The 144,179-nt window shown below is 34.3% G+C and overlaps 1 protein-coding gene and 1 pseudogene across 5 annotated transcripts; one reads left to right on the top strand and one right to left on the bottom strand.

Annotated features, from left to right (window-relative positions):
- Window positions 1-9,826: 9,826 nt before the first annotated feature.
- LOC109679207 (hypoxia-inducible lipid droplet-associated protein-like) lies at window positions 9,827-11,720 on the top strand (annotated as a pseudogene).
- Window positions 11,721-56,428: 44,708 nt separating this feature from the next.
- On the bottom strand, window positions 56,429-122,731 carry Hgf (hepatocyte growth factor). Of its 5 annotated transcripts, XM_074064877.1 has the most exons (19): window positions 122,624-122,731; window positions 122,230-122,391; window positions 115,454-115,619; window positions 112,941-113,053; window positions 111,422-111,536; window positions 106,306-106,448; window positions 99,768-99,888; window positions 97,589-97,707; window positions 86,191-86,365; window positions 84,331-84,458; window positions 76,472-76,574; window positions 72,871-73,004; window positions 67,514-67,552; window positions 66,329-66,425; window positions 63,757-63,831; window positions 62,543-62,689; window positions 61,944-62,050; window positions 61,673-61,818; window positions 56,429-58,193 (listed from the first exon to the last, which is right to left on the bottom strand). In XM_074064877.1, exons 2-19 carry the CDS (start codon window positions 122,315-122,317, stop codon window positions 58,017-58,019), a joined length of 2,193 nt encoding a protein of 730 aa, XP_073920978.1. In that variant the 5' UTR covers window positions 122,318-122,391; window positions 122,624-122,731; the 3' UTR covers window positions 56,429-58,016. The 5 variants fall into 5 exon arrangements, with proteins under 5 accessions (XP_073920978.1, XP_073920979.1, XP_073920977.1 ...); XM_074064878.1 differs by lacking the exon at window positions 122,624-122,731 and having other exon boundaries at window positions 106,306-106,433; window positions 122,230-122,498; XM_074064876.1 differs by lacking the exon at window positions 122,624-122,731 and having other exon boundaries at window positions 122,230-122,497.
- Window positions 122,732-144,179: the final 21,448 nt, after the last annotated feature.

The raw sequence follows: 144,179 nt of genomic DNA, 5'->3' as shown, positions 1-144,179 counted from the left end.
TAAAGTCAATATAGAAGAGGAAAATAAACATAGAATGAATATTTATTTTAAATAGCTTTTTCACATCCATGATGCTAAGTCAGGTTTACTTGGAGTAGTGGAACATGAGACAGACTCTGGTGTGATGGCACGTTTTTCTGGAGTATGTTTTTTTGTTGTCGTTTGTTGTTACACATCATTGACAATGCTGTGTATTTCCTGGACATCTTGTCAAGAGACATATACTACCAGTTTGTTTCACATTTCATCTCATTATTCTTGATTAGGAGAGGCTCAAGCCCCTGAGTAAATCTGAATGTGCAGAATTGGCTGTCAGGCATCTATATTTTTAAAAGATGTCCAGGTAATGCCAATGTGTAGCAAAGTTGAGGAATCTATCCATTATACCATTACAGTATGTAAGTGATGACTTATCTAAATTCTGTCACTATTTCTGAACTGATTAATTAGACTTGTATAAAGAAAAATTTTCCATTAACTATTTGGTTACCCTGAAATACAGTTTTTGTAAACAAATCCAGAATCAATTTATCATATTCACCTTAACTTACTTTATTTTACAAGTGGTATTGGCTAACCGTAGTCCACAGAAAGTCGAGGCCTCTTTTTGTATGGCACATAGCTAAAGTTGTGAGGATTTTAAACACTTTTCAAAGGGTATTAATAAGAACAAAGACTATATAAAAGAGACAGTAAGCAGAGTTGTAGAAGAAAAGGAAGAGGAAGGGAAGGAGGAACAGGAGGAGGAAGAAGAACAGATACAACATAAATCAATGTGCACTGCAAAGACTGAAATGTTTGCTAAGTGGTTTTTCACAGAAAAGGTTTGCCCATCTCTGGATTAGAATAGCTTATGTTCTAGGAAATTCTCCAAGGTAAAGGTAACCACTAACTTCCTTCTTTTACCCTTCTTCTCTCATATGTGACTTTCCTTTACTGAGACCTGTTTTTCATAATATTGCTTATATTTGTATTAGATCTATATTCCACATATGAGAGAAAATATGCGGTCTTTGGCTTTAATTGTGTTTAAAAATGTGCTCATGAATTTTAACAAAACACACAATGCAAACATTGCAGTTACTATTTTCATTTGGTGCTGTAGCTCCCCGATATTTAGGCCAGTCGGAAAATTTTTACATATTTCTTTAGTTTTGTTCTATAATTTTAATTGGACCCTATTAATACTGGTCAGCTTCCTTTGTTTCTGAAACAAGAAATTTCAGGGCCATCTTACACTTTTCCTGGTCCAGACCTGGAATCAGCTATTTCATCAAGAAATTCTGGCTTCAGTTAATGAGAAACCATTTTTGAAGACTGAAATATGGGTGACGGACGGACTACTTGCTAATGGGTTGCCTTTGCTTGTAAGCTAGATTGTTACTGGTGTCTTTTCAAGGAGTGGATCTACAAAATACTTATATATTTTAATAATATAAAAATACAACATTAAACCTTATTGATATTTCCAAATCACATTTAAGATTATAGATGTTGCTCTTACCTTATTTGATTATATTGTATCTCTTTTCTGTTATGTTAAATCTTAATTCCCAACAGCTTGAACTTCATTTATTTGTTTTATTCTATAATAACATAACAACTCATGTTATTAAATGCAGTTTAAAATTGCACAAACATGTTTTAGGCATAATTATTTTTAAAGACAACTTATTCAACAGATGTTGTTGATTTATTAATCTTGAGCTCATGGCCAACAGCACTGTTACTCATGCCTGAAAGAAGCTTATCTACCACATGTATTTTCTCTGAAAAGCACATGATAGCCCTACTTACAGCACCAAACTGGGCACCATGTCAGCACTATGTTTGGGGGCTACTTAGAATAGTGAGTTAACTAACAAAAAGCACAAAAATGTAAAAAATGTGGAATTAAAGACCGTAAAAGTGACAGTTTATAGTATAAGTGTTAAACAAGAATGCAGAGGTCTTCCTACTAATTCTTACCTGGGAATGAGCACATCAGAAAAATCACATGTTTGTCACTCTGTAAATGTGTGCTGAAGTTTGTGAAACTCTTTGAGTATACACCTGCATATAAATGCAAAAATGAGACCTGTTGAAACCATTCCAGTAATGGGAGGAAGAGGGGGATAAAGGAGAATGGTGGTGGGGGTGAATTTAAGTATGAAATATTTGATACATTGTGGGAATTTTTGTAAAAGCCACAATATACCCCCACCCATCATAACAATAAAAAGAACTGATTTGGGAGTGACAAATTCTAGTGGGTAGGCAAATTCTCAAATATGAGATCTATGAAATGATGATTGTCCTTACATGAAAGATTCATTGACAAAAGACGAAAAGATAGGTTAGAAGAATGGGGAATGAAAGTTGTTCTCTCAGATTAAGAGTTAACCTAGAGGAAACGATGGCATTAAATGATCTTAATCTAAGCTTATTTCTGCTTTATAATTATCGGTCTATATGCTGTTGGGAGCAGTGGTTGTGAGGGAAAGGTTGGAGACTTACCAGTGGTCTATATCAGCAATTCTTGTAAGAACTAAATGAGGCTTACACTAAGAATGTGGCAATGGGCATGACGTGAAGTGGCTAGATATGGTGTCTGATTTAGTGTGAAGGATAAATGAAACAAATCTAAGTTGACTTTCTGAAGTGCTATGCACTGAAACAGATTAAAGGAGACAGAACCAATTTCAAATAATAAAATTGGGTAAAATAATGAACAATATGTTTAGCCAGGTTTTAGTTGCCTAGGTGTATTTCCAAAACCAATTAAATATAGAAATTAGTCTTTAGATGAAATGTAGGTAATGAGGAAAGGGCTAAACAAAGAAAACAAAAACAAGTAAAATAAAAAATAAAGCCAAGAGGTTGATGAAGGTAGAAGAATATGTAAAAGAAACAACTTGTTAAAGAAGTGGCTAGAATACTAAGAAGGATAGAGTGCTTTTATGGAAGCAAAACAAGAAAGCGTTTCAACAAGGAAGAAGTGAATAATAATGTTAATTGTGACAAGAAAGTTGAACAATATAAGCTAAGAATGACATTCAAGAGATTTGGCAGTTCAGAAGGACTTGGTGACCTTAGCAAAAAGATTTTCAACCAGTGTAATGAAAGTCAGATTCGTGTAGGTTGAGAGGGAAACAGATGGTAAGAAAGTCTAGACAGCCCATTTGTGATCAAACAAATGGTTTGGGGTTTGTCAGATTTCAAATTTAAGTTCTCCCGTTTGAACGCTTGGTAAGTTTTGAGAAATTACTCAATGTTTCTCTCTTTTTTGTTTGTTTTTTGCTTTGTTTTGATACCCATACATAGATATTATATTTGAGTGTCATTATTAGGAAAAAATGAATGAGTACATGGGAAGGGATTAGGATGTTATCTGCCACTAAGAACTTAACACACCTAAAAAAGATCTGCTCTGACAACAAATTTTTATAATGAGCTTTCTGTCAAAAGATATACAACCATCAAGAAGAGTATGTTGGCATAAATATAATTTTAAATTTATTTGGTGGAGAAGAAGGAAGATGTATCATCTCTACATATGTTTTTGGAGCAGTCTCACTATCTGCCTATTAAGACAGACAATCTAAAACACCAATAATACCAAAAACGGGTGAGGACATGGAGTGGGAATGTGAGATGATGCAGCAACTTTGAAGAAAGTTTCCTTGTTTGTTCCCTTGAAAATTAAACATTCTCTTCTCATATGATCCAGAAATGGCCCTCCTTCATATTTTTCCAAAGAAGTTGAAAACTTATGCCCAATCAAATCCATACACAGATGCTTAGAACACCTCCATTTACAATAGTCCAAACTTGAAAACCATCCAAATGTCCTTAGGTAGTTGAATAGATAAATATACCAGGTAAATCCAGACAATAGAATTAAGTAGCTCCAAAAGGAGTAAGCTATGAAGTCATGAAAGACATAAAGTTTAAATGCAGATTACTAAAAGAAAGCAATCTTAAAAAGACTAAATACTACATGATTCCAAGTGTATGACATTTAGAAAACTAAAAACTATAAAGATAGGGAAAATGTCAGTTGTTGCCAGGGGTTGGATGGGGAGGAGGAGGGATGTATATGCCAAGCCAGAGGACCTTTTAGGGCAGTGAAAATACTCCTTACAATATACACTCAATACATGTTACTTTACATTTGTTCAAAGCTGTAGAGTACACACCAAGAGTGAACCCTAATGCCATCTATGGATTCTGGGCAATTTTATTGTGTCAGTAGAGATGTGTCAATTGCAAGAATTTACTACTCTGGTAAGTGTTGATAGTGGGGAGGCTGTTCACCTGTGGGGGCCTGAGATATACAGGAAAATGTATCTTCAGCGAACATTTAGCTGTGAACTAGAAAACACTCTAAAAAACAGTCTTTAGTGAAATAAAAATTTTAAAACCAGGATAGTCTTTTACTATTAAGCAAAAACAAAAAGCATAAAGCTTAATTATGTAAATTTCACAAAAGTAAGGTTCCATTTTTTTCCTTTTCCAGCAGCACTACCAGGTGAACTCAGGGCCTTGCACTTGGGGAGGCAGGTTTTCTACCACTTGAGTCATTAAACCAGCCCTTTTTGAGTTGGCTATTATTGAGATAGGGTCTTACTTTGTGCCTGGGTCAGCCTGGACTGCTCTCATCCCAGTGTTTCTCTATAGATGGAATGACAGGTGTACACCACCACACGCAACAATTTGTTGAGATGAGCTGTCACAAAGTATTTGCCTAGGCTGGTCTTGAACCATGATCCTCAAGGTCTCTGCCTCTCAAGTAGCTAGATTTACAGGCTTCAGTCACCATGCCTGGCACAGTGTTTAATTTCAACTTTGAAACCTTGTTTCCTTCAAAGAACCTTTATAATATTTCTTTCATAGAATTACTTTAACTATATACCAAATTTTATGAGACTTCACATCTTAGTTTTACTTAAGCATAGTTTATTTTTAAAATTTCTAACTACAAAAAGCAAGATGATAAATTATACTATTTTATTTGATTTCCACTTTAATCAAAATGTTATGTTTCAATTATTTATCCTTTAGCATCATGAAGTGTTTAATTTTCTTTAACATTTTTGGATGCTGTATTACCATGAAACAGCAATGTTTTAAGTGTGAAAGCATTAGAGTTTCAAGTATGATTTGGTACGAATATTTTTCTTTGGCAAACCTTCAGCTTCAAATACACACATTCCTATTTGTGGTTTCTTATGGTTTTGAGCCTCTTTGGGAGAGAAAGAGATTGGCTTAATATGGTGAAAAGTATCTTTGTGGGATGCTGGCAGGTAGAAAGAGAAACAGACAAAAAAGAATGACTAAACAAAGGATTCTCCAAAGAGGTCCCAGAGTGGGGAGAATTATTCTTCTAACTATGTAAAAATGCCCATATTAGGTGCAGTTCATACTTGACAAAACTGTACTTGATATTTATTTTAGCTAGATTTTCCTTGGTATTAATCCAAGCTATTCAGTTTTCTATTTCTGGAACTTACTGTTAAAGTTGTCTTTATATTAAAAGACATTTCATCTCTTCTGAGCAATCCACAGTTGTCCCACCATAGCCTCAACCTCAATTTCCCAAAAGACATATTTATCAGCTGTCTCCTATCATTCTACATCTACCTATATAAGTGGATTTTTACCATCCTGAGGTTTTCAGCACCCTCTTTTATTTTTCCAGTATAATAATTCAGTGAAAATAATTGGGTACCTAATATGTACTATATATTTTTATAGATGTTGGTGACTGAGAGATGAATGATCCTACTTTGGGATATTCAATGTAGAGAGAAATGAAGTAAAAAATAATTGTTTGAAATAACTATAATCACGTCTTTGTAATAAGGCATGATGAGAGTGAGTCATAAGCAGATCTAACTAGTCAAAAATCATATTGCAAAGCCAAATTTTCTGGAAGTAAAAACAGAAACAGTAGGTGTGAAGGCAATATGGAAAAATGACTTCAAGGTGTTCATAGAATCATGACAAAGCCAGTAAAGCTGTAGTTAAAGTGTGGCCAGAAGATATGGGAGTTAGAATGATATATTGGGGTAACTATAGCTATAAAGGCAGGACTTATCTCATGAAAGCTTAATACTCATTAAGATATTTATTGAGTGCTTTCGGGGCACTGTTCTAAATCTACTTTGAAACTCATCTAATCTGTACAATAACTCTGTAACATACACTTATCCCCATTGTATAGAAGAAGAAACTTGGCAAAGAGAATTAAATAACTTTCCCAAAATTACGTAGTTAGAAAGCAGGAGAGCTAGGATTTGAAGTGGCTCCAGAAGATGTTTTCTTAGCCAAAGCATTTTATGGTCTTGCTGGCTGGACTGCTGAGTGATGCTAAGGATTTAACATTATTTTAAGTTTACTTTATTCTAAATTCACTTTAAAAAATAGCATTAAAGGCTACTGAAAATGTTCAAGGAAAGAAACAAGCAACACAATACTTTAAAAAAAAAGGCTCATTAGTGGTTAGAGTCAAGGAGTTTATATGGCCATTATAGTTTTCTAGGGGGTGAAATAATGGTGGTTTTGATTCAAATGATGGTACCAAAGATGTAAAAAAGTGGGCATATCTGAGAGCTTCTCAGGATTTGGAATTAAAAATGATTGGTTGGTAGCTAAGATGCAGCTCATTGGTAGAAAACTTGCTTTGCATGTGCCAGACCCTGGGTATGATCCTTAGCACTGCAAAACAGAACAAGCAAACAAAAAATCCATGGTTGAGAAATGTTTGGTGATTGGTTACATTTGGAAGAAAGATATGTCACAAAAGACTTCTGGGTTACTTTCATAAACAACTTTGATTCCTAGATTATGGAAAATACACATCATTTTTCTCCAAAAGCAAATATAACAACACATGCACATAAACATGGTTGTGGCAAAGAACCACACAAAGCACATGCAGTGGACAAAGTTCACAGATCTCAACTTAAAAGTGTTGCCCTACATGTCCTCTGTATCATATGCTACATGCTGGCTGTAGACTTCTAGATGTAAAACAAAGCCAAATTCAAAACTTGGAGAATACATGTAGATCACCAAATGTTATGGGATAATGAAAGCAGAATTGAAGATGAGTAGAAGCATAGATTCAATTCAATAACAAAACACATCTAGTCTGAGCAAAGTGAAACTAAGAACCAAAATCCTAACAAAAATTCCACAACTAAGCCAACAAACAAAACTTAAAAACCAAATACTACCATCCCATAATTTGTGTGACTGCTGTGGCAGATGTCCATGAAAGTACACACTGGATAAATGTGTATAACTTTTTTCTCAATTATTCTTATAGGTAACATATATTTAGCCTGGTACTATACATTTATACTCAGCTTACTAAATTTCTCTAAAAAGTTACTAGAAATCTTATTCTATCTTTTATTTCTACTATGACTATCCTATTTCATTAGACTATAAGGTCCACAAATATTGGCAGATACTTATGTGTTATGTTTACTTCTGTATCTGGAGCATTTAGAAGAGAAACTCAGTCCATAGTAGTCCCTCAAATATAAATTTTCTGCCTTTTTGTCATGTAAACACATAAAATAACATCCTACTCAGTCATGCATTAATTATACATCCTAGAGGGGTTCAGAGGACAAAACATGAATAAGTATGTTTTTTGGTTGGTTTTTGTTGTTGTTGTTGTCTCACCATTCTAGCTGTGATGATAAAATTGAAAGAGACAAGGATTTTCAGGATTGATGGTGTAGAACTCAGTGGTAGATTGCTTGATAGCATGGATGAGGCCCTGGGTTCAATTTGTAGCACCAAAAAAAAGGATAGAAAAGAGAGAGGTGGGAGGAAGGAAAGAGAGGAAGGAAAATATTTTGCTCAGAACAACTATAAGGTTTACAAAACAGAAAAAGTGAAAAAGTAATAGTAGTGAAAGAGGTTTTAGAGGAGCTACAAAGATAGGACTTCAGAGTATAAATAATGGATACAAACCCACATGAAAGTTAGCACCAAATTCTTCATAATTCTCAACCCAAGTTATTTTCATATATGTAACTAGTAAAGGTTTTTCAGCAAGTCAATGCTTTTGGAAGCCTGAAAGGGAAGTTAGGCAAAAATTATAGATGAGGACAAGTTATCCAGAACTGAAGGGCTGGTATCACAGAGAAAATAGAACTACATAAAGGTTAACATGTCATTCTGGACTGCTTTTCCTAGAGGTTCTTCCTAGGCTCCATGTGGTTAGTAGCCAGGAAGCCAAGCTGAAGCAACAGAGTTAAGTAAACTGTAGCAACAACACAGTGCAAAGAAAACAAAAACCGGATCTTAGATCCCTGTAAGAAGGAAGGTACCTGGAAGAAAGCCCAGGCCCTCAGCCAAGACTTCTGAAGGCTCTTAACAGAGGAGAAAAGGCAGACAAGGATCACTCTTCACACGTGTTGAAATACAGCTTCTCATTTGATGGTAAGCTACTCCCACCCTAACGGAATGCCAGACCAACTAAATCTTCCCTGCAATAAAATAATAGAACCTAGAATACATAATTTTATACATTGTAGTCATTAAATCAACAATTGCAGGAGGTATCAAGAGGATGAATCAACAAAAAAAAATGGGAAATAAGAATGAAAATAGAAATCATTAGAAAAATGACCATGTGTTCCACTTGTCTAACATAAATTTTAGAAAAAACACAATCTGTTTCAGGAAATATACAAATAAAATGACTGAAAAAATTTTCCTGGGAACTTGAGACTATTAAAAAGAGACAAAATGGTAAGACAATGGCAAGAGGTTGAATGGATACAAAGTTATATCCAGATAGGAAGAAAAAGTTCTGTCCAATTATACAGGAGAGTGATTAGAGTCAACAATGTTGTACCATGTGATTCAAAATGGCTGGAAAACAGTATTTTGAATGTTTCTGTATCACCACAAAGAAATGACAAGTGTTTGAGATGCTGAATACCTTAAATATCCTGAGTTGACCTTTACCTCACATATAAAAGTACTGAAATGTCACACTGCAACTCCTGGAGATGTAATTATCTGGCAAAATGCTAATTAAAATACTTCTTGAAAAAAAATACTGAGTGGATATTGTTTTCTCACCACAAAAACAATAACTACGTGTAGCAATGTGTATGTTAATTAGATACAAACAACAATCCCACAATGTGTGTATACTGAAGAACATATTACACATGACCAATACATACAATTTAGTTTGTCAGCTTAAATAAAATTTGAATTAAAAAAGAAAGAAACAAATGGAATTCTCAGAATTAAAAATATTATAATTTCAAAAAAAAAACTTAATGAGTGAGGCTTCCAGTCAAATATACAGTGCACAGGAGGGTTAATAAACTGAGAAATTAGTCAGAGAAAATAGTTCAAACTGAAAGACAGGTGAGAAAAAATAGAAAGCAAATATAAGAGTATAAGAGATGTGTCAATGAAAAGTTCTGACATTGATAACCAGAATAGCAGAAAAAAGGAGAGAAATAGAGGGGCAGAGAAAATATTTGCAAAGATATGTTCAAAACCTAAATTTCATCTTCAAATTATACCACAGAGTCAAGAAGCTCTAACACCCAACCAGATGAATGTAAGAAAACTGTATGGAGTTGCTTCTTAGTAAAATACTAAAAACTAAGGGAAAAATAACAAAAGTAACCTTTATCTTTAAGGGGCTAATAATAAAATTCCTGACATTTCAGTAGAAATGTTTCAGTAGAAATCAGGTGTTGGATCAAAAGACTGACATTTTAAAATGATAAAAGAAAATGACAACCAATTTAGGAATATACCTACATAGGGTCCCCAAGTGTGTGAGGAGCAATTGGATATGGCCGAGGTGAAGTGGGTGGCAGCTCTGTGGGGACTTTTCTCCTCATTCCACATGCTCTAGTATAGTGCCCAAATTCATGACTATTCACAAAGACTAAATACCATTTTCTTCTGCTTTCAGCATTTCTGGCTTTCCATTCGAGAAGCACATTAGTCTCCTCCAAGAAGACCAACTAAAGGCTGCAATCAGAAGTATCCAACACCATGGTGAGTGGAAGTATCACGGAATGGTTTATTGGTTATAAGGATTAGACATCCAGCAGCCTTGGCCTACATTTCTTTGTTTGTAGGCTATGACAAAAAGTGTTTGATACTTTAATTAGTGCAAACAGCTTCTGTTTGCTTTATGCTATTGGAGATCAGTTGTGTGATGTGGCATAAATATTAATAACTGAGTATGTGGATAAACTCAGGTGCTTCAAGGATACATCTTCATAGATCAATTTGTCTCCTGAGTTATGGTCTGGTTCACATTGAGTGCTAGTAGCTACCTTTAGATCTATCAACCAGCACTTCATGAAAGATTCTGAACAAAGATTAGAGCTCTACATTTTTCTAAAAAACAGAACATGGAGATAGTAAGAACACTTTAGTGATTTCAGTATCAAGATTTTCATGTGTTCCTGTGCTCACAAAAGTATGCCAACTTACCACGATGATGCCAGAGCTCCTTCCACACTTTCTCAGGACTCTCACAGGAATAGAAGCTTCTACTACCACCAGAGTGGTTCCTTGGAACCATCTAAACTGATAGAGCAGCAAAGAATTTCTAGGGTTATGATATTGGATCTACAAAATGAAGATAGAGATGCTTCATTTCATTATTAGAATTCTGTTTTGTGAATTGAGTCAGAAAACTACTTCAGTTCAGTTCTCTCTCTGTCTCTCTGTCTCCCTGTCTCTCTCTCTCTCTCTCTCTCTCTCTGTGTGTGTGTGTGTGTGTGTGTGTGTACAGAGTAAAATAATGATTATGCACATTTCAGATTAAGTGTACCATGTAGGAAGCAGACTAAAATTTTCATTTGTGTCTTTTTAGCAAGTAACATAGCACTATAGAAAAGTAAATTTTTCACAGTAATGTTATGCAATGCTGTTCTTAAGGTCTATGATGATATCTTATTTCTTCTCTTTAAATTTCCCTCTACTTTCACATGTTACGCTAAAACGAATCCTGGCTAAAACTTTGACCTCGTGAGAGACCCTCTTTGTTGTGAAACACGTTGAAATTCTTTTCATATTTGTGGATCCCAAGTACCTGTTTTTTGTATGAAAACCGGGAAGCAGAGAGAACCCTGTCATCCTTCATCCAGGAACAATATATTTAGCGAGTTTACTTCCAAGTGAGAAATACAACTGCTATAAATTGCAACCATTTTTGGTTTGTTTTCTGATAATTTATGATATACAGAAACATGTTCAAGAGTGAAGCCAGATATGTGTTCTGTTTGGGGAGGACTTGATGCTTTTTCCTTCTTTCAAATATGTTTAAAAATTAATTCTGGAGGCTTCCCGGGCTGCACTTTGGTGTTTGGTGTGTGGAGTCCGCTTGCCTTGAGCTTCTGCGCTGCTGCTCCAGGCCAGCTTCCTTCCCGATTCGGGTCCTGCCTGCTGCGACAGCAAGAGTGCCACTGTGGCTCTCCCTGTCGATGATCCAGAGTCCCTCCAGAAGCAAAGTAGTCAGGCCCTTTTAGCCATGAAGTGTGTGTGTGTTGAACCTCTATCAGCTGGGTGTGGCGTTGACCCTGCTCTCCATCTTCTGTAGACTGACAGAGTCCCTGGAGAGGGCACTGGAGAGGCCTTTGCCTGAGAGCTTCTAGGCCACCAGAGGTCAGCTAGTCAACACACAGTCTTCAAAGGGCCTTCCACAGCATTCCTCCAGAGGGGTGCAATAGAACCTTCCATCGTGCCAGCCATACTTTGAAACACGGACCTCAGCATGTGCAGCCAGGCGGTCATTTCCTATCCCGCAAGCTCACAGCACCAGTGTTTCTTGAGAACTAACAGGCCTGCCCGGACGCACCTTGCCCTGGATGAAGAGCCTGTTTAATGCACAGGTGTGAGTGAGTTGCCTATGACTGTGAGCACAGTGCTCTCACTCTTCTCCCCAGGGTCTGCTGCATGCTTTGCTGTCCTCAGCAGTGTGACTCAGACACTTCTGAGATGGGGAATTGTGCTGCAGGGTCAGCTGGTGGGAGACGGTGTTTTCAATCCTACATCCTAGATGTCTGCCAAGAGTTCCTTTGGATATGGTGTCTCATGGTCAGTTTACTTGGAGTTCAGGCTCTCTTCCCGTGAGAACTCTTCTGGGTTTGGAGAATAAGTGGAGCTGCCTGTTGGCTATGAGGATGGGGAGGTGGAGTTTCTAGTGTGCAATTCTCGCTGCTTTAAGTTCTGTCTCCGACATAACGGTGTGTACGTGTGTGTTTGTAACGGTGTGAAGGGGTAGTGTGATGGCCAGCCCCCCTTGGATTAGGGCCACCATGTAGTTTAAATGAGTTTTTCTAATGCAATAAAGTTGAATAAATATTTCCAAAAAAAATGAATTCTGTCTTTTAATTTTGCTTTTCTTTCCTATTTTCAGTATGTGTGAATAGGATGAAGCAAATTTATTCTCTACTAAAAGATTGCCAACTAGACATATTTGTTCTTTCCCAGTGTTTCTTTAGCACAAACTTGGAAAAGGAAAGAGAGTTGACTGAAAATTAACTTAATAAAAACAATACTAACAAAAACAACAGTAATAGCTAAAAATTTAATAGCATTAACTTATTAAGAGCCAGGTGCTGTTATAAGAACTTTCAAATATTTTTTAATCCTCATCACAACAATATGAGGCTTTTCTCCATTACATGAGTTCAGTAACTTGCCCAAGGGTACACAGCTGTTCCTGAGAAAATAATCATTAGAATTGGGATGTTGTTGTTTTGTGCAGGACTTGATGAAAGATATTTAAATTTCAGAACCTGGCTGGCCACTTCTAACAATGTTGTTTTGTTTTATATATAGTTTTTTTTTTTTTTTACTTTTTAATATATTGACCAAATAAAAAAAAAGAAAGAAAGAAAAAGACACTCTAGGATGATTTGAATTTGTACCTGGTATAATAAATTACTAGTGGTGGGAAGTTAGCAAGCTCATAATATTAACATTTGCTCATTTGATAAGTAGTTATGTGCAAGAAGGGGTTCTAGACAATGAGGATGCAAGAGTGAAAGACAGAATGTTTCTGCTCTCATGTTCTAGCAAGAGAGATAATCAGGCAAACATAATGGTAAGCAAGATCAACTTAGGTGCTTAGCACTCTTAATTCTACTTAGCCTCAATTTTCTTTTCTATTAATTAAGAAAAATACTACCTACTTCATATCTACTGCTGAGACTTAATAAGGCAATATGTAGAAAACATTTAATAGAGTAAAAATTGCATGTATTGAACTGTTACTTGAATCCCTCTCTGTATCTAGTTTTTTTTCTGCTTGTAAAATAATGCATACATATTTTAACAAGATTTAAATACAAACAACTCTCTCAAGTATTCCAAAATAAGAATCTCAGTTTATCTTTGAAAATCTAGCCCCCAACCATGTCCTATGTCCCCAGTGTTAACAATATTCCATTGTCTGTTCAAAATTTTTGCTTTCATTAGTAGCTTTAAGGAATTTAAGATAAATATTTGCATAAGAAACAGTTTTTATTGAAATGATCCCAAATCAACATATGCTTTGTCATTTGCAATATTCCCCCTAGGAAGAAGAATGAATAATAAATGGCCAGCCAGATGTTGGATTTTCTTAAATACTTAACAGAGAGTTTATATTTGAGGCATTTAGCCGTAACCAAACTTCAGCTATGTTTCTGTCTTAAGACACATATTTTCTCTAACTTCATGAATACAGAGAGCTTCAAACATCAACTCTGACTGTTTCTTTTTTGGCTTAAATAGAATTCAGTAGTAAGAGTGTACATAGTTAAAACATAGTAAAGAAAACTCAATAAATTTTGCTTTAATCTGGCATGATAAATGGCATTGCTCAAAAGGCACCACCTGTAGGTCAATAGTTGGTTTATTACAAACATGAAAACATAGTGAATTATAAGATATGCCTTGAGGCACTTTATCCTACTCAGAATAGTACAATGTACTAGAATTTTAAACATCATAAATAAACAGGTAATTTTACTGTATATTTTTAAAAATAAATACCCTGAAGTTTTTATAAACAGCAATTTCATGGCACTTAATGTTTCCCAGACTCTTTAAAGCAATTTATAAACATTAATTCATTTAGTACATTGACAAAAACTATGAGGAAGACTCTAATGCAGCCCTTAGTTTACAGATGTAGAACCTGAGGCTATAAAAGTCAATTGCATTTCCCCAGATCATACAGCTAGTAAGTAAACTAGCTTCTGATCAAGGTTCTTAACTGCACCTCTCTGATGACTCCTGTTTAAAAAGCATGTGGACAAAGCTCATGTGTGGAGTAAAAGAGAGGCAAAGCTGTTTTGTTTAATAACAAAATCCCTGGCTTTCACTATTGCTTATTAAAAGCATTATTTACCATAATAACTGAGAACATTCTAAGATAATTCTTATGCTTTCAATAGCTAAAATTTGATCTTCTTAGTTACTGAATTTAGCATGACTGTACAAAGGGGATTAATTGCTACTTTCTAGGAAACGAATATACAGTCACATTAGTTGCAGTGTTTAGATCTACCTTACTAGACACTTTTATACTCTTAGGAAAAAGGAGGACATAGAATTTTACACATATATCTAAATTTTTTGAGGCTGAGGAAATACAAACAACTTTCTGAAAGAAGACAGTGTATACTTCTTTACCTTTAAGATTTCAAGTCTTTTCTTTCTTTTTAAATTTGTGACTCATCATAGTTTCTTAGTCAACTTCAACTATGATATAAAAATATCATTTAAAACATTTTAAAGTCACTTGTTTATATTAGATGCCAGAGAGTTTTATAGCCATTTCTATATACTAATTAATTAAAAATCTATGGAAAATAGCAAAAAATTGCCATAGAAAAGAAGGAAAGTATAATTCAGCTGATTAGTAAAGAAAGGAAAAGCCATGGAACACTGAACACATTACATTTCATACTAGTTCTGGATAATTTGCCTTATAATTAGGAATGAAATTGCTATTAATACTTTTACATTGTTAGTGTATTAATTTAGATAAATCATTAATCATATGCCGTTATTCAGCTCCTTTAGGCTACCATGCTCTGATATGCCATAATTACATAATATGTGACTTAATCCAAGTCAATTGGATTAATCCAAGCTCTTAATCCAAGTCAACTACTTGCTTATCAAAACACAAAATGTTCAGACTTGCCCAAAGTTGGTTCAAACAAAATAGCATAGCTCTGTATAGACGGTTGGAAACTTAATCTTGGGTCCCTGTTACTTACTGTCTGTCAAAAGTTTCTCATCACTGAACAGTAGCTGATGAATCTGTATCCTGTTTCCTTTTCTAAGTCTGTCCTGAGATAATCTAGATACATAATCTGAGAATGGTCTATCTAGACATCAGTAGGTGCATTTTCCCTTGGGAAAAGCTTCCCTATGTGTTTCTTACACAGCAGGATTAGTTTAAATTTTAAAATACTGTGAAGAATAGAGCCATAAAATGTGATTAGAAGAATCCTGGAAGAACATAATTCATTACTCTAAGTTATGTCTACTTTACTGGAACACAGAACAAATTCATTTCTGCTCCTGGCATCAAGAAGAGCTGTCCCTTTTATGAATACTTTTTTTTATCCCATAAACTTTATGCTTGTTTACTTGTTTTTTGTTGCTGTTGTTTTGGTTTGAGTTAGGGTTAGAGACAGGCTATGCTAACATTGTGTTAATAATGGTCTTAAGTAGATTTCTAAGGCATTCACAATTGCCCTCCTCAGACCATCTCTTTGCACTTCACTCAGGTTTATAAATTCACTTTTGCTTTTTTCATGCTCTTTATAAGATTTTTGTGAGAAGATATTAAGGATCTAATTTATGAAAAGAAACAATTAGCTCATTTCTGCATGACTATAAGAGTAGCAATTATCAAGGGCAGGCAGAGTGGCTCAAGTGGTAGAGTACCTGCCCAGCAAGCATGAGGCCCTGAGTACGAACCCCATTACCACCAAAAAAATTTAAAAGGTAGCAAATTTTTAATACTTCTCATTTCTCATTTGGATTTATTTCAAGTATTCTTCAGTCTTTCCCTTCCCTAAAATAACATTTCTTACTTACATACTCTTTCACTTTGAGTCAATTCAAAAGTTATGAGTAAAATCTGATTTTTTTTTCAAAGAAAGAAACACTTGTTTTCCTTTTAATGTCATTAATATGAATCACTCCTAGACGACCCTGATATTAACATTTGGGGAGTATGCTGGAGATATTATAAATCTGTTTAACCTTATAGCAACCTAACAGCTGTCTTATTCCATATGTGCTCCAGATATTTTTTCAGAATCCTTTAATGGGACATGCTTGTATTGTTAGGTACACACAATTTTAATAGTTTATTAGGAGTTTACATTTATAATTAAAAAAAATTTTAACATTCTGTCCTGACCTGCCGTGTGTCAAGAAAGAGACCTGTGATATACAATCTTTAGCTCTTCAGTAGCAGATGTATGTTTGTGGAGACCTTGGATTTCCTTTTCGTAAATATGTATATCACATTCACACTACAAACAAACTCTCAGTGGGCAGCACGGGTTTTTCCTCCCCATGAATCCTTACTTGATAAATATACTAATAAGGTGAGTTGCTCTCCATTTTGCTGAATATTAATTATCAACATAAAATCAACAATTAGTGCTAGCTTTCATTTTAAACTTTTGAGCTAAAGGTTTCACAAGTTGGTAATTATTTTTACTCACAGTGATCATGGTATATATTAAATTACAATATTCCTTCCTTCACATTCATTAATTTCTCTTTATTTATGAAGTGCATTCTACTCTCTTCCCATAAAATTTGGGGTGGAAAAAATTAAATATAAAATAAAGGGGAAGATATTATAAAACTAAATAAATGAATTTAGAGCAACAGATACATGTGGCTCTAAGTCCTAGATGAACTAATTACCAATCCTAAGTGATAAATATGGTTGTACATTTCCTAAAAATTAAGACCAAAGAAGGCAAACAAATTCAATGCCACTTGCAGACAAAACTATGCCAAGTAATGTGCAATGTCACATTTCTTCCAGAATTTACCAGCTAATTTATTCTCTATGTCATTAAAAGATAGATTGGGCACTATCTTTAACTACACAGACTTATCTTAAAATTAATTTTAATTATCTTGGTTACACCTGTTTAACAAAAAGTTTCCAGGAATGTAAACTATTTAAATAGCTAATTATGAAAGAATCCTTCTATAAAGTGGAAGATGTGATATTAGATCAATAAAGAAGACTCAGACAGAAAGTCCAAGTTCTTTGCTTTTTAAATATTATCACATAATATTAGAATGGAACCTGGCAAAATGTATTTGAATGGGTAGGAAAAATGACCACTAGTCTATCCTGAAATATCTGTGTCTTACAAAAGTGTTTGACAGTTCCTGGATGTCGGCCAAGACATGATTGAATCCTCTGATAAGTCTAGTTCACTCAGATATACTGCCAAAGTGAAATTCATATGCTTTACATAGCACAAGCAAGGAAGAGAAAGTCTTCATTTTACTGTAAACTTTCAACAACTGGGCCTTAGTTTCAAAGACGATTTGGATTTGATATAGGCATTAGGCATCAGCAGTTGGATCTAGGTTTGTGTTCAAAAAAGAGCTTTGTACCTTCTTAAGTACTTTGAGAAAAATGTTAAATTATGAATTTTAAACCATAGGAGATATGACGGTATAAAAATAAAAGCTGGGGCTCTGTGAGCTATGTGGAACACATAGAATGTCCAAGTTAAATAAAGAATTGTACAAGGCCATGGTGAATTAAACAGGTTGAAAGGAAGATTTGATGTGTTTATTCAAATGGACTGGTTTGAATGTTAGAAGGCACACAAGGAATCCAAGGGCTTTGATTAATCAGAACTGATACTGAGATGCCTTTCCAGATCCATCAGTCACAAATCTAATCTTAGCATGAATTCACCACAAAATGAAATCTAGTGTGAGGGCAATGCTTTGTTTTTGTTTTTATAATTTACGTGCTTACTCAATTCACTAGAACATTAACAAGTGATTACAGAATAAATTGCACAAAGACGTAAGGGAATGGTCATTTAAAAATGTTGAAGGTTGGAATTATATCTATTTGTAACTGATACAGGATTGTAGGAAAGAAAATAAATAGAATGGCTAAAAATCAATTAAAATTTGTGCGGAAAAAAAAAAAGAAAAAGAATGAGACAGAATCAATACTTAAATAACTGTCTGGATAAATTGTCCTCTGTTGGTTAACCTAAGAGACTAATTCAAGGCATTTCCAGGTATTATAAGAACGCAGACAATAATAACTAGTTTGTGGTATTTCCAAATACAATTTTAGCAAAACCCAAGGCTTCATATGCTAACTACCCAAAAGCAACTTGTTTAATAAGCCCTTTAACTGGTTTGGAGGATGATGAGAAAGCAGACCAATACATTTGGTTGGATAAAACTCCTTCTGAAACTGTATTTACTTATTTCCAATTCTACTCTTACAAGGTCTCTATTTTATAATTAACTAATTTTTTAGACTTCATACCTCCATAGAATTCCAAGAATGGAGGTGAAATGTTAAGAAAAACTGAATCCTGCATTTTTAGTGGCACTACTTAAAGAGAATTCCTTAAACAGTTTTAGTTGTGTTGATAATAAATCCTGAACACTTTTCTTTGAGGAAAGATTTTGCTTTCTTTTACTCACATAAATATAATTCCTTTACAGTCAGTTTTCAGTAACTTCCACCCAGTTCTATGAATCAGAAGTACTGTCTCCCTTCACTGTTATCTGTTGTCACTGATAATTTTAGCTGGAAAAAAAAAATCACAATATGAAGTCCCAAGGGAAACCACTTTGTAATTTTAAATTAATATAATCACTTAAATTCATCTATGTATATTTCTACCCTACGCAAACTAGGGCCACAACAAAGGTGTAATACCAGACATAAACTCATATTGATCTGCAGTGCCTTCAAAAAGAGAATAGGAATTGTGGAATTACCGTGCTCCACTAAGAGGCAAGAATCTACCCTAAACTTTCTGGACAAATCCCCATTGCTAGGACATAAGTTTAAATCTCACAAATGGATTTACCAATAGTTAAATAAAAAAATAAACAGAGATATTCTTAGGCTTACTGACCTGTGCTACAACATTAGCACCATTTTCTTGATCACACAGAGGGAATAGACTGAACATTATTTCAGTAACCATCTTAGTGCAAACCTCAAAAGAACTGACTTTAAAAGGGCCTCACAGTAACAACAAAGTGTGCATTTGCACTTCATTGAAAGCTATATTGAATTGTATGTCATTCTTTAGAGAGAATTTTACTTTTAGATTTATTTTTAGAAAAAAAATCAAGCAGCTGTTTTTAGTTTAAATAGTTTATTCTTGCTAAAAGCGATGGCAGTCCAGAGACATTTTTCTATCAAAGTTTATCTCCACTTGTTAAGGTTTAGATAAGAGACTGCCAGATTTTCTGCTTCAAAAGAGATAAGAACAAATGTAACCACAGACTCTGCTCATTCATCATTAGCATGAACGGTTTTACAGAATAAAGTAAAAAGGCATCTATCTCTGCTTAGAAAGAGGATACATTTGAATTAGGCAAAAGAGGAAGCATCAGCTATTTAATTATAAAAGATAGTGACACTGGTTTTGCAAAACAGGAGAGAATAACTCATAGCTAACACAACAATAAAATTTAATTTTTTTATTTTATTGTTTTTACACTTATATGTGAATACATTGTTTTTAAAACTACAAATTTATAAATTAATTTTGAAATTCACTAGACTTCAGTGTTTTGAGGATTTTGGGAGAAAAAACAGTCAATCATCATTATTCCAATGCTTAGGATTGAAACATAGTGATTTTCCTATTCATTATTTACAAAAGTATTGTTAATTATTTGAAAATTTTTAGCTGATATAAAACTTTTTACATATTTATAGGATACCACATGGTTCTTCTACATATGTATACATTGTAAAATGTTGAAATCAGGTTAAACATATCTAGCTACACAAATATTTAGCATTTCTTTGTTGAAAAAATATTCAAAATCCTTTTCTCTAGCTTAAAAAAATATAGTACATTATGGTTACCTATGTTCATCCTACTGTACCATAGAACACTAGAACTTCTTTCTCCGAATCATCTACAAGTTAGTACCTAGTAATCAACCTTTTCCCAATCCCCCCCTTCCCAGTCAATGTAACCACCATTTGGCCCTCAAAGTCTATGACATTAAATTTTTTTTAATTCCACATATGAATGAGATCATATGTGGTCTTCATTTTTCTGGTCTACTTCACTTAACATAATGTTCTCCATTTCTACCCGTATCATTGTAAATGACAAGATTCCATCCTTTTTATGATTGAATAGTTTTCCATTGTGTATATGTATCACATTATGTTTTCATTTATCAGATTTTTCCATTTATCAGGATTTAGGTTATTTCCATTCTTGGCTGTTGTGAATAGTGCTGCAATGAACATGGGCGTGCAAATGTCTCTTTGACAGATTGATTTCATTTCCTGCTGGTCTAAATCCAAGGTGTGATTGTTGTATCATAAGGGAGCTCTACATTGATGTTTTGAAAAGCCACCATATTGTTTTCCATAATGGCTGTACTAATTTACATTCCCACCAACAGTGTACAAGGGCCTTTTTTTATTATACTTCCTCATCAGCACCTGTTATCTTTTGTGATTTTGAAAATAGTCATTCTAATTGAAGTGAGTAATATCTTGTGGTTTTGACTTGCATTTTTCTGATGGATTAGTGATGTTATGCATTTTCTTATATACCTTTTGGCCATTTGTATGTTTTCCTTTGAAAAATGTTTATATAACTGTATTGGTTAATTTGTAATTGTAGATGATTTTTGCTATTGAATTGTTTTGAGTTCCATGTACATACATGTCTATATACATGTATATACTTTTGCCAGAAGTATATTTTGCAAATATTTCTTCCCATTCTTCAGCTTGTCTTTCAGTGTGATGATTGCTTTCTTAGCTGTACACAAGCATTTTAGCTGCTTATAATCCCACTTTTCTATTTTTGCTTCTATTTCCTGTGCTTTGTAAAAAAAAAGAATTCTTGCCTATTCCAATATCTTGAAGCATTTCCCCCTGTTTTCTTCTAGTTTCAGGTCCTGCATTTAAGCCTTTATTCCATTTTGAATTGATTTGTTTTGACTGTCAAGAGATAAGGGGTATATTTTCATTCCTTAGCATATGAATATCTAATTTTCCAATCCCATTTGTTAAAATACTGTTTTTCTCCCATGTCTGTTCTTCCAACACCTTTGTCAAAAATCAGTTAGTTGTAGATGTTTGGGTTTACTTCTGGGCTCTCTATCCATTTCATTGGTCTGTGTGTCTGTTTTTATACTATGCTTTGTAGTATATTTTAAAGTCAATAATAGAATGCATTACCTCCTGTTTTGTTATTTTTTTCCCAATATAACTTTGGCTATTTGGGGGTTTATGATTGTTTTTTCTACTTCTGTGAAGAATGACACTGATATGGAGATTACATTTACTCTGTAAATTGCTTTGGATAGTATGGACATTTTAACAATACTTTTCTTTAATCCATGAACACAGCAAAAAATTGTAATACTTCTGTAGGATTAGTTTATCATCCATTAGTATTTATATGCTCTTACTCAAACATTGAATAAAATTATTACTAAATAGCATTGTGAAGATAATATAGTCTAGACATGCTATGAACAGAAGATTAAAAGAACTACATGAGAGGAAAAGACACAAAAATTCAAGGAATCTGAATTCTGAAATATTCTGAAATATGAAAAATTCTGAAATATGATAGAGGTTACAGGAGAAAAATGAGTGATCAATTTATGAACAAGAAAAATTATATCAAGATGAGGATATAGGATCTGCACTTGAAGCATAATCTGGATTATTCCATGTACAGAAAGAGAAGAGGAAAAGACATTTTGTATAAGGGGCATAAGAAGGACACCAATAATAAAAGGATATTCTGAGTTTGGGAGCAGAAATATAATATGACTTGGACATATCGTCAGTTGTTTGAGATGTCCGGTAGGAAACAATGCAGAAGATGGAGACTGAGGCCAAATTAGTAAAGTAAACTGAATTGAAGCTTTGGCAAAATACCATGATACATTTATATCATGGCAAATCAGTTACTATGGCTAAACACATCAGCTACATGTCAGATATCTTTGGGAAACCAAGGAGAAAAAGAGGCGAAGAAAAGATTGGAAAGATATTATGTAACAAATTAGAAGAGTCTTGCCTTGTGCTAAAATGCTTGCTAGTTTTAAACTGTGTCATTGTGGCGCCAGCGGAGGCATTTCTGCTGGGAAATGATGTGATGAGTTCTGTCATTTGGGATAACTGCAATGATGCTATGCATATGAGCATTTAAAGGAACTAAATTACATAGGACCAAAGGTTATGTTAATTTGGCCTTCCCATAACTCTTTCCCATTCTAGTTAAAACACTTTTTTTTTTTTTTAATTTCCCAGTTCTGGGAGCAAAGGGCTAGATTATTGCTATGGTTTGGATGTGATTGAGCCACACTAAAATTCATCTTGAAGCTGGTTTTTAATATAGCAGTATTGGGAGATGGGGCTTTTAGTAGGAATTAATGTGTTCTTCAAGAAACTGGATTAGTACTCATGGCAATGGATTTGTTCTTGCAAGTGTCTGGCTCCCTTTGTTTTCTCCTCTCTTCCACATTTGCCCACTTGCCTTGCTGCATTCCACCATGATGGAGCAGCATGAGGCTCTTTCCAAAAGCTGAGTAGAGGCAGCTGCTTGATCTTGGACTGTCAGACTCCAGAACTCTGTGCTAAAATAAACCTCCTTTCTTTATAAAATACTCAATCTCAGGAATTCTGATATAACAACAGAAAGCAAATTCACAATTAATTATCTGTGTTAATTATAACATCACCTAACCCTAGCTAAAGTGAAATGAACAGAGATTAGTAAGTATGCCTAGCAGAGTAGATTAGGATTTCTCCCAGTATATATTTTTTCAGATACTGCTGCTGATGAAGAGTTTATTTTCTTTATAAGCACAGAGCCACTTGAAACTTTTGAACCAGTTTGATGGGATAGCTGTCCTAAATTATAGAACACAATTAAAGGCAGGGAAAGAGAGGAAATTGATTTCTGATAGAACTTCTTCCTCATATCCAACTTTCTGTAAGACCAGTTCTTTGCAATTTCTAAAAATTTTTCATGTGATTACATTATTTTGGGTGTGAAAATGGTCCTGGTTCTTCCCCTCTTTTACATGATAAGCGCTTTTCAATGTGAGTTTCATCTGCTCCAACCAAATGTCTAATCTATTCCCCATCCCTTAAATCTGGGATAGCCTTATGAGTATGGATATGACTTCATTCAACAGAATGAGGCAAAAAGGACCACAGTCTACCTCTGAGCCTGGTTCAAGAAGAAACTCTGCCATTATCATAAGAACAAACCCAAGCCAGCTGTCAGGGAGTTAAAAGACCATGTGAAGGAGAGCTAAATCTTCCTGGGCAGATGGCAGCTGACCTGTAATCCTACCTCAAATGTTCACCTAGCAAGCCAGGTGCTTGTGGCTCAAAACTGTGATCCTTTCTACTTGGGAGACTGAGATCAGGAAGATCACAGTTAGATGACAACCCAGACAAAAATGTTCAAGAGACCACATCTGAATCAATACCTGGGCATGGTGGTGAATGCCTATTGTCCCAGCCATGAAGGGAAGCATAAACAAGTAGTGCTACAGTCAAGTGCCATTTTGGGCAAAAAGCAAGACTCTATCTCTAAAATAACTAGAGCAAAAAGGCTGGTGGCTTGGTATATGTAGTAGAGTGACTGCCTAGCAAGCAAGTCGCCCTAAGTTTAAACCCCAGTACTGCCTTCCTCCAAATACATACCTCATCAAGATTATTCAAGCCCAGTCCAAATAAACAGAACCACTCATTAAACCCATAGACATACAAAACAAAGTACATTTTTAGTGTTATTTTTTACTGAGATTTATGATAATTTCTGATGCAACATTATTGCAACGGTATATAATTGATACAGTAAATATCTCCTGTTTTGAATAAATTAACTGGATTTGAAATTCTGATTAGCTAGTTGTTCAGTAAGCATAACTTAGGTATGCTTTACTGATGTCCTAAGAGATGCAAAACAGGAGAGTGGCCTCAAATTATTACGGAAAGGTCAGGTATGGTGAATTTTATAATGAAGGCTTTGGGTTTGATAATTAGCATGGCTTGGTTGAATTTTCTAAAGCAATTTTAGTCAAAAAATAAAGTGAAAATATAATAGAAAGTGACGTCTGCTCAAATTGTTACCAATTACTACATTCTACATATCTATTTAAAAGTACATATGTGTATATATATTTTGCAAGGCAGGAATAAAAATGCTTTTACTCATTCTCTCATTCAACATTTATTTTATTACTTGCTTTTTGCCATGTTTATTATTATAAATGGGGATATTTCTGATCATATTCCACTGAAGGAGATAACATGTGAACACATGCATGAACTATGCCATAAATAAAATAATAGAGAAAAATACTTAAGAATGTATAATAGCACATTATCATAGAAAGAAATAATCAACTCTACTTTTTTGAAAGGTTTCCTAGAAAATAACATGTGAGTTAGATTTTGAAGACTGAATCTAAACTTTCCAGTTAAATAAACAAATATATGGCCATCTAGGCAAAAGAAATAATTTGTTGAAATGCACAGAGTTGTTAAATTGTTTAGAGTGTCATCAAGAAAATTTCAAAAGCAAAATTTTGATAGAGCACAAAATATGCTGAGGCATTTCAATCCTTGAGGTTGGAGATAAAGACCAGGTGCCAGATCATGAAGAGCTTTGAGTTTTCCTAAGATTGAGATCCATCTTATAGAGCAAACAACACTTAAAGCAAGGTGTGTAAGGGATCAGATTTTTATTTAGAAAGATAACTTAGAGGATAGTGTGGACTTGAAAAAAAGTATAGAATGAGACTGGGGTAGCAAGATGGTACAGATAAATCTTTGATAACATAAAAGTCATCAAGATTTTCTGCATATCAGTATATCACCTGTGTATGTCTTTACTTAATGCTCTATTATATATCTACTTGCTTTAAAACTCAAGTCTACACATTCAGATCAAAACTAGTGTCACCATCTTAGAATACATGACTTTTTATGGTTTATTCTTTTATAATCTTCTCTAGTACTACTGCCAGGTAAACAACTTGGAAAACAGTGCCATCTGCCATCAGTGGTAAGGAAAAGGAGGCAAGAGCTGTGAGATACTAAGAGAGATATTCCCAACTCCTGATAACTGATAGGTGACAGAAGTAAAAGAAAGCTAACTTTATATTATTCACTTAATATGTACTCAGCACTATTGTAAGCATTTTGCCATATGATAATAGGATGACTTCTCTCCATATTAGCATTCGTAGATGAGAAAAGCAGAGTCTGGTAGGTTGGTTCAAACTTCTTATCCCAGTGACTTAGTCTATAATCTAAACTGGGTAGAATAAAGGTTCAATATCATTATGAATATGGTAACATTAATAGGGCACTGGGATTTTGATGGTGTTTGGTGATATTAAGTCTAGCAACAGACAAATAACCATATTCTCCTCTGCTAATCAAAACTAACTTCTTCCACAATTATTCTCTTTTTTAACTTTTATTTTATAGTTTTTCCATTTTCTTACATGTGTATGCATTATTTCCACATTTATTCTTAAAGACTGGCAGCAAATTAAGGAGCAAGTGACAACTGATGACGAGCTGAAGTAGTAGATTGTATCCCAATGTAGAGCTCTGGTAAAACTGAGTTAGAATGTGTGTTGTGGTCCTCCTACCTTCTGTCCACCTATCTGTCTTCCCCCCAAATTATTTGATAAATATACATTGAGTGCCTACATTCGGGCTAAGAACTGAGGTCACAGGATTGAAGAAACACTTATCCACCCTCGTGCAGTTTGTATTCTTTTGAGAAAAGAGAACAATTGGCAAGTAAATTGTATATTTATTGAATTGCATGGTCACAAGTGACATAGGGAAATAAATAAGGCAATGAAACATGACAGGGAAAGCTTGTAATATGCAGACAAGGAAAGGTCTCATTGACAGCCCTGCATTATTTTGCTTTTTGTTTCATTTCGGGGGATTTTGTGGGTTTTTTAAAAATGTTTTTATTAGAATACATTAGTTGTATGGGGGCATTCATTGTGATATTTACATATGTACTTATATATTTACATATGTACCCCAGTTAGATTCACAGCCCCCATCATTCTCCCTCTTCCCCTTCCCCACTTCTCAGAACAATTTCAACAGGTTCCATTTTGCTCTGTTTTCATACACATATAAAAAGGTTCATAGATCATAGTCACATCCTTTACCCTCTCTTTTTACCCTCCTTCCTCCCACCGGTACCCAACCCAGAATGGTACTTGTTTTACTTAGCTTTCCTTCATTTTTTAAGTATATTTTGATTCCATGGTATTTCACACATGTGTATTTTGTACTTTTGTCAGATTTACCCCATTATTTGTTCTACACTGCCTTTCTCCCTTATTCTTCAACAACTTTCAGTGCATTTCACCATAACATCTTTATATACAAATATAGCAATTTTTTATATTATTCACTATCATTCTCTTTTTCTCTCCAGCCTTTCCCTAAACCCCTATTACAATCATGTTCTCTCACTCACACATACACATTCTATCTTTACATATATATATATGTATGAATATATAAAAGATCATATGTGTATTTATGCATAAATTTATCTTTTAAGTCTAGCTTCCACATGTGACAGAAAACTTGTGACGTTTGTCTTTTGAGCCTGGCTTACCTTCCTTAACACAATGATCTCCAGTTCCATCCATTTACCTATGAACAATATAATTTCATTCTTCTTTATGGCTGAATAACACTCCATGAGAGCTCTGCATTTTGACAATGATCTGAATTAAGTCATGGGAGAACTGAAGTAAAAGCATTCTGTGCAAAAGGGACAGCAACAGAAAAATCCTTAAAACTTAGATTGGTATGGGAAAAATAAATTCAGCTGGGTAAAATAGACAAAGCTGGAAAGCTCTGTGAGAGTCTACAAAGAGGAAACAGAAGAGAAAAAAACTAATTAATGGCAAGTGGTTTTTAAGTCATAGTGACTCCATTTGCTTATTATTGGGCTTTGTAATACACTTGAGCTCTGAGCAGATATATTAGCAAGTAGATCCTCCTTGAGGAAAAGCTAAGAATAAGTGTAACAAATTCAGGTATAGCATGAGAAAATTGCTCTTCCCAACTGTAGTATTATATTATAGATAAGCAAATAGAGACTTTTTAAAAACACTCCAGTCTGTGCCAGATTATGTTCAAAGGGTTGTTTTCCCAACCTGAATTCCAAGTATTACCATTATGTATGCATCCACATCATTCCCCTCGTTGCTGAACTAAATCTTATACTATGCTTACATTCATCAGCTATTTTATACTACATATGAAATAACTGAATTAAGAAGTTTAAGTACAGCAATAATCAATAATCATGTTGCTAGAGTTCTTTCATCTAAATATAATTCTATTTTAATAAAGAAGAGAGTTTCAGTTTATGGAAGTCAATACATGATTGGAAAATATTTTTATAAGAGTATAGATAAATATAACAACTAATACAGTTTGTAAGAGGAAAACAACTTTCAAATATAGGATATGATTGAAATGAATGGAAAGATTCTGTTTCCAAAATCACAAAAGAGGGAACTTGTAAAAAATGAACCAGAAACAGCTCAAATGTCAGCAAATTCCAATAAAAGAGACACTAGAGTTTTTTTCCAAAGTTGGCTTTACAAGAATTAGAATGCAAATGGAGAAAGCATGGATGTCATGAAGTTACACAGGGCTCTAGTTCCTTACAAAGACACAAGGGAATTTTTGCCCAGATCTACTTGTATCACCAAAATGTTTTGAACCTAAGAGAATAGTAAACTCTGGAATAGCTGTTGAGTTCTTGAATTGTTGTAGAGTAGAAAGACACATCTCTCTTGCATTGTCAATTTTTTCATATCAATCCTAGAATTAAAAGTCTACAGTAGTGGATAAGACATAGGACATAGTTAATGTCCTATATTGTTGCAGGTTATTTAGACTAAAACCGATGAATGCCCTATTTCTAGATGAAGTAATTCTTTTTTTTAATTCAGTGTGCAAGGATTTCTTTCTTTTTATTTTATCATTTTTACATTTACTCTCATGTGTATACATTGTTTGGGCCACCTTCCTCTGTCTGCCCCCTCCCAGCTTCTGGGCAGAACCTGTTCTACCCTCTTGTTCTGGGATCACACACTAAGGGGAGAACACAGAGGGGAAGAATAGGGAAAGGGAAGGAAACCTAAAACTTGAATGTGGTTGATGTGCTCACTTGTAAAAGTGAATATAGTAATCTTAAACTGGCAGAGGCCACTAAAGGGGACTAGGAAGTAGTGAAGAGGCCTGGTAGGGATGAACCAATGTGGGTTGTAACACACATGTGCATGGAAGCAATGCTAAGAATCTCTTTGTATAGCTACCTTTATTTCAAACTAGCAAAAATGCTGTGTCTTTCTTATTATCTCTTATGTTTTCTCCTCAACAAAATAGATGAAGTAATTCTTTGTTCTGCAGTCAGGGTAAGAATCTAACCTGAAGCTAAGTGTTCTGTGGTGTTTATTCAACTTTCATTTCTTGAGCACTATATGCAGACCAATGGGTATACTACAAAAGATAAACAGTAGCTTCAAATATGAATATTATATTCCAAAAGTTTGTATTCTAGTGGAAATAGACATGAGATTATACCATAGCATGATATTATAATATGTGCTATGGTAAAGGCATGTCTAATTTGCTATTGTGGCTTAGAGAAAAAAAAAAGTGATTATTCTCTCTGATGAGGTCTAGAAGGGCCTCCCAAAGATGGTGACAACTTAATTAGATGTGAAATATGAATATAACTTCATCAAGTGTAGAAGGGAGGTGGTGGAGCATTTGAGAAAGCATTTGCAGAGTTGTGAAACAGTATGTCATGGTTGAGGAATGAAAATTAGTCCTGCATGATGGTGGCATTGGGAATGGGGATAAAAGAGTCTCAGTAGCTTTCAAATATTGTCAAGGATGTAAGACTAAGTACTTTAGAGAATTGGAAGCCACTGGAAGATTGTAAGTAGGATAATTAAACTTCATATTTAGAAACATAAACTGTGGACCAATATGAATCAAGTATTATTCATTACAAACATTTAAGAAAGTAATATTATGTAGTTCAGTGCAAAAAATAAAGGATTTGTATACACATTCAAATACTATCACAATCATTTATTGCCCTTAGTTTTTAAACTTTCAGAGCCAATTTCCCCTTCTTTTGTAAAATGGCCATAGTATGTCTAACTCAAATGGTAGGTAACAAAATTCAAAGAGTATGGGGCACATTGTAGGTGGTCAATAAATGTTTCACCAGTGATAAGTTTTATTCACAGTGTTGTTCTAAAAACAAAAAATAATTTATATATTTAAAGTTCCTAATATAAATTCTATCATATAGTAAGCACTATGTTTCATTTTCTTTTTCTTTTTCTTTTTAACAGCAATGAGTAGATGCTTGATTTTCTATGAGGAAAGGCAAAAAATATGTACTCATTTTTTAAAATGCCATAAGAAAATTTGGGGAATTAACTAGTGTGATTGATTTCACACTATTGTGAAATCACAATATTTCACAATAATAAAGTTATGCAATATCAATTTATACAAAAGTTATATTTTTCCAATGGAATTTGACCTGTCTATATACATGTAATAGATGGAATTATTTCAAATAAGTAGGATGGAAATACTTATGAACGTGATAGTGGAGAGTTGTATATGATTTACTGTTAGGAATAGAAAACAAGTTACAGAACAATATCTGTAGGCTGATCACATTTTAGAAAAGAAAGTATATGTTATTAAATAAATACAATACTATGTAGATGATACGTGCCAAGCTACTATATCAACTCTACGATGATGCGTTACTTTCAGTTTTACCTCACATTGTTCTGTATTCCTTGTGTTTTTCATATCATAAGCTTGTATTACATTTTTATTATAAATACAAAATTCTAATATATCCATACACATCCACCTGCACCAAACTATTTATTTATGATACAGTAAGATTATACACAAAAGGTGTCATTAGTGAATAATGCCAGTTCCTTTTGCACAGGGCCCTAGCAGGCAAAAAATACAAAGGGGAAGTGGTGGCTTTACCTTGATGAAGATAAAGCTGACATTGAGAATGTCCAGGGACAAGTAATCAATGAAACGGACAGAGCTCTGCCTCACTCATTTCTGTTTACCCACTTCCAGCAGCACTGCTGTGCAGACAGCAGAGGCAAGCTGTGAGGCTTAAAATTATGTAAACAAAGATAAATCCCTCTCTTTTTTCCACACAGAATTAGAAGCAAAGGAGGTCAGGGACCGTGGTGATAAATTGCATCAAATTAAACCCAATATGGTACCTACAGTCACATAGGATATGTTTCAGAGGCTCTAACTAAAATTAAGAAAGAAAGTTTGTGCTGTTTTGAAATGATAAATTAAAGGATATGTATAGAATGGATTAATATGGAGTCATAAAGAGTCTCGTTCTAGGGGGCACGAAGAAAATGCTGGCAATGCTAGGGGGGAAAATGTTATTTTTCATGTATATGAGAACTCATATTTTCTCCTTTAAAGACCATGAACACTTTTTATCTGTATATGTTATGTTTTCTGCTTAGACAATCCCTGGTTAAGAGAGAACATTTGAACAAACACAAACTAAACTTTCCTGCTAATCTAGTACATCATGTTTAATTTCTGTTCTCCCTCAATTAAATCTTGCTTCTAAAATAATCTATAGAGTGCTTCCTGACAAATCCTAGAGGTCCTATATACTCACATACATAATCACAAGCATTTTCACATTACTTCAACAATATAACATGTTTTAATACCCACAATACACATTTATAATTTTGTACCATTTATTAAGCCATTCTGAAGCAGGATATTATTTCGGTCTTTGTGTTTTACAAAAATGCAAGTATAATAAACATGTTTACATACTTTTCCTTCTGTGTATATAACTGTTTCTTTGGGCTACGTGATTTAGCCTCTTACCTTGCTCTCATGAATCAATAGCAATACTTGTGAGACACCGGCACAAGTCACTCTGTCCCAAATCAGAGTTACTGATGAGCCACTAGGAACTCTAAATCAAAGCTTCTTCATTTCTAGTGTCTGCCTGTCTGAATTTTAATTTTGGTCATATGTAAAATCACTATCTGTTTTCTCATTGTAAGAAATACTGATGCTTACTGTGTGCTGTGACTGATTGGCTGATATGTGGGGGTTTAGTGTCCCTTACAATTAAGCTTGAATTCTCTAATATATAATCATATCAATCAAAATAGCTTGCATCATGGTAATAAGTAGCATGAATACTATGTGTGTGGTGTTTTGTTTTGTTTCATTTTGGTTTGTTTAGATTCTGGTGCAGAGAGATCAAATCTATGGCCTCATATATAAGCAAGCTCTATACCATTAAGCTCCACCCTCCCAACCCCTCTCCTAGTGGAGAGCTTGACTTGTTTGTCTGACTGGTATACTTGTTTCACTGAAATGCCTGGAGGTTTTTTTTTTTTTTTTTTTTTGGAAAATTGGGAAAATGTATTTAGATGGTATGACTTAAACTTTGTTATAAGGCATATATGAAATTTATGTGTGGAGTCTAGAGGATCCTTAAAGTTACAGACAGTTATTGTTACGGGTGGTGTTATTCACAAATGTTCTTTGGTCCTCCCTGGGGTGATTACACTGTCTGCTCACTGATGCAGGCTTGGTCATGTGCCTCACTCTCATCAGAGAACTATACACATAAGTTCTGTGCATTGCCGCTGGGCAGCTGCTTTAAGTCCCTTCTGTAATGCCAACTGGCGGTGATCCAGTATGAAGCTGTTCCATTAACCTGGGTGAGCAGAGCTTCCTACCACACTCCTAACTGTGACCTACAAAGTGCTTACGTATGAGCTGGCCCCTGTCTGTTTCCAAACCCAAGCCTAAATCATTTCCACAGTCTCCAAACTCATGACTTTGAAACTCTCCAGCAGGCTACCTTTCCTCCCCATGGAGCATGGTTTCATCCTCTCCATGTTTCCTGTTGCTACTCACATGTGATCTGCATGGAGAGGAAGGACCGCCCTCACCATAGATTTCATATCTCAAGCTTTTTCTCTGATTTCTTTATCTCTGTCCTTCTGTGTCTCATTTGTTTTTATTTTTTTTAATTGGCTTACTTATGTCTTTCCTGAGACATTCCTTGCTACATTCTGAATGCTTAGGAAGTACCTGACACATAACATCTGCTCAATAAATATGTGCAAGTTAAATTAATGAATGTTGTAACTTCATGCAGGGCTGACTTTACATTCTTAAAATAAATGGTTTCTTATTTTGCTGCAAGGACTCTCCACAGATATCAACAAGCAGAAAATGAATTAATTCTTTGAAAAATATACTTGAAAAGTAAGGAGGCAGAAAGCTCCCATTCAGCAACATTAGCATGTCTGTCAAGAGAGATGTTGTAGCTACTTCATCCCAATATTGTAAAAGGCCATGCCGGAGAAAGATGGGAAAGTGCTATAAGAAGAACGTATCGGATGCACATCACTGAACACCTGTCATCATGCCTGCTCCCTTTTGTTACCTCGCTGGTGAAATGAACTAATACAGATTATTGTCAATAATTATAAACATGAAATCTGTATTCATTTCTTAGTATAGCATCTGTCACATAGGACTCACTCAACAAGTATTGATTGCTTATCTTCTATTAAATAAATATGCTTTAACTTTTGGCTATATCACACAAAAAATATTTGGAAGCAAACACTCAAATTGTAAATATTTCCAAATAGGAAGTCTATTGAATAATGAAAAGTAGACATAATAAATATACACTTTAAGAATTTGTTGACTATAAACTAGACTCTTTCTTCATGGAGATATGAGAAATTCCTATAGAGTAATAGGCTACAGTAGTATTTTTAAGAATATTGCTTTTTAAAATCATAGGTCTATAAATATGTTTAATTTAAAATGAAGCAATTTCTAGGATAAACTCCAACTCTCATAATTTTCTACTACATCATCAAATTGTGAGTGTTAGGTGAGATATTCATGACTAGATGCTAAGCATAGTTTTATCTTCCTAGTTTTAACAAGATATTGTTTAGTTTCTTTCTCATTCTTTTCTAAAATTACTGATTGGTTGTACTTTTTCTCCCCAGAAAAGTATACAAAATTGGTTACAACAAAAGAATACATAAAATATATATATAATTATATATATGTGTATATATAAAAGAATTATATATAGATATATGAAATGAAATTTGGGGCCTTGATCAGATGAAAACATTAGAAAGTGAAGGAAAGAGGAGAAATTTGGAAATGTGAATTTCATTGACTAATATTCCCACACTCACTTTCTTTATATTACTGGGAGTATTTATTCAAACCTCTTCTTAATACTTACTTGTCCCTTTATAGTCATTTAAATAAACTTCTCTTGTCACTGATGAGTTAAGTCATTGCGTATATCAAAACTCTCTCTGCTGCAGTATTACATAATACTAATTTGTTATCTTCCCACCCTCACCATGTATGCCCAGCTTCACAAGAAAGGGGAAATTATTTGTCAGGTTTCTGCCACAAAATTAGGAACAATTCTCAACAGTTGAGAAGAAGGAAAGAGAAAGTTTTCAAGATTTTCTGTAGAAAAGTAAATCTGCTAGGGGCCAGCGGCTTGTGCTTGCAATCCTAGCAACTCAGGAGGCAGAGATCAGGAGGATCGTGATTTGAAGCCAGCCCAGGCAAATAGTTCATGAGACTCTATCTCAAAAAAAAAAAAGCCACCACAAAAAAGGGATGGTGGAGTGGCTCAAGGTGTAGGCCCTGAGTTCAAGCCCCAGTACCATTAAAAATAAAAAAGGAGAAGAAGAAGAAAAGAAAAGTAAATCTCTCTCACAGAGCTTGATAGCATTCTCCTGAATCCATTCTCTACTTTTACATGGAGCTCTCACTATTTAGTTGGTCACTGGGAACAGGAGATCCCAAGTGCCTCAGTTATGGGCAATAGAATGTAAATGGAAGAGCTATGCTGGGGCTTCTGGGATGTACTCTGGAAGGGTGGGTGCGCTTCCTGCTCTCTTTCCTCTTTCTGACTGGAACACAGAATTGATGATGGGACTTGAAGAACCATTTTGGACATATACTGGAGCTGAATGCTAACAATAATATCATCACAAAATAGAAATCTATCTCAACCTAAGTTAACATTCAACTCTGAACTCTTACTCCAAATTGTTTTTATATGAAAAAGAAATAAAATTATTATTTTGCATTTTTTTCAGTTGTAGCCAAACCTAATTGCAACAGGTAAGTCCACATCTATGGGATTTTCTTTTATATTGCCAGGCAAAATACTTAATATATAAATATGTAACATTGCAAACAATAAAAATTCACAATTGTCTTTATGCATTCCTTTGACATCACACAAGTGATGTTAATAACTGGAAAGGAAATTAGAGTGATACAACTACTGCTGATTAACTAGAAATCTAAAATTAAGATAAATAAGCCCAAGATAAAAGTTATTTTTAAAGGTGTTCATTAGTGCATTGTTCTATACTTCATGTTATAGGAAGAAAAGAAAATTATCAGAATCCATAATGCAATGTTAAACACCTGTCTCCCTGCCTTAGCACATCAGGCAAATTGAGATGTGGAGGCTGATCCCCCAAGGTAGAGGGCCCAAGTAGGAGCCCAATGTCAAAAGAGTTTTATATGAAACAATTTTCAAGCACTAAGTAGTCTATGCCAGGCTAACAACTACAGAGCTGAAATCCTATTGCTTAAAGGAAAGAAGGTCATTTTAGGCAACCCATGTAAAAACAGATGGAACAGATCTAGAGCAATGTTTTCCTCCCAGGCAATGGGGCTGATAAGAACTGAACAAGGAAGACATTACCCAGCCAGCCCGCTGGTTAGGCCAAGGAGAAAGTTACACCAAGGATCAGATTCAACCCAAGTTGGATTTAGCAAGGAATGGAGGAGATGGTAGGCTGAACTATTTCAGGCAGATAAAACGCTATGAAAGTTATTGAGGCAACAATTGAAAGGAAAGGTTAAAAACTAATATCAAACAAAATACATAAGTCTTCCCTCAGGATATCTCTTTGCCCTAAAGCAGAGCTAACAGTTTTGGAAGACATCAGGGTGAGCTCTGAAGTCTCTAAGAAACTCAGTTTCTGTCCTGGCACGAGTAGCACCATACCCTATAGAAAAAGGCTGCCTTTTTCACATGTCCTTTTTATATAGATCCCTCTAATAGCAAGGAAGAGGATGGTTTTAGGGAGAATCAATTCTGAGGCAATGGAAGGGAATAATGAAGACTTCTACCTGGGTGAAGGAAGTAAATAGGAAGAGGAATAATCACTTTCAAGGCATAATTAGGAAGCAGTCAGAAGCACCAAGACAGGCAAGCTATGAGGAAGTGAGAAAAGAAAAATGAATGAGCCAGTGCTCTTAGTGTAAGGACCCAGGGCTCTCGTTTTGGTGATTTGTGATGATGCTGCCACAACTGACAGAGAAAATAGGGCAGATTAGAGAAAAACTTAGGTATAGGCAGAAACACTTGCTTTCCAAGCTTAACACTGTAAGAATGGTCCAAAATATTTAGCTGAGTAAACTTCAGGCCACGTTATCATGACAGCAACAAAAATAACACGTTTCAATTTGTTTTTACTGTCTCCAGAAAAAAAATCCAAGTTAAAATAATGCATCTTTACATCTCTGTAAATAGATTGAAGTGGTAAGACTTCAGATTTCATGAAGGAAACAGAACGAGCAGTTTCCAGAGGATCGTTTGACTAAGAAGAACATTTATTACGTTTCTAGACATGTGACTATCTTGATAACACTCATGATATTCTAAGGTACTTAGAGATACAGTCTAAAGATTCAAGGCAGCTGAGGAGTATGCGTGCATGAAATTGAGACACCTGCATGTAATTAATTTTTATTTCTAATGTGTTACCTTGTACAGTGGAAACAGCCTAAATGTCAAACTATTCTATCTCACAGGGTACACAGCCACAGAATCTCCCTGGCCTTCTGTGGGTAACCAAAAACAATTCTAAATCTACGCACAAAGCCAATTTCCTAAAACTGTTTTAAAAAATGAAAACATTCTCTAGGTCAGGAACTCTCACAGGTTCTGAACTGGTTAGCCAGGCAGGGTTATTTACCCAGAGGTTGGAAAGGTCGGCTCTACTCTCATTATTCCATTTTATGCTACTGCTTGTTAACTTGTGCTGCAGCTTATCCTTTGCTCTGCATTTCAATTCCATTTCTGCCAACAAATTATTCCTCCATGTTCTCCTTAGAAGAGCTTCTTCCTGACGGGGAGGAAATCAGATCACAAAGGGAGTTAGGGAAGGAAGCCAAATGAGGATCCACCTCAGCTTGCTCTTTATGTAGGAGTTTGCTAGAACTGCACCTGGACTGGCTTTCTTTACTGGGCCTGAGCCCTGATCCTTCTTGTACCTGAGTTCATTTTGTGATGCTTTTACAGTGTACCTGAGACGGGAGACTTTATAAAGAGCGGGAGATAACTGACTCACAGTTCTAAAGGCTTGAAAGTCTAAGATTGAAGCAGTCCATCTGGTGAGGGCCTTTTTTGTTTGTTAAAACATGGCAGAAGGCATCCACTGAGAGAAAGGGAGGGTGAAAGAGAGAGAGAGATCATGTGTTTATATGTGTGTGTGTGTGTGTGTGTGTGTGTGAGAGAGAGAGAGAGAGAGCATGTGAGAAAGGTGTGTAGGAGGAGTGTGTATGTGTGAAAGAGAGGTGTGAGAACAAAGGGGACCTAATTACTCTGAATAAACATCACTTCCATTCATGTGGTCAGAGCCCTCATGACCTAATTACCTCTTAAATGTTCCACTTCTCAACACTGCTGCAGTCACCAAGCTAAGTACTCAGGAGGCTGAGGCAGGAGGATCATGAGTTGAGGTCCAGCCTCAGCTACATAGGGAAACCCTGACTTAAAAATACAAAAAGTTTCCATGTTATGAACTTTAGGGGACATGTTCCAAATAAAGCAGGATGTAAGACAGATGTTTCCTTTTTCAGGTAATGTCTTAAATTTTTGTTAATTGTTATTTTTTAATTTTTAAAAATGCATTGCAATTCTTTTGAGTTTTAATAATTTCAGTATTATATACTTTATATGATCTTAGTTAAAAATAAAGGTTTGAATTTAAGACACTATAGATTTTCTTTTCTGGACTGGCTATGTCTCTAGCTGTGACCTTGGTCAAGTCATTATAACTTTTTTTTGTAATGGTACTGGGGTTTAAACTCTGAACTCTGGGCTTCACGTTTGCTAGGCAATTGCTCTACGACTTGTGCTACTCCACCAGCTCTGTTTTGTGTTGGGAATTTTCAAAGTAGGGTCTTATAAATTATTTGCCCCACTGGATTTGAACCATAATCATCCTGATCTCTGCCTCCTGAGTAACTAGGATTACAGATATGAGTCACTGGGCACCCCACCCAAGTAATTATACCACTTCCCCTATCAAAGACAAAGGAGGAAGCCCCTTTGCTAAACTAGTCCTTACCTGCTAAGTGTCCCCTGCACAGTAATGAGCTCTTTGGCAACTCAAATTTCCATCTCATACCTGAAGACAAGGAGGACACACTCCTTTTACTGATATCTCACACAACTTTGAGCAAGTTCTGCTCCAAAAACAATTTAACCTCTGAATAACTTCTTGCTCATATCCTGCCTAGATGACGGCAGTGTTTTGTTTTCCTTCTTCCTACTTTTCTGGAAAATAATTAAGTCAAATGTTCAGTAGACAGGATAGAACAAAGAGGTTAAGCAGAATTAATATTGAAAATCCACTCCAAATGTGCCCTCATTATGAGTTATTTGAACATCTCTTTCTCTTCAAAATGGTTATAGTTACAGAATCTGCCCACGTGAAGTTGTAATGATTATTAAAAGAGATAAAACAGGTTCTGGAAAATAATAAGCACTGGATAAGTATTATTTATTGTTACTGGGCTGTCTTCAAATATAATTAAAAACTTATCAAGGTAAAACACTTATCAATCTCACATAAGCAAAAGAATTTATATATAAATTTCATCTGTAAAAATTGCGAGTGCTCTTACTACTGGAAAAATTACATTAGTCCCTTGAAAATAAATGCTTAACTTTCTCTGAATCTACTAGGAGAATCATAAAATTTGGAGGAATGAAAGGAAGAAGGGACAATATTTAAAAGCTTAGGCATCTGGAAAAATTGAAGATAGGGGAAAATTAAAGAAATAATACACTAAACTTAAATAACTAATAATGTGATGATAGAGATATTCATAAAAAGAAAAAACTAAATAGCCAGGATATAAGATTATAATAATCTGCAAATATTAAGGGAAAATGAGCCCACACACTTAATGATATCTTGCTACCTGCTTCAGAAGTTATTTGTCCTTCTTAGTTAACACATCCATGTGTCTGCTTCATGTGGGTTTCCTACACTGTATTTACACGAAGAGGAAAAGCCAAGTGCATTTTTTTATGATTGCATTTCCAGAATTTAGCACTGTCATAGAAAGTGCTTGCTAAGTATGTCTTGATTAAAATAGAAATATATGACAGAAGCCAGTAAAAACCACCTCCCCCGTATCACCACCAAGGAAACTTATTGATGTTACTATTTAACCAGTAAACAAAATGTAGGAATAGTAATATAATTGTATTTGAGAACTGAATTGAAAAACTGCAGGTAATTACTGCTAAACTCAGCTTAAAAATATTTATCTGTCATGTAATTTCTAGCCATTATTGAAAAAAATAAATGTGTATAAACATAGAGACAGCCCATGTTCTTGTGGAACTTACAATCTAGTAAGAGAGCATTAAAATATGTGTGCAAATAACAATTCAATTAACTGAGGTAAGTAGTTTAAAATAGAAATGTATCATCCTTTGGAATGTATAACAGAGTCAGAAGGTGGGTGGAGGATAACTGGTGATTTTTAAGCTGAAAGATGAACTAGGTATTAGTCAGCAAAAACTGTGGGTGGGGGGACAATTCCAGACAAAAAGAATAGCAGATGTGAAGGTTTTAAGGAAAGAAACAACTTAGCCTATTTCCAGAAGAGGCTGGTATATAGTGCGCAAAAAGGAAAGAGATAATAGATGCATTGAACAGTCAGCAACAATTCTCATTGGCTAGACAATGAGAAACTGCTGAAGGATTTTAAGTAGGAGAAAGACACACAGTTACATCTTTCAAACTGTACTCTAAAAATTGGACAAAACAGAGTTGTATGTGAAAGAAAAGTTTTGAGATTATTGTACTAATGAAGGTGAAAGAAAATCATGGCCTGACTAAAGGTAGAGGTGGAGATGCTGATTCAAGGCACTTTCAGGAGATAGTATTGATGTCCTAGTGATGGTTTGGATGTCAAAATGTAGACACAAATATGTTTAGAAAAAGATTTTTTTATTTTGTCTTGAGGAAGCCCAGATGTATCTTTTATTGAGAAGAAAACTGAAGGGCAACAAGGAACTGAGGTTCAGTATGAGACACATTCCATTTAGAAGCAGCGACGTCATGTGGACAGATAAACACCTGTCTCCACCTTATGATTCAGTTCTTTCCCATTGAGCTGCCTAAGCTCCTGACACCTTCTATAAGTTGTGACAGTGCAAATATGCTGAACCCTTGGAAGGTAAAAAAGGTGGTATGATATTTTAGAGAGCAACTCTGGCATATAAAGAAAGATCTGTATTTCAGTGTTATTGGTCAAAAGGCACAAATCTCCATTTACAAGACGAATAAGTACTGGAGACCTAATTAAAGCATAGTGACCATAGTTAATAATAATATATCATAGAATTGAAATTTGTTTATGTCAGAATTCTCACTGTAGTACCCCACCCACCCCCCGAAGATGTTAACAATGTAGTCATGGAATATATTAAACAGTTTGATTATGGTAATTATTTTACAATGTGTACATAAATCAAACACTGTGTTTTATGCTGCAATTGTGCACATTTTTGTCAATCATCCATCAAAAAACTGGAAAAAGGATATCATTGAGGAAGGTAACAGGTAAAAATGGAGCAAACGAAATAAAAGAATAAAATGAGACGTAGTGAATGTGGAAGAACTGCACATGTGTGCTATGCTTGTTAATTCTAGGATGACATTATAAGTTTTTCAGTGCATTTGGGAAATTGATTTAGAAGGAAAATTCTAGCAGAGGAGAACAATGCTTTGGCTCTGTCATTAACCTTTTTTTGTGGGTATATAGACACCGTCAGAAAATTCTCTAAATCCTCTTCATTTTTTAAGTCTTTTCTTCCTTTTCATCTTATAATCTAGTCTTTATTTCTCTTAGTTCTCTGTTTCCAAAGATGGAAATCTCAATACATAAGGGGATTGTGAAGGTAAGTAAGATGGAAAATAACTAGATTATATTTTTTAACTTTAGGGGTACTAAAATAAAATCACATTTCATATTTTTGTTATTAAGTTTGATTTTTATATTCATGATAGGAAAGTCCCACACATGTCAAGAAAAATATACCCCAAATCCTCCTGGGTGTCTGAACTTTGCTCAAATTACCTAGAAAAGAGTGAATGGTGTGATGCAAAGACTGATCTGGGAAATTTGGCCAAATGGAAGGATTTTGTGAGAGATGTTTATATAGAGAAAAAGAAATTATTGTAGAAAATAGATGGTATAAATCTCAAACTGTGTACTTATCACTGTCTTCCATTCGAAAATAAATGTATAACACAAGTTTTCCTGAATTATGTTTAGCAGAACTCTTGTGCCTAAAAGTGAAATGAGATATTGTCTCTGTGGTTTTAAGGGAGTTCTGTGGCGCAGTAAATTTAAAGAATGCATCATACTATGCTCCCGCATGCAGCTTAAAAATATACATTAATATCCAAAGGCTGCTTACTGTTCTACTGTAAAGTGGCCTGTACTAGGCATTTGAGTATCTCAAAACTTAGCCCAGCCCTGGACATTTGGTTTTTCTCAGCACAGCTTTTAAGTGTCCTGATGAATGGCATTCCACAAGAGACCAGTTTGGGTAAAGCTTACCTAAGTCATTGAAGAAATATTTCCTACTTTAGGAAATGTCCACAATAAGAATAGTTATGAGTTTTCATGTTCATTTATATATTTTGCAGCCTTTACAATTTCGAACAAACCTAAACTATTTGACCTAAGTGGCAATCTTATTTTCTTAAAAAGAAAAAGAAAAGAAAAGCTTAAGTTCTTTCTTCTTAGAATGACTCAAAAACCAAGGTAAGGATATTAAGTAATATCCTTGCCTCTTACATTTTTTCTTCCAATCTAGAGATCTTTAATCACTTTTATCACTTCATAAAATCAAATTTCCACTTATTGAATCACTCATTAATTATCTTTTACACATTGTAAATTCTTAATTTTAAAGCTCAGTGATGTAGTTTAAACTAAGATGGCATTGAATTTTAAGTCATCTAGTCTTTGGTTAAGTTTATGCCTAGGTTTTAATTTTTTGAGACGATTATGAAGGGCATTTTTATATGCTATCCAGCCATACCTCTTCTGAGTATACAGCCAAAACAAAGTTAGCTTACAATTGAGATACCTGCATATTGATATTTATTGCTGTACTACTAACAATTGCCAAATTATGGAATCAGTGTAGGAGCCCATCAATGACTGCATGATAAAGAAAATATGGTGTATGTACATAATCCACTTCTTTTCACCCACAATGAATAATGAATGAAAAATTGATATGAAAGTCTTCCCTTTCATCTCATTTCATTGCAGCAGGCTACCTATGTTGATTTCTCTCATTTAAGAAAACTTGCCAAATGAAAACCTTTTGCTAATTAAACAGCAGTGTTGGTGTTGTGAAATTATAATGCATAACAGATGTCAAACTTGCACATATGTAATGAGTAGACTATTGTTGACTCAGGATATTTTTTGCAATAATTGATTTTATCCTTTTCCCCTCACTGTTATGACATCAACCTTTCATGGAAAAACCCAGCTGGGAAAATGTTTGCCAGCATAATTTTACAACAACATTTAAAAGTGTTAATATATAATCTTTTTTAAGTTAATAATTTTTCTGTTTTTGTAGAGAATTTTTCTGAACTCATTTTCTAAGGTCATGGTTACCTTGATCCCAAAATCAGATAAGGATACACAAAAAAAAGTAAGCTACAGGACAACATCTCTGATGAACAGAGGTGCAAAGATTCTCAATAAAATATTAGCAAACAGAGGTTTCACACGGACATGTGACTGGGAAACCCATAAATCTATGGTCTGTGATTTTCCATATGTCCCTAATTGTTCAGTCTCCAAGCTGGCCTGCCTACAAGAAGCTTTATCTATCTGAACTCTCTCCCAGAAGACAGAGCATCAATCAGAAACAAACTCTGCAACATCCTGGACCCCTAACCTATGGAAAGCCTCCTTACTTTGGCTACACCATTTCTCCCCACCAGTTGGTTTCATAGCTGCTTGAGTGAATCTGCAAAATGAACAGGTAAGCATCACATACTACATGTGACTCCCCTATCCACCCCCTGGGAACACAATCCAGCACAGCCCCTGGCAAACTAAAATCCCCCCAACAAAATGAAAACCATAAACAGCAAACTAATCTAACACTGACAGCAGAGGTTGGGGGGGTGGAACACTGAACCTGCCTACAGAATTGAAGTGAAGCAAGGAGCCAAAATCTCAGTGAATGAAAGCAGGTTAAGCAACAAAGGCTGAGAGCAGGGGTGGGACAACAAGTCAACCTCTCAAAGCAAGTCAGGTGGTGAATCCCAGAGCTGATCTCATGGGACAGAGGGCAGTATTCAAAACTGCCCCACCTTGCTGGGGGAGGAGCCAAGCAAACATAGTTGCAGCTGAAGGGCAATACAGCTGCTGCCTGGTGAAAAACAATGGCTCTGACCACCCTGCACAAACTGGCAGACTCACCTCACCTACTAATTGCAACCTGTGGACAGAAGGAACCAAATAGTACTCACAAGCCATCACCTGGAGAGACCACATCTGAACTCCTGCTTGTATGCCAATAGCAGGATTGGATGCCTAAAGAATAACTCCAGAACTTTTACTAAAACTGAACTCTTTGTTATTCCTGTACCTGGTGTTTTTTGTTGTGTGTGTGAGGGGGGAGGGGTTGTTTTTTTTTTTCTGTATTATTAACTTCACCATCACTATTTTCTTAGCCCTATCCTTAGCCCTTTCACTTTCCCTGTGCTACAGTCCATTGTTCTACCTCTCAACTACTCTTTCTGCCCCTTCTCATCTACTCTCTAACCCTGTACTCACCTTCCTTCAATACTCCCCCAACCAGTCACCACACCATCCCTCCCTCCTACACACTCACCACCCACTAACTAGCCTACTGTACCAACTGTACATGACCCCAGTGCTCTGCAATCCCTGACAAAAGCATCCTCCATTACAACAACAGAAATATACCCAAACAGGCACAAGGGCCAAAAAACTCAGCAGCCCCCATACCTCTTCCCTCACCCACCCACCCATTTTCCAACCCACCCATTTTTAGTACCAACATTACCAATTACTGAAATTTTTATATCTAGCCTAAATTCATTACCTCTCCCAACTCCCACTGTTTACAGATATTATCACCAAGGTGTTGTCCATGTAAACAATTGGTCTGGCATTGAAGCTGTGAATTTGTTAATGCTAAATTACATCTCCAGGCCAAGGACAGAAAGAGCACATCAACCTAGCTAACAACCAAGTCAGTCACAACACAAAAAATAGAGCAAGGGAAAGAAAACAGGTGATTAAAACAACCAATTAGCCTGTCAAGAACATAGTTGCACAGCACCAAGTAGAGCAATGGTAAGAAGAAGGGATGGAAACCACTCTCCTCAAAAAATTAGTTCAATACAGGACTCAGTGGGAAATGAAGAAAATGGACACCCAGTTCCTGACTCCAACAAAACAATGATAAATATAAGGGCCCAGTAATACCCACAAAAAGCTGTCAAAGAGGACATGTTGGGAGAAATCACTGAGAAACTCATGGAGAAGATAATAGATTTGATTAACCAGAATGTCCAAAATGCACTAAAGTAATTTCAAGACACCAAAACTAAAGAACATGAGAAGAAACAGAAACAAATAAATGAACTCAGAGAGGACTTCAACAAACACCAAAGTGAAACAAAGGACACTAAAAAAAAAAAGAGACATGATTAAAGATGACAAAAAAAATATAAAAGAGGAGTTGAACAAAGAGATGGAAAACCTCAGAAAAAAGAATCAAGCAGAAATCCTGGAAATAAAAAAGTCCCATTAGTCAAACAAAAAAGCACAGTGGAAGGTCACTTCAGCAGACTAGAACAAGTGGAAGACAGAACATCAGAACTCAAAGATAAAATAGAAATTAAAGAAAAAACAGAAAAAATCTTAGTCAAACAATTAAAGAGCTGTGAAAGGAATATGCAAAAACTCAGCGACTCCATATCAAACCTGAGTATCAAGGGAATAGAAGAAGAAGAGGAAAAAGCCAAAGGGATACACAATATATTCAATAAAATAATAACAGAAAATTTCCTAAATCTCAAGAAAGTTAGCCCATTCACATACAAGAAGCCTCCAGGACACCAAATAGATTTTATCAAAATAGAACTACCCCACAACATATTATCATTAAAACAACAAGGACAGAGAACAGAGAAAGAATATTGAAGGCTATAAGAGAGAAAAAACAAATAACATATAAAGAAAACCATTAAAATAACAGCAGATTTCTCATCAGAAATCTTAAAAGCAAGTAGGGCATGGAGTGAGGAATTTCAGGCACTGAATGAAAAAATTTCTGCCCTTGGATACTCTACCCAGCAAAACTATCATTCAAAGTTGACAGAACAATAAAAACCTTCCATGATAAACAAACTAAAACAATATATGACCACCAAGCCACCACTACAGAAGATTCTACAAGGAATTATGCACACAGAAGATGAAAGCAAACAAAACCAAGAGAGAACTGGAAGAAACCACAGGAGAAGAAAAGATAAGTAATCAGAGAGTAACATTGACTCAGCTGTACACTAAAAAACAAAACAAAAACAACTAAATGGCAGGAATCATCACATACCTATCAATATTAACACTGAATGTCAGTGGACTCATCTCCCCCATAAAAAGACCCCATTTGGCAAACTAGATTAAAAAGGAAGATCTGACAATCTGGTGTTTACAAGAGACCCATCTTATTGACAGAAATAAACATTGGCTTAAACTGAAAGGCTAGAAGATTTACCAAGCCAAAGGCCCCCTAAAATAGGCAGGAGTAGCAATACTTATTTCACACAGAGTAGACTTCAAACTTACATTGCTCAAACAAGACAAAGAAGCATACTTTATACTAATAAAAGGGGCAATATATCAAAAGGAAATTACAACTATCAACCTATATGCACCCAATGTCAGTGCACCTAATATCATCAAACATACAGTAAAGGACCTAAAAGTACATATAGACTCCAACACAGTGGTAGTGGGAGACTTTAACACCCCCCATCACCAATAGATAGGTCATCTAAACAAAAAATCAATGAAGAAATCTTAGAATTAAATGATACTATAGCTCAAATGTACCTAATTGATGTCTACAGTATATTTCATCCAACAACAGCTCAATATACATTCTTCTCAGCAGCCCATGGAACGTTCTCCAAAATAGATCATATCTTAGGGTTCAGAGCAAGCCTTAGCAAATATAAGAAAATATATGCAATAAATTAGAACTGAACAATAAAAACAACAGCAGAAAATACACAAATCGGAAGCTGAATAACATATTATTCAATGGTCACTGGGTCACAAAAGATATAAGAGAGGAAATCAAAAGTATCCTAGAAGTTAATGAAAATGAAAACACCACCTACCAGAACCTATGGGACACAGCAAAGGCAGTCCTAAGAGGAAAGTTTATAGCCATGAGTGCATATGTTAAAAGGACAGAAAGATCTCAACCTAATGCTACATCTCAAACTTCAAGAAAAACAAGAACAAGCAAAACCCAAAACAAGCAGAAGGAGAGAAATAATAAAAAAAGGGCCAAAATTAATGAAATAGAGACCAAAAAAGAAAAAAAAAATACAAAGAATCAACGAAACAAAAAGCTGTTTCTTTGAACAAATAACAAGGTTGTCAAGCCCCTGGCAAATCTGGCTAAAATGAGGAGGGAAAAGACCCAAATTAGTAAAATGAGAAATGAAAAAGGGGAGATAACAACAAACTCCAAGGGAATCATCAGAGACTACTTTGAGAACCTATATTCCAATATATTGGAAAATCTTAAAGAAATGGACAAATTTCTAGACACTTATGACCATCCAAAACTGAATCAAGAGGAAATTAACCACATGAACATATCTATAATACCTAAACAGATCTATAATGAAATTGAAGCAGTAATAAAGAATCTCCCAAAAAAGAAAAGTCCAGGACCTGACAGGTTCTCTGCTGAATTCTACCAGACCTTTAAAGAAGAACTAATGTCAACACTCTTTAAACTTTTCCACAAAATAGAAAAGGAAGGAACACTGCATAATTCATTCTATGAAGCCAGTATTACACATATCCCCAAACCAGAGAAGGACACATCCATAAAGGAGAACTCTAGGCCAATCTCCTTAATAAACATTGATGCAAAAATCCTCAATAAAATAAGGGCAAACTGAATCCAACAACAAAGATCATTCACCATGATCAAGTCGGCTTCATCCCAGGGATGTAGGGATGGTTCAACATATGCAAATCAATAAATGTAATACAGTACATTAATAGAAGCAAAGATAAAAGCCACTTGATCATCTCAATATATGTAGGAAAACTTTTGATAAGATTCAACACCATTTCATGATAAAAGCCCTAAGAAAACTAGGAATAAAGGAACATACCTCAATATTATAAAGGGTATATGTAACAGACTTATAGCTAACATCATATTTAATGGGAAAAACTGAAACCATTTCCCCTAAAATCAGGGACAAGAGAAGGATGCCCATTCTCTCCACCCCTATTCAACATAGTCCTGGAATTCCTAGCCAGAGCAATAAGGCAAGAAGAAGAAATAAAAGGAATACAAATAGGTAAAGAAACTTTCAAAATGTCCCTAATAGCAGACAATATGATCCTAAACCTTAAAGACCCAAAAACCTCTAACCAAAAACTCCTAGACACCATAAATAACTATAGCAAGGTGGCAGGATACAAAATCAACTTACAAAAATCATTAGCTTTTCTATACACCAACAACAAACAAACTGAGAAGGATTATATGAAAACAATTCCATTTACAATAGCCTCAAAAAAAATCAAATACCTAGGAGTAAACTTAACAAAGAATGTGAATGACTGCTAGAAGGAGAACTATAAATCCCTGAAGAAAGAGATCGAGGAAGACTACAGAAAATGGAAAGATCTCCCATGCTCATGGATTGACAGAATCAACATAGTAAAAATGGCTATACTACCAAAAGCAATCTACATGTTTTAATACAATTCCCATCAAAATCCCAATGACTTTCATCACAGAGATTGAAAAATCTACCCTAAAGTTCATTTGGAAACACAAGAGACCACAAGTAGCCAAGGCAATACTCAGGAAAAAGAGTAATGCGGCAGGTATCACAATACCCAACTTTAAACTATATTACAGAGCCACAGCAATAAAAACAGCATGATACTGACACAAAAACAGATATGGAGACCAGTGGAACAGAATAGAGGACCCAGATATGAATCTACACAGCCATGTCCCCCTTATTTTTGAGGCAACAAAAACACACAACAAATGTTGCTAGGAAAAGTGGTATCTGTGATATCCACTGAAACTAGATCCATACGCTCACCCTGTACTAGTATCAAGTCAAAATGGATGAAGGACCTTAATATCAGACCTGAAGCCTTGTAGTTAGTACAGGAAAGAGCAGGGAATACTCTGGAAGCAGTAGACATAGGCAAGAACTTCCTCAGTAGAACCCCAGCAGCCCAGCAACTAAGAGAAAGGATGGACAAATGGGACTATATGAAATTAAAAATCTTCTGCACAACAAAAGAAATGATCTCTAAATTGAAGAGACACCCACAGAGTAGGAGAAAATATTTGCTAGCTATATATCAAAGGACTGATAACCAGCACATACAGGGAGCAAAAAAAACTACACTCCCCAAAAATCAGTGAACCCATAAGGAAGTGGGTAACTGAACTAAACAGAACTTTTTCAAAGGAAGACGTCCAAATAGCCTCACACACACACAAAAAAAAAAAAGAAAAAATGCTCATCATCCCTGACCATAAAAGAAATGCAAATCAAAACCACACTAAGATTCCACCTCACTCCTGTTAGAATAACTATCATCAAGAACACCAGCAACAACAAACGTTGACAAGGATGTGGGGAAAAGGAACCGTCATATATATACTTCTGGTAGGAATGTACAAGTACTTTGCAAAGCTAATACAACCACTTTGGAAAACAATTGGAGGTTTCTTAAAAAACTAAATATAGATCTGATATATGATTGAGCAATATCACTCCTAAGGATCTGCCTGAAGGAATGTGAATCAGGTTACAACAATGGCACCTGCACACCCATGTTTATTTCAGCACTATTTACAATAGCCAAGCTATGGAAACAATCAAGATGCCTCTCTACCAATTAATGGAAATGTGTTGTTTATACACAATGGAATTTTATTCAATTTCATCCAAGAAGAATGAAATTTTGTCATTCACAAGTAAATGATGGAGAACATCATCTTAAGCGAAGTTAGCCAGGCTCAGAAGGCCAAAAATCGCATGTTCTCACTCATATGCAGATTATAGACCTAAAACAAATGCAGTAATATTATTGGACATGGGTCACATGCTAAGGGGAGAACATGCACAGGAGGAATAGGGAAAGGGAAAGAAACCCGAAACTTGAACGTGGTTGATGTACTCACTGTAGAGGAGCAAATATAGTAATCTTAAACTGACAGAGTCCACTATAGGAAGGGGACTAGGAAGTAGTGAAGAGGTGTGGTAGAGATAAACCAATGTGGGTTGTAATACACATATGAATGGAAGCAACTCTAGGAATCTCTCTGTATAGCTATCTTTATCTAGAACTAGCAAAAATGTTATGTTTTTCTTATTATCTTTTATGCTTTCTGTTCAACAAAATTGTAGAACAAGAGGCTGGAACAGGTTCTACTTGGAAGCTGGGTTGACCCAAACAAAGTATACACATGTGAGTAAATGCAAAAATGACAAAAAAGAAATTAGCAAACAAAATCTAACAGTACATTCAAAATTATTCACCAGAATCTAGAGGGGTTCATCCTAGGGTTGCAGGAAAGGTTTAACATATGAAAGTCAATTAGCATGATACATCATTGCAACAGAATGAAGGACAAAAACGTGACTGTTGGTATGGAAAGGAAAATTATTTGAAATATTCAACATCTCTCCATGCTAAAAAAAAATTGTCAACAAATTAGATATAGAAAAATGTACCTCATCACAATAAAGGCCTTATGCAACAAACCTACAGTTATCCTCATTCTGAATGAGGAAAAGCTGAGAATTTTTCCTCTAGGACCTGGAATAAGAAAGGAACCCTATCTTCACTACTTCTGTCACTATAGAGCTGAAAATCCTAGCCAGGTAAGAGAAAGAAAGAGGGTTTCCAAACTGGGATAGAGGACATCAAATTATCACTCTTTGCAGATGGCATGGTCTTATACTTGGAAAATATAAGGACTCCACTAACAGACTATTAGCACTAATGAACAAGTGCATCCAAGCAGCAAGATACAAAAATTAGTGACACTTCTAAACACCAATAGAAATTATCTGAAAAAGAAATTAAAAAGGCAGTGTTATTTACTCTAGAAACAATAACAAAATACCCAGGACAAAATATTTAGGAATAAATTTAACCAAAAAGATGAATGAGCTTTATAATTAAAACACTGATGAGAGAAATTGAAGGGGAAACAAAAATTGGAATATCATCACAATTTCATGGGTTGAAAGAATTAATATTGTTAAAGAAATGTACTTACCACCCAAAGTGATCTACATATTCAATGGAATCCCTAACAAAATACCAATGGCATTTTTCATAGAACTAGAAAAAATTGCTAAAATTCATATGGAAATACAAAAATAAAATAATAGCTGAAGATATTTTGGGCAAAAGAGCAAACCAGGAGGTATTATATCCTACCTGAGTTCAAAACATACTATAAAGATATAGTAATCAAAACAGCATGGTACTGACATAGAAACAGATCAATGGAACAAACAGAGAAACCAAAAGTAAGCCCACATGTGTACATGTGGATCTTCGACAAAGGTGCAAGGAGCAGGCATTAGGAAAAGAAAGTCTCTAACAAATGGTGCTGGGAAAATAGGCTATTCATATCCAGCAGAGTGTACCTAGACACTTCTGATCATTTACAAATCGACTCCAAATTGACTAATGACTTAAATTTAAGACTTGAAATGATGAAAAGATTAAAAGGAAACATTTTAGGTCATTGGAATAAGAAAAGAATTTTTGGATAAAACCCCAAAAACACAGGAAACAAAAGCAAAGGTAGATTGGATTACAACAAACCAAAAGACTTCTGTAGAGCAAGGAAATAATTAAAATAGCGAAAAATGACTTACAGAATTGGAAAAAAAATCTGCAAACTCTGCATCAGTCAAGGGGTTAATGTCTATAATATATAAGATTATAATTTAAATAACTCTAGCAATAAAAAATATATAAATCCCAAATAACCCAATGGACAGTAGGAATAAAAAGACATTCCTCAAAAAAAGACTTGTAAATGGCCGATACATGGATGAAAAGAAATGCTCACCATTACTAATCACCAGGGAAGTGTAAATGAAAACCACAAGGAGGCATCATTTCACCCCAGTAAGAAAGACAACTATCAGAATATATTTATTAAAGGTAACAAGTGGAAAGAAATGTGGAGAGAAGGGACCCTTGCACACCACTGGTAGAAATGTAAATTAGTACCATCATTATGGAAAACTGTATGAGGGTGTCTCAAAAATTTTAAGTACAACTATCATATGGTCCAGCAATCACACTCCTGGCTACATTTCCAAAGACAATGAAACCCATATTCAGAGAGAAATCTGCACTCCAATGTTTATTACAGCACTTTTCATACTGACCAAGAAATTGCAACATCCTAAGTGTCTGTCAAGAAAGGAAGGGATAAAGAAAATGTGGTACATACACACAGTGGAGTATATTAAACCACAGAAAAGAAGCAAATGCTGCCATTTGCAACACCAGGGATTCAACTGGAGATCATTATGTGAAGTGAAACAAGCCAGGTACAGGCAGACGAGGCATGTGATCGCACTCACAGACGGAATCTGCAACCCTTGATCTCATAGGCACTGAGAAAAGAATGGTGGTTACCAGAGTGTGGGGAGAGCGTGTGTGTGGGGCGGGGGTTGATCCATGGTTATGAAATTACATCTAAAAAGGAGAAAGTGGTTCTGGCCTACTGTTGCACATTAGGGACCATCGATAATGAATATGTACTGAGAGATAGTAGAGGAACTAGACATACTTATCCTGATTTGAACATTATACGTATATACATGTGTCAAAACATCAATGGTGCCACACAAATATGTACAATTTTATGTATCAATTAAAAGATGGAAAAAAATCCTCTTTGCCACTTGCATCATAAAGCATAAAAATAAACCATTTAAAAATAGTCCCACTTACACATTTCAAATCTAAATAGCACAATAAAATACAAACTCCTAAAATTTCTATCCCTTTGTGAGAGTTGACAATTTGTACAAAGAAAAAAACCTTCTAAAAGAGAATGAATTACGTATTAAATATAAAATAAATTTGTCATCATTATTTGTGAAGCACAGAAAGAATGCACAAAGAATAATGCGGACAATATTGAGGGTCACAAACTGAGTGGAACTGATCACACATTAAAAATGAAATAAAATAAGTTGGGTGCCACCGGTTTACCAGGTCAGCACAGGGCAAATAGTTTGTGAGACCCCAGTCCATTAACCAGAGCTAAATGGACTGGAGATGTGGTTCAAGTGGTAGAGTACCTGCTTTGCAGGTGGAAGCCCTGATTTCAAACTTCATTCTCCCAAAAGAATAAAAAGAAACTAAAAGTAAATAAAGCAAACCAAATGTAAACATAGACAGAGTCAGCAAGCCAGAAGGAGCCCCTGAGGACAACTCTGCATCAGGAGGTTGAGCGTGCAGTCTCCACAGGAAAAGATCATTTAGGATTTTGAGGTGTAGAAGGAAAGCTGTGAACACAAGCATGAAGTTAAAGTGGGGAAAGATATTTGCCAAATGGTGAATATAAAGTGATGAACATGATTCAGGAGTATTTGAGAGTGACAAAGATGCAAAGTTAGAGTTAGATTGTACATAAGGGTCATAATTTTGTTGTTGTGGGGGGGTTCTATTTTTTAAAGCAAAAAATACACAAATAATTTATAATTATTTAAAGTAAGTTTGTTTTCCCAAGTATGTTCTGTCTCATTAGATGCACTTTAGGCAATAACACATTCTTTATAATACCGTAATTTCTGCCCTAATTCCTTTAGCTATCCCATTTTATGTTGACGTTATCCTAAATTTCAGCTTACATAAATAATATATACAAATGAGAAATTTATAAATGTAAAGTACAAAGGAAAAATACAGGTGATTTAGACTAAAACTTTTCCTGTTACTTTCAAATGCCAGGTTTGTGATTTGCTTAAAGAGTTATAGAAAAGCTTTTTCAGGAGATCATAGGTCATGGATAGAACCTGTGTAGATTAGAATCCTTGGAGTAAATCACAGAGGAAATGCAAACCAAGGAGATTCTTTCAGGACATTGACAAATAGTGACTAATTAGAGCATCATGATCTATAAGAGTAAATAAATAAAACTATATTAGGAAACCAACAATTCCAGCTTTTTAAAAAAAAATTAGGTTCCAGATAAATTTACATAGCTTACTTTTTTACTACATTGAGAAACTGATAAAATATCGTATTATTATTATTAATTTATGTGGTGGTACTGGGGTTTGAACTCAAGGCCTTATGCTTGCTAGGAAGGCACTCTACCACTTGAGTCACTCCTCCAAACCTTTTTTGCTTTAGTTATTTTCAGCTAATGCTGAAAGTTTTGGTTGGAACTGGCCCTCTGACTGACCCTTCTACCAATGCCTCCCATAACTGGGACTACAGCCATGTTACAACCATGCCCGGCTTGTTTATTGGAATGGGTTGTACTAACTTTTTACACAGGATAGCCTCAAATTGCCTCTGCCTCCTGAGTAGCTGAGATTACAAGTGTGAGCCACCATGACCAATTCAAATGCCAGCTCTTAAAGAAGCTTCATTGACTATTTTACTTTAACTAGCAGAACATACATTTTTAGAATGGGATGGAGTCCTAGAAACTGGAGAAAACATCAAGTTTTAGAAAATTCAACAGTATATACAACTTAAATATTCTTATTGGCATCAAAAATGAGTGCGTATTCTGCTTTAATAATAATCATCAAAAAGATACTTATTTTATACAGTTTATAGAAGTAGATATGTTAATTATCACTTGAGATCAGTATCTATGCCATAATAATTAGTAGAGCCATCATTCTGATAGAGAGACAATATTACACAATTTGAAATAATCAGTGGTGTCACAGAGCTCTTGATTAGATCGCCGATAACAAGTTCTTCCAACTTGAATTAAATAAATGAAATCATATTCTTCTAAATTCAATGAATATTTCCAAAAGGTAGCTCATATTGATTAATCATTTAAAACCACTTTTCTAACATATAGTGGTATGGCAAAAGAAATTAAGTGATTATTTGCAATATTTTGTATGTGGTGGCAAATTAAAGCATGGTGCCTTTCTAGCAAATAGGAGAAATGACAATGATTATACTTTACACAGTTGAACAAATCAAAGTAGTAAGGATTAATGATTTGCTGAAGAGCTCTGATATTCCCATGGATAGAAATTGGAAAAAGTTAAATTTTTATCTCAGACCTATAAACAGGTTACATGACATTCCTTGTGACAAAAGCCAGGTAATTTCTGTCAATGAAAGATGTTCTTCCTGTCTTCCACATTAAAGCCCTAGACAGACACATGCATATCCACACACATAATTATGAAAGAGAAGGGAAGTTTTTTGATAAAATATTTTATTATTAAGAATAATAATATAATCATGGTTATAAAAATAACAACTTTATTAACTACAGAAACTTTATAGTACAAGTCATAAGCACAGTGTTCCCTTTTGGGTGAGCACCCAGCTGCACCACTCACTCCACAGGCAGCTTCTCATTTTCCTATATACACACAAGACAGTCAGAATATCCACAGTTTTCCATTTTCAGTTTCCTAAAGACAGAAACTTTGTGTGCAAATGGAAATGAACTTACTTAAAAGTTACACTGTCAAAAGTCATAGGATCCGGAGAATTTGAACAATTTATTTGTTTGTATTAGTAAATTCTTAGTTCTAAACTCAGTTGAAAAATGAAAGATATATTCTGATTTTTAACTTAATCATGAAAAGTAACATATTAAAATACTTAAAAGACAAACGTCTTTTTTATTCAACTTAATTTATTTTTAAATGAGTTTTCATAAAAATAAGCTATAACAATTGAAATTAGTTGCTTTTTGAACCTCAGTAAATCAATATGTCTTTTTAGTATTAGAGCTTATTAAAACTCTTTACCTATGTTCACTATCTTGCAAAACTAGTATTTCTTTTTTTTAAAAAAAGTTCAGAAACAATAAGAAAATACCTGATAGCAATTTTCCACTTCTTGACAGTGTTCTTTTCAAGAGAATGTTGTAGCTATAACATTCACGTTGTACAGTACCATTGGTACCAACAAGAATATTCACAGGAATAAGTGAAATACAACTCTGCCATCACACAAGCCACTATTGCTATTTTTCTTGCTTTCCAGTGTCTCACATTCCTGCAGTTTGAAACACTTGAGAGCAAGCAAGAGACTGTTAATACTGGAGACTGACTCAGTACAAACCACATTACTGAGGACCTGCCTGCAGCAAATAGGTAAGAGTCGTTGCACATTTTACAATAAAATTAAAGAAATATACAAAAGGATTATCATCCCTTCTGCACAGCAGAGGCATTATGACAAATAGTTTAATTTTACATTTCTATTCCTGGTAGACATAAGAAAATGTCTAAATACAACAGCGTATATAACCATTATTCAAACAGCCAAAACAAAATAGCATTGAAAAATTTAAGTTAAAAGACCCTTTTGTCCACTGTGTAAAATAAAGTGAGTTTCTGGATAAGTTGAAATTTATTCATAAAAAAACACCAATAAACAATACCTTTCACTAGAGAGTAATGACACGATTAAACCCTTACACCTAAAGTAACATAGATCTCATTCATTTAGCGTTCATATCCATCCCATCCTTTCCCCCATCACAAAGGAAACCTCCCAAAGAGAGACTTGCCTTGTGCACCATGTTTGGTGATTTACAGATGCTTCTATCCTTTAAGAAAATGGAAAACACTGAGTTCAAATGTTTAAAAAGTTAGCCACATAGTGTCTCTAGGTAATCCCTATCTCTCTTTCCATGGAAATTCACAAGAAAAGCATGAAGTATTTTAAAGTGTCACAATTGTTATAACAAATTTGCCAATATGATTAACCTGTAACTTAATAAAATTTGGCCAATTCAGCAAGAAGGAACTATGAAAGCATTTTAATATTTTGAAAATATATAATTGAAAATTCTATGTGTTTTATTAAAATGTATTATATAAGGGAAAGAGAAATAGAAACAAAAGAAGATAATGTGAACTGACAACTAGGTGCCTCCACTGTTTCTTGACACCTACCTTATAAAAATTATATATATATATATATATATAGCACAATTTGTATAAGCTTTCCCATATTTGCTGCCCTGTTCTCTGTGGACTATGTATATTTAAAGGCATTTTATTCCAGAATAACTGTTCACTAGTGACTTTCTATGGCATTGTTTGGATCCTTGGCCTTAATAAAGATGATTTGAGAGTCAAGTTAGAGAACTGGGATAGCTGGATTCAAAACATCCATATAATTGTTTTTAATTATTGCTGATTTGTACAGGAAGATTTTGTGACAATTCAGTCATTTTATTACATCTCATTATCCCATTTCTTCACAAATTCATTATTATTAGCTAATCATAGAAAACATAAAAATAAATATGATAAATTGACTATTGTACAGAACAAAAATTTAAATGAATATTCCCTATTCCACTAGCAAAAACTACATTAAGTGAAGTAAGATAAAATGAAAATATCTTAATAAAATATCTGATTCAGCAGATTCAACTACACTTTAAAAAATAATTGAATACAGAGTTTAGACAAATTAGTTCCTTTCCTTTCTTTTTATACTTTCATCTTCCCTTTACTTGAATAAAACTTTCATAGGCTAACACATTTCCAGGATGAAAACATAATTTCACTTTTTTTTTCTTGAAATACACTTCAGTGCATGACTTAATGAACAGCTAGTAACAAAATTTTGAGACATATGAAAATATTCATCTTAAATAATTCTAAAAATTTTTAAGGAAACCACTTGCTTCTAGAAGCAGCAAATCTAGGAAATAACCCACTTACATACACTTTTAATGATGAAGACACTTATGAATTTCTTCATTTAGACACATATTTGAGATTTAAGAAATGGTTTAGGAAAATAAATCTACCAATATCTTGCATAAATAAGTGGCCCTAAATTTGTAGGAAAGAAATAATACAAATACACATATTACTCTTTTCCTTTTAATAATTAAAAACTACATGAAATAGCTATCATAATAAATATATGTAAATACCTAGAGTAGGCATATTTAATTCTGTGGGTCCTGACCTCACTTGAAGTGCCTACTGGTGGAGGTCATGTATAGATTATTTGCAGAAAATAGTCAGTTTTCTTGTACCATTCCTGAATATTTCTACTGGTCTTTAGAAATTTTAATTTTTTTTTCTTAAAGAAAAACTACAGATACATACCTCCAATATATTTAGGGACTACATTAGATTACACCATGATTTAAACTGTGGCAAATGGCATGTATGTTCTCGGGTATTTGTAAGGTATATGTGTTTTTATAAATTTATGTTTGCATAACCAGTATTGGATACATGTTGAATGAACTATACTGTGGCATATGAAAGGTAACATAATTTAATGTAGTGTTATTTACAAGCACAAGGTATAAATTGTTTTGGTCAGGTTAAAATAAAGTTTAACTTCTGTTTGATTCATCCATAAGAAATTAACCTGGAAAGCAGCGAAGAGTGATTAATTGATTATTTCCATTAAATCTTATATCATCCAGAAATTATACCTTTGCATTTTTTAATCCATTCAAGTATCTTCAGGAGATATGTTACTGCACTTGCATGTACCTTAATTCACTTCAACATTTACAAAATAACACTAACAAACAGAACAGAAAACACCCAGATATATTAATGAGTATCAACAAACATGACACTCAAGTAGTTGTTTTAGGATTGCTTCAGGTGACATTTTAATTCCTCGTTCTCTGAAAATTCCATGTAAAATCACCATGTATTGATGGGCTCTTCAGACACACTTACTTCAGCTATGATTGTTGTGCCTTATATGTTAAAATAATTTTGTGTATCCACTTTGCATAATATGCAACTCGGACAAAAATACCAGGACGATTTGGGATGGCACATCCACGGCCAGGAACAATGACACCAAGAAGCATTCTCATTTTATGTTGTTCACAAATAAGTGGGCCACCATAATCACCCTAGGAAGAAAACATGCAACAACAGCAAAGTATTATTTTAGAAATAAAAAATAATAAATCATTAACATTATCCAATATTGCTTTGCATTTCAAGTGTCTATAAATTCAAAAAATAGAATAACTGCTTCAGAAATGCAAAGAGATAAAAACTGATTTTTATCAATTGGAATCTGGTTGTCTACTGAATTAGCTAAGACTGGAGTACGAAGTAATCTGTCACGTGTAGTGTTCGTTTAAGAATGACTTGCTTTCTCCAAAATATTTATTCATCCTTTGGTTTTGTTGAATGCAGAAATTCAAATAACTACTGATACTTATTTAATTTAAATTTTATATTTATTTTGATCATCTAATATTCAAAATATGTTCAATATAGAAAATTTATAAAATATAGAAAAATACTGGTAAAGAAAGAAACCTATGGGTTTGTTTGTCTGTTTTCATTTTTCAGAAGATACACAGACCTTGGCATTTGCCCAGACTTACAATTTAATTTTTATTATTATATTTCATTATTTTCTTTTATTATAATAATTTTATTACATTTAAATATTTTATTATATTTTATTTCATATAAAATTTTATTTTTACTTTTTATTGTTATATAATTTTTTTACTTTTTATTTTTATATAATAATTTTATTATTATATTTAAATGTTTTTATTAGTATATGATAGCTGTACAGGGTTTCATTGTGACATTTCCATATAGACATATATTATACCCATTTGGTTCATCCCCTCCATTCTTCCCCCCTTCCATTTCCCTTCCTAAAATTACTTCAACAGATTTCAATGCATTAAATCTTCTCTTTTATCCAAAGATTCTTTTTCCCCAGATTATCTTACAAAGTTAAAATATTATAGTTGAAAAAATAATTGTATTATTTGAAAGTTGCCTTTTGGGGAAAAATGTTTCTCTACTCACTGTCGCTAATAGTAACTAACCTAGCTATATTTATATTTTATGCCTTTTTTCTGGAGCATAGTCTATAATTTCATGGCAGGTCTTTGTTGTTTCATGTTTTTTGAGACAGATTCACTGTGTTGCCTTGCCTGGCCTAGAACTCACAATCCTTCTCCCTCAGCTTCCTGAGTTTGAGATTGTAGGAATGTTCCACCACACCTGACCACATGACCTATCTTGTATGATGACATTTTGGAGCTAGATGGGGGCTGGATACAGATTGATACATTGATTTATATCTACACATATTTGTGAATATTTATATATATGGATGGATACATTATATTTCATATATTGTTATACAAAGCCATCACAACTGTGCTGCATCATTTTTATGTATCACGAAGCCTCCTAAGAACACAGTGACTGGCTTTGAGCATCTTTACCTTCTTTAGAAGTATGCTCAGTCCAAGGTAGAATAAAAAAAAATAGAGGAGATGAACCAGTTGGGGTTATAATACACATATACATGGAAATGCTACAAGGAAACAACAGCTATCTTTATCCTAAACAAGCAAAAATGTCATCTCTTTCATTTTTTTTTCCTTTTTTCTTCTACAAAATTGGAGAAGGGGGTGGAACAAGTCCTGCCATGGGGCCGGAGAGAAGAGGGTGGCACCAGTAGGTGGGGGAGGTGGTAGGGAAAGGGTGTAGGAGGATGAATACAGTGCAAATACTGTGTGCACATGTACATAAATGCAAAAATGATACCTGTTGAAACTATTCCGGGGGGAGATAAAGGAGAGCAGTGGAGGGAGTAAATTCAAGTATGATATATTTGATACATTGTAATAACTTTTGTAAATGCCATAATGTACAACAATTTTTTAAAAAGTATGTTCAGTGCTACCTTAATTTTCCTTTAAAAGTAATGTGGTTAGAAAGAATATCACTGTGAAATTAATTCTGTGATGCTGGTGGAGATAACACACCATTGGGTTGGGTACAGTGGCTCACACTTGTAATCCCAGCTAGTTGGGAGGCAGAGATAGGAGAATTATGATTAGGGGTCAACCCAGGCAAAAAATTAACCAAACCCTATCTCAAAGAACAAGCTGGGCATGGTGGAACATATCTGTGACCCCAGCTATGTGAGAAACAAAGGTAGGAGAATCACAGTTTAAGGATGGTCTAGGCAAAAAAAATGGCTATGATTGTGGCTTAAGGGGTACAGCATTTGCCTAGCAAGTGACAGGCCGAGTTAAAGCCCAAGAGATTTGAGAGAGAGAGAGAGAGAGAGAGAGAAAGAGAGAGAGAGAGAGCGCTCTTTATATACATATGAAGATTCTAGAGGACAAATGTCCTTTTTAGAAGTGGCAGAATCAATTGAATGTCAGATCTTCTCAATAAGGACAAAAATCACGCATATAGAATAAAGGGACAAAAGGAAACTAAAAGTACACTGGTTGTGATCTGGATTGAGACTCTTTCTGAAATGCAGTCACCAAGTAGTGACCTGGGGCTGGAAAAAGGACACTGATTTCTAGAGGATCTCTGAGACTGTGGGGAGCTCCAAAGTCCTGAACTCACTCTAAGGATTTAAGTTCACTCATTTTTTTGTCCTGGTGGAGTTCTCTTGCTATAATTGCCTCTTGTTATGACACAGTAATACTCATTTGCTGAAAAGACCAAAATGTAAAGTGTTCAGAAACACATATTGAATTCTAACCCTATCATTTTAAAGCAGTTCTAAAAGCTCTTTAATTTAGTAAACATATTCTTTTCCTTTTCAAGAATACAATCTCAGAACAAGGTATAGTACAGACCATTTCAATATATGTTTATGTTCCACACTTAGGGATACATTTGCTTACACACTAAACAAACATTTCATTATTATCAGCCTCATTTCATGCTTTATTACACATCATCTTCCATAACCCCACTACTCTGAACGTTGGAGGACCATCTCTCTCACTCCAAATACATCTAAAATAACAGTTTAACAGCTTGTCTATGTAAAATAAGGATAGGAACTCTGCCAAGCTTAAAGAAAAGTTGCCTAACAAATGAAAATGTCCAAGCCCTTAAAGTCACAAACTCTGACCTTTAGATTTTTAAAAATAGAATTTGTTTAGGCACACAGGCATACACACACACACACACATAACTTAACCAAAAGCACACTTAAAAACCCAGGCTGTATCTTTTAATATTATTAATGGGGTTCATATAGGGAGAATTTCAGATCAGATAAATTTAGAAACATTAGAAAAATACAATCTATTATACCAAACTGAGTTGGATACTTCCAATGTGAACAACTTTCCCTTAGAGTTCTGGCTGTGTTTATTGTTCTTTTGAAAGACAAATGTCCTCAGTTTGCTGTGAATGGAACAGGGTAGTTCACTGCTTAATTAGATGAAATGCACAGAAATAATACAAGGCTGTCTTCTGCAGTTCACTAGTCCAAGAACAGGTTGGTATACAATTATTTTTATTTGAGGAAAATAAACATAAAACACACTATGCTACTAATCACATACTCTTTATTCAAGAACTTCCCTTTTACCTCACATGGTCCTGAGCCAATCTTCTCAGCCCCAGCACATAATTCAGACTCATTTAGAGTCACCTTGCCTTGATGATGCTGACTGCATTTCTCATTCCCCATGATATAGAGATGTGCTACTCGCAATATACCATCAGAGTTGATCACTGGAATGGTGCAAAGAGTACATAGTTAAGGAGCACAAGGCAAAGGCAAGAGAGATAAGAAATGAATACAAATTTTGTATATAAAATAAATATGATACTGCCTCATCTTTTAAAAAGTAGCTTACATCCAGTATAGCCCCAGCCATAAACACTGCAAGTGGTCTTTTCAGGAATTGTGCATCCATAATTAGGTAAATCAATTGTACTAACAAAATTATCCAGGACAGCAGGTCTAAAAGAGAAAAATTGAACAGTAAGTACTTTCATCTGGATTCCACACAACATTAACTTTTTTAATGTAGTGTTCATGTATGATATTTAGAGAGAATGATGTCTTATTTATAAAAATAGAAAAAAGAACTGTCTAATATATACTGACAAAATCTGGAACAGGTAGTAAAGAAGAGCATTTATTTCCTAATAATAAATAGTCTCCATATTTGTTTAACAAATCATTACAAAGTTATCAAAAAATGCTCAAACTTCACTTTTAAAGTAGGCTGATCAGATTATTGTCCCAACTTCATGATTCATGTTTAAACATTTTGCACATACCTCTTACTATATTCACACACATGAACATATACACCTATATAAATATATATGATACATAATGTATGAGAGAATAAAAATCTAAAGAATAGCCATAGAACTGAAAATGAAGAAAAATGCTCCAGCAATTCTAGTCTGCATTAAAACACCAAAATCCTTTAAAGGAACTAACCTAGCAAGCTTCAATAAAACCAGATCTGATCCTTCAGGTCCATATACCAGCTGAGAAACATTTAGAACCTGTTTGCGTTTCTCATTTCCTCTCTCATGAACATCATGGATCCCCAGCCAGGCTTCATAGTCTTTCAAGTCTTTGTTTCTAAATAAGAAATTAGCATATAAAATATAATTCCAAAGTATGTAATATTATTCAGATATGTTGTTATTTTAGCTTATAAGGATAGGTAACCCAAATTTAAATTTTCATTCAGATACAATAGATAGCCACACATTTTTTTTACAGGAGATTCTGAGTGCCACAGTGTTTTGAAGTAGAAAGAGCTTTACAATTGCTGAAATTCTAAATAGCTAGTTTAAAAAAACTTGTTATATCTGCTAAAGAGTAAGTCACTTGTGAAAAATTCTCAGGTAAAGTTCACTGTGGCATTTATAAAATTTCTTACAATGTATCAAATGTCATACTTGAATTCACCCCCTCTACTATTCTCCTTTATGTCCCCTCCCCCATTCCTAGAACTGTTTCAACAGGTCTCATTTTTCCATTTACATACATGTGTACACAGTATTTGCACCATTCTCACCCTCCTATACTCTTTCATCAGTAGGGGTATGGGGGATGAGGATGTGGAGAAAGGGTATATCAGGTAAAGTTCTTTACATGAATTACAATTTTACTGAAAATTTCACTTTACCTCAGCTGTGTATGTATTTGGCTTATTACTAAGGATTGGAGTTTTAAACCAACAAAATCAAAGTAACCTGGATAAGAATTAGGAAGTAAGCTTACAAATGCTGCCTGCTTATCTATCCTTTAGGCTAATTTTCATTGGATGGTTTTAAGGTTGTCTCTGTATAAGGAGGCAGAAGCAAGGATTGAGAGGAGTTTATTGACAATTCAGAAAAAGTATTTCTACCTACACATACTTAGTACAAGTAGAAGGTTGGGACAATACTTCTTTGCATAATTCAAGCAAACATTTTTCCCAAGTAAAACTAATGCTAATCACAAGAAACATGTATGGAACTAGCATTGAATATGAAAATGAAAGTGAATACAAAGCTTTCCAAATTTTGTAAAGACATTAATTTGTTCACCCCATGCTGATGAATTTCTGCAAAACATGCACGCTCTAAGCTTAAAAGTTAAGTAAAAGGCATACAGATTTTTAAGTGCTAAAAAAAATATCAATTTAAAAAATACTTTACCTAGCAGGGAAACACTGTCTTGCAGTAAGAACCCAACTTTCCTTTATCAATGATCCTCCGCAGATATGTTTATTTCTGTGAGAAAAAGAAAAGATAAACCAGTAATGTCTGTGTGGAAAAAGAGCTTGCCAATTCATGCAAAATATTCAGCTCCATTTGTTAAAAATAAATGCACTGGAGAGGAAAATGTAGAAATTAACCCAATTGAGACAAAATGAGTAGTAATCCTTTTATCTCAAGGATGATATTGAGTAATTGTAGCTATAACATTTTTCCATAATGTGAATATGATTTTATTGAGTCAATTTTTACAGTTTAAAGGACTTGCTTTAAACATACACATTCATGTCTACGTACACCTAGACTTATGAGAGAATATGTGTGCTGCATGTATAGGATGATTACATTTTTTTAAAAAGGGACTCTGCTTTAAATTTGACATCTGCTAATGAAAAAACACAAATTTGTGGTTTCACTTAAACCCTCAAAAACCATACAGCAGTCGCAAAATTTGTTATTTTTACATGATTCCCTTCTTTCTCTACCATTATTTAGTTTGGATCTGTTGAAATATAACTGAGTATGAATAAATTTGTTAAGTGTATGGCCAGCAATATTTCATTTATGAAAGTAAAACATGTTTGCGAGACAAATCATTTAGGAAACTGTAAAATATTTTTTAGAGAACAGTAAGTACTAGTACATTTATTTGCTGACATCAAATTCTGTAAATCTATTCTTCTTGGCAGAAACATGGAAAGAGTACAACTTTTCACAATTCGCATTCCAAAGTGCACAGATGTTCAGTGCTTCAGAGGGTAAGACTAGAAGACTCCCAGATTAAGGCAACAGTTATTTATGGCCTCTACCACACAAGAGGATAAGAGTATACATCCAGTCTTAATTTCTATTCCTCTCAGTATGTGTTTTGGAAAAATAACTAACAGCTGTTGTTACTAAGAATCTGGATTTAAAATAGTTTTTTTTCTAAAAGTTTCTAGTACTCTGATCTAATGAATGCTTTTTTATTTGCATTCCCAAAAATGAAGACTATCAAAATAGTATCCTTGGATATCCTCTTGTTGGTAAATAATTCAGAAGTCTTTTTGTCTTTTTACTATTGGGGTTATCAGTTAGAAAAGAATCACTCATTAACTGAGAGATGTGCGTTCTTAGAACATTTTCTGTAATTAAAGATAGTTAAACACTCCAAAACTTTTAGTCTTTATTAAATGTATGCCTTCATATTCTGGTTTGCTTCATAATTCTTTTTCAGTACTACATGCATAGGACAGCTACGCTACAATTACTGGTAGCGATATATATACTGGTGCAAATATTAAATCTGATTAGTTATTTCTTGAGAGAAGACTCTGGTACAAGAGAACTTTCACTCATCCTATCCAACATTATAGTGACAAAAAGTCATTTAGATCAACGGATGTGAATTTCATGCTTGTCATGAATTGGCACACTTATAAAAGGACTTCAGTTTCAGGTTGTCTCTATTCCATATCAGTATCATTATGAATTAATGGTAGTAAGGGATATAGTTTCTTCCTCTATTCTAAGAAACTGACAGTGAAGGAACAGGGAGGATTACTTAAAAGAGGAGATATTCAATTGGGATTTGAAGAATGAGAAGAAATTTTCAAGCAAGAAATGGGGAGGAAGAAGGCTACAACATGCAGTGAGAACTCAAGGGAAGAAGAACTCAAGGGATTGAGGCACATTTTGGGTTTAGAGCATGATAAAGTTCTGAGATCAGTGAAGACTGCATTTTAATGATTATAAAATATGGGAAATTGTGAGGTCTGACTTTAAATTAATTCTTATTTCATTATTTAACACTAAGCTTAATCTCAATTATGATATAATTTGCAAAGTGATTTAATACAGAACATGTCATTGATTTTTTTTTTTTTTTTAGCAGTGCTGTGAATCAGACTGAAGGCTTCACACATGCTGGGCAGGCAGACATGCTTACCACTTAGCTACATCCCCAGTCCTGTACATCATTGATTCTTAAAAGCATGGAAAAATGGACATATTAATAATTCTTATTTGTACTAATTATCATAAAATCAAGACTCAAGATGATTTATTCATCTTTACATAATTAGAAAGTTTCAAATTTCAAAATTATGATTTTTCATTTGAATGACATCAGAAATTAAAAACAAATATAAAATTTTTGATATGTTTATACACAGATATGTTAGAATCAAGTCATAATAGTCTGGGATGAAAAATTAACAACATATGTATTTTAACTATTATAGAGATAATGCAGTGTGAAGACTAATTGTCTTCTGCTTAATCAGAACAGAACTGTCACTTGGAATTAGGGACTATGGGAACAAATACAGGACCTTTCTGAACACTTTAAGGGACACAAATTGCAAAATCCAAGGCTTACAATTTGGCAAGAATGTGATCAATCCACCCTTTTACCTCCTCATCTGAGTGACCTGTGGAGGGCACAATCTTCATGACCACACATGATCATTTACTGGGAATGGGACACTGCAAATGGTTTGAACATGTATGATTTGTGTCTATTCATAATTACCTGTATTTCAAACTGACCATCCATCCTACATTGGTTTGTGTTGGAATCCCATTTACAACTCGCAGTTGTTTTGTTTTAGCACAAGATATTACAGGATCTGAAAACAGGACCAAACATAACAATTTGAAATAATCAGTACCTCTTAATTTTATTAAGTATAATAATAGCTAAACAAATCTAACTACTATAATTGTATCAGAAGAACATTTTAGAAAAGGAAAATTAAATGACCATCATTCTCTACCAAGCCCCTAACACTTACCATCATCATCTTTGTTGTTGAATGACATAGAAAATCTAATGTAACACTAACATTAACATAAAATGAGACAATGTTATTTACAGTGACTACTTCTAAAGGTCAAAAACAATCAATAGCCTGAATGAAAAAGAACCCCAAATTTTATTTGCTTATTTGTATAGTAAGAAAGTAGAACTATCTTGAAACATAGCATCAAGATTATATTTATTGAAACTGTATCCAAATGGCATCATTATATCTAAATCATTATGTCCAAATGACATAATTCAAAATTCTTTGGAGTAAATGTTCTCCTGACCCTCTGCTGTGTCCGTTTGCCTTATTCTTGTACTCTGTCCATGATCTAAATTAGATGTTCATTTGCTTCCTCAGCCTAGGGCAAGCAGGTGGTTTAAAAGCAAAGCACACCAGGAACTTCTTTCAACCCAAAATAATATGTGAAAATCAAAACAAGCAATTGCCCACAGATTCCCGCACTAAGGATAACTAACTTTCTCAGGCACTGTAATCTTTTGCTAACAGAACTAAGGGCTTTCAAAATGCTGAAAGACAGAGCAGAGACACTTTCCAAACCTTAGTTTTATTCTTTCCAACTTTAGCATCCTAATTTCATTTGGAGATTGGTATACATAAAGGTGGTTCACTTGATACATTATGCTCCAAATTAAAAGTAAACTCATGCTCTTTGCAAAGTCATTTAGAATATCTTGTAAATAGTTTAACAGAGTTGAATTTTCATATTCAGAATGCAGTTGCCTTTGAATATTTTAGACCACATATAGGAAAACATATTTTAAATTAAAAAAAAGATTGACTTATTATTTTATGGAAGTTATTATAGAGGTATTTTTCTATGAAGAAATAATGACATCAATGTGACACATAGAGACTATAATATACTTTGTATTTTGAAAATTACTTACGGTCTAAATTGACTATTGTAGGTGTGGTATCACCTTCACCTGGAAAAATGAATATTTAGATACATATATAATTCATGTATACATATTCCTATATATAAAACAAGCCATTATATTAAAATTCAACTGGATAATTTGCTGAAATTGTAGGCATTTTTTTAAAACATAAAGGTGATATTACTTTTCTGAGTAATTCTGTATCACTTTTACTGTCTAATATTGGCTGTGCCTACTGGTACTAGGAACATCTTATTCTGTGACTGTGGAGTCTCTCAGTTGTGTGATCCGGTGACCATCAGCAGATTGAATGACACTGCTGGCAGCAAAGAACTACCTTGTCCTACCAAGATGCTCTGCAGTGTGCACATGGCATTCCATTGGGAATTTCTGTTCATCATTGTTTACTTGGGAATTTCATATAGATAACGATTACTTTGTCTTTACTGTAATTCAAATCATTTTTTAAAACTTTGTTTACATTTTATTGAATGTAATTGAAACTGCACTTTCATTGGAAGCCTCTGCAAGAAATTTGGAAAATAGAAGTTAATATCACTTATGGAAAAAGAGGATTATATAATTATGTTTTGTTGTTAGACAATTCTAAAGATTGGAGAGTTACTTAAAATAAATATGGAAAAAGGAAACATTGGAAACTATACGTTAATTCTACCTAAACTCTCATATCCAGCTCCTTTTTCATTTTCTCTCTCCTGAGGTTTGGTTGCTACAAAAAAAGAAAGGCTTGGAAGATGCTAAAATACTTGCACAGTAATGAATGGGACAGAAGACATTTCCTGAAGCTTAATGTCAGGCACTGTTTAGATCCAGCTGGTTATTAATCCCTGGAAAGGCCCTGAGCTCAGATAATCCAGCAACAAACAAAACAATGATGTCACATGGATTTCTTTGGAATATTATAAAATTGATTACTATTTGAGGATACGTGAGAGAATTAGTTCACACTAAAGCATTTTTATTCATGTTCATTTTACAAATCTACATATTTTAAATGAATAAAGGTAAAGGCAAACATAAATTTCATCTTCCTTTAGCTTATCCTGGAGGAAGTTTTTCTTAGCGTCAGCTGAGGTCAGTGTTTTAGTCCATAGTACAAAGTAGGATTGAGACAGAGTATAGTCATTAGAGTATCAAGGATGTTGGGGTTTCCTCTCTCATTAATTACTTATAAATTTTAAATAACTAGATATTTATTCCTCTATTTGTTGTGAGAAGGATTAAGCTATTCATTACATCCTTTACTTGCGTATTAAATCTTCTACTCCTAAGCATCTGGCTAATAAATCAGCAGAGTGATCAGTTCATTATTGTGCCTTAATAAAATATTTAACATTTAGTCATTTGTAGGCATTATAAATGTTGGGTTTTAAAAAATTAACACTTTAATAATAATTAATGATTGCTTTGCTCTCTCTAATCCAATACTTCTCACACTTTAGAATAAGCTTAAATGTCATTTAAAATCAGATCTGAAGATTCTGTCTGTCTGAGTTTTTCAAAAGTTCTTCTGTTGTACATTTTGAGCCAAGTTTTTAGGACTTCCAGGACTTTTCCATCTCACGTTCAAATGCTCTCCCCACTTACCACCTTTTACTTCCCTCACTCTCTACCATGTTACTCATGCCTGAAAAACTTATGTGATATAAATTTTGTCTTATTGGAGAAACTTAATTTTGATGAAGGAAAACAATAATGATGAACATTTTCCCCATGGAAGAGTAAATATGTGAGTGAATGTGTGACAGGTAAGTGTGTATGTTTGTGTGTGTGTGTCTTACTGGGGATCTTACTGGAAAGCATGAAGAAAGCTTTATTTTCACTATGGCTTTAAAGATTCAGTTCCAATTCAAAACTTTGTGAATATCACATATTTCTCCAAGCAGACACCTGTGCTCCCAATACTATTTTATGTATTAATTATATATATATTATTAATGCTAACTGATTATGTTGCCTTGTCTGTATCAGTGTTTCCCCTCTATGCTGTAAAGGACTTGAGGTTAAGAAGCAATGTATGTATTTTGTATACCTACCATAAAGTGTAGGGCTTTGTATAGGCCAGCCGCTCGATAAAAAAATTAAAAATGAATAGATAAATAAAAACAGAGACAGAAGTTAAGTTTAAAGTTCTGATTATGCAATGGCTTAATAAGGTAGGAGCTTTTAATGCACAATTTAACAAATACAAAATATGAGTCATAAATAGGGTGAGTAACTTGCCAAAGGCAATTATGGAGACATGGGACTGGGATTCCTGCTTAGGAAATCTGAGTAGAAACTTCACTACTACACTGTCAGAAATTAATACTTAAGATTTTTCTAAGATATGCTGTGTTCGCACGTATGTGTGTGCATGAATGTGTGTATTGACACACACATTTTTTGCATATTTAAAAGCTCAAAAATATATTATTTTGTAAGCGTTTTAGAAAAAATGAATAAAATTCTTTACATGTGTCATGAGAGGAATGTTAACTGTGAAAATGATTAGTACAGTCTCTGAGGTTAAATAAATAATAAGAATTTAAATATCAAATGATAAATTTTATTAGCCTTTCACCAGAAAGGAAATGTAAATAAATACTGGCTGTAATTATTACTTAGAAAAATGACAGCAAAAATATTTATTGGAATTAATGTACAGTACACATTGAAATAGAAATGACTTATCTGCAATAGTATTTAATTAAATAGTAGCAATACCTTGATGTCTTTCAATAGCACACTAGTGACTTTCAGTTTTAAAATAATTGAAAAAAATTTTTGAAAACTTAATTATCAAAGTGCTATCTCTCTTAATTAAGTTTATAAACCAAATCATGGGGCCCTGATATCCTACAGGAACACATAACTCTGAGCTATAAATATATGTTAGATTAGCTGCTGTGGTTTTTACAATTTAGGAGTCCAACGGGAAAAGCAATGTAACCTATTTTAAAAGCCAGTTTTTAATTTCTTTGTAGATCACACGGTATTCAATAAGCCTCCTTTATTCTTATTCTTAGAGATGTCACAGAAGATAATAGTGAGGTAAAACTAACATTCAGAAAAAATAGGGTTTTGGGAAGTGGGCTTCAGTGGTAGAGTGATTGTCTAATATGCAAAGCTACGAGTTCTACCCTCAGCACCTCAAAAAATAATTTTTAGTAATTTTATTATATAATATCCTCTGGTAGATTTGATTGTTTGGGGTTTTATTTTGTGTTTGTATTAGTGTTAATAAACTTAGAAGGCAACTTCTCTGGAAGAGTATTTTCAGGATCTTTGCAAAGTCTAATAAGGGAAAAATAGCAGAATGTTAAGAAACTGCTAATTAATTTGAAAAAATATGACCACAACTGATAAAACAAAACATAACAAGAAATGTAATTTCCTTATAAATAATGAGGTGTTTAATTATTTATTATTATAAAGAATTTCCAAATGTATTAAAAATAGGTTGAGTCAGTTCACATCTTATCAGTGTATTTGACTAACAACACATTATGAAGCTTGCATTTTATGCTAGAATTTCATGAAACATGAGTGGGTTTTCTATTTAATGTGAGAAATTACTTCTTTAATTTGACATCAATTTTATTAAAAAAAAAAAAAGACTTGTGCCTAAATTTCATTTTTCAACCAAACACTATTATTTCTTTGAAATCAAATCAAATCTCTCTGCTGGAGTGAGTACTTTTGTTGCAATTCTCAAGGTACTTGTTACTAACTAGTACACAAGAAAAACATTCTTAAAACAAGGTTCTTATTAATTTACAAAAGTAAAATCTTTTTAAATAAGGGAACTTAACATTGTGGTTAGGCAAACTGGCTGAATACACAGCACCATGGATACATGATATAGTAAAATGCTTTCTTACCTCTGACAGTTTTATTAAAAGGATTTTTATTTGATAATAACACATTGAGAACATATTTTAATTTCAATGCATATTAATAAACATCAGTGGTTCTTAACGGGGATGATTTTGCCCTCACAACCAGTGTATGTGTGTGTGTCTGTCTGTCTGTCTGTACAGCCTCAAAACTCGTATGGGCTCTTGAGCATTGGCAACGTCAAGATATTTTTGATTGTCACGATTGGGGGAGGAATGTTGTTCCTGGCATCTAGTGGGGCCAGGAATATGAACAAAGGTCCTACAACACACAGAACAGCCTTCCACAAGAACTATCCAGACCAAACTATTAGTAGTGAGAAGTTGATTCACCTTCATATTATTATTGCTTTTGATACATTTTTCCAAATAGACTTCCAGAAAGGATTTTCAATTTACTCAAAGTAGCATAGTATTGAGAGAGCAGGATTGCCCAAATTCTTGCAAACATTCGGTACTATCATTTTTATCATTTGTCATCCTGATTAGTGGCAATGACTTCTCATGCTTTTCTATTTTGTAATGTCTTCTCAGTAAATTATTAGCTATTTTTATTCTTTCTGATTCATTTTCCTCCTGAATTCTCATGTCTTTCTTATTGAAGTATAGAAAGTAAATGACATGTATTTTATGTGAAGTATATGAAATACATTTTATACAAAGTATAGCAAAGATGTATTATATACTTGGCATATACCTTTTTTTGAGGGAGGGTTGTTACTGGGGACTGAATTTAGGGCCTCATTCTAGCTAGACAAGTACTCTACCACTTGAGTCATGCCTCTAGTCCTTCTTGCTTTAGTTTATTTTTCAGATAGAGAAGCACTGCTTTGCCAAGATCCAGCCTAATACAACAATGCAATCCTCCCCATCTCTGCCTTCTGCATTGCTGGGATTACAGGTGTGCACTCTTTACCAAGTCCCATGTATATTTTATTTTGTTCACTAATACTGTTTAAACAAACTCTTGAACTCAGAGAAGTGGGTGGAAAGATCCATGTTTTTTAGTCTTGGGTTAAAGAATTGAGAAAAAGATGAAAGCACCACCATTTGAGGTCTATTGGTGCTGGGGGCCTGGCTAGAAGTGGTTTATAGTCCAATCATATCAGAACCATAACCTGGAACCCAAGTGGGAGTCTACTCAGGGAATAAACAACATTAAAATGTCAGCAAAATTCCTTATAATCTAAAACTGGTAGGTGTGTGTGCATGTGCTTGTGTGTGTGTGTGTGTGTGTGTGTGTGCATGAGAAAGAGATAGAGAGAGAGAGAGAGAGAGAGAGAGAGAGAGAGAGACCATGTATGGCATGTGCATGTGTGTGTTGCTTTCTAGAGAACATTATCATTTTGCAGTCAACTCCAAAGTCTTGTACTATTTGTATCTATGATTAAGAAATTGTCTTAGTGGTGATGCAGTACATTTTAAATTCTTCAACTGAAAAATAAGAACACTAAGTGTACTTACAACGAGAAATGGGGCAATAATCCCAAGGAATAAGAGGATTCCCCGTGTAACACCAGGGTCCGTGGGCATCATCATCAGGATTCCGGCAGTAATTCTTGTTCAACTTACTAGCATCTGGCTCCCAGAAGATATGACTGCATAAACAACAAGCTGAACATCAGATGGTATCGATTCCATACAAAGGAAATAAAACACTACAAGAAAATGTAATTCTAGCACATTGCTTTCATTGTACATACAATACCCCTTGAATTTGGTATAAATTTTAGTTATTTTGTTAGCTATCCATTTCATTTCTGTTCTGTTGGAAGCACACTTTCTACTTTGGGAATATGGAATAGGGCTCTCTATATAAAATAATATATAGGGCTCTGTATATATAAAATAATGAAAGATTTTGTGACTTTGCTTCTATTTAAAAATTGTAGTGGCAAGGTAGCAATATCTCTGTGCATAAAAATAAAGAAACATTACCAAAAAGAAAGCAGAGGACAAAGATCAGAATTATAAAACACATGTAAAATACAAGCTATTGTAAAAGTATTTTCAATCTTGCAGATATTATGAATCACCACCAGCAATATCATTTCCAGAAAGAATATGAAAATATACTAAGATTATTAATAAAGTACCTATGAAATAATTAAATTCTAAAATTTCACTGGTCATATAATTATAAAATAGAATTTTATGACAGGTAACTAACATTTTAGCTTGCCTAATTTATGTATGAAATTTATTTCAAAACAAAAGCAAAAATTCTTTATGATATGTTATAAGACTATGGCCATTAATGTAAAGTCAATACTTATATTTACGTCAGTAATATTAATGAAATCAAATTTTACATGGCCACTTCTGATCAAGTTATGCTATGCTCTAATTGCATTTACTTTGTGTTATTAATTACTACCACTGTGAATGTAATTAAAGTGCTATTTTAAATTAAATTAGAGGGTGGGAAGTAGAACTAACTTTCTAGATCCAGCGTTATTTTCTGGAGCAATAACAATAGCAATGTTACTACATTCCAGATCCTGCTACAAGTTCTTTACAGATGTAAATTTAGACCAATCTGGCAACACAGGCTCTAAAATTACACTGTATTTATTATATTTGAGGAAAATGAAAACCAGGAGGACAATTAGTTATTCTAAAGTCAAGTGCCTTGTAAACAATAGAGCTGGAGTTGGAATTTATGGCTGTTTCCAGCATCAATGGTCAAAACCACCATATTCTACCTCTTCCTTGCATAATTTGTTCTTGAACCAAAATTGTACCATGAATCATCAGTTTTCTACAAATTATTTCCAATGACATTTAACCAATTCAGAAAATTAAGCATAAACTCAGTGGATTAAGAATGGTATTTACCATTGAGGGTCCCTAAATGAACATATCACATATTTCCAGTTGCATAAGGGTAAAGGCTTAACAACTGGAACCCAAGCTGTGTGAATGTTGGGAAGGGGAGTCCGTATTTGTGGGCCTTGCTTATTTCTGTGATGTAAATACTTCCACCATGAGAATTCAAAACATCCAATGCGAAATACTGCAGGCAAAGTCAGGGGAAGATGGGAGCAATTATCTCTTACAAGTCTAGAAGAGCTAGATCCACCCAGTCTAGAAATGCTCTCAGAAACAGCGGTGTTGAATCAGCATTTGATTCGAATAAAGCCAATTCTTGCTTACATTTCTGAGATGGTTCCTTCTGATGTCTAGGATAAAATTCAAACTTCTTAGCTTAGCTATCGGGTGCTGTTGGTGGACTCTCCTTATCTAGGGACATTGATACTCCTTCAGCCTCGCCAAAATTGCTGCCCGCACAGGCTGTTTTACCTGAAGTTTTTGTCTTGGCATTTTCCTTGACAACTTGCACTCATCATGAACATCCCAGCTAATGCCCCTTCATTAGCAAGATTTCTTGACCAGCTAAATCTCAGCACTTATTCACATTCCCATAGAACAAAATATGCTTTCTCTTGGTATCATCATTTCGTGTTTCCTTGCACTCTCTACTAGACTGCGAGATCCAAAGGGCAGATGACCTCTGCTGATCTTTGAAGTCCTATAACTAGGGTCCAATAAAGGAGCTACTAGCCAAATGTGGTCACTGAGAAACTGACATGGAGCTAATCCAAAAGGAGAAGTCCTGTAAGTGCTAAACATACACCAGATTTTGAACATGTAGTATAAGAAAATGAAGAAAAACTTTATAAATATTGATTAACTAAAATATATTAAAGTTAATTTTTTGCCTATTTATCTTTACTTCTTCAAAAGTGCTACTAGGAAATTTTAAAGTACTACAAGAAACTGAAACTAGATCATGTCTATCACCCTGTACTAGTATCAACTCAAAATGGATCAAGGACCTAAACATCAGACCTAAAAACTCTGAAGTTAGTACAGGAAGGAGCCGGAAACACTCTGGAACAAATAGGTATAGGCAAAGACTTCCTCAATAGAACCCCAGCAGCCCAGCAACTAAGAGAAAAGATGGACAAATGGGACTTCATAAAATTATAGGTTATATTTATGAGTTGAATTATATTTTATGTCAGAGAGTGCTACTTTAAAACTATCAATATTAGCTTGTGAAGTAAAATAAAACAGCATCATCCACTATTGGGTGCATTTGGGAAGAGAATAAAGTCTTTCAAATTGAAGTAAAACTGAAGCAAGGTGACTCAACTTCTCTGTGCCCTTAAATTCTTATTCATATTTAGAAATACGTTCTGTACAGTAATACGGTGGTCAAATGATATAGCGATTCAAGTAAAGCAACCATGTTTAGGCTATTTCATCACACAGCCCTGATGTATTTTTCTTTCATTCTAGTGTTTATATTCTGGGATGTTTAAGAAAAATCTGCTTTAGGTCACAACTATCTACCATACTTTCTTATAATTTTATATACTAGCACTATTTACTAGGGCCTATACTAGTATTTACTAGTATCTATATATTAGGGCCATGTCGGTCCTACCTTCTTTGTGAATATTTCCAATATAAAAATCTGCAATTATATAAAGATTTTCTTAAATTACATGCAAATTTCTATGATTGCAAAATTTTATATGTTAAAGCTATATAAGAAAACCTGTTTCTATATACATTTTTAGTAGTTAACTAGTTTAGTAGTTCAAGGTATATATGGATATGAAAATAGTCATTTTTTTCAAAAGATATTACTAATATGATTATTTTATAACATAAAATAATCCTTTCGCATGTATTATTTGAAACATGACATATGCCACCTATTTATACACCGTCTTACCAAGTTATGCAGTGTTGTTTTCAATTTCAGAGGTCTTAAAATTTGGAGTAAATAAGTGACTAACTTGTATATGTTCCCCAGGGTACCAACTGTAATGTACAGCATAATCAAATGCCCCAAAAAGTATCTCCCAAACTTAATTGCATATTTAGAAGTTTGCTACATGCAGAGACATTGTTATGAGTTATATAGAAAAATCAATTTAATGTTTTTCTTATCCTACAGTGATAAAAGTATAGAAAAATAACAATGTATATGTCTGAATGCATGTGTCTGCTGTTATCAGGACCTTCTATAAACAGTAAGAAATGTACCCACCGGTGTAAGTCCTCCATGTTCTTGTCCCACATTGAACACGTTAGTCCAGATCTTGTTTCGGATAAATTACCCATGTAGTTTTTTCCATTCCCACGATAACAATCTACTCATAAAATATAAGAAAAGTAGACTAATGAATATTATAGAAGATAAAATAAAACATTTTATAAGCATATACGATCATGAAAATCAACATAATTAAAACAAAGCAACCTGAAATCTGTACAAATTAAAAAGACTTAAATATCTCAGATTAAATTGTCTCTGCTCTCAGCCCAATTTCTACTCCATTAAAATGAGTGATTACACAAATTAAAATCTTACAAATAACAATAAACCAAAAAATTAGATGAACAACCCTTTAGGATATCAAACAAATAGGTATTTTTAGAATGACATAGATTTCCCAGCATTTTCTTCTGAAAGATTTCATTCCACAGAAAAGTTGCAAAAATAATATAATGAAATTCTTATACCAGTCACATTACTTGTGTTTTGATTTTTGTCTCTTGTGATGTTGACACCCTGAGTCACTCAAGCCAGCTGTTTTACAAATGTTCTTCAATTTCAATTTGTCTGATTGTTTTCTCATGAATGAAACTAAATGAAAGATATTTGACAGGAATATTGCCTATGTGATGATGCTTTGTCCTTTTCAGAGTATTGTAGCCTGTGTGTGACATATGATATCAATTGTTCCATCACTGCTGCTGCGTTTGATCATTTGCTTAAGTGACATAAAGGAAAAACTCTTCATATTTAAGAGGAAAACAGTCTTTTGGGGCTTTTGAAACTGAGTAAATATTCTATTGTGAAACCAATTTTAACAAAATTATCTATGCATACTTTGTGATGAATTTTTCATAGATCAGTTTTTATTGGACTGGTTCTATAATGGTTATTTTTTCTATTTTAATAACTATATTTATTAGATTACATCTCTCAGTAAAAAAAAGTTTTTCTTTTCCTCTACCCCTTCGATTTAGATGTTAGTAATAGAAATGCAAGTCCTGTAGTAGAAGTGCTGACATAAATGTGTTCTTTTTAATTCACTGTGATATGTAATGTATTCCTATTATTTATTTTGATGCTCAAACTATTCATTTGGCCAATGGAAGACACTTTAACCTGACTCTTGTCTCTCTTATCATGCCTCATCATCCCTTTTTTAACTATTTAATTTGTGTACTATTAAACATTGATGGAAATGTCCATATTTTTTAACACAAATGGAATCAGAAATCCATTATTCTGAAAATGTAAGTTGCTTTACATTTTAAAATGAATACTGTTTCATAATTTTAAGTAAAACCAAATATTTTAGTGACTTTATTAAACACTCCTAGTTTTTATAAGAATAAAGACTGCTGATTTGACTTTTAAATATTATCTACAAATGTACATTAATAATATGATTGTTCTATGCTTAAATTTGGTGACCCACTGCATGTCACTGGTTTTATCATATGAGATGTGATTATAATCAATAATAAGCTACAAATCCTAACAAAATTCTTTGAATGAATAATTTAGTCATTGTCTATGAATTGGTCATTATGGTACATGAGCAAATTGTTTTCAGAAAGCACAGTTTGTAAAATCAACAGTGCACACAAGAAGAATATGCCAATTAAAACATTTTCCCTTGAAAATACTATCTTTTTTCTATGTAGAAAACTTAAACCTTTGGCTGTTAGGGAGCAAATTGTTTAGATGAGCTTTGACTGATGAAAACAAGTGTGTAATTCAATGCACTGGAGTTGCTCTAAGTATATTTTTTGTTTATTCCATCTGTATTTTCTGTCCTGTTGGAAAAGATCTTACACTCTCCCATCAACAACTTCTTATCTGAATATAAGCTATCAACTAGCTTGTCCTTAGTAAACTTTTTTATTTTAGAAGTGTTTTCAGCTAAAGAGAAAGTAGTCAAGATAGGACCAAGAGTCCCCATATCAGAATTTCCTCTGCTTTAATACTTCTTGTTGCTATGATAGATTTGTCAGAACTATTGAACATTAACTGAAGTCCATACTTTCTGCACCTTCTTAGTTTTTACCTAAATACATGTTTTCATGCTCTGCGATCTCACATCATTCCACATCATCCTTACTTTTCATGATTCCCAAGTTTCCTCTAGATGTGACAGTTTCTCAGACTTTCTTCATTTTTGTTCTTTTGTGGTACTGGGAATATACAAGGCTAATTTTCTAACACTTAGGCCACACCCATAGCCCTTTCTTTGTTTTTAATAACTGACATTTGTTGGAACTTATCAGATAATTTTGTAAAATGCTCCTCTACTGGATTTGTCTGATATTTTTCTCGTGATTTAATGTAGGTTAAGGGTTCTTGAGAAGAAGACCTGAGTTTTTAAGCACTTCCTAATTTCTCCTCCTTTTCATTTGATATATTTAGGCAGTGGGTGTGCATGTGTGTATGCATCTGTGTGTGTGTTAGTGTGTGCATATATGTGTGTGCTCTGGGGGGGGGGTTGTTTGCATGCATCTGTCATGAGTAACTCCTGTTTCCTCTAACGCCAAACCAATACCACAGAGGTCTTTGCTCCTCCCTTTCAATTTCATATCACCCTTCTCCCTCAAGTAAGAATCCTGCTTGCAGGTAACTTCGATGTTGGCTTATTTTCTCAATTCTACAGTGCAAACAAAATAATTTCAATACTGTTCCCTAACAAACCTTTAATTTAAAGTACAAAATGTATTCACAGTTATTTCAATCTTCAAATATATCCCAGTGGGATTATATACAGTCAGTGAATTCTGTCTAACATTTATCTGGATTTTATTTTCCTTCTCTGTAATAATGGTGTGCATTTAATATACAAATTGACACATGTCTGTGTTTTCTTCTAGCTTTGATGCTATTTTTTGGATATTTGAAACATTAACTTTACTTGATCATCAAAGCAATATGAAAGGGTGAACCCAAACAATTGTCATTTTCCATTTTCTTCCATGCCATTCCTTTTCTCCTCCTTACCCAGTTTATAAGTAAGCAATTTTATGAATTTCTTGATTATGGCCCCTGTGTGATGTTTTACTTTACAGTTTTATGCAGAGCTAAGCAAATACATATATACTCCCAAATATGCATATATGCAGATATGATACAAATATATAATTTATATGTATAGGTAAACATTCCATATGTTCTTATATCCCAATCATTATTACCAGCAGTAAATCCCTTTATGTATTTCTAGTAGGATGCCAAACATACAGTTTTGTGCTTTCTTTTTGTTTTTCTAATTAACCATACACCTGAAACTAAACACCTTGTGTTAGTTCATGGAGAATTTCATAATTCTTTTTTGCAAGTTTGCAGGATTGCGTCATGCGGCTACTCTTGAGCACAGGCAACTTGCTTTACTATTACAGTTAATGCTAGAAGTGAAAAGCCTTGCGCACATGTTTTAGCATATTGCTGCAACACTTACTCAGATAATGTCATTGTTAAACGAAGATCTATATAGTTGACATTCACAACTTTTATCCATTTGAAGTTTATTTTCAGGTATAGTATGAAACAGGGTTTTGATTTTATAACTTTTTCTCTAAATGGCTACTCTCCTGATTCATTATTATGTTTTAAAGATTCACATATCATCCAGGGGCGTATGTTGCCATTTTTTACCATAAAAAATACTGTATACGCTTGGGTTTATTTCTGGACTTTGCGTTTGGTTCTGTCCATTTCTTCATGTGTCAGAATTATAAACTCCTCATATAATGCTTCAATATTCAAGGCTAATTGCCTCCAATTGCCAATTGTTCATTTGTTGGAAACTTCAGAATCAATTTGCTTAATATCAGAAATATTTATCAATATTAAAGTAAATTTGTAGATTATCTTAGGTATAAATTAAATATTTGTGACATTGCCTTATCTTATTGAAAACAAGGGGTAATTTTCTACATGTTTTAAGACCACTTTTATGGCTTTCAGGAATGACTTAAAATTTTTAGCATAAAGATTTTTAATATTTCTTTCCAGATTTATTTCTAAATTTTCATCAGTTTTATTTCTATCATAGCTGAGTTTTCTCTGCAAATATTTTAAGCTCATATATAAATGCTAGTGATATCCATGTATTAATTATATATCTTTCTACTTCAAAAATTTTATTATTCGAATCACATTATCTAGGTATATTGCTATTATATAATTTGCTCAGAAAGCTTTTACTTTGTCCTTTCTAATCAAAATATCTTCTTGTCTAATTGCTTAAAATATCACCACCCAATGGTAAAGAGAAAAACAATGCAAAACTATATTTACAATGTTAAATAGTAACAAAGATAGTAGAAAGACTTGTTCTCCTGTTGACATTAGTAAGAATGCCTCTAACATTCCCTTAAGTAGAGATTTTATGAATGGTATATATGTATATGTGAATATACTTATACATATACATATGTATAATATATATGTGGTCCATGTGTGTCTGCACATGTGTATACTTAAATGTAAATATATATATATATACATATATACACATAGAGGAGTCACTACATGTATGAATGAAGATATACAGATATTTATATAGATACCATAAAACCCATAAATTCATACTCAATTGAATACTTTTATGCAAAATTGATGAATTTTGAATCTCAAATTTCATTTGAGAGTTTTATATTGATAGTCACAATATAGTTCATAGTTGTTTTTCTTCCTGTGCTATCTTAATCATGTTTGAGTATTAATATTATACTTGCATGGTAAAAACAGTTTGAAAATTTTACTAAGATTTGAGGCAATGTATATCATTGAGCTTATCTGGTCTATGTGTATATCTGGGTGTGGGTGTACTTTTGATAGTATAGCTTTTTAAAAAATTTCTGAATTTCTTCTATAGGAATCAATCTACTTAAGCTGTCTTTCTCTATCAGGGTCAAGGAACTATAATTCTCATTAAAAAAAATCAGCTATTTCATCTATCTTTTCAAAGTTTTTACATGAAGTTGAAAAAAGTGTTTCCTAATTCTCCTAGCTTAATAGTTATTTCTCCCTTAATAATTGTTATTTTATACATTTTTTCCTTTTCTCTTTCTTGACTCAGCTAATCATCTATTTTGTTAATTTTTTAAAAATTCATCCTTTTGATTCATTAGTTCAATTATTTCCTTATCTCCAGCATATTAATGTCTGTTTTCCTGTCGTTTTTTTTTTCCTTATGTTTCATTTGGTTTACTCAACTCTTATAGTTCGAAATTTAATATTTTCATCATTTTATGATATTGATATAAGTATTTAAAGCTATGTACTGTCTTCTATTTACTGTCATAAATACATCTCATAAAATGTGATAAGTAGTATTTATCAACACTTTAAAGAAATTCTATTACTTTAATTTTTTTCTATTAATAGTGGTATTTAATATCCAATTAGAAGAGCATAGTATACATTCTAATTCTGATGTTGTAAAGTTTAAAAAATGTTTCTGACTCATTAAACTATTAGTGAAACTTGTATTTCTTATTAAATAAAGAAAAGTAAGAACATCCTTTCATGTATGTATATGTTGTATAGATTTCTGAATAGAAAAAGAAATAAAGATAGATGATTGATAGGTAGATAGAGAGAAAGACAAATGATAAATATATAAACAATGACTACCATTAGTTTGGCAGTACAATATCATAAATGTCAGTATAATTTCACAACTGAATGTTGAATTGGTAAATAGTATTTCTTGATATTAGGTCTATGCTTTTTTCATAGATATATCCATAGAGTCTTGCATACTCTTGCGTATATGAGGTACTATATAGTGTTAAAGAATGGCAATATGGGGCTGGTGTGGCTCAAGCAGTAGAGTGCCTGCCTAGGAAGGATTAGTTCAAAACTCAGTACCATCCAAAAAAAGAAAAAAACAAAAAGAATAATAATATAATAATTGTTAAAGAATGAATTAAAGAGAGAAAACATGGAATAATGTAAAGATCATTATAAGGAGAGTCAGATTCAGTTCCAATTGTGCCATTTTGAGAATTGGAGCAAATTTTTAAAATTTGACAAAACTAATTCTTAAATCTATTGTTGAATGGACTTATTAGATAAGCTATACCATCCATTTGATCTTCAAATACAAAATTCTCATACTCTATTACCTGAGTCTTTTGTAAGTGGCATATGTGTATATAAAAACATTTTAATACACATCAACAGCTTACAAAACAATTGTTCTCATTTCCTTCTGTTACTCACAAATTACCAGCAACTGTTCAAGTGAATGACACAGAGTTGCAGAAGATTCAGCTGGTACCAAATGTCCCTTAATTGTTGGTTTCAACTTTATTTCCAACCAACATTTAAAACCTGCCAAAGAATAATGAAATTGACTGACAAGGGACTCCTCCCCTCTTTCCTCTACAACTCTGTCTTCTGAGTTTCTCATGCATGCTGGCACTGGAGAAAAAGTTAAAGACTAGAGAAATATATAGACTTTAAATCTATGCAGTGAAGCTTTTTAGTTAGGATTAGGTCTTTTAGTATGATCAAAGGATGACCATGACCATGGTGAAATAGAGTATGATGTTTTAAAAACCATACTTCTCAATTTATTATAAATCAACAAATGTCCAGAGTTCAACATTATTATTAGTCATTAATAAATTATTTCTTTTTAAACCTATTTCAATCTGACTTTTCACTGGAAAGAAACTCCCTAACACAGTTACCTTCAAGGCCTCTGTAATTCCCAGTGTAATGGTATTTTATCCCAAACCTCACCAACACACATCATCTCTACTATTACCCAGGTCTAGGTCACTCTCGTCACTTGCTTGGAGTATCCTAGTTTAATCCTTATTGAAAATTCTGGCTATTTTCCATAAGGCAGTCAGAGTGTTCCAGCTAAAACTCCAGCTAGATCCCATAACTTCTCAGAGCTCTACAACAAGACTCTCTTCTCTTCCAAAGTAAAACTGCAACTCCTTACAGTTCCTACAAGGCCAATGTGATTTTAGTCCAATTGACTTTATAGCCTTATCTCCCAGTAATCTCCATCTTGCTTATTCTGACCCAGCCACCATGATATCACTATTTTTTCATTTAACTTTTTTGTTTGGTTTTGGTGGGTCTGGGGTTTGAATTTAGGACTTTACACTTGCAAAGCAGGTACTCTACCACTTGAGCCATACCTCCAGTCCACTTTGCTCTGGTTATTTTGGACATGGGGTCTCACAAACTATTTGCTAAAATTAGCCTCAAAATATGGTCCTCCTGACCTCAGCCTCCCAAGTGGCTAGGATTTTAGGCACAGGCTACCAGTGCCCATCTCCTTTAACTTTTCAAGAATTCTCTCATCTCATGCCATGTGTCTTTGTGGTTTCCTCTGACTAGAATGTCCTCTGTGCCTAATGCACATGGTATATGCTGCTGCTCCCTCACTTCTTCCAGCTATCCTTAAATGTTACCTCAATCCACCAGATCTTCCCTGACCATTAAAGTACATGTGACAACACCTCCCTCCTCTCACTCCAGGACAGCTTTCCCTCTAGCACTTACCACAAACTTTCATAATACCCCACAACCATTTTTATTTTAAATGTTTTCTGTCCTCTGGAATGTAGTTCTCTGGTGTCAGAGAATTTGGTTGTGTTCACTGATATATCTATGCCTGGCACTCAAATAAAAAAGTAAATAAATAAGTGAATACATACATAATTGTTGAGTGAAAGAAAATGTAAAAGAAATCCAGTTAGATTTGAGATTCCTCCTCGCTAACCAGCAAGAGCAGTTCCACCAGAAGTAGAGCTTCTGCTAGGAATGTGCCCTCTCTTTAGCAATTTCCCCTGAATTTAATCATGCCCATACTGCAAAATGTCAGCTATTACCTTGTCCACTTGACACGTCACATTTTGGAATTTGGGAGCAGTAGCCAATTCGGATGTTTGGATCAGTGGTAAAACACCAGGGTGACTCAGCCCCATCTGGATTTCGGCAATAATTTTCTCTTAGGTCCCTATTAAAAATAAGCATGTTAATGTAAATTGATGAAGTTAGCGTTATGACGTTTCTAGAATCCCATGATGTATGCATGTTTATAAACAAAGTTCTAAGTGTGTGGACTTGGGATAGTTCTAACAACCTAGAATGCAGTGTACGAAATGGACACACCCCAAATCACTTAATAAACACTGTCAGATGTCAGTTTTCCTGTCCTCTAAGGCCTGGAGTTCCGCACAGACAATACTGCTCCATGAGAGGGAAAGCTGGTCACTACATTCTTCTCACTCATTCTCAAGGTTTGGACTCTCAACCTGGTACATTTCTTGTAGCCTATATAATGGAGAAACAATGTGTATATCTCCTTGCAGAAAAAGTTATTAGCAGTCACTAACTATTCTCATTCAAAATGGAAGTTTAACTATTGAAACATCACAAAAAAAAAAATAGGCGCTACTTCTTCCTTGAATTCTGTATTTCTGACAATTTATTTTGCTGCACAGATTCCTTTTAATTAAAAAGTAGTTCTTTCTAAATTTAGAGAAGTCTGCACAAGGCCCTGAGTCCAATTCCCAATACCACCAACAAAAAAGGTAGCAACACTGTGAATGGCACTTATACCTTCTTCTTTGTCCCTTTTAACTAATTTTTTCTCATTTTCTTCACTTTCTCCATTTTGGTATTTATTTATTTCTGAGGTGTGAAACATATGGGTCAAGAATATAGAGTGAATTTCTACTAAGGAAATGAGAGAAGCAAAACCAGAATAACAGCTATAAGTTTTGTCATTATAAAATAATGAAAACCGTTTTAACACATGGATGTTTATTATCTGAACAAATAAATTACTGAATTAGCTAGAGTACACACATACACCTCTTCTTTTAGTTGGGTGGCCTACTAGTGCTCAAAGCTTTCTCTTGCAATATTAGTCTCTCTTATTAAAAGCCAATTACATAAAGCCAATATATGTTATTTATAGGTGCTGTTTCAGCAAAGCCAACATGAATGACATGTGTGTTCTAAATTTCAAAAGCAATCATTTTAAGTTCCTCCTAACAAGGTGGACAATTTAAAAACACATGGCACTGAGGCTGTGTCTGTCCAACAAAAACCAAATGCTGAAAAAGCAGACACAGAGAATGTATGTAATAACTCCAAAATTCATACTCAAGGCCAGTTTTTTTGGCTTGGTTCATCTAAATAATTATTTGACTTCCCACTTTTCACTAACCCAGAAACAACTGAAAATAATTGAGGCTACTAAAAAGAATTTTGTTCTCAGATCTTTAAAACTTGTCAAAATGTTAACTAAAATCAAGATATGCGTCTCCTGTAAGAGAAAAAATGTATATAAGAGAAAAAACGTATATAATGCCTTCCCTCAAGCTAACATGAAAATTTATGGAGGCACCAGTCTGAAGCATGCATGACTATCTTTACATTAATTGTACTAATAAAAAGAACTTCATGAGCAAGGCTGTGACTAGAGACAACCTAGAGATGTGTTTTCCAAAGCATAGCACTTCAACCCTTTGTATCAAAATTACCTGGAATACTTTCTTAAATGCCTGTTTGAGGCCCAATCCCAAACTGAAGGAATTAAAGTCTCTGAATAGAGAAATAATCTCCCTGGGCACATTAAAATTCCTAAATTGCTAATACTGAACCAGTAAGAAGTAACCAGTGCTTCATTCATTTCCTTTGGGGCCTACTGAAATTTATAACATATCCCTAAATTTACTCACTTGCACTTGAAATTTTCAGGAGTTATGTCATGCTGGTGGGGATACTGGGAATCCCAACGCTGACATGGAATTCCGTTCCAAATAGTATTGATGGTTCCCCTGTAACCTTCTCCTTGACCTTGAATGCATTCAGTTGTTTCCATAGGGATATTAGTGTCATTCATAGTACTGTGAGCTATTGGTAGAAATGTAAACTTGAATAAGATATTTCCACATGCCATCAACCCTTAGAGTTCATTTGCATTTGTGTTACCAGGATTTTTCATGCACTTCTAAGTTTTTGTCATAATTAAATGGAATAAGAAATTCAACTTAAATAATTAAATGGAATAAGAAATTAACACTATTCCAAGCTACCTTTCATTCAAAACCCAAATTGGTTTATTCTTAAATACTTCTTTAAAGGCATTTTACTTCCTTATATCAGTATAACATATATACTGAATACACAGTATTTCTGAAATAATAGTACTATTATCCCTAAAATCAAGTTGCTTCAATATATACAATGTCAGCAACACAATTATCCCCGATTTTTCTTTATGATAAATACCCTCTAAACTGATACATTAAACTTTTTTTCCAAATCAATTTATTGGCATCCAAAATAAATCAGTTGTTCCTAGGAAGACCAATTTCCCGCTTTGTTGTTCCTAGGAAGACCAATTTCCTATGTGGTAAGCATGAAATGCTTACCACATTTCATGATGTCCATATAACCTTCAGTAACTATGTTAAAAAAAAAAAAAACACCCTATTTGAAAAACCTACAAAATTACATTTCTGCCACAAATGGAATCTCCCTTTTGTGTCTACAATTCACTCATTTAATCAAAATATAACTCAAAACAGCCTGGAAGGCAGGTATGGTAATATACGCCTGTAATCCCAGAACTCAGGAGGCGGTGCTAGGAGGATGGAGAGTTTGAGGCCAGCCTAGACTACATAGTGAGGATCTGTCTCAAAAAAACCAACAAACAACCTCTCCCCTCTCCCAAAGGAAAAACAGTCTGAAGCAGCTAAAATTCATAACTGTTCTTCAAGAGAACACAGATCGATAAAGTCAGTGTAAACTCCCAGCACTTTTATAATCTAAATGGCCATGTAAGATGTCTCTGGATAAAACCAAAGTTTTAAAACATCTGAAACAGTTTAAGACTTAAACAAATTTCTTTGATTCGTTACATTCTGAATTAGATGTACCATCTTAACAAAGGAGAAGCTAAAATTAGACTTGCTTTCAGAGATTAGGAATGCCTATGAAAGTTTTCTATATTTAACAATGTAAGTTGATTGAAAATGGCTTGTAAATTCAATTGTATTTATTTCTCTCACACATGTAACTATTATATTAGGTTCTGTATGTTTCATTTCATTCATTATCATAAATATGCTTAGGCAAACTAAGCATAGCCTAAATGTAGAACTATCTAAAGCTTTGTGGAGAAAAAGAGGATTACATTAATGATCACCTAACCACTGGAATACTTTGTGTTTACAGGTTTCCACTAATTTTCCATTTGATAAATTTGCTTCAGCTTACTTAAAAATGTTTAAATTTGGGTCAGACATGGTAGTCCATGCCTATAATCCCAGCTACTCAGTAGGCAGTGATCTGGAGGACATGGTTCAAGACCAGCTCAGACAATAAAGTTAGTGATATCCTATCTCAAAATGCAAGCCAGATATGCTAGTGTACTTCTATAATTCCAACTATTCAAGAGGCATAGATAATAGGATTGAGATTTGAGGTCTGAGGCCAAAGTGCTCATTGAGAACCACATAGAAAATTAGTATCTAGTGCTATTGATAATAGATATTGGTCCAGAAAAACAATAATCATCAGAGTGGAAATAACTCATAGAAAATGTTGGTGATGATTATGCAGGTCCTTCATGAATTTAATATTACCTAAAGATCTCTGAAAAAATATAGAATAAAACGTATTCATGGGAACTATATTTCACTAAATTAATGCTATTAAGTTACTAATATTTCTGATGATTTTACTTCAGTATTAATTAATTTGAGGAGATAGTATTATGAGGGAAGTCTTGGAATGGTGATAACTCTAAACCAAGTCAACCTTGTGGTGATGTATTTCACATCTTAAAAAATTATGATGATAGCCTGGGAAGGGGCTCACATATGTAATCCAAGCTACTCAGGATGTAGAAGTAGGGAAGATCATGATTGTAGATAAACTTAGGCAAAAAGTTAAGGAGACCCTAATCTCCCCCTGCAAACTAACAATCTTATGAGCCTGTGATTCCCAGCTCTAAGATGTGTAGGTAGGAGGATCATGGTTCAAGGATGTCCCATGGCAAAAAGTGTGAGACCCTATCCAAAAAATAACTAAAGCAAAAAGAAAATAAAAAAGAGGTGATTGGTCATTAAAAGAGATTAATATCCTTCTTGCAGGATGGAATTCATTCTCATGGGAGTATGTCATTATAAAACAAAGCCACTCCTGTGTTTTGCCTCCTTCACATGGGCCTACCCATTCTTCCACTCTTCTACTAAGCTATGATGGAGTGTAACACCCTCACTAGATGCTACCTCCCAACATGGACTTCCAACCTCCAGAAGCATCAGCCTAAGAAACCTCCACTCTTCACAAATTACTCAGTCTGTTATAGTGACAGAAGAGAGACTAAGACACCAAGACACCTACCTCTGGGCACAAGCTCTTAGACAGCTATATCTTGATCCCTGTCAGAACTTAGAGTCCTGACAAAGAATTAGGGAAGCCAGAACCAACACCCTTCAATTATTAACCTTTCAACAGACTTCATTGCCTACATTGAGTACCTCACTTTCACTTTCATTTCTCTACTTAATTGGGTATGTTTTGTTCTCTTTGTTTATTATTAAACCATTCTTCTCAAGCTGTCCTGGTTCTCTGCACAGGTAACCCAGTCTCACTGAACCCAGATGTCTGTTAGGGCTGCCATGGGGTAGATATGGGCTAATCACATCTCTGACAAACTAGTTCAAAGCCAAGCCCATCAAAAATTAACACAGTCTATTCCTTAGACATTAGTATAACTTTTTTTTTTGAGTTCTTTTTTTTTCTTTTATTATTCATATGTGCATACAAGGCTTGGGTCATTTCTCCCCCCTGCCCCCACCTCCTCCCTTACCACCCACTCCACCCCCTCCCTCTCCCCCCCACCCCCTCAATACCCAGCAGAAACTATTTTGCCCTTATTTCTAATTTTGTTGTAGAGAGAGTAGAGAGAGTATAAGCAATAATAGGAAGGAACAAGGGTTTTTGCTGGTTGAGATAAGGATAGCTATACAGGGAGTTGACTCACATTGATTTCCTGTGCGTGTGTGTTACCTTCTAGGTTAATTCTTTTTGATCTAACCTTTTCTCTAATTTCTGGTCCCCTTTTCCTGTTGGCCTCAGTTGGACATTAGTATAACTTGACAGATACAAACCAAGACAATGAAAAAGAAAAGAATAAAATATTTAGATATGGTTGAAGATTTGACCATTACGTGGGTTGGGGGCAGTAGAGTAAAACATTCAGCCTAAGTATCAATATAAGATTAGATGTTAGAATGTTATTAGACAAGGATGATTGAAATTTCAAAGTAATTTTTTATAGATAACTTTTTAAAGTTATTCTCTTGCATAAATAACCTATGAGAGGCAAAACTTGAAGCAATATATGGAACCTTAAATTCAAAAACAAGTTTCAGTATATTTATAAAAAGGGAGATTGTTAAAGTAAGTGAAGAACTATCAGGACTCATCAGGAAATCAGTAACTGGCAGACACACTGAGCAACTGTAAGCAACTACAAGATCATCAGAAAATACCAAGAGGGATGATGAAATTTAAACACTAATAGGAGACACATATTTTCCTCAATAAAGAACAATTTTTTTTTAATTTTAGACATCTCTGTGATCAGGAAAAAAATCTATACAAAAACCCTAACTTAAAGGAAAGACCACCTGTATAAAAATATTGAGGAAAACATCATTCACTAAAATTTCAGTGTCAAGTTCAGAGACCTGTATTTTATTATTAACTCTGTATCTTAACAGCAGAACTTCCCAACCACATTTAATTAAAGAATCTTTCACTTTAAAAAACAGTAATTACAAAATTCTCATAATGTGAACCATTACACTGAATAGTTTTTCTAAATTTTCATTAGTATATTTTAGTCTTTGACATAAACTTTTCTTAAAGAGTCAGTATAGTCACACACATAAAAAATGATTAAATTAAAAGGGAAATTTTAGATTTGAATAAAATAATTTGGATTACTTACCTTATTTGGAAGTGGAAAATAATTGCTTTTGGAATTTCCAAATTACAGAATACAAATGTTTACTGCATATGAGTCAAATATTTTATCAAATAAATGTAATTTTTCATTGGCCCTAATCAAGATGTCAAAAAATCCAAATGATGCTATTATTATTATTATTCTCAGAAGGGTCAATACTTTACATAATCTTAAATAACTTAAGTTTTATTTTTACTAGAAATATTCCTCATAATTTTGATCACACATAATCACTGCACAGCTAGTTTATTCTTCAAGTACAAAGTATCTACTGAAGTTAGTACATCTGTTTTTGTCTCATTTGACATTCAGCTGCTAGCAGTGATCTCATAAACAAAAGCTGCTTGATTCTGGAGGCAATGTACAGAATAAATAATATGGATGAATTCAGATACATGAGCACAACAGGGTATGTAAGTAAGTCTCATCAATAAATAAGAGCTATTAAAGGACTTTGTGAAACTGTTTAATGAGGACCATGGTGAACAATTTGTACATAGACCATCTAATTGTGCTATAAATGTTTGATCTTTGCTGCTCTCATACTTACTTTTCAAATAAAATGAATGATTCCTGAGCTGCAATAAAATAGACTCCTCCATTCCCCTACTGTATAAATATCAAAACCTCGTGCAAAAGCAAAACAAATGCTTCACGATAATTGGTTTGGAAAGGGCTATTAAATACTGGGAAAGGCATTTCTTTGTACTTAATCCTTCAACATGGGACCTGAATAAGGGAGAGGTTTGAAGAGTCTCCAGTGGCCAAACCAAGTGTCAAAGAAGCACCGAAACATCGCCAAGTATCAGCTGAAGCTGATCAAGTTGAGATAAAGCAACATGTTTTTAAAATACAGCATCACCACATACATAAATATTTTTGCAAGAATGTCTACCAAGTTCACACTGAAAATAGTAGGAACTCTTCTGAGAGTTCCTCACAAATAAAATATTTTGCCAGGGGTGTCAGTGGTGGCCACACTTTGGAAGCAGATGCAAAGATATTTATAGGATCCTCAGTGGCCTAGGAATGAAGGAATGTTTTCCTTTGATGATTGACACAAAGTTTTCTGTTTGAAAATACTTTAAGGAAAACAACATTTGCTATTTAAATTATTAACTTTCCTGTTAAAAAATGATCAAATACAATGTACGCCTCTGGTACATTAATTTCACTTTGCTGGTGTGAGTGTACTGTGATCTGGTTGCTATAATATTTGTTTTTGTTTGAATAAATTCTTTGAGAGAAAGAGCATTAACTTATCTACTTCTTGGGGCAAACATCTTGTACTCCAAAAAGAGATAGAGTCAGTAGAAAAAAAGTCATAAATAATAATTCTAATCAAGTTGAACATGGTGGTGCACTCTTGGAATCCCAGTACTGGGGAGGCTGAGGCAGTTGGATCACAAGCTGGAGGTCAGTCTTTGCTATCTAAACTGTGTCTCAAAATAAATGAATAAATGAATGAATCTGATCAATTTTCTCTGCAAAGGGCTGGTCCAAGACCTGCAGAGAGGGCTCATGGTCCGGGCAGGAGTCTATCAATGGGAAGTAAAGAATTTAAGTACATATGTACATTACAAAAAGCCACAATCAGGGCTTTATAAGCTTTATATGGGAGATAAGTAAAGCCTTATATTTATAGTCTTTCCCCAACCCCCACCTACCCACCCACTCCTGCCAAAAGGACTGCTGTTCTTTTTGTTATAGATAAGACAAGTTGTTTAATAGATCAACAGAAAAGACCTGGCTACCCCTTGGAGCAATTCAACTCAATTCACTACTTCTTATTCTCAGCTACTAAAGAGCAACTGAAACACTTGGGATTTGCTTCATGATGGTTCCTAAAGATTGACTACACATATAAAGTCACTCTCCCATCAATAGTACTTGTACACTTTGAGCCACAGAGGCAGGATCAGACTCACAGCAAGTAAAAGGGCTTCTTGTTTTAAAATTGACATGGGAAAGTTGTAAAGACCTCCAAAGTACAAACCTCAAATTGCTTGCACGTTTGCTTTCCATGTGAAGCCAGGATTCATATCTGAAACTTTTCCCTGGACATTGTCCAAGACTTTTTCTGGTACAAAATGCTCAGGAGACAAGACTTTCATGAAAGGTCTTCAATTCTATAGTCTTATTTCTTAGAAGATGACTTGGAAACGATGTCCAAGTAAAAGATTTTTCCCTTGAGAAAGGGTATTGATAGCATTATTTCGCCCTGACTCAGAGTACAATATAATTTTATTTCTATGAATCTTTATTCTGTTCTTGGATTAATTAATAATTCAATGAAACAATCACTTTTCTTTAAGAAGGAAAAAAATTTGTTACAATTATTTTCTTTGCTTACAAGCAGACTGAATTTTGATAGATAATCATATTCTCTTTAATTGAGGTCAATGTCCATTTTTACTAAGAGAAAGGATTTTTTTGTATTTGTTACCAATGGTAACATAATGATGTAAGTCTTCTCTTGCTGCCATAACAAAATATCACCAGAGTCAGTAGTTTAAACAATAGTACTTTATTTTCTGTTCAAGATTAAGGGGACTAGGAAATCCAAGATCAAGGCCTTGGGTTCCTAGTGAGGGTTCTTCCTGGCTTGCAGATGGCACCTTCTTGCCTTATCCTCACATGATAGATAAACAGAAAGGGAGAACTATCTTCTTGTTATAAGGCCATCAATCCTATTGGATTAGAGTCCACCTTAAAATATAACTCTATCAAAATATAATCACAGAGCTGGTGGAGTGGCTCGAGTGGTAGAGCACCTGCCTAGCAACTGCAAGGTAAAGAGTTCAAAGACTAGTACCACAAAAATATATCACATTGAGGTTTAGGGTTTTGACATTTGAACTGGGGGGTAGGGGTAAGAGTTCAGTCCACTGCAATACCCTGATTAAAATCTTTAGTTATGAAATATCTGTTTAAATCACTTCTGAAATGATGCTAGACACTTAAGTATCTAGAATCTTAAAGAAAAAAAAAAGGATGGAAAAGGAAGAGGAAAAAATAAAAGTGGAATCGGACAAAATTTATCTATTTTGATGGTAAAAGGAAATCTAAAAAATAGCAATTAAACATAACCAGCCTAGGAATTTATGAAACTTAAGAGATTACTTGAGGTGATGGGAGGAAGTATCAAGCAAATCTTCCCGTCTTTTTCTGTGAGTGTAAAAAATCAAAAATTGTAGAAGAAATAACATGGTGAAAAAGAAAAATGAAAAAGTACCACTTTTCATTAGTGGTAGTATCTACTTTCAAGTTGGTAGGCTATGTGGTCATGTAGGAATAAAAGATGGTTTGGTTTGGGTTTTATACTAGAATCAAAGGAAGTCATTGCAGTATTACAGCATGTATATGCTAAGGACGACGAATGTCAGCAGACTTTTGAACACACCATTCTGTTTGTACTGTGGAGAAGGGACTAGAGGAAGAAAATAGTGAATATAGAGGCAACTCCACTGAGAAAGGCATTCAAATATCCACAATGAAAAATAATATTCTGAGAGCTAATAGAGGCAGTAATGAACAAAAATGACCATGTTTAAGAGACGTAGAAGATGAAATAAACAGCACTTGGTGATGGATCAAATGTGAGGTATGAAGGAAGAGGCCAAGTCTAGGATTATTCTAGACTTTTAGATTTTAAACTAGTTAAAAGAGTTTAAACATCAGAATAGACTCTACTGCAGAATTAATAAGGAAATCAGAAAAAAAAGTCAAAAATAAAATTAAAGGAATAAAAATATATTAACTATATATATATTTACTATTATTGTTAATGAATTAATTTAATTTCTGTTTTAATTTCTAACATAAATAATGGTTCATATAATCCATACAGATAACTTGAAGTTTTCAACAATGTTAAAAGTATATATATGTGTCTTCAGTCCAGGAATCTTGTGAACTGATTTAAATAACCAGTTAGATTTCTTTTTCTTATAATTATTTTTATTAATGTTGTACTGGGGTACATTGTGACACTTACAAAATTTCTAATATATCTCATAGCTGAATTCACCCCCTCCATCTCAGTGAGATTTCTTAAGAGACATCAGTCACAAGGGAGCTTTGCAACTCTGGGAGACCTATTGTAGCTCCCTTTAGAAGACATATTTGGTCTCTCCGGAAGGCATTGAATTAATATATACAGCAACCTTATTGAGAATATGAACTTATGACAATGGAAAATCAGTACTTCACTCAGGCATTTTATAGGACTTTCGATCTTGTTATATGTTTGCAATGTCTTAAAATTCCATATGCTCAGAATTCTGTCAAAAGTTATATACTAGGAATATTTGTGGGCTGCTGACATTTGGGTAGATAGGAATATGGAGGAAGGCTTAGAAAGCCAGAGGATATGCAGACAATAACAACATTCATCCTTCATTGTTAGCGATACACTGTAAGATGGAACCTTGGAAGCAAAATGACAGAAACAAGCTTGTAGTTCACTCAGCAGAAAAGAAACTGAGAACAGTATTCAAACTTTGACACTAAAAGGTATGGATATATGAATATTCACATGACAAAAATCAGCTTTTGTTTTACTTGTTACTGTTAAAGTTCTGAAATCTCAATTTTGTAATAGAACCTGGTCTATCTTGTTCACGCCTACTCAGAAAATTTTTTGAATGAATGTTTGGCAGAAGGACCAAACAACCCTCATCAGGTTCTGTGTATGCTCACTGGGGAGGCCTTATGCCTAAGGCCCTTGCTGTCACTATTCACTTATGACATTGCTGACATCATAGAGAAGACTGAATTCAGATATGGCAAGAATACAGATGCCAAGCACTCATTCCAATGTGAGCATGACTAAGTTATTTTCTTTATCCTCAGATTAATGCCTCTCATATATGCATCCACTTGGGTAGATGAAATAACTTGAAATATTTTAGACTTTTTCTTCCCCCATTTCACTTCCCACTACATTCAATTTATAATATATACTGGACATTCTGCCGCTTAATGTTGTTCACACCTCTTCTTACTTTGTTTTTCTCGATGCTTATTGCCTTATTTTATTTCTTTCTGACCTTCTTATAATTCTATTATAAGGTAATAAAGGTATGTCATCTTACATCACAAGTTGCCAGCAATTTCTTTTTGCCACAATAGAAAACTTACACACGATTGAACCTGCCATCAAATTTCAGTTTTGCATGATAGGCCTTGCTACATATGTAAGCCAAACTTTTGAAAGAATATGAAACATTAACTTTTGTGCATCCCAGGATGTCTACTTTATTTCATTCAATTTAATATGGTCTCTTTATATATATGGTCTTTACACACACAATATAATTTTAAGGTAAAATTTTTCCTTTAATAAAATATTCCTAAAATATTCTCAAAGCTCAGATGATTATTTTAATCTGAAAGATATACCTTTAACTCACAGAATCCACTATCATTTTCTTAGCATTAACATATTATAAAAATAAACTCAGAATTATCATGTTGCTTATATAATTAGCCAATTCTTCTTTGGATATAAGAGAAAAAGAAATCTAGTTAATAGTTAGGAAGTTGCATGTTCATTTTCTTTCTTTGTTTTCTCAATCTTTTTAAAAATGCCCTTAAGATTGATTTAGAACCAGAGGAGATCAAAGAGGGCAACACTTGGATTTCTTGGTGTGTGCATGCCAGTTGAAGGGTGAATATGCAGCTGTGTATGCATGTGCACATTTGTGTGTGAGTGTGTTTCTTTCTACTGCTGTTATTACAGTCAATATTAAAGTATGGAAAAGAAACAGTTGTTTTATTGTATCTAACTGTCGAGAATGATGGAAAGATTTATATGTTTACATGTTTAAATAAGTCAATGAGTGGCAGTAACACAATCTCCACAGAGAAACATTGTCACAAGAATTGCCTTTTATTTTAAAGGACAAAACAGATGATTCAGTTCCTAGGAACATTATGTTTCACTCTGAGAGGCTTCCAGATTCTGCTGTTATTTCACATATGCCAGGCATATTCATTTTTTGGGGGCTGTAAGAGATGTCCCAAACATTTCCTTGTACTAGGTTGTCTAAGTGGACTGATATTTGCCTTGGCAGTGCAACAGTGTAAATAATATGGAGTAGACTTGTTCAGAAGGATGTCCCCATTGGGCAGCTATAGACAAATATGCAAATAGCTCTCTATAGTCTCATAGTTGCTTATGTTACTCTGGATCCCAATATCTGATCTTATGTAAATTCTCTCTCTCTCTCTCTCTCTCTCTCTCTCTCTCCCTCTTTCTCTCTTTCTCTCTGTATATATATATATATATAGATATGTAGATATGTATCTATATATATACAGATATATATAGATACATATACATATGCCAATTTATACCACTATTACACCTTAATAAATTTATGCAATTCTAAAAGAACCTCTAATCATGGAAACAAAACCATATCTGTATCTAATTATTATCCATTATAATTTTAAAGAAATTAGATAGGAAAGAGAAGACCATCTACACAAATCTAAAGGGATAAACTATTTAGCGTAAATTTAGGAGACTGAAAAGGATCTTAGGAACTGCTAAGAAACAGATTGGAACAGAATGGAGGCTGTGTACAAGGACAGCCAGATAAATGGGGATCAACTTCTAGAGACTAAAGACATCTGTGAGAAGCCTCTATTAGACTCTGTTTTCTTCTTTCAGCCTCCATCATTCTCTGGAAAGAAAAGGTAAGGATGGGAAACAAGAATGGAAGGTAGGAATCTAAAGTCCTATCATTTACTGCCCTAATAACTTTGTGATATACATATTCCTTAATCTCTTACTCCCTCTGTGGATTATTTTTCATTGTCTTGACATCATCAGAATATTTGGGCGTTTCTCATAATATAAGTATTTTATATATATATGCTTACGTATGTATCCTTTTCAAAATAATGGCTCTCCAAAAATTCAAAAGAATGAATAGGATTATAGAATACACTCTTAAAATATTAAAACATGCACATATTAAAGCATCCAACCAACATAGTTGTTAACCTGTCTCACTAATAATCGCTTGCTTAGATGCAGTCCTTGAGAGCAAAAGGAAGCAATAAATTTGACCCTAACTTACCACACATTTTAATTGCACAGTACTCCCAAGGGGTGTCAGGGTCAAGAGTATAGCACCATGGCCTCGGCTTGCCATCAGGATTGCGGCAATAATTATCATCAAAGCCCTTGTCGGGATATCTGCAAACCACACCAAGAAAAGTGTCACGTAAATCTGCCTGGAAAGACCACAAAGCCCTCAGCTTACAAAATAACTTCCTATTTAGCTGGAATAGTCCTTGCTGGGCAAAGAGCAGATTTTCTATCTTTTTACCTTACAAGGACTGCCAATCATCAGCTCTCAAAGTTACTAAATTCCATATTCCCCTAAGTATAGAGTATCATCCTCTTTGCTAATAAGTTAATTACATTTGTTACCTGCCTACTAGTTAAGGTCCCAAATTAAATCCCTCTCTCATACAGCCCAATTAAGGACAAATTCCAAAAACATGACCTCGCGTAGACTGCTCATTACGAAAACAGGTCCTCTTCTAGGGCAGGCACAGAGTTCAAACTGAAAGTTCAGTTTCAATAGCTCTGTTACTAATGATAGCTCAATTTTGGAAATAGAGGCTTTCTAGGTCATGCCCTCACCTCCACCAGAGCAAGAGACAAACTCCACCACACTACTTTCTCTACATCCCACCTCCCCTTAAATTAAGAGTACTGAATTGGTGACTTGATTTTTAATTGTTACCATATCCCTTCTGCTCTCACTTAAAAGAAAAATGTGCATTTTTCTAAATAACCAGTTTTAATTTAAAAGAATGAGAAGCAAAAACAAATAAAAAGATAAAGAAGAAAGATTAAAAATAAAAACAAAATCTTGCATCAATTTCCAAAGGAGGGTAGGGATGGGTTTTACTTGTTTGTATTTTTATTCTTTATAAAAAAATTAAAGATTTTAGTAGAGTGTGTTGCTGTATGCCTGTAATCCCATCTACTTGGAAGGCAGAAGCTAACTTGGGCAAAGCTAGCTGCAAGATCTTATCTCAAAAACAAAAAGACTATGGACATATGTCAAGTAGTAGAGCTCTGTCTTCAATCGGAGCATCAAAAATAAATAAACAAACAAATAAATACATGACTTTTTTTTCTTTTCCTTCTCCAATTTAAAACTTTCATGTAAAATGTGTCAGGCACAGGTGGCTCACGTCTGTAAACGCGGCTGTTTAAGAGGCTGAGATCTGGAGGATTGAGGGTTGAAGCCAGCCAGGCAAAACAAAGTTAGTGAGATCCCCTCATCTGAGCCAGTAGCTGGGCATGGTGACATGCACCTGTTATACCTGTCATTGCAGGAAGTGTAAAATTGGAAGTTCAAAGTCTAGGTTGGCCTTGGCAAAAAGCAAGATCCTATCTCCAAAATAATAGCACAAAACCCACTAGAGGTGTGTCTCAAATGGTAGACCACCTGCCTAGCAAGCATCAAGACCAGAGTGCAAACTCCAGTACTGCCAAAAATGAAAACAATCAAACAAATACACACACACACACAATCCTAACTATCATGTGAAATCAATAAATAAGGGAAGACCTAATTGTGTTGTTATTAACTATTTGAGCTTAAAACCTTTTATTGGAGAATAAAGGTAGACTTAGTTGCCTGACTTCTCCAAATTAGCTGGCCCAAGTGACAATTTCAAAATACACCAGGATAAAAGAGCCAAAGAATTGTTTGGGCCACTTTTCATTCTCTTTCTACAGATACGACCTCTGTCAAGGTATTATACTTGTGACCTGCAGTGCCTGGGTTTCCACAGATACTCCTCTAGGAGATTTGCTTGCATTTTCCAATAATCCCTCCTCCACCAGTCAGGTTTGTCAAAGAGGTATTTACTGAATTGAGCCTTTTTTTTTTGCTATAGATGACAAAGAGGACACTTATGCTAGTGCTTCAATTCTGCATCCCCTGATGGCCTTGTGTTTAAGACCTTCCTGATTTTAGGGACTTAACCTTGCCACCAAACCCAAATGAAAGTGTAGGCAGTGTTCACCTATTCTTCCTCATAAGTCCCTTTATCCCAAGACTGCCTTTTTCAAACATAAAAGCTCCAGTTACTGTGTCAGAAGAAGCCAGAACTTTCTGAGGAGTTCTATATTAAATGTTGATAGTCTAAAGGGAATTTTCATAGCAGCTTGCACTGCAGCAAATAACAGCCTGTAAAGAGAACCATTGGAAGCAAGATTCAGTGGTGTTTTACCTTTCGGGCAAAAATTTGTGCCGATGTGGTGTCTGGTGATCCCAGCGCTGACAAATCTTGCCTGATTCGGTATGATCCATGGGACCGCGATAGCTTTCACCATTGCATGTCATGCATTCAACTAATAAAATTAAAGTATGGCATATTAATTGTTTTTGGTAGCAAAATCATGAATACCACTGGTCCATTTAACAAACAGTAAATAAATTGTTTAGAAAACCCTTCACAAAATCCTGTCTTTAAATGAGGGCCTAATATCCATAAACAGCGGTGTAAAATACCTCTTACAGAATGCATTTTACAGTTTAAGTAGAATTTTTATAATTAGTGTCATACAGATGTACCATAAGGTCAGGATGCTGCCTATCTAGTTTTTCAAAACTGTTCAACAGATAGAAACTGGGAAGTAAGATGGGATTCTTGGAGATTTTTCCTTTGTTAGTCTAAAATGCAAGGATCTCAGGGCCTATATTATCTGTTCAATAGTGTTTCTCTCTCAACTTACCCTCCAACCCTCCAAACACATAGAGTGATTTCACAATTTAAATTTAATACATCATATTTGTATAACTAATTCCAGAATCAAGAACTGATATATTTAAGAGACCATATTCAGATAGATATCTGGTACTATTCAAAAGACACTGGTATTTTTAAAAAAGAAATCATAGCTTCATCCTTTCAGTGAACAATGTTGAGTAGACTGGACAAGCTAATGTTCTTACCTACCTTAGTTTAGAAGATGACCTGCTATTGAACTCCACATACACACTATTTCTAAAATATATAAGCTGATCTAATTTTGCAGGATCTTACTGATGATTCCGTAATATTAATTAATTGTTCTCTTCTGGCTGGTCTCTATGTCACATTGAAAACTCTGAATCATATCAACTAGCTGAAAATGAGACTTCTCAAACAGAATGTTGATTTGTAGCACAGCAAGCATCCTGTGGAATAAATCATTGCTTGGCTCTCCTACGAATCCGGCAAATTTCTCCAAACACATCATTTGTATCTTATGATTACTGATCATTAAACTTTAGCTGAAGCTAGGGAAAGATATCAATGTTTAGCTTTATCCACTGAAATATAGCCTCATAAATATTAATAGTACTATAAAATCATCTCTTTTGTAACTTATTTTTATAATGTAATAGGACACTAACTGTTAACTTTCTGAAACATATGATCCATCTACTGGCCTGATCCATTTGTTTCCTTTCATGTAGGTTAATTCATGAGCTTAGACAAGGGACTAATTCAGCTTCCCCCCATTTGATACGGAGATTGCCCAGAATACAATCAATAAGCACCTAACTGCAAATGAGATGGGTCTAAGAGCACATTGATAAAGGTACTCAGGTTAGCCAAAGTCATTTCCACACTGAAATGCTCAACACAGGTTATATATCATCACATTTCAGCTTTCCATTTGAATGGAGTGCAAATTTACTTAGTTCCCTTTCTTAAAAAGAATGAATTGATATCTTCGATGAAAATGGTGCAGCATTTATCATTGTTGTTTGTTCCTTTGTATTGAATGAAAAAGTAGAATAGATTACCATCATCACACACAAAAGATAAGCATCCACATGTACAAGTTCTCCTCTCGTATTGGACTCCAGAATCAGAATGTGTCTATTATGATTCTTATAGCAAATGCAGTTTATAATAGTGTATCTCCTTCTAATGAGAGTGAACAAAATTATTTTCTGAAAAACAGTACCATGAACATTATTATAAAACATGTTTTCTTAGACTTACAGATTTTTAATAACCTTAGGAAAAAATAGCTACACAAATGAAATAGGGGACTCTTTAAATGAATGCTTTCCAGAATGAGTGTGGTAGATCAATGCTTCTCTAAATATAATGTGAATTAAAATCACCTTCAAATCTAGTTAAAGGGCAAACTCTGATCAGTGCCCTAAGCTAGGGCACTAATTAAATCTCCCAGGGGACACCAACACAGCTGGTGCTGTGCTCTGCATAGCAAGTTTGTAGGTAATTGTGATCTATCCTAAAGTCCTAAGTGTTTGGTAGTCATAGCTCTTTAGGAGATTGGATTTTACTTGGACCTTGAAGGATATATAAGAGTTGAATATATATGTAAGAGAAAAAATACAGTAAGAATGATGTGAGAAAAAATACATAAAAGAAGTTATCAAGAATAATGTTCGAGGGCTGGTGGAGTGGCTTAAGTGATAAGAGTGCCTATCTAGCACACATGACCCAGAGTTCAAACTCTGCTGCCATCAAAAATAGCAATAATAATACTAATAAGGTTAGATTTGGAAGACAAATGAAAGTTGCCATTTGAGTGGGAATTAAACATGTTCTGTGACAAAACTGAGATGTTAAAATATTAGAGCTACATGATCTTGTTATTTATTCTAAACTTTTAATGTATAAGGTATTATTTAATCACTTCAATAAAGAAAACAAGGCCCACACATATTTTAAGAGACTTACCTAAAACAGAAAATTTCAAATCTGTGTCTGGAACATAGGTCTTCAGACCCATAGTTTATATTCTGTTCTTTTTGTCCTACATACTTTAACTTGTTTCTTCTACATCGTAACTGGCCATATTTTAAGATATATAGATAACAATGATTTTAGGAACTCTATATCCCTGCCCTTTTCTCCTCATCTTTTTTGAAAAGAATAGGTTGTCCTCCTGTTGAATTCTTACCTATAGGAGTGGGGAAAAGGAGGTTATGGGACAGCAATAGATTAGCCAACATATGCAAGATAAGTGGCTGAAAAATGTGTTGTTTTAGCATTGAACCAAACTACCATAATAGTTATAAAAGTTACCCCAAGAATGCCAAAGTTTGAATTCACTTTTCAAACTTTTGGAATTCTAAGAATTATCTAAGTTTTCCTAGAAAAAAGTCAGTGGTATAGATAGAAAACAAGTCTACTTTCTAAGAAAATGGTAAACGTATGGCCTATGTAATAGTGCAAGGGGGTGAGGATGTCTCTTTGGCCCCCTCTGTCATTGCTTATTTAATCATTCTAGGAAGTTCTCTTTAGAAAAACAAAATGAAAATATTGTTCTTGATCACATAAACCTAAGCTAAATAAAAGTTTCATAAGTACAATGCTCTTAAGTACAATGTTCTGAATTAAATGATAGAAGAAAATTATAAAAACTACACACAAACTATAATATAAAAAGGACTAACTTAACAATGTTATCATGGTACTAGGCAATTAAACTCAAAAACTGTATACCAACTTTTTAAGTCATAAAACCACACATGATATTAGTTTACAAACTAAAACAATTACTTGAAGTATCTGAATCTATTTTGAATCAGAGTTTATTTCATTCCAATAAAGGTAATCACTCAGAAAAATCCACATATGCAATTACTTTAGCAAAACTGATTGACTAAAGTATGAATAGTCTCACAAATACATATTTATAAAAATAATTTTATTTAAATATTTGTTTCTAAAAATCTTTCCCCACATAGAATATGAAATTATGCACGTAAAATTATGATAATATTTTGGATTTTAAGGATAAGGTATTTTAAAAATAATGACTATAGTTTAATTAAGATGTATATACTTAAATATTTAATAATCGTTACAATGACATTTGTTCCAATGACTAAGTATTATTTTAAATCCAAAACAAAGACTAAAGTAAGAAATTGGATTTTTTTTATACCTTTAACTTTCTATAACTTTTTAATTAAACATTAATTGGAAGTATTTTCTTTACAATATTATGTAAGGTCTCTTTTTAAGTTGACTGATAAAACCATACATATTGTTTCATGTACAATATGGTGTTTTAAATTATACATACATTGTAGATTCATGAAACTTAGTTCATGAACTTGTTTTAGCTCAATAGTTATTTCTGTGCTGAGAATTCTTAACATCCAAGCTTCTTAGCATTTTTCAAGAATGCAATATATTATTATTAACTATAGTCACCATGTTTTACAACTGGTCTCTTTAACTTATTCTATCTAACCAAAAGATTCTAAATCTGATAAAAAGATGATTCATTTTCTTTTGGAATGGTTTTAAATTAAAAGAAAATAATATCAATAATTGGATACCAGATACAACTCTTTTATGAATCAAAATGTTAGAAAAATTTCAGGCATTCAGCTAAAAATTTAATATTACTACAAAAAATTCTAAATAGATATATCGTTCTACATGTCTTTTTTTTTAAAGTAATACTCCAAAGTTTGACCACAGGTATTTTGCTTATTTCATTTTAAACATACAAAAATGATTTGATAATAACTACCTCTATGTAATATTCACAGATAGAAATGGCCACCCATCATACTATTTAATATTCTGTACTTTGCATCTTCTCCCTCATTCTGGTAGACATTTGCATCACATCTATACTGTTTTTTTATTTTTTGTATTTTCCTTTTTATTAAAAGCTCTGTTTTTTTTCTATGATTATATAGGCAATGCTCTTTGTTTGGATACTTTCCATTAACAATACTCATTTTAGCTTGAATTTAAAATATCACAGTTCAATTCACATTCCCTGAAATCCGTTACCCTACAGGCAGGTGCCGATTCATTTCTCCCAAAGGAATCTTCATCTACTATTGTCAGACCACTAATTGTTTCCAGAAAGAGCATTATCTGCAAACTTCAGTGCCAAGAAACAAAGCGCATCATGTGCCTTTAATGCTAATGAACAATGTCTACTTCTAAAGGAGTTTTGATGACCTTAAATTATTAAAGGATATTAGAGAGTTGCATTCTAATAAGGATAGCTGAAAACAGAAGATTCTGAATTACTTCTTTTCCAGCAGTTTCATTCTGCATCACCCATCAGCCTAAATCTATGTCAGTGTATTTTGATAAAGATTTTTCTTATAAACCAGGGATTGAAAAATCACACCCCCATACAGACTAAACAGGTGCTAGTCTGTATATATAGTGCTAAACTGTGTAAGATTTCATCAAGTTCCTACCTTTGAAAACACTTAGATAGGTCAAATAAAGTCAATGAATATGACTTTTTGCCCGTGATTTGTAATCTCAGAAAACTGATACTAAAGATTTCCCTAAAAGTAGATTTTTTTCTTCCATGTGCAAATTTAAAACAAATATTAATTACAGACTTATTCATACAAAACAGACTTATTCATTATGTAATCACAATAAGTTTATTATTTTTAATAGAAAAGAAAACAATAAAGAAGTTATAGGAACAGAATATGACATGAAATGGAAAATAAGAATTTACAAACAGATGGAACTGACTCTAGCACATGAAGTCAAGGGTTTTAAATTAACTAACAGCAAAAACCATATTCACTTTCTCTGTGACAACTAGCTAACAATGCCCTTTACTTGTTATGTGATTAATATCAGCCTAATATTAAATGGATATTCATGGAGGATATAGTTCCAAAAAATATGGTTAATAAACAGGTAAGATATCTTACTTTAAAAATTGGACAGCATTCAGCAGCCCTGTCCCCTCCACAAATACTTCAAAATACTAATAAATTTCTAGAAGAATTTAATGCACATTTCTAAGTTTTTGACAGAATTGAAAACTCCAGCTATTCAGTAGCCAAGTCACTAGGAAAAAATGAAACCACGTACAATGCTGAAATGGTTACTTTTCCATCTTGTCATTCAGTTTTCCACTGCAAAAGTAAAGACAGTGACCTTTTATATTGTGAGAAGAGGTAAGAACACAGGCACAGATTTAGGGTGTCTTTAAGACAGCTTGGGATTCACTGCTTTGATTTGGGATGGCACTTGATTCCTGTCTATGTGCCAAATTTGGTTCTGGTCATATTTTAACCAAATACATATGACCCCCTATCATTTTCTCTCTGGATACATAGACTTTGGCCCAACCACATTAGAGAAAGTTTTGACTAAATGTCTATAGAAGCAAGTGCTGGATGAATAGCATTAATGTTGTTAATAAAAAGCTAATTTCATTCAGCTCCTTTCCGGACAGCTATGGGAGAAGATTTCTGGGTAGGTGAGATCAAGACAATAGATAAATAAGTAAGCCCATGATTACTTTCCCCAGAGAAATGACTCAAGTTGATGATGAAATTCAAACTGATAACTCACTCCATAATTTTGCAGTAACCTGGTGATCTTCAGGTAGTTTGCAAACTACTATGTAAGAATGCTCAAATAAGCTGGGCGCCCATGGCTCACAACTGTAATCCTAGCTATTCAGGAGAAAGAGTTTAGGAGAATGGTGGTTGGAAGCCAGCCCTGGGCAAATAGTTCTTGAGACCCTATACTGAAAAAACTCATCACAAAAAAGGGCTGGTGGAGTGACTTAAGTGATAAGACTGCCTGCCTAGCAAACATGAGGACCTGAGTTTGAACCCCAGTGCTGCCATTTAAAAAAAAAAATGTAATATTCAATTATCTATGGCTTCATTTCAATGAACAACATATTTATTGCAATTGATTCATTTCTGTTAACCTTTAATGTGAGTTACAGTTCTACACACAGGGGAATAGGGTGCACCACATGGCATTCAGGTTCATTTACCTTCTGAACACTGGGGAATGTCACAGACTTCGTAGCGTACCTCTGGATTGCTTGTGAAACACCATGGTCCCCCTTCTTCCCCTCGAGGATTTCGACAGTAGTTTTCTTGCAGGTCTTTACCCCGATAGCTCGAAGGCAAAAAGCTAGTTTTAAAATGATAATCATTACAGTATAAGAGCATGCAACTTTATTTTAACCTATTAATTTTTCTAATTATTGGATGTGCTTTTCCTGAAAGTAGAGCAACCCTAGCCTATCTTGTGTTCCTTCATATACTTTAACAATTCTGTTATTTCCATGCATTCTTAAAATACTTGAATTTTATTAAAGTTCACCTAACTGAACTTCTATATTCAATATCAAGTTAAAAATTATTAGTTTCTGAGTTTTCTAAGACTCAAATAATCTATAATTTAATTGGTATAATATAAAACACAATTTCAACTTTCCACTCAAAGGTAGGAAGGCCACTTAACAGAGAACTAAAAAATCACTGCAATCAAATTGGAGGTCTTACTATTACACTGCTTATCCAAGGTCTTCTTTTGTTTTTGCACAATTAAGAAACAGAGTGGTGTCATAACACAAACCAAAGAATCCAGAATCAAATTCAACCTTGACTCCAATTTCAGCTTTCTCTTACCAATAGTGAGACCCCAGTAAGATGGCTTCTCCCAGTCTGTTAACTTATCTAAACACGAGTATAACCATAGCTGGTGTAAACCTTTCCAAGTTGTTTTGAGAAGTTCAAAGAGAGGATGGATCATTAACACTTAAGAAATGTTTCCTATGATTAAGCACACTCCACTTTGTCACCTCTATTCTGTTCTAACAACAGAATTGCATAGTCTCTTCAAAAATTTTGATAATATTTACCATGACTGAGGCTTGACTCTCCTAACTTTAGTTCATAATAATTCTCTATTGAGTGAAACAACTTGAACACATTGCCTTCTCCTAAAATTTCTAATTCCTTAGTGGTAGTTCTGTTATCTGTATAAAATATTCCAACACATCAGAAAAGGCCGAAGTCCTTTTATTCTCATATTGCTTATGGTATTGGACTCAATGACACTCACTTGTCTGCCTGACTGCACACAAATACTACTCAAAAAGTAATTTTTGAAAGTGTTTTTTTGAAAATCTAGCTATACTTTAGTGTTTAGCTTGATTTTTGTTAAGGAGCTTTATTTCTACTTTTATTGCTGTCAGAGTTCTACATGAATTTAAAGTCCAAGAATTTTAGTCTCTTAATAAATATTATTTAAGTATCCAGTAAAATATCTAATTTAAAAATGGATATGATAATTACCCTAAAGTGGTTAAATAAATGAGTCAAAACATCACATTGTACCTCATAAATAACTACAGATAGTATGGCCCATCTCCAAAAAAAGAAAGGAAAGGAGGGAGGAAGGGAGTAAGAAAAAAGAAATGGAAAAGAAAAAGAAGAAAATTGTCATTTTTTAAAATGTTGCAACACAGAATGAATACAAATATGCATAATACAAATATGCATGTCAGATAAATTTCATTTTGCAATGAAATTCATCTGACATGAATGTACACCAGAGTCAAGTTGTTCAAAAATATAAATTACTGGTCGGAAAGCAACCATTTATTCTGAGAGACTTACATCTAACTAAACATTTTAGGAAACAAGCTAAATATTATAAACATTATGTAACTCCAAAGTGTTGTTAGGTAGAGAGTTATATCCTCACTTCTCTAGCATTATAAATATGGAGAAATGAAAATAAAACATTAAGTCACATGACTGATAAAAGCCATAATGTAATTAAAGATCATCATAATTTCACAGTTCCTCAGAGTAATTGTCAAAAAAGAAGCCATTTGTTTTTGTCCTGGTTTTAGCCCCATCATTCTAGAGTACTTTCATATATCTCTTCTGTTTGAAACATTGCCTGAAATTTATTTTCTTTCATTCTTTGGTACTTCTCCAAATTTTCATAGTAAATTTATATAATATACTCTTTTTTCTGACAGAAACTACACTTACTTTTGCTTCATGTATTTTCCTGAAGCAATTCACTAGCCAAATTTACTTAAGAAAATTCTACTGAAGCTATATTATGAAAAACAGTAGAGTAGTAAGAATTTTTGTTAATCACAAAATCTACATTGTTGCCTCATATACATATCACCTGGCTAGCCTAGAATATAGTTCTTAGACAATTTATTACTTAGTTACAATTTCTTCACTTCAAAGATGGATGGAATGGACAAGATTATTATAAATTGCATTTTTCTGTGTTGTTTTTTAATTAAATTTATTTAAAGAGCTAGTGGCTTTAGCACATGTTTAATAATCAAATATTCACTATTTAGTTTTAGAGGTGACTTTTGTCCCAAAAGAGAGAGAGACAGAGAGAGAGGAAGGGAGAGAGAGAGAAAGAGAGAGAGAGAGAGAGAGAGATACACATATATCTTTCCATTGGGTTTGTACAAGCCAAATAGAAGATGTAAAGAAACAGTGAATGTATCAGTCAATAATTTAGCCAGAAAAATACAGGTAGGAAGGAAGAGAAAGTAGAAATTAAAACTAAACAAGATCAAAAGACAAAAATAAATTTCCAATTGAAGTTAATAAAATGAAAAGATGGGCTACTTCTACAGTTCTAAATGCATTCATATCAAATTCCTTTTGAGGACATAAAGGTTAAAGAGCAGTCATGGTCATCTCTGCTCTTCATTCTTTGGTATATTTAACCTTTTTTCCAATGAACTGCTTTTCTTTTGTGCCCCCAGGTATTTAGCCTGATTTCCTTCAGCTTCCCATACTTGGCCAAGGGAAGAAGACTAGCTCTGCTCTTTTCATTTATAAGTGTTCATTGGACAAATGTTTATGAAAACTTATTCCACACAAGGCCTATGCTTGGCCATTGGCTCCAAAATAAGGTTTTATTCACACACAGACTATTTTTAGTTCTCTGTCCTTGCTATTAACAAGGATTTAAGAAAGATAAGTGAAAAAAATATTTAAAATTGGGTTACATCCAAATATACTTTGAAATATAAACTAGGACTATGGAGTTCTAGCCCTCCCTTTCTTTTCTTTTAACTGTGTTCATAGGAAACTTGATCTATTCCATCATCTGCTTCATTAATGAATGCTGGGTGGCTAATGAATGATATAGATGTAGATATCAGGTCACCTGATTTTCTGGTTAAGCTTCTATACTAATTTCACCATCTATCATCATCTTCCCATTAAGCCACTTGTAAAATATTTCAATTTAGGGAGTCATCAATAAATCACTCCTCTAGAAAGAAACATGTTCCTTTTTCTGTTTCCCATAAAATTAATCTTCAGTTAACACTTAACTAAGTATTAAGCTATCATGCAGATATTATAATAACCTTCTTATTGATGGAGCTTATTGTTGTTTCCATTTAGCACAAAGAGGATGTGATTAATATGCAAGATTCTCTTAACTATAAACCCCTATCACAAGGAAGTATTCATTGGTAAATGAGCTGGTTGGAATGGGAAGCAAGTTGCCTGGGAGGTCTATTTCACATTTACTTCTCTAACACAGAATCACAATCCTAGAGAATTTGGGCTGAAATAAGACCTCTACTAGGTCAGTCTAACACACTCTCCTGGAGTAAGGTAGGATTGATCTCAAATGCTATTCCTTTGTAAAAAACAGATTTAAGTGACATGTTTTTTCATTAGGCAGATGCTTAAAGGAAGACAAAGCCTGTTGTATTTCTTGTTTTGAAATATAAATATACTACTGTGTTTCAGAGGTATTCCTATATAATTATTAGTAACTAATCTGAGTAAATTATTGTTTTCTATCACTGAAATACTAGAGGAGCTGATCAGCTTGGACACTTAGTAGCTGGTGTCAATTAGATCAACATCATAGGTTTATCCCACTATGGAACAACTCAACTAATACCATTTCTTTATATGTTGGCTAGTTAACTTATCTGTTTACTAAAGCAAAATCATTCAGCTTACAAAATTGTATTACAAAACTAAATGTAATGAAAATTGTATTCATCAAGACAAAGTCATCACATTTTGTTGTTGTAAAAATGAGTCACAGCATAATTGCTACTGACAGGCCAAATGTTTCATGCCCTAGGGTTATCACCAGCACAGGTAACAAGAGTGATACTGGCTGGGTTTATGTTCTGAGCACCACTTACTAATTGTGTATTGCACCCTGAAAAGTATTAAGTTTTCTTATGCTGCAGCAATACTATGTGTATAAATAGACTCATAAAATTACACTCTGTATTGTTCTCATGAGGATTACATGAGATAAACCAGTAAACTGCTCAGCATTTAATGACCAGGGAGGAGTGCTTTTAAATTACATTATGTCTTATTAAAATTATTTGTGAAAGAAGTCTAGAGAAGTGTGGCTATATTTAGTTTTCTAGTAGATATAGGATATTTATATTTTTTCTCCATGATGATTAAAGCTCTCAATCTTATAAGCATATGGATATTATTTTTATTGGCTTTTAAACAGTATTCTTTAAATAGTATTCTCATTATATTAGACATAATTGTCTTCAGGGTAGACCTTTAATTTCCAAAGGCTGAGTTTTCTGTAGTCTTTAGGCAATAGCAAAAAATGGGAAAGTTGGTAAGTCTGAGGCATGAGCTTTTAGCAGAGATTCTCAACTTTGGCTGGACATTGAAATCCTCTAAGGAGCTTAAAACAATATTGGCACCTTACTTCCCCAAGAGGCTCTGATAAAGAGTTTGTGTTACCCCCTTGGGGTAGGATTCTTCAAGGACTTGCAGTGGGTGAGTGTAATGTGCAGCCAATCTTGAGATCCACCAAGGTTAAAGAATACTTAGACTCTGTAAGATCAGAGTCTAAATCACAGCTCAACTCTTTGGTTGCAGAGTGCATTCTCAAACGCAAAAAGAAGAAGAAAGATTTTTCTCCTCTTAGATGAAGTTTTCATTATTTGTTCCCAAACATCTAGATCTTATAAATTGAGGTACAAAATATTAGGCCACATTTTAATGATAAATTTGTTCGTCTTTTGGTACCTATCAGTCATGGGAGACTGTTGGCACACAAAAAGGAAAAGCTATATCCTCTTTTCTTCATGCTGTTCTTACCTGTGTTCGTGTGGTATCATGGAATTCCAGGGCTGGCACTTGATGCCACTCTTTGTGATAGACACTGTTCCCTTGTAGCTGCCTCCTTTACCTATGATGCAATTTCTAATGTAGTCTATTGATGAAAGCAGAGAAAAATGTTATAACTATGGGAAACATGTGCTGTATTTATTAAAGAGAAAAAAATAAAATTCCACTCAAGCCTGCAAGTAATTGACTCTTGAAAACTATTTCAAATAACACTGAAATTTCCTCCCTAAAGCTTCTATTAGTATTTTGAAAATAACACATTTCATAATAATCCAAAACAAACAAACAGCACACTGTCGAACAGTTTTAATGTGTAACTGTAGAGATTAGTCTCTGGACTTAACAGATATTAGCTGATATACTCAACTAGCCAGGCAACTATGATTTCTGAAATACATAGACCTAACAAAATACTAAAAACAAAAATAAAGTGATTTTTTAAATCTATCTTAAATTCAGGGAATGACTTTAGTAGTCCCTGAATTAGTATACTAATTTTTCATAAAATTGGCTGAGTTTTTGCATATACTTTTGCATGTATAAGATAAGTATGTTAGTTGGTTATCATTTTTAAATATTTTTTGCTACCATTTCAGCTGCTAACTTCTAAGACAACTGAGTTGTAAGAAGCTTTATATGCATATCAAAGAATAAATACATGCAGTTGTTAACAAACTAAAAGAAACGTTAAATAAGAATGTTCTTATGTTAGATCATGAATTATGTTTACAATTTGTAGAATTATTGGGATATGTAAAGAATATCTTAATTTCTCCCATGAACTGATTTAATTGAATTTAAACATTAACATAACAAACATGGAAATATGTGGATATAGTGTCAAATATCCAAACTTGAAAGGATATGTTTTATAAAACATAAACATTAAAATGAGTGTTATTTTCATAAGTATAATACATAATTATTATTTTGTGTGATGAAAGATTTAATTTGTACAATTTGTATTTATTTAACATTCTCTGATTATTTCATTCATATAGTTATATTTTGAACAAAGTAAACACCTTGTGATCACCAGAATAGGCAAATTAAATAATAATGTCTCAATTCCTCTCGCAATTTTTTTAAAAAGCATATGATAAATACAGATCCAATTCACTTATCCAAAATCTCCATATTTTATTATTGACAATTTATCACTATATTAGTCATCCAAAGTTGTTAATGTGTAAAATACTGTGCTAAGATCACAATCTAGCCAATTCTAGGAGATTGCCAATTCTAGGAGAAGTCACTTGAAAAAAAGTCAAAAAGGGAGCAAGGAATTCTAGATTTTGGGAAATGCTCTCTTTAATCTAATGTACCCTGCTAAAAATAGAGTACTTCTTTCCCCGGTCTTAAGGATTGACAGTGTAACAGACCAGCCAGCATGTAATAGAAAAATCAGTGGGAAAGAGCAATGTGGCAAGAAATCATAAATGTGTGTTTCACATTTACTTCATTATACAATATGTAAGAAGTCAGTTACCTTTGTTTTCGTAGAGGTCAAATTCATGGCCGAACCCTTTTTTCACTCCACTTGACATGCTATTGAAAGGGAACCAGAGGCATCGTTTTCTTGCTTTATCAAAAACAAAGGCCCTGAAAAAAATATCTGAATGAAAAGAAGGAATACTACTATTTAACCATTTTTAAAGAACGGGTGCATAGTTTACCAAGGAGGACAATACAAAAACAGATGCATTATTACATAGCATTATAAAATATAAGTGATATATGAACCCACCATTTTGGTGGCCAAACAAGAAAAAACAAAATAGAGTTTTTGTAGGAATAGATTTAAATACTACTTGGAAAGTTATGTTATTCTAAATCACCTACAGAAAAATAAAGGCTTTAATAAACAAAATTAACATGTAACATAAGTCAATGTTTATTATATAGGTTTTCTTACATATACATTTTTAATTTAAAACTCTTAATTCTTTGGATACATACTATAAGAAAACTTACTAAACTATACCGCCCTACAAGTATGATTCCTATATGTTAACTATTAATTTTGTTGTTGCTACTCATTCAAATAATCTTATATAAAATAAAATGATAAGTTGCTTTAAAAAAGAGCTAAAAATTTTTAAGTACTTGCAACCAGAAAAGTTTACTGATCTCATTAACCTTTTTTCTCATTCTATTACCATGACATTTTCTCACAGAAAAGATTTTTAATATTATTTTACACCTCCATGTAAAGTATGTTGAGCCCATCAAATACCTTGGGTTGCTCTGTCATGTAAGCTTGACTTTAAGTATCTTTATCTTAGGCTTGTTTTAATTATCAGCTTTTCAAAATTTTATTTTGTTGGTTTTCTAGTTGTTTATGTGAGGAGGGCAATTTCAATACCAGATTAAATGATTCTGGTCCAAGTTTGGAAAAAGGACACTTTGACTCATTAAGAACCCAATTTCAGAATATCATAGTAACCCCACTCATTCTGAATAAACAATGTATTTAGTGACAGGTGAGGAAGAGTCACCATTTCTGGGCAGAAGAACATTGGTTATACATAGGTAATATTACATGCAGTTTTCTGCACAGGCTGCCATACATTTGGTTACTAAATATAAAGTAAAAAGCATATGGTAGAAAAGTACGGACCTTCATAGAAGGGATATGTGAATATTTATTAATAAGATCACATGTCCTCTCCAACACAGCTAAGTAATTCTTGTCTATTCTTAAATAAAATGCAGTAAGAATGATGAGTGTGAAAATCGAGTAATAGGAGTACTTTTCTTACTTGTGGACTGTGAAGAGTATAGTTTCAGATTCAACCTTAAAAAGCATCACTTGAATGTGGTTCTCCCATTACCTTTGCCTTAACCTTCCAACTCTGAGAAGAGAAAATACAACTCCAACCTGCTCAGTTGCTTAAAAGACATTTACATCAACCTACACAGCTGAGATATTGATTGAAAGTATGTTTTTTCTGATTTATTTTACCAGTCTCAAGACTTTTATTCAAAAGTCAGGAAGTAGAACAAAATCATCTATGCATATACTGCCAAAGACAATTCCCACTCCCCTTGTCTGGAAATCTCTCTCTCAAAGTGGAGTTTGGGTCAAAGAGAAAGAAGACTATTTTTCCTCCGCCCTTTCCCAGCAGGTCCTTCCCACTCACTGTTTTGAGACAAACAAGATAAAACTGAAACACTTGCCATGTCATTTATGTTTCACTATCCAAATGTAATAAACTAGAATTCAAAATGTATAGATTTTGTGTACAATCTTATTTTTAAGGGATAAAATAGGAAATAAAAGAATAGAATATAAATGATGATGTAGAATGTTTCTGAAGAGAAGGAAACGCATCTTCTGGGAGTTTGGGAGACTGCTGTGATGAAATTCTTTTCTTACTGATAAAGTAGTAAAGAATTCTCCCCATTAGGTCACTCAGGACTGTCACAAGACAAGAAACTCTCTATTTGAGTTCTCTCGGGCCTCTTTGAGTTGCTCCATCACTTTTCACCTGAAACTTCATCATCGCTATCCCCTGACTTCCTTTAAACAGCCCCTGTTCCTGACACCAATCCCTCACTTTTTTATCTAATTCTCTCAACACCTTTTATTTCAATCCCTAAATACAAAGATATAAGTGCAATAAATTTTGGCTGTTGCCCAATTTCTGTTCTGAAAATTCCTCTATTTCCCTTGCAAGAGGGGGAAGGTGTTTACTCTGAATAGAATATGATTAAATGTTAGAGATAAAAGTCAATATAATTTTATTTTAGTTCCTGAATTTAATTGCTCATAAGATGAGAAAACAAAAACCCCATAACCAAAGCCACTGTGAACTTTGGAAGACTTTTTTGGAGTCTCCTTTACTCAAAACATTTTTCTATCAACTGAGAGATAAGTCTTAAGTTGTAATGAGTTAAAACTATATTCAAACTTAAGTTAAAGGAGAGAAAAAAATCATGATAATAATGTGTGCATACTGTATTTACAAGTTATCCTAAGAACAAAATGAAGTAACTTACTTGCAGGTGAATGGAAGTCCTTTATTCCTTATACATCTGTTGGCACACTGGTCTGCAGCATTCATTTTTTTGGTTTTAATCTTAAGTAATGGGTCTTCTTTGATTAGAGTAGTCTTGGCTGACTTTTTGAATTCATGAAGTGTATTTCTTCTTTTCTTTTGTCCCTCTATTAATACAAATTTTTTTTAAAAAACATGAAATAATGTTTTTAAAGCTTGCAGAGAAAAAAACTATCCTTAAGAATCATATGCAAGATAATGATTTTATCTGACAATATACTAGGCCTCCAGGGATTGGGGATGGAGGGAAGTGGGAAACAGTTAAGAGCAAGAGGAGAGTTATTATAGACAGGGAATAACAAATAATGTGCCATGTTGACTCACTTATTTACTCTTTCAAATGAAAGATCCACTTTCATTTGTTCATAAGAACAAAGTTTGTTCCAAACCTTAATTAAATAACTCTAAAGCAGTAATTATTAGACAAATAGTTAGGACAGAGTTCATCCTAAAAAAATTATGTTCTCTCAACTGCTAAAAACCTACCATGTGATGCTTTAAAATTAAACTTTTCATTTTCTTCCACAATTGTTCCTCTGGTAAGTTAGAGTAGTAATTAGATAAGAAAATTCAAAGACAAGTGAGAAACTTCTCGGAAAAAACTCCACAATGGAAAAATTCTTCTAGCTTGCTCTTTAAAGTGTTTGATACTATTCATATTTTAGCTCCTGTTTTCTCATTTCCTACATTAGTGTATTCTGTGCTTTGGGCACTATTTCTTAGTATCACTGAACTGTTTGTCTTGACATCAAGCCAAATGCTGTAAATCAAATGTATGTAAAACTTTATCCTTTAATGTAGCAGTATCATTTTTCTTCATGAGGATACAAGGCCCCTAGCTATCATGAAGCCTCCTACTAAAAACTGGAAAACAGAACAAAAACATCCTAAAAGTCTTAATCTTATGGACAATTTGAGAGTATCAAGAACTTGTTTCTTTGTTCTCAGTTTTCCCAAAGTCACCCTAATCTAATGATGATCACTATCCTCACAATATAGAGAGAAATGTCCACTATATTGCAGCTATTGTACCAGAATTATGGAAGCGATTGTGTTCCTCTGCCTGTCAATTTGTTTGAACACCTCATAACAAAGGCAGTAATAATGCATTCATTTTTAAGTTGAAGGAACCGACATAGGGGAAAATTGATTGACCACTTAGTAGATCTCAGATTGGAAACCCTTCTGGCCTGGCTTTAGAACTATCACTCTGAACCACTTATCATGCCATCTTTATCTAAGAATTGCTAAGAATGTATGTGGAAATATGATTTATAAGTATTTTCTGAAGATTTGGTACAGAGCTATCAATCAAGAAGAAACTTGGATAGTAGAGTAGGAAATGCATTCCTGATCTTTTTATGTTGTGAGATGTGTCAAGAAAAGAGAGTGAAACTTTCTGTGCAGACTATTTGGAAATATGGCTAAAAGAGTGAGGTACCAAGAATGGCATCATACCTTAAGTTTGCCAGCAATCACTGGCTCCAGTTGGTTTACTAAACATACAGATGCTACTCATTAATGTCTAGCCTAACCTGAAATCCACAATAAATAAGAGAAAACATGTGGTCCTCTAAATTTCTAGTTCTCTGTAAAACTCCAAAATAGTCTCCATTAAGGCTGGCACCAATGCCTATATTGATGCTTTCATCTTTAACTTTTCTTTGCCCTATAAGATGGAATGGCAAGGATACAAGAGACACAGTTTAAATGATATTTTAACTTTGAAATTAAATCAAGCAAATAATCTATCAACATGTTATTTAATGAGTGCGGGCCTGATGTTTTGCATAACACTGGCAGACAAATGATAATTCTGGCATTCTTACTGACTCGTCAAATGACATTGCTTAATTACCTGAAATGTTAATATATCATTAGCCTACAAAAAGAAAGTTACATTAATGATGAATCAAAATGAGTTATTTAAACTATAATCATTAAGTAAATATGTAGAACTCAGTTTGGATAAAAATATTATGAATATGCAGAGGTTTAGCTTTGTATTTGAAATGTCATCCTTTAATTACATAAGAGAAGAAACTGATATTCTCTTAAGCAAAGAAGGGATAATTCTTTTCACATTTTGGTTCCAGTCACAGAGCTATGTTAACAGAAGATAAGTTTTTCCATTAAGACTTTCTCCTTCCTTTGATCTTAATTCACTATTTCTTTGGTACTCTGAGATAGTTTACAGCATAATAATAATTTGATTCCTGCATAAACATCAACATTTTCTAGAAGTAAATAGGAGTTAGTTGACAGAGAAAAATCTATTTTAAAGTTGTTCACCAAAATGGAAGAATTATCCACATGTATATAACTATAAATGTTATATATATACATATGTATACTTCTTGAATGGATTCTATTTACAAAAATATAGAATTAAAGTTGGTAAAATTATTATAAATATCTAAGGATAAGAGAAGACCATAAAAATAATTTTAAAAGGTCTAAGACAAACATTATGTTGCTAAAGTATTTTAGTAATTGTCATTTAAAATAGAACCCCTGGTCAATGTTCTAGCTTCTTTTCTCAAAACCGAGCAGTATTAAGGTAAGCAGTGAAGACTACTTGGAGAAAAGAGGTCTCTGTGCAATTATTGGCCATGGTATTTCTACAGATCTTCAGTTGTTCTATTGAAATGCATTAATGTATGATTGTGCCTCACAAAATAGCTTATTGTTGCTTATTAGTAAGTTTTCTATCACTAAAGATCAAAAAGCATTCTGAAGAATAAATAAAAGTACACTTTCCCTTCATTAGAAATAAATAGAAATCAAAGGCTTATATTGGCTACCAAGCTTATCAGAAAGTATTAGAACTAGATACCAAGATTTCCTCCTCATTACTTGCTCCTCATGACATATGAACTTTCCATATAAGTAAATCATTTATGCTAGGTTGGCAACTAATTACCCAAAATATGAAGCTCAAACTACTGGTATATCATGTAATCCATGTATCTATAAAATTAATTACTTATTCAATAAAAGAAAAATTCAAAACAGAAGTCATTCAAAAACAGCATCTGAAAATAAAATTCCTTTGCTGAAAATAGTTTCAACTTTCTCTTCCATATGTATTAACAACTGATGCTTGTTTTACTGAAAACAACTAAAAGCCAAGCTTAATTTGGGAAGAAACTCAAAAATATCTTTGGATCAGATTTTTCCCTACTATTTTTTGTTGCGACTGTTAGTTGAAATTTATAAACAAAATATTGAAACGAAATTGAAGGGTGAGAGATCACTGCAAATTTGTCATGCTTTCTTGTATTTGAAAGCACAACTTTTCCTTGTCTCTCTGTATGGGAAAATATTCTGGAGGCTATATTTCCTGAAGAACCTGAAGTCTCTGTTTTGGAACTGAAATCTTACCATCCTAGTGAAAACCTACAAATAGAAAGCAGGGTCAAATGTATCAAGGTGCTTGAAGAAAGATGCATTTCTCCCTCTGGTCCTAGGGCCTCACACTCATTTCTCTCAGTACCTCATATATTTTCTTCTGTGTGGAGGAACCACTGACTTCAAAGGAAAATCACGCAAGGAAAGGATTTGCAGAGTGTGGAAAGAAGCAGGGATCTGGCTCCACATAACTGAAAAGCTACCAACATGATTAGTGATTAACAGTTTGAACAGGCAAGATGTTAAGATGAAAGTATACAAACAATTAATGGAAGGGAATGATTTGGACTATAGAGTTTAAAATTCTGAACGGCAAGAATCAGAAATAGAAGTCTAAATCTCCACTGCTATTATCTAGGACTCAGATTTTACTCATCAATAAGCATGTGCTCTTCTTTAGAGAAGGCAACCATATCACAAATAAAGTCAGAAGAGAGACTGCAACATCATAATCTCTCCAAAAGACATTTATAAAATGAAGTGATTGATGTGAGTTTAGGACCCCATCCTCCTCCTTTCTATTTCCTTGTTCAGAGTTTCATTGTTGTAGAAGCCTCATCCTGTCCTCTGCCTTCACTGTTTTGGCTATCACTCACCCCACACAGAAGCCAAAGCAACCACACTGAAGTACAACTTCAACCAAGTATCTTGTCAGTACAAAACTTTCAGCTGCTGTCTACAACAGCTACTATAGAGACCACATGGCTTAGCATAACATTCAAGGCTGTCTATTCTGTCCCATCTTACTTTTCTAATCACAAGTCATATATATGTTCCCTCAGGTACCCAAGTCAATTGCTATTTGAAAGGCTTTCTGAGGCATCCATTATACTTTCTCGCCTCTACAGTTTGGGCTACTTTTATTCTTCTGGGCTTAGATATCAACTAAGCTACCACTCATTTTTTCATATTTGCCTTGGGTACCACATAAATGAACTCTCAACCGTGGTATTTCTAACATAGAGGGTACTTCTTTTTAATAATAGTCAAATGATTTTTCAAAAGTAAATTTGAGTTGATTTCACTGTTGCTGGATTCATTATAAATAAAACAATCACATATTTTATTCATGTAGAACCTAGTAGGAATATCTGCTCTATCATTAACTAAGAGAGATAATAAGATAATTAAGGTCTTTAAACCTTAATTTTCCCATGTAAAATGAATCAAATAGTGTCATTCTTCTTAAAACGAAACAAGCTTTACTTTATAATTTGGTCCATAGGGATTGCTCAGCAAACACAGGCTTCTTTCCTACTTGTTCTTCTTTATATTCCCCAAAGACTCTTATACAGTAGGTGCTCATTTAATGCTTAAGGAAAACAGAGGATTGGATGTTTGTTTCCAATGTCAGTGTGAGTGACTAGAGTGTAATTCTATGTAGAACAACTCCTGTAAGAATAGCTTAGGCCAACCACATTGACTATTTCTCAAGAAACTTTTAAACAAAATATCTCCATAATACATTCTGTTCATAATTGCTTGTCAATATTATAATATCCATGTCTTTTTGTAAAGGATAACCAAACCAAGTAACAACAGCAATAAAAATTCTAAATGTTCAATATTAGATGACATTTAAAAAGAACCAAGCTATATATTCTAAGAAGGTTACCTACGTTTTTCATTTTGAAGGTTATTTAAAATAAACTATCAAAATAAACTTGCCACCCTAAGGTGGAATTTCTTTTGATGATAATTCTAGCATTCCACACTTCAGGAATTATTCATAACATATCTCTGTAATCCCCAATGGCCTGTTCTTTGCCAGCCAGCACAGTCTTGAGCTGCTTTCTCCCTATACTCAGGAAACGCAGTCATTTCAACATTAGCCAAAGTGAGATATAATTACAAATATATATCTCCTGCCAAAGCTTTGCACTGCAAGCCAAAAACAAATAGCCATTGTCCATGGTTGATCTACTGTTTGGGTTTTCCATATTGTGCTCTGCTTGCATTGGAACAGTTTATTTCAGGTGACAATATTGTACTTCAAAATGGTAATATTTTCATCTTTGTCTTTAAGGCAATCAAAAAGTTAACCAGGATTATGTTCCACATCCTCTAAACTAGCAATATCTTATAAAAAATCCATTTTAACATGACACCTCTCATGCCATGATAGCCTGCTTGATTTAACTTCTTTTTCACTTCAGAAATCCTATCTACATACGTTCAAACTGACTCAAATAACGTCATCTCCCAAAAGGGCCATTTCCCGATACAGAAGAAAGACAGGTGTTTTAAATGACTTTTCTTATCATTTAGCAAATCTTGGTGTCTTCAACCTTTGTATTGCATCAGAAAGTAGATCAGAGGTGTGATAAATTTCATATTTAACTTCTTTCAGAAGATACAGTCAGTTCTCTGTTTTTATTTTAATTGCAAAAAGGCCATGTCTGCCATCTGAGCATTTGCTCCACTCTTCTATTCCCCTGTGTCTACCCTTGACATTCATTGACTTCTCCCACTGGCACCCCAGCCCAGCCACTGCAATGATAGTACAACCAAATACAGATGTTTCCTCTTGTCCTGATTATAAGAGAAAACTTCCCAAAGCAGAAAATGAGATCTCTTAACTTCCAGGCAATCTGAACTCCCAAACATCTCCACCCCAACCTGCAAGTCCAAGGAAGAAAGTGCAGGACCTAAGGGATCAGTTCTGCAGCCTTAATCTAAGTCTCACAGTTTTTTTGCCTCCCCTGAACTGAAGTTTCAGAGGAAGGTCATCCATGCCCAGAAAGAAGGAGAGTTTAGAAGACAGGCTTTCTCTTTCATTTTTATAGCATGCATATGCCAGAATTTCATCTGCCTCCTCCAAATGAAAACCTATGGAACGTCATAATTTGGACCTGGATGTTGTCTGGATGATGTGGAGCTGTGGCTTATTGTAGAAAATTATTCTTTGGAAAAAGATGAGTCCCTGATGGACTGACCATCACTTTCCCCTCTTCTGACCAGACTTTTTTTCAGCTTCAAACTTGTCCAAACCAACTAAGTTCCAGCCCTTGTTAGCACTTCATTCCAATCCCTTAATTTGGGAGTTTCGCTAAATGAGGTGGGGCTGGGTTGGTTGGGGGAGAGGTCGAAGAAGCATTGAGAGAATGCTAATTATCATTTTAAATGCTTTCAAACAGAAAAAGAATGTCAAAAGAAAGCACGGTGAGGGGTTTTGAAATCCCTTACCACACACGGAGTGAAGCGAGGATGCTGGCAACAGGGCAAGGAGTGTGTTAGAGGGAAAGGGGAAGGTTAGCAAGAGAGAGAGGTAAAATAATAATTAATAACGAGGCAGAAGAAACTAACCTGCATAGGGGATGGCGATGGGGAGCAGAAGGAGATGAAGGAGGACATGCTGCAGCAGCAGGACTGGCAGAAGTTTGGTCACCCACATGGTGCTGCGGGACGAGCTGGCGGACCCCACTGGAGGAGATGCCCGGGTGAAAGAATCCTGTTCGGAGTCAGTGCCTAAAAGAGCTAGTCGGCTCAGGGCTGCTTTTTATTGCGATGAGCTAAGTTTGTTGTGTGATTAACTGGAAAGATCTAGGTCTGAACTCCCTCTTACGGTAAGAAACTGTTTAACAACAGCCCTTTACTCTCTTCCAGCCCCCTCCGTTCCTCACTCCCCCCACCACAACACCCAATAGATCCCAGCCGCCCTCTCCACAGCCCCCCCTCCGCCCTTAAGAAAGAAACTTACAAAGAAGAGGTCACCTGGCCCAAGGCCAGCTTTAATTTGGAAGCTCTAGCTCCAGATCCTAGTGGCTCCTATCCGAGTAGGGAAGGGAGGAGCAAGACTCAGCCCAATAGCTAAGTCAAGGCACAGGCAGGGGACCAATTCGCTCATTTGAAACAGGAAAATACATGTGTTTACATATCTATGTAAGAAAAGAGGAAGGGGAAGCAGCATAAGAAAAAAGCAATGAGCTGCCTTTCTGCCAAATATGCCCTCGCTCCTTTCACTGCAGGAGCAATCCTGGGATTCAAAACACTAACACCCTTCCCTGGGGTTTTAAAGAGTCTGAGAGAGGAGGGAGGGAGGCCAGGGGGCAGAGCCCAGGAAAATCCAGCCCAGGTAGGAAGGGCTCAGGTAAGAAAAGGGCGTGTAGCTCTCTGGTACACAATGAAATAAACAAACAAAACCAAAGCACCCAGGTTGAGGAAAAATTGTCCTGCCCTGTGGGCTCAGAGCAAACAGCTTTTTTCAAAAGCTGTTCTAAACTCCCAGGTCACCACAAATAGACCCAAAGTGTATTTTATAAACTTGTCTGATTTCTCTGGGGATACTTTCTCTTAAAATGTCTAAGAGATGGACATTGTCCACTGCCTGTCCATGACAGGTAAATTTATACAGTAGACTCTATGATCTTGTACGCACATGCACATATGTATGTATGTGTGCACTTTAAAGACAAACTTTCAGGGGAAATCCCTCAAGTTATTTCAATACCTGAATAACGAATGTACCTCCTTTCTCCAGCTCTAGCCTCCTGCATTCACCCACCAGCTTCCCAATGTCTGAGCTGAGCAGACTGAGGAAGAGTTTGCATGGGGGTGAGGCGATTCACAAAGTGTCACATTTTAGTGAGATCACTGCCCAGACTTCTCATTTTATTCGGAGGATTCTCCTTTGCAACTGGAGCAGGATGCCCTGATTACTTTAGGGACCAGCTTGCTCTACACTTAATGTGTTTTGAAGAATAGTTGCCTCCGTATTTCTGAGATGGGTACCAGGAAGAGCTAGCATTTCTGTGGAGACAGCGGAAGAGAAAGTGAACAGAATGTGGGACTGATTCCACCACGCTACAGCATGGGGGCTGAACGGAGCTGGTAGCAGGCAGCGTGGGAGTCAGCACTGGACAGCCTTCCCTCCTCCTCCACATACCTCCTCCCATCCCTCTTCTTCCAGCATTCTGCCTCCACCTTCAGATACAGAAAGAGAAGAGAAAAAAGAAAGAAGAAAGAGAGAGAAACAGAGAAAAGAAAGAAGAAGAAAAGGAATGAGGAAAGGAGAAGTTGAAAAGGGGAGGGAGGGAAGAGAGGGAAAGAAAGAGAGAGGGAAGGAAGAAGAAAAAAGAAAAAGGCCTATTTGAGTCAGGTGCAGTGTGGTACATGCACTACTGGGGAAGCCAGGACAAAGGATTTTGGTTTGAGGCCAGCCTAGGCAAAAATAAATAAGTAAATAATAATGAGTCCTCTGTGTCAAAAACCAATCCAGGGATGGTGGGGCATGTCTATAGTATCCCCTAGCTACTTGGGAGGCCAAAGTAGGAGGAAGCTGTCTAAGGTCAAGATGCTATCTGAAATCCAAACTAAAGTGAAATGGCCTGGGTGGTGGCTGAAGTGGTAGACTGCGCTTGCTCCAGACCTTGAGTTTAAGTCCCAATATCTCGAGGAAAAAAAAACAGGTCTTGCCTGGGGGTGGGGGGGTTGGAGGGGTGGGGTTTGATACCAGTGGGGCGGGGAGAGGGAGAGGAAAGGGGGTATGAGGGTGAATATGGTATAAAGACAGTGTGCACATGTATGTAAATGGAAAAACAAGAACTGCTAAAACTATTCCAGGAATGGGGGGGGTGATTAGGGAGAATTGTGGAGGGGATGAATTCAAGTATGATATAGTTGATACATTTTGAGAACTTTTGTAAATGCCACAATGTACTCCCACCCAGCACAACAATAAAAAAGAAAAAAACAGACCTGAGGTGTGGAGTATATTACTTTTTGCTTACCTCTGGTGATCCAAGTGTTCATGCTGCATTCATTTTGCTATCCACCACACTTGTTGGAAAGTCTTGACATCACTGTGTTACTGACCATGCTCCTGAATTGTCCCACACTGTAATGAAGTCTCTGGCTTCATTACAGATTAAAGGTGCTTTTAAAGAAGGTAGATTTTTCTATAAGTAAAACTTGTAGGTAAAAAGTAAAGGAAACCAGACTTTTTTTTTTTTTTTTGTCACTGCAGAGAAAGGTTGTAAACATAACAGCAATTACTGATATAAATTTAGGGCAAAATAAATCTAGGATAAACCAGAGAAATACAAGGATAGTAAGCAAATGTATTATTGGGTCCCACATTTTCAGAAGTTTTACTGACATGTTAAAATCTATTTAAAATTATATATTTATATTTCTTTTTCATCACAGTTGTTTTCTCTCTATTGAAGTCATAGCTAGCATTACTTTTAGAATACATTAAGCATACTAACTACTCTTAAAATTGTTTTATCTAATCCTTACAATAAACTTAAGAATTAGTATAATTCCATTTTTACATTTGAGTATAGTTAAGTAAATTATTTTGTATTTAAATAAAACTATTCGAAGTCCCCAAGGAACAAATATTCAGATGTGAGCTTCAAATACATTGGTCCACAGGTTGGACTCAACGTCTGTAATCATGTTCAGTATTCTAATGGCCAAAATTAATCTAAGACCAATGTGTAAGAGAGGCTTAATAATAACACACAAAGTAAGCTGGGCTCAGTGGAACCTGCCTGTATTCCCAGCTACTTGGAGCCCTGAGGCAGGAGGATCGTGAGTTCAAGATCCATCTGGGCAACATAGCGAGACTGTCTCAAAACAAACATGAAAGTAAACCAATATATAAATAATTTAAAATCTTCCAGGTCAATAATGGAATATTCCAATGAAATAAACTACCAGTTATGCTATTATTTCACTGTGTCTTGCTAGCACATTCTCTTTCTTCTGTCTAAATCACAATAATAGTTTCCTCTTCTGCAAATTACCTTTATACTCCTTACGTGTTAAACTGGTTTTATAAATTCCAAAATTTGTGTCAGGAGAGAATTTGATAAGAAGGAAAATTTTGCAAAGAGAATACTTTAAATGTCACAACGTCCATAATTACTTAAATATAGATGGATGTTCATTGATACATAGTATCATTCTAAATCTGCATAAGATTAAATCTTTTGTATGCCACGTAATCTGGATCGATTAAATGGAAAAGTGTACAATAGTGTATTTTATTAAAGACTACTTAGTTAAACACACACACACATTTCTTTTTCAAAAGCCCATATTTCTCAACCACATGTAATGTCTGCAAAAAGGTAAATTGTCAATAGCTGATCTGGTTTTGTGCTCTGCAGATCATTAATAAATGCAGTTTTCCTGGCCTTGTGATTTCATTAAGTGCCTGGCACATGTCAGCTGCCACCGTGTTAGCTGCTAGTCCTCTTTTAGCCTCAGTTTAGTTACATGCCTCATTTCAAGTCCCAGGTGAGTCACTTACTAAATTTGTTATCAATGGCTAAAGATAATTAGTCTAATGCCTCAGTTTTCCTACCTCCAAAATGGGATGCATATGTGCCAGGTACTGTGCTAAATACTTCCTGAGTATTTTCTCACTTACTCTTCCCTCTTCCCCGGTGGAAGGGAAGGTATGTACATCTAAGGGGTACACATTGTTTATTGTCACTAGTTAGGATAATAAAACCAAGACTTAGTTATGGCAAGTAACTCAGTTTAAGTTGACTTATTAACAACATGTGCCTCTATGGTTTTTCGTAGGTTGAGGTTCAGTACTGGAGATTGAATTCAGTACTTGCTTGATAGGCAAGTGCTCTACCTTGAGCCATGACCTCAGCCTTTTTTTGTTATTTTTTAGATAGTGTCTAGTGTTTTGCCTGGAGCCATTCTGGACCATAATCCTCTTACTTAGGCCTCCCACCTAGCTGGGATTACAGCAGTGGATCATTATACCAGTTTAACAAAGTGTGACTATAAGCCACCAACTGTCTAGGTATCAAGTACTATTAGCAAACAATATTCCACATGAAATGAGATCCAGATTTCCAAAATTCCTTTCAACTTTAAAATTTGATTATTCTATTTGTCTGAATTCTTTGGTGGTCATCATACTCCTATGCAGTTTTTAACCTTCTACATCTAAGAGAGAGCAACCATGTTCTTTGGCATTGTTTATCTTTCCTATGCAACTATAGATTTTTGCTCTTTCCCATCTTTTTCATTCTGCCCTATAAGTGGCTATCTTCATTGATAGGACTTACTACTGAATAATTTATGTTGACTACCCTTAATGTAGGAAATACTGCAAAATTCATTTTAAATTGGAATCAGATAGAACACAATATGATTCAAGTAGCCATGATGGCCTACTATCAAAATTATCAGAGTAGATCTATCCATGCAAAGACCTGAACCTTTGCTGTTCCATATGGTATCCACAAACAGTGTGGCTACTAAATCCAATGTTAATCAATTCGGGATGTAATACACATGTGCATGGAAGCACTGCTAGGAATCTCTCTGCATAGCTATCCTTGTCTCAACTAGCAAAAACGTTTTGTCTTTCTTATTATTGCTTATGTCTTCTCTTCAACAAAATTGGAGAAGAGGGCAGAACAGGTTCTGCCTGGGAACGAGGGGGTGGGGAAGAGAGGGAGGGGGCAGGGGGGAGAGATGGCACAAACAATGTATGCACAAATGAATAAATAAACAAAAAAAATCAAAATTAAGTAAAACTAACATTAAACTTCCTGCATTACGTTCAGTAGCCGCGTGAGTGTGGCTACGAGCTCCCAGAGTGGGCAAGGCAGGTGCAGATTTTCTATCAGTGCAGAAAGTTCTATTACATAATGTTGATCTGCTCTAAGATTATTGGTACAAATGTCATCAAACTATGGTGGGCTCAACCAGAGAGGCAAAACAAAACAATGACTGTTAATGTAAAAATATAGAAGTAGTAAAAGTTATGTGTATGTTGCTCTCATTTTAATTAGAAACCATCAACCTCCTTTCAGTTCGTTTTCATATAATATGAACAAGGATAACTGTCTTCCTGAAGATAAAGTAGCAGTGACAGAAGATAGCTGATTGCTCAGAAGATAACTCAAGTTCTCAATGCAGACACAACCCAGGGAAAATGGCCATGAGGGCAATGTTTTTAGAAAGTTATTTTTCCAAAACACCTGTCTATGAAGGGATGTGATATAATCCATACAGTCAAGTCTCTGAGTACAGTGACAACTCTGTCTTTTATATAAGAAAAATGGCCTAATTGAAATCAAGTGACAGGATTTTAGGACACATTATACCCTTATATTGTTTTTTTTAACTTAATTCAAAATTGATTAACCACTAAAAGGATTATAATAGTCACTCAAATAAATCACAGACTCGGCCACGTCCCATGAATTTTACCACACCCCCAGGAACGCTGTTGCAGAATTTTGGTGAGACCACAAGACCACGTCCAAGAGAATGACAAGAGTTAAAAGGAGGGTAAGATTGTCACAGGCATAAAAACGGCAGGGCTATTTTTTCCTCTAGGAATTCGCCATGTGTACTTCTGCAAAAATAATTTTTCATACAGTTCACTAATATCTACAAAACAATGATACCATAGTACATGTTAAAAGAAATTCTTCTATAATTAGAAGGACAGTCATGACTTGAATTGCATTTTGTCTCTGGGGAGTAAAGAGAAGATGGGAGTTGAGAACACCAGGAAATCTGAGCTAAAACTAAACTCTTATGCTGCATTTTCAGTTTTCTTTTCTGAACCCAGAGGGACCAGTCTCTGAATCCAGGGTGTCTAGTTAAGTACTAAACATCACCTTGTGTTCAGGGGGCAGCTTTTATGTATTTCCAGGTGTTGGCCGCTTTGTTAAATCTGGAGTGCCCCACACTTATAAAGTGTAAGCACACCACACCTGACACACTGGATTCTGACATGTTAGTATAATGCATGGATTTGCAGAATCTACTTCATTTTTCTACATTTAGAATCCAGTGATGATACAATTATTAGTATTAGAATACCGAAATGTTCAAATGAAGGAGTTTTCAAAGAAGCTGTTGAATCCATTCATTTTGCAGCTTAAAAGCCATGTAATAAAATGAAGGTTCTCCTTTTACAATATGTACATGTTGCACGTTTATGGTGGCCTGGGGGATATGTGAGGGCAACTCCATTTACCAGATGGCACTCAGTGCTAGGAATTACCTTGTAGTCTTGGGAGAAAAAGGCTCTGCCTTGTGGAGCACTGCTTAATGTGTATCTTTATAATATACTGCATTGGTCACAGTTCATCTGTTGTATTACCCTACTTGTGAATTACTTAAAGAACTATTTAAATAAAGATATGATAGTGTGGTTCCATATAATGTTAATCTTGGTAGATTTTGAAATGGCTGAATTTATATCTGGTTTATGATTATAAGGAAGCACTGTTTAGGTTTTGGTTTTTGTTTTTTTTTTTTCTTTTTGAGGAGCTAATCTTTTAATTTATTTATTTTTATTGTACTAGGATTTGAACTCAGTGCTTTATGCTTACTAGGGAGGAGCTCTACTGCTTAAACTATACCCTGGTCCTAAATTCTTAATCTATGAGCCTATGAATACTCATCATAAACAGCAGGGATCTTGGCAGCCATCTTATCTTCCTCAAGTTTAGGAATATTTGCCCTCCCTGGGCCCATGCAGACATTTTGAGCTAAGGGACTATCAAATCTACCAGAAATATTGCTGTTCTATAGTCAAGGAGCATTGAATGCAAAGAGACAAATCCACAGTCCCTGAAACAGCCCGCCATCTTTAATTATTTAATCTTGCTCTATTCATATGTTTTTACAATTCACAACAATGTTAGGGAGAAAGCAAAAGTACAGGAAATGCAAAGTGTAAAGCACTGATGAAATATGTTGCACAATGCTTTAATCTAATCCAGAAAGAAGGGAGATAAACAGAATGAGCCAAATATTGCCACAGTGCAGCTCTAAACCAGAATTATGCCACATACACTGACTAGGTGAGAGCATTACCAGAGCACCCACTGTGGAGAGCATCAAATAGCAGTTTCTTTTTAAACACTTCGTGGAATTGGCATGCAGCACAGTGGTAAAATGCCTGCTTAGCATGGGTTCAATTCCCAGCACTACAAAGGAAAACAAAATAAAACAAAAGAATTAAAGAATCTCTACTTTCTTTGCCTGGATAGAAGAAAAAATTTCTGAAATTTGCTGAATCTTTTTTGTATGGTTAATTCATTAATTTATTATTTGTGTATAATAGTAGAGGTTAAAGCTTTCTCTTTTAAAAGTAAAGTAAAATATGTTTTCCTATCATCTCTGTCAAGCCCCAAATCATTATTTGTCCTAGCATTTCTTACATCGAAAGATGGAGTGATATTTTTCCATGTATTTTTTTTTCTGTTTTTTTCCTCAGAAGCAACTTCTTAACTTTTCAAGGGCTATTACACCTTACAACTCTCTTGAGTGTTACTCATCAGGAGAAAACCTTATATCTTGCTTAATATTTAGTTTGGGATTTCAGCATAATAGATAGTGTTAATGTCCTGCCATTTGATATTTCTGTGCATTTATTTCCTTAGTAATGTAAACAGTGAGATAGTGCAATGTTCAGACCAGCTGATCCAAGTCTTAATCATCTGACTTACTAATTGAGAAAACTTGTATAAATTAAACTACTATATTCATTTGCAAAATTACTGTAATAAGGATTACAGCCATTATGAAAAATTATACCTATCATATAATTGTTAATTATAGTAATGATCAATGAATAAGCATTCCAAACACAAAAGGGCATATATAGGGGCATAATATAATTTTAGCTGTTATTACTGTTGTCGTTAATACTAAAACACTTAAGATGTTTCAGACCTCATTTGAAAATGCAGAGTGGAGATATGATCTTGGTATAGTGATGTTAGGAAACCCCTTACTGCTTAACAATTATTTAATCCAAAGTGTCTGCTAACATACTATAACAAATTTTAAAATTTCGTATGCATCCATGTATTAAGCAATGGAAAGAATCAGAAAAGGCCACAGGATTGAATCTTGTAAAATATTACAGTAAATTCACCATTTGGTTCTAGCACACAGATATAAACACACATATATACACACATGCATATGTATACACACATACGAATGTCAAAGTAAAATCTTTTCATCAAAACCAGTGCAAGGAGTTCTGAAGAAAGAGATCTTACCATATAATAGACTGCTAGCTTTTTAAGTAACTCATGACTTGTCGATTGATAAAAGAAGAAATTGAAACTGAAAGCAGAGTCCTACTTTTCCAGAGCTCTTAAAGATTCTCTGATCCACATCTTTGTAGGTAGATTTAAGACAAAACCCAAGAACCATGCCCATTGATGCTGTGTTGAGATTGTGTTCAGCTCTAACAAATACCATGCTAAATAATGCATGATTTATTTATAATAGCAAAACTTAAGAGCCATTACCATACATTGACATTAGAATTCATTTTTAGAATTATAACAACATTCAATAACATAGATAAGCATATATTTATCAATTCCGGATTGAAATTTGTATGTCTTTTGACTTGAAATTACATTTGCTATTTCTGTAGCCTAACAAAGTCATGCAGGTTTATATACAAGTGATGTCTATTTCCATAAACCTAAATGCACTTTCCTTATGTCTTTACTTCATGCATCTTTCTATTCATTCATTGATTCAAAACAAATGGAGTACTCTGCTGAGTGCTAATGATGCCACAGTGATTTTATATGTTGTAAAAAGCAGACAATGACTCCCAAAGATGTCCATGCCCTAATCTCTGAAAACAATAATTATGACACCTTACCTCGCAAAAGAGACTTTGCATACATGTGATTAAAAAAGACTTCAAAATGGGAGATTATCCTGCTAGATTTGACAGTTTTCCATCCCCATAACAAAGAAATCTGAGACAATCAACTTAGGACAAAAGGGTTATTTTGGATGCCAGTTTTGATGGCTATTAGCACCATTGCTTTGGGCTTGTGGCAAGGTAGCACATCATGCTAAGAGAGTGTGGCAGCACAAAACAGCTCATCTCATGACCAGGAAGCAAAAAAAAAAGAGCAAGGAAGGGTCAAGGTCTCACAGCCCACTTCCAAGACACACTGCCAATGACCTGAAGGCATTCCACCTGGCCCCATCTCTTAAGATGCCACCATCTCCTCATGGTGCCACCTTGGAGAGTCAAGCCTTTATCACATGGACCTTTGGGGGACACTTAAGATCCAAACTGTAGCACCTTGGTTATCCATGTGGGTCTATCAAGTGAGTCCTCCAGAACAGAGAACCTTTCCCCAATTGTGTTCAGAGACGTGTGTAATGAGTGAGGAAGGCTCAGAGGAATACAAAGTTGCTGGCTTTGAAAAGGGAGGAAGTGAGTCACACATTGAGAGATGTGGGTCTCTAAATGCTGAGAGTGGCTAGGAAAGCTTCCCCTGGACTCCAAAAATGAACCTTGCACTGTAGTCACCTTGATTTTATCCCAGGAGACTTATGCCAGATTTCAGAACTACACTGACAATTATGTTGCTTTTAGCCACCACGGTTGTAGTAATTTGATCCAACAGCAAAAAAAACCTGATAGATATGTATGTCTTACCTCTTTGCATATTTTGTTTTTGAAAGGCTGGAGTTTCAAGGTAGGAGCTGGTCTTTCCATATTACCTATTTCTATGCTTTGCTCTTAGTAAATATTAAGAGAAGTCTTTACTGAATGATTGTTATAATAAGGAAGTTTTGCTTTGTTTGTTTGTTTGTTTGTTTTTGTTTTTAAGAAACTATTTGTACTGACCAGGTTGTGATGGCAATCCTAACCTCATAGTGGTTTCTGCTTTCCCCTGTGCAATGATGCATTAACTGCTCTCTGAAAAAACATTTTGCAATATGGTGTTTATTCAAGTAATCAGGAGAAAGCCCCAAAATTACACTTGACTTTGCAGGAAGATTAGCAAACAATGGCGCTATTTTGAAAGACAGAGATCTGTATCTTTGAATAGGGAAGTTGCAAAACTGACTTTTCCTTTATCTATTCAGATTCCTTAGGAAGGAAGACTTTACAACTAGTGTTATCCTTGCTAGATATGCTTTTATATGTCTGGCAGTCCTCCAGTCTAAGTTTATCTGATACCTTAAGACTTCCCAGAGCCTCCTCTAGGATGTAGATCCAAAGATCTTGTGCAAAATGTAATAGAAAATTGATATAGCGGAGTGAAAAAGTCAAACAATTTATGTAAAAACAGGAAAAAAAGTGGTTATAAGAATTGCACAAAGTCTGTCAAAACAGATGAGTTTTATTAAAAATCATGGCCACATCTTCTAGGACCTGTGGGTGCAAAAAGGGTGATTGAAAGTATTTTTATTCCCTCTCCTTACCTTGTTGGCCCATTTAATATGCCTTGGATGACTGTCGTATTTACACATCTTATTACAAATATAAATCATATGTTAAAACTTACTCCAATTTTTGCACCTGCCAGGAAATGACATTAAGTGCCCAATGTACTAAATAGATATGAAGTCATATAAAGAAATAGGAGACAAATTTCCCATCCATAGGAGGAATTGCCTTCTACCAATAAGCCTAGCAATAATACCCTGTCTAGAGCCACTAGAGATTATATAAGTATACATACTTAAAATTAATTCAAGTTTTATATGTTCAATTTAGTACTTCTAGTCTTTGTATTTCTCTTTTTTTCTCCCTCAATTTTACCCTTGTGTTTGGGCACTACCATGACTAGTCAGTAATAATCATCTTTTTCCACTTATTTATATGATCTTCATTGTATTCTCCAATTTAAAAGTCACTAGAAATACCATCTTTTTAATTTAAGAAATGTGCATGGAAAATCCTTAGACTAACTCCCAGTGATCTGGCTGCAAATAATTTAAATGAATTAGCATCAGACTGTAAGCAAAAATAACCATTTGTTGAAATCACTATTCTAAGCACATTCTGTATCTGATGCTTTTAAAGTATGTTTTAAAAGTCTTCATGAACAATGGATTAAATTGGAAATTATAGTAAGACACAAATTAGACAATTTATCATGTATTATTCTACTATATTAGATAAACACTTCATAACACCAGATCTCTATCTTTCTAATAATAAATGTTATTTCGGAATTAAAATATTACTCACAGTTAACTAATTTCTACATGATTAAAATATAATAAAGTGAATAAATAAATAAATAAAAACTTCTTGACAAACATATGGATAGGTGTTATTTGTATCTCCACTTAACAGATGAGTACTGCGTTTAACTACAAATAGCTCATGTATGTTAAGACTGGAACCCAAACATTCTACTTCTGGAACCAAACTACTAACTTCTAGAAGAAAAGGAGTAAAGGACAGATGGCTTAACAGCCCATGAGTGGTAAATACGATTTCCTTCTCCTTTGAACTTGAGTTCAATGTGGAAAATGGGGAGAATCCTATCCATTCTTAATTCAGTAGACTTCTCTCCATCTGGTAGGTGGGAATATGAGTCAAGCATCTCAATCGTTCCTCAGGACTATCCTACCCTCATATGCCTCTCTATTACTTTCTATTTTTTCTATTAGTGTTTTTAGGTTTCTGGGATACCGAAATAAAACATTGGTTATAAAATTCTGGCTTGCTCATCACTATTAACACTTTCAACTAATAGTCATTCATCCTCTTTTTTCTGCAAAGACAGGAAGTCCATCATCATTTTAGGCAGATCTTTCTGTTGTTGAGCTGTTGTACTGTTACAAAATTCTTCTTCATATTAATATGAAATCTATCACTTTATGACTCTCTTACAGTTGTGATTCTGTCTCCCAGAGCCAAAAAACCCCACAATGGTTCCCTTCCAAATGTATAAAATGTATACTGCTTCATGTGATTCATTCACTCCAGTCCTTTAATTGCTCATTCTCACCTGTTTCTTAGGTTTAAATGCCATCTTTAGCCACAAAGTCCAGAAGAAAAGAGAACATCATAAACACGATCCAATCCAACAAGAGTGAAACTCTGCTTATTTGTAGTAAAAAAAAAAACCCAAAGACATGTCAGCTGCTTATATGAATAAGAAATATCAGTGCTTATAATGCAGAATCTGTCATCTCTTGACAAGCCACAATATATCCGGAATGGGGAAGGAGCTTTGTATAACATCATATCATTTAATCCCTATGACAATCCCCTGAGGTGATTACTGTGGAAAGCCAAGCATACTATTTCTATCCAGATGCAAATTTTCCTTCTCTTCATTTTGTCCACTGTGATCTCTCAGTGCCCACTTACTGTCATTTACTCAACAATCTCATGAACTTCTTTTACATACTTTGTGGATATTTAGGACCAATAAAATAGCAAATGTGCATAAATAAATTTTATAGCAGTATTAAAGTGATGTAGTAAAACCATTCCCACACAATAAATCCTCATAAATGCAATAATTTCAAAGTATTATTTTCCCACAAAAGTTTTTCTTTAACTCATGCTTATAAGGTTATGTCAGCTCATACAGTTATGTATTATTTGATTATGTAATATTGACAGGTAAGCATTTAGTCATAGAATTATTAGCTGTTTTTCTAAACTGAAATCTAACATAATTAAGAAAAAATACCTATCATTGTCAAAAAAGTTATTTGGAATGTGAAAATAGGAACAACTATGCAAAAGTACCCATAAATCACAAAGAAAAGTCTTTGAAACATTTCAAAATAGAGATCCTTGTTTTTCATCTGGAATAAAATTTAATTATAATACCATTAAGATCAAGACTAACTGTCCAGTAATGTGTTTTAAATTAACTAAATGACACCTTACACTCTTTTCATATGTATTCCAAGAACCCTGATCTTCATAGTTCACAAAAATATAAACAGACTTGTCAGACCTCACTAAATTTATTAAGATTTGGCAGAATGCCCATGCCAAAAAAAAAAATTGTATTTTGGGAGGAAGTTTAAAATGAGTAAGAAAAATAACTTCTTGAAATCAACCAGCAGGGCAAAGCAGGTTGCAGTCACTGGTGAAATAATGAGTTCCTTTAGTATTTATCTCTCATATACTTAGCCATTCCATTCTTTAAAAACAGAGTTCTAAAAGAGATTGGCTGAATTCTGCATTCTGTTCAGTCTGATAGATACCAAATCTCACTGAGGTAAATTTGTGTCATTAGAATGAGGGAGAAAGAAGAAAAGAACATTACAAGATGATGCTCTGCTTACACTGAGGCCTTAAATTAATTTTTCTCCTGCAATTTTTGTTTTGCTAGGGTTCAAACGCAGGGCCTTGTGGATGCTACTCAAGCTACCCTACCAACTCAGCTATATCTATACCCTGGGTCTTCAATTTATGTAGTACTTCATGAATCATCCTTGTAATATATCGCTTAGGTAATATTAGACATAAATTATTTGACCATGGTTACTTCAAAATAAGTAATAAAACAATAGTTAAGAAGTATTTCATAATATTTATGGAAATAAAACACATTTAAATCACCATTATTTAATTTTCATATTTTATGTACTTTGACTTGCATTTTATTTACCCATAACAAAAATATTTATGAAAAGGAGTAGACATATAAACAGACTTTCACATATTCAAATGTATGCAGAGAAGTTATAAATGATAAATTCACAAATATAGTTGATAGTTTGGTGTCATTATTTAAGTTAATCGGCCAGTGACTAATTTCTTAACCCCATATCATAGTATCATTATGCATAATTTCCATATGGTTTCCATGGTATTATACTATATATTTTCACTGTGTGCTTTTCTTTTTGTCATTCATTGGGTCAGTTTTGTTCCCATGCACTGTATATTGGACTACTCTCTAGAGGTCAGTCTTTTATTTTATTCTTATACACAAACACTTTCCCTCAGACTCTGTCATTGTCAAAGTTCAATTCCTTAATGGCAAGTAATGTTTCATTAAATTGTGAATCCTCAGAATTTAACTAGAGAACCACATAACTTCATTCACATTATATACATTCATTCCTTCTTTCATCCCATTTTTTTCTTTAAGAATTTAGTGAGTGCCTATAGCTTTAAGCTCTGAAGAGACAGTGGTGAGAAGATAGGCAAAGGTCCCCAGTTATCTGCAGATGATATTTTAGTGATAAAATATCAAACAGTAAATAAGTGATTAAGATGACTTCAGAAAATAATAAGTGCTATAAAGATTGCAAAACAGAGTCATGGGTCTGGTAAGATAGAAAATTTGGACTAGTCTAGGGAAGGCTAAGAGGGAAAGGGAGAATAGTCAAGACTAGAATGATTTTAGAAAATAAGAAACAATAATTCCAGACAAAAGGATTTGCAAGTGTGATCTAAAGGCTGTATTTTCAGAATAAGCCTGTCCCTGATTCACCCTCTCAAGTATCTCCAGTCCCTCTAATGTCAATAAGCATTTGAACGTGAATGCAGAGTGAGTTTAATGCACCATATTACTAACTTCCTTTTTATTTTTTTTTTACTTTCGAGCAATAACTTATTTTTTTTTTATTCTTGTGCTGAATGGGGGTACACTGTGGCATTTATAAAAGTTCTTACAACGTATGAAATGTATCGTACTTGAATTTACTCCCTCCACCACTCTCCTTAACTTCCCTTTTAAATTTGCTAACCCTTTTTAACTTTATAATATTTTGTGTGGCATTACCATTTGCTAAAAATCATGGGATTCAGGAGCTTGAATTAGCACATCCTTCCTTTACACACATACACACACAATTAGTCAATATTCTTTTGACTAACAGGAGATGCTCCCCCCTCTCTTCTCACTTTCCTGTATGTGTCAACCTAGACCGATTACACGACTTCCTTAAGACATGGTTTCTCATCTGAAAAACAGAGGCAATACTTCTACAGGTAACATAATTCTAGTGAAAGTAGCATGAGTTTTGGAAAGAGGCAAACAGATTGAAAAATCTGGTGCATCAAGTGTTATCTATGGCCTTTGAAATGTGGCGACTTACTTTAGTCTTAGTTTCTGTGTTTCATAAAAAGGAAATGCATAAAGAGAACTGTTGTACTTGCTTCATAAGACTTATAAAATGTAAAGGCATACAAAGAGCATAGCATAAGTATTTAATGAGTGTGTTAAATAATCAGGCTCTTTATTGATGTTATAAAATAGTTTAACTTTTTTTCTGTTTTTCTTTTCCTTATATTTTCAATGTCACCACCTGCTTTAAGTGCTTATCTTTCCCTCCTTGATTTTTTTCTCTTATTTTTACATATAGCTATAGTCTGAATATGTGTTCCTGCTCTCCAAATTCGTTTGTCTAAATCATAACCTCCAAAGTGATTGTATTAGTAGATAGAACTTTAGAGGTGCTTAGATCAATGAATCTGACACTCTTATGAACAAGGATTAGTGTCCTTATAAAAGACACCCCAGAGAGATTCCACCTACCCACTACCATGTGATCAGTGGGCAGGGAGGCACCCTCTGTAACCCAGGAAGCTGTTCTTCACAAGACACTAAGTATGCCAACATTTAGATCTTAAGAGTTCCAGCCTCCAGAGTTGTGAGAAATAAATTTCTGTTGTTTATGAACCACCCAGTTTAAGCTATTTTATTACAGTACCTCAAATGAGTTAAGATCCTTAATGAAGAGTTCAGAGTTCTTCTGCCTTTCACTCTCTCATATTAAGCACAATGAAATTGGGAATCAGGGGATGGAGCCTGGTGCTTTTGCCTGGAATAGATTCTAAAAGGCAAGAATTGTGGTCAAGAACAAAATCTTGGCAGTGGGAATACTGATTCTTGCCCTTCACTGCTGGTCCCTTGGGAATGAATGCCTACATCCAGTGTATAGTGAAAGTAAGGTTCCAACCGCCCTACATGGAAAGGAGATCTGTCTCCATCAAACTGTGATCTCTTGGAGGTCAAAGTCACAACTCCTTTACCTGAGTATGAACAATGTTTAGCACAGTTTCTGAAACCTCATAAGCGCTTAATAAATGTGTGTGTTTATTTTCATAAGATGCTGACATAATTGTGAGTGAATTTCCAAATGAAAGAGCGCTATCAGTGAACATGAAACCACCAAAACCTCATTACACTGCCCATGACTGAGTTTCTAAGGGTACAGAGGTTCACACGGAGAAATCTGTGACCACTGGCATCGTGTTGCTCGAGTGGCTGGTTATTCTGAAAGGATTGCCATCACTGAGCCAATTGGGAGACCAGTCCTCAGCCTAGTCTTACAAACCCCTCACCCACACAATCAGGAATCTGGCAGTTTCCCTTGCAGACTTTGCCAACCGAGTGTCCAAAATATCATAGAGCAGGTCATAGCCCTCAAAGATCAAGAAAGGGTTTCTTTTGAAGCCATTCCTCCCTACTCCTGAAAGTTGCAGAAAAATGGGGTGGGGGGGTTGGATTGTATGCTTTATTTCTTTTGGGGTGCTTTTTAGTTTTGTGGGGTTTTTTCTTTTCTTTTTCTTTTGTTTTCAAACAAGTTCAAGGCCAGAGAAGTGTATCACCCATAAAGTAACCCCAGCACTTCATGCCAGAGGAATGTCTGACAAAATGAGTGGTTTCAAATGCAACAGCTTGCTGACCAAGTTCCCAGCTTGCAGTCTCCCTGGAATCTGCAGTCTCCCTGGAATCTGCAGTCTTGGATTAGACCTCTGCAGAAAGCTTCTTACTCGGTGCCTCTGCCATTCCCATTGTCTATTTCAATCCTATGAACCCTCCACACAAGGCAAACTAATTTTGATGACAAGATGTGTGTGCATACTAAAATCTATTTTATTTGATTTCTTTTGAATATATATATTTTAGGAATGTAAGAAGAAAGTGGCGAAGTTTCTTTAAAAGTCCAAATTCAAAACACAGCAGAAGGAACACAGGAAGTTGTACTGAGTAATTGAAGTGATTACATGCAAAGCGCTCTCCCATAATCAGTGAGTTTCAAAGAAGGATAGAAGGTGATTGACAGTGTTGGCCACCCTTGAGACTACCTCCTGATTGGAGGGAATAATTACAAGCAGGGAGAAAGAGACCTAGTACTCTGCATCTCTTTTATTTTCAGATTTAATCTGGGAGAAGAAAATAAGTTATAGTAGAAAATAAGGTTTGGAAAGCTTAGAAATTTCCTTTTGGGGAAACAAGAAAGCAGGAAACCTTGCTATACCAACCACAAGGGGCTTTCCTCTATTTTTTTTTTTTAATTCATTTACTGAGCACCTTTTTTTTTTAAAAAAAACAACTTTTTACTTCAGATTGTAGGATGGATCAAAGGATGTTATGTTAGAGAAACCAATTATGTGATCTGTAAACCTATAAACAGATATAAATTGTCATGGATACTGACATTTCAAGAAAAATAATTGGAGCAAAATGACAAGCTATGATTCCAGAACAAGCACATTGTCTTTCTTCTGAAGTGTGCATCTATATACATTGTGGCACGAAGAACAGCAGAGGAATTGCAGTGGAAATAAGCATGGAGATACTTGACTCCAAGAATTCTGGAGCCTCAAAGAAGCACTTGAAAGCCATTGGCCTGGAAGAAGATGGCCATGAACCCAAGTCTGCTTTGGGTGCTCTTCCCCTCAGAAGAAGCTGGGCTGTTTTCTTACTGTCTTGGAAATGCTTCTTTCTTCCCTCTATCTTGGTCTTCTTCTCCAATTCTCTTACCTGCAATTCTTAATCTTCCTTTTTTTTTTTTTCCAAAAAACTAATTCCAAAGTAAAAATAAAAAAACCTGCCAACAAACCTGAAGATCCCTAATTCACACATATCTGTGATTCCCAATTGACTTTAACAACTACTAAAATATACCATTCACTTGCATAATGTTTTCGTATCACTCATTCCAAGAATAAATTTCTCATATATCAAGAAACCCATGAGATAAGTATTCATGGGTTTTTTCTTTCTTTCTTTCTTTCTTTCTTTCTTTCTTTTTGGAGACTTTATTACAAGAGTTCAGCCTCTGAACTCTATTACAAAGAGTCAGCTTTGAAGGACTTTAATGATTCTACCACTTAATTGTCACACTTATAAGGAAGCAACTGACCATCCATATACTTTAACCTCTTCATATACAAAATGACAATAAACTAATATATACCCTAAGTGGTTGCTTTAGAAGTTAAATGAAATAACAAATGTTAAATATATAACACAGTGCTGGAAACATGTTGAGTATTCAATAAATTTCAGCTACTATTACTACTATCAATGTTATAATTATTTACTCAGGAAAGTCTCACAGAGTGGAATTCTGTTGAATAAAAATTAGAATAGGTCTATGTTCCACATTCTTTCCCAAGAAGAGAAATGGAAACTTTTCAGAATGTCCACCCATTTGCAAGAATGCATTGCCATGGCCAAATGTGAGGGAACTAGAAAATCCTGAATGAAACTGGCTAAGCAGAAAGTATATTAGACTAAACAACAATCTGCGTGATGAAGGCAAATAAGATCTTACTGTTGAAAGGATTGGCTTTGAAATTCCTAGTCATCCATGGTCAAGTTGGATGAGCAGAAAATGATGTATCACAGCTGCCTTCCTCACACTACTGCTATGTTGAAAGTATTTTCTTATGACAGGCTTCATATCAACAGTATGTAGTCTTACCTCAGTATTCTATTCCATTTTATGATCAAATCATTTTAGAGGACTTTAATGGCTTTTATAAATGTATTATAGGTAGCAGAATTTAATTCATCTAGAAAGAAGTGCAGAATTCAGATTCATTCAGAGACATAAATGCACAGCTGCTCTCAGTGTAGAGACTGGACCATTAGTTATGCTGTGTCTATTATTGTGATAACAGAGTGATAAACTATGAAATGTTGAACAAAACTCTAGGTTGCCACCAAACAGAAAATATGGTGACATCTATGAAATGAAACATGCACAATTAAGAATTGTGCACAATGAAGAATCTTACAAAGATTCCTCCTTTTGGTCATGTTTAAGTAAATTTTTTCATCTTGCAAATTTTTCTAATTCAGTTGACCTAGCAATCTTGGTAACTGAAAAATGCTGGCCATTGTCCTGACACCAACATATGAGTAAATATTACTATTTTATAAATAACTGATATGTTGATTATTTCACCCCATGTGTGACATATATGATAAGAGCAAAATATAGAATCCCCTTTTAAAAATGTAAGCTATACGAATTGTATAATCTGCTGAAGATGTCTGCGATCATAAGAGTAAGCACATTTCTAAGGCTAAATATATATTAGACAAAGCAGGAGCAGAATAGAAGAGAAATAACTGTTAGTTCTTCAGTTATTCTCATGTTTTTAGAAGCCAAAGAATCATGGATAGAATTAAAATGATAAATTTTGTTGAATTCCTTCTATTGCCCTAAATGGTTATAATCTTCTGGTATGCAAAAAAAAAAAAAAAAAAAAAAAAACCTATTACCCTATTGAGCTCTTTTAAAGTGCCAGAAATGACTCAAAACACTTCATACCATTAATAATGCAATTAAGTATATTATCTCCCATTTTGCAGATGAATAAACTGTGGCTTAGAAATGTTAAGCAATTTTTCTTAATTATAGGATTTATCTGATCCTAGATAATTTGTTTTAGCAGCCTACTGCTTACCATGAGAAGAGAAATGGAATAGGGCACATGTTTTTGTGAAATTCTTAGCTGTTTGATGACAAAAAGGAAATTTTCATTCAAGTTTGAACAATTGTTATTCATGCTCAAGAGAAAATTTAGTCATTACTGATAAGCTGATTTTTCTTCAGTCCTTAAATCACACTTGCATTGAGTGTACATTAGGGAAAAGTTTTGAACATCACACTTGAATTCATATATAGTTCTTTAAAAAAATATCGATTCTTTTAATAGTCACAACACACCAGGGAAGAAACATTTGAAAAAGATTCTTCAGTGGGGGCTTGGATTTTTTCCTATTTTTTTTTTCCACTTCACCGAAATACTGCCAGGCAGCAAAGCAAATGTTATTTTGTTCACGTAACCAATTGGAAAACAGTAGCATGAAGAGGTTAAGAAACTTGCCACATTCCATTACATTGGTCCGGAAGAGATTTTAAAGCCAAATCTTTTGATTCCTTCCCTGGAATTCTTTCAACCACTGAATGGTACTTTTGTAAATTAAATTATGCCTAATATTTTAGAAACGAATCATGGTTTAACCTCTGGGTCATGCTAGGTGATGGATCTGTCCTGCCCAGTGTTCCTCCATCCACCATACGATTTTACTTACAGTATCTAGAATCTTTCAATCTTCTCCTGACGATGAACTGAAGGATGTGGGAATTTTTATTTCTCTGGGGTCATTCTTATGCAATACTGAGGGGCCCTATGCCCTTTCCTAGGGGAACAACGTTGAGGTACAACCTTCTGTCCTCCTGCAAGATGGATGAAGCTGCTTCCTGTGGACTTTTGCCTGAGATGGAGTCATTGCTAGGCTGATTCTCCTTCCCTGTCTTGTCTCCATCCTTCACCAATTTTCATGGGCTGTTTCCCTGATTAATCACTCATACCTGTAATCCTTGTCACAGATTTTAAGACTGATGCCATTTGTTTATTATTAATAATATTGTTATTATCATTATAATAATTAAAAATTTGCTTTCTCTACAGTCCCATTGACTACTGCTACAATGCCATATCTTATGTAACATTCACTAGTCCTCCTGGAATCTGGATTTGGGTTGGCAATTGACTGAGCACCATCCATAAGGATGTTTTGAAAGTCCCTCCAAAATCTAAAAGAAAATGAATGATATTTTCTACACATTCACTGCTTCTCTGTATCTATGTTAGTAATAGATACAGAGAAGCAGTTAGTAATAGATAGTTACATTTTTTGGTTCTGGTTTTGTTTTTGTTGGTAGTGGGGTTTGGATTCAGATCACTATCCTCTTACCTGTGGCCTCCCATGTAGCTGAGATCACAGGTGCACAATACCACATCCCATGTACCGATTGAGATGATGTCTTAATAACTTTTTGCCTGGGCTGGCCTAGAATGACAATTCTGCCAATCTTCACCTCCAGAATAGTATCTGAGATTGCAGGAGTGAGTTGCCAGGCCTGGCCCCAATATACATTTCTTAAAAAAAAAAATTATGTTTTCCTCTTTCTACTTTCATGCATTAAACCAGTCACCTTTGTGTGGTATTGTGTTTCACAAATAACTATTATTAATTTTCATTACTACAGTGCTATATTAGCTTACATTCTCATACCTTGTTTCTGTTGCTACTGTATTAACATGTTTACACTTCTCCATGGTCTCTATTATCTAAGTTTTAATTTATCCAGTGCATCATGATCTTGAAATATGACTCTGTTATTGCTTGCCTGAGGAATTCTGATGACTTTCCAGAGTCTGGGATGCAAACCCAAATCCAATCCAGCTCTAATCTAAACCTCTAGTTTCATCTCACTAAACAAAACACCAAAGT

Source organism: Castor canadensis, chromosome 2, assembly GCF_047511655.1.
Source record: "Castor canadensis chromosome 2, mCasCan1.hap1v2, whole genome shotgun sequence".
In the NCBI taxonomy this organism is placed as follows: Eukaryota; Metazoa; Chordata; class Mammalia; order Rodentia; family Castoridae; genus Castor; species Castor canadensis.
This window is presented reverse-complemented; position numbering and strand designations above follow the sequence as displayed.

Coding starts and splice junctions, on each gene's coding strand:
- Hgf (XM_074064877.1), bottom strand. CDS start 122,317: ATGTGGGTGACCAAACTTCTGCCAGTCCTGCTGCTGCAGCATGTCCTC. Junction 111,537..112,940: donor TGACCTCTACGAAAACAAAG/GTAACTGACTTC, acceptor TTTCATCAATAG/ACTACATTAGAAATTGCATC. Junction 58,194..61,672: donor TTGGCTCAGGACCATGTGAG/GTAAAAGGGAAG, acceptor TTTTCTTCCTAG/GGTGATTATGGTGGCCCACT.